Source organism: Dipodomys merriami, unplaced genomic scaffold (genome assembly GCF_024711535.1).
Source record: "Dipodomys merriami isolate MVZ:Mamm:240054 unplaced genomic scaffold, mDipMer1.0.p SCAF_18, whole genome shotgun sequence".
In the NCBI taxonomy this organism is placed as follows: Eukaryota; Metazoa; Chordata; class Mammalia; order Rodentia; family Heteromyidae; genus Dipodomys; species Dipodomys merriami.
Genome location: NW_027203159.1, coordinates 14199862 through 14344040, shown reverse-complemented (window position 1 = coordinate 14344040; position 144179 = coordinate 14199862). Strand labels below are relative to the sequence as shown.

Sequence of the window (144179 nt, the reverse complement as noted above, 5' to 3'; positions counted from 1 at the left end):
TGCACTCAGAATATTCACAGTGGTCTGGATTGAGCCTCCACAGGCCATCATTGTCCTCTTCATATCCTCCTCAGGCACACAGACTGCACAGAACATGTCCCTACCAGCAAGATACTTTTGGCCACATCTCCAACAGTGTTTAGACAAAATAATTTTTGCTCCAGATTAGTAAATCTCTAATTTGTCATAGAGAATGTTCCATTTGGCATCAACAATTGTCATAAAATTCCACTGTGTGGACTCTGATTTCAGCATTATCCTTCTCAGCTTTCTGCTCCAGCTCAACATATAAAAAGGCAATCATGGGTTTTTTGTACTTGTTATGTTGCATTTCAAACCCAGCATAAGAGAAAGTCTTCTTAAATGCAACACCAGCCACTAGCTGAGATTCCTCTAGAGCTCCACTCTGGACCTTTTTGATCCCTATCATTTTAAGCTGTAGCAAATCATCGAGAATCATTACAGAATCATCCATGATTTGGTGAAGAATGCTTTCTGCTAGGAAATGAGCTTGGAGCTCAGAGCCGTCATGGCATACTTCTCTAACAGCTTCCTCTGTTTCACTGTATCTTCCTTCTTTACAGTCACAGAAATTTCTTTGATCTTGTTATCTGCCAACTGTGTGGCTTTGCAGAAAGCTGGGATGATCATCTGAGAGTGCAGACCCTCCTGCACAGAAACTCTGCAGCCAGTAGGGTCACAGAGGTAGTGTCATCACAAACCTTGGCATTTGGGGATTTGGCAATGTCCACTAAAATTTTTGCTGCAAGATGGACAACATCAAGAAGTTCCATAATAATCACCCCATCATTAGAAATAGTTGCTTTGCCTCAGCCATCCACAATAGCTTGTCCATGCAAGGGGGACTCCAAGTGGGTCTTACTGCCTCAGCAATTACGTAGCAGGCACTGATGTTACTCATAAGCTGAGGGATGCCTTGGGAGCTATCAGTATCCTCTTTTTGCAGGATAACTGATGTGGGAATCATTTTGGAAGCTTATTCAGTGGCCCCCCTTTACTCTGCTCTTAGTGTCCATGCCACCCAGCAACTCCACAACACCCCTTACTGAAGAGCCATGTCTCACATTTTTTTACAAACTACTATGAACTCAGCCCAGTGTGGCCACTAGTACTAACTCATACCAAGACTATACACTCCAGACTTTACCTCTGTGAAATCTACTTCCCAAAATTCACCAGGTGAGTTTCATTGCATAAATGCCTTCTCCATATATTACAGCTTTCCAACATTTAACTGATGGCATCTTTCTACATACATAACATAGGCTTGTCAGGCTGCAGGCCCAATTGTTTAAAAGACAGATTTAGGCAGTGAGAGGGGCAATTTACAGGGGTGCCCAATAACCAGATATAAAGAGACAGAAGTCTTGTAACCATTTTTCATAAGTTCAGTCACCACATTTTCAAGCTTGTTACCACTGTTTTGGCTTCTTCCTTTAATCTTTATGACTAGTATCTCTAGAGATCTCACTGGTTTTAGAGTCCTCTGCTGAACTGTCTGAGCAGCTCAGTTGTTTCCATGAGCCTCAGGGTCCCTAGTTGCTTTAAATTCTGGTTAGTACTCTGAACCACAGTCTGGAGCTTGGAGTCTTCTTCCGTTTTATCCTCCCCCTTTTCTCTCATGAAAGCTTGTTTTCATGATTCCAATCTCCTTCTCAAAATCCTCTCTAACCAGAAAGTGTTCTGCCAGAGTCAGAGAAGAGTTCCTGTCTCACTGCTGCTTTTTCATATCACCTTTGCTTACTCTGCAGCTCCTCCTTAAAGTTCTCTGTGATGTTATTGAGAGGATTTGTTTCCCACCTCTTCCATTGGTGCATGATGCTTCTGCGTGATATTTATGATGAGTATCTCAGCAGACTGCTTGTATTTTCTTATTCTTGCTTTTCACTTCAGCATATTTTTGTGACAGATCTGTCAACTGTTTATGTGTGTTGTTTGAGTAACAATAACTTGAGCCTATTTTTCTATTCACTTTTTTTGGTCTCCTCTTCAATGACATGGCACTAACCACACTTAGTTCTTTCTCTGTTGCTTTGAATGTCTGTTCACACACTTCAAATCTTATAATTTGCTTATACTTCAGCCTAATACATTCTTGTATCATGTCCAGCTCCTTTTTATGGACCTGGATTTGCACATGCAGTTTCAGTATATCCTCCTTGCCTCAATTGTATTGAACAAGGTCAGTAGTGGTGGCATCCTGTTCCTCCATCAGCCTCTGAAATGTGTTCCCCAGCTTTGCCTCACCTAGGTTGATGTACTTGGAATTAATTTGAGTGTTTTCCAGGTTCATTTTGAGGATTTTGTTCTCAATTTCAAATCTCAGAAGTTCCTGATTTATATATTCAAATCATTTCATTACATTCCATAATTCTTGATTTTCTCCAACATGCTGTTCAATGTCCTTTTAGCCTCTTGGTGTGTTTTGAGTGGTAGGTATTGGAGATTCTGTCTTTTTAATCCTGCTTCAGACAGAAGTGTGTAAATTTTTTCTTTGCCTCATTTCTTGTGAAGTTTAGAGCTAAATTTTTAGTTGAATACAGGTGGATTTCAGAGCCCCAAGCTCCCCATATGATATGGGGAGATATGAACCGAGAGATATGAACCCAGATTCCAGTAGGTTACCATGCTTATTTAACCAATCATTTCCTCTTTCTCCTCCTTGGATATTCCTTTGCCCAGTGCCCATTTTGCTTACACTAACCACACTGATCTAGTCCTAGAGGTTTCCTACTGCCATTTGCAAATAAATTATGCTGTTTTGCTGAGGGTTTCTTGATCCCTCTCCTGGTGCTGTTGCCAAAACTCGAATCGCCTTCTTAGACTGGATTTCTTCCAGTATATCTCTGTTATCAAACACTCTCTGGGCAACAGCTACCCACTCATAACATCTTTCCCTCAAAACCTAAGTTTTGAAGCTTTCTTCTGTCTGTTGCCAGCTGGGTAATTAAGGCCATATTTAGGGTTCTTCCATTCCCTGAGGTATAAGGATCTATAGGCTATAGTTCTTATAAGACTCCAGGAGCTGTTCCAAAAATGTATCAGGGGATTATTTGGGGAGTTGTACAGTGTTGCTCACCTTAGATCAATGAGTTTGCTTCCTAGTCACTGCCTGGATCCCTGCAAACAGGGTCTGATGATAATTGGTAAGTACCTCCCTACCTCAATCAACATTGTAGTCCCAGCGTGGGTTAGTCTGGGAAAAGGCTTGCTTTAAATAGACTGGATCAACAGTGGGGGGAACAATCTGGTCCAAGGACCAACTTCAAAGCACTCTGTCAGATTCTCTCATATAAAAAGTACCTATAAAACTTGCTGACAATCATCTCAGCTAGACAGGTCTGTGAAAAATACTGTCTCTAATAAAGAGATGAGCCCCTGGGATTTTTCAGAAAAGGGAGCATTTTGCTTTTTCCAACCATACAGGTCAATAGTTGTAAAGGAAACATACATTAGAAAGGGGCTTTTCCACCATCTCCCCCATGTGCCTGTTTCAAGGGTAATATCAGTACCATTCCACCTTGGACTAACTGAGGCTTGTTTTACAACTTCTGTATGGGGGTTACTGAGCATCAGAGGTTTTGATGGCTCAGAATATGAGGGAGAGTATTCCAGTGGTCTTCCTCTGGGGGATCTTATGGCACAAGGGAGAAGATTTTTCAGTTATGAGAACTTTAGAACATTGTTTTCCCATCCTGCAATAAAGGAGTATACTCACTTGAGCCCCATTTCTCAAAGATGACCTCTTATGGATGTCCCAGAAGACTTATGCAGGAAGCCCAATTTGACCTCTTAAGGAGGTCCCAGATGGTTTCCCAAGGAATCCCCAGATGACCTCCAGAGGAGGGCCTAGATAGCCTCTTGAGGACGCCCAATATTACCTATGGAGGAATCCCCAGATTACTTCCAGAGGAGGTACACATAAACTCAGGAGGAGGTTCCAGATGGCTTCTCAAGGAAACAGCCGATGACCTCCAAAGGAGGTCAGAGATGGCATCTTGAGAAAGCCCCTGATGATCTCCAGGTGAGGTCCAAGATGGCTTCGAAACTAGCTCCAGATGACCTCTGGAGAAATTCCCAGAGGCCCCTTGAGGAGGTCCTTGATGACCCTCTCTAGAAAGCCCCAAATTATCTCCTGAGGAGGTTCCAGATTGTTTCTCGAGAAAGCCCAGATTACCTCCAGAGGAGGTTCCAAATTGTTTCTCAAGGAAGCCCCAGATGACCTCCGGAGAAAGCCCTTGACTGCTTACCAGGGTAGCCCAAGATGACCTCAATACGAGCTCTTAGATGACCTCTCGATGAGGCACCAGTTGACCTCATTAAGTGTCACAGATGGCTTCTCATGGAGGCCCAGTTGACCTCCAGATGAGGTCACAATGACTCTCGAGTTAGTCCCATATTTTCTCTCGATAAAGCAGCAAATTACCTCCAGAGGATGTCCCAGATTGCTTTTTGAGGTTGTCCTAGATGTTTTCCTTTGGAGGACATAGATGATTTGACAAGGAAGCCCTAGATAATTTTCAGCGGAGATCCAGATGACCTCCAGAGGAGGTTCTAGATGTCCTCAAAACGAGGCCCAAGATGACCTCTTAAAAAGTCCCAGATAGCTTCTTAGTGACTTCCCCAGATTACCTCTGGAGGAGGTCCTAAACAGTCTCTCAATGAGGCATTAGGTGACCTCTAAAGGAGAACCCAAATGACCTCCAGAAGAGGTCCCAGATGCTTTCTAAAGGAGGCCCAAGATGACCTGCCAAGAAGGTCCTAGATGGACTTGTAAGGAAGCCACAGATGACTTCCAGAAGTCAGTTTCTGTCCTTTCCTTCCTGCTTTCCCAAGTCTTTCCCCTCTTTCACCTTCTGTTGCTCAGAACATGTGGCCTATATATTGGCCCTACCCCTGGCCCAATCCAAAGGATCTCCTGCCAACAGTTTTAGCCATCTCTTACCAACTACACACTGCCCATTCCCTTCTTGACAGCACACTATGTGGGGCTTGACACCCCACCCCAACAGCAGCATGTCCCTCCCCATTTGACAACATGCCTGGCTTTCACTGGAATGCAGATGCACAGGGACACAAAAATTATTGGATTACTTGGAAGCTGGCTATTACAGGATCCTCATGTAATCACTAATCCATTGTGACACCATCCCCACTGGCACATAACAAACCAATTGTGATATCACATTGCTTTTATGAAAATACAATCACATTGTGACACCCCAAACTTATTATGATCACTTAGAATGTTTGTGACATCACAATCGTTTTGTGTATTCATATCGTCATTATGAACAAATAACAATTGAGACCAGACATGCCATTGAAACATCCCAAATGCATTGTGACATCATTCATTTGATTTCACATTGTCATTATTACCACATCAGCTCATTGTGACATCACCAAAATACATGACATCATACCATCATTACATCACATTGTCATTGTGACTTCACAGGCATTTTGTTAATTCCTATTCTATGATTTCATTCAATTTCAAATGTGTCATGAGGGTTGATAACAGACCCCATTGTCACCTCACAAATACAACATCAAAATCTCTTTGAAAATACATTGCCATTGGGATATCACTAACCTACTGTGATATCACATAATGTTCCTGTTGTAACTTTTCTGACATATTACCATTCAGATACCTTAGGACCATTGTGTGCTCATAATCTGCTTTTACATCATAATATTTCTGGTATGACATGTGATATCAGAATTTCACTGTGACATCATGACTACTGTGGCATCACACTGCCAGAAGTCATGACCATAGATTCACATCATGACATCAAAAAACTTCAAAAGATTTGTGATAAAATACCTTTGCTAAACATCCTATTTCATTTGTGAAGTCATATACTCATTGGAAATTAATGACAATTAAGTTAGAGCATGGCATTTTGACATCACCAACCCATTGTGAAATCAAAAACCTATGTGACATCATCACCATTATGGCACCACCCACCAGTTGTGAAATCAAAGCAATATTATGACTTAATATTGTGACATCACATTGCCTTTATGATATAAATACCTTATTGTGTTTTCAAAACACTACTATGACCTCATAATATTTTAGAAAATTCATGGCTTTTGGGACTTTAACTTTTTTATGAACTAGTATCCTCATTGCAAACAAGTAGGAATTGATATTAAACTTGTCATTGTGAAATTAAACTTGTCATTTTGATATTGCAAACTCTTTGTGAGATGACAAACCCATTGTGGTCTCATCACTGTGACATCAAAACCCACTGTGACATAACATTGCATAATGCATCATAGCATCAGAGCATCATAGTATTATGACATCACATTTTAATTATGAAGTCATAGATACATTGTGAATGCCTGTTTTGTAATTTCATTCTATTTCAAATTTGGCATTTGTGTTGATATCAGAAACCCATTATGATCTTATATACATAGTAATATCACAAATATTTGTTGACATCATAACCATCATGGCATTACGAACCAATTGTGACATCAAAACTGTATTATGACATAATATTGTCGTATCATATTGCCATTGTGATATAATTGTTCCATTGTGTTTTATCACACATATTATGGCCTCATACTATTTTAGAAAATTCATGGCCTGTGGGCCTTCAAGCTTCTGTGAACTCCTATCCTCATTGAATACTAGTAGCAATTGAATTTGGACATGTGATTTTGATATTAGAATGTTGTTGTGACATAACTCTCATGTGATCTCAACACCACTGTGATATCACAAACCTATTTTAACATCACATTGCCTTTGGCTCATCATGATAATCTATAATCCCAACATGACATGTATAATCCCCCATGACATCTATAATCCCAAAGGTATTATGATCTCTTAGCTCCTTTGATAAATCACATAGCTTTTGTGACATCACAGTCCTCATTCTGAAGTTATAACTGAGATCTCACTTTCCATTGAGAAATCACATTTTGTGACAATTCAACCATATGACATCACGTTGTTATGAAACCATTGGCTCATTATGATATCTCCATACTACAATGACATCATTGCATTATGACATCCCATTGGAAATTTGATGGCATAGACTCATTGTGAATACCTATTCTGTTATTTAATTCTATGTCAAATGTGTCATATGGGTTGTTATCCAAAACACATGTGACCTCCTAACCATTGTGACATCACATTGCTATGTTATACCTTTATCCCACTGTGACATCACAATCCTGTCCTGTCCTCAAAACTTTTATGCAATGCTGCCATTGTGATATCATAAGCCTTTTATGAGGTAATAATCTGTTTTCATCCTCATAATTTTTCATCACCAGTGTGACATCACGTTGTTGTTATGACATCATCAGCTCATTGTGACATCCCAAAACTACAATGACCTCATACCATTATGTTGTCACATTGTCATTGTGAATTCATAGATATGTCATGAATGCCTATTGGGTAATTTCATTCTATTTCAAATGTGGCATATGTTGATATCAGAATCCCATCTGACCGCATAACATTTATGACATCACTTTGCCATGTTCGTAATGATACCATCTGCTATTTGGGATATCACCAAACTATGACATCATAGCATTTTGATATCACATTGCCATTGATACATATAGACTCATTGTGAATGCCAACTCTGTGATTTAATTCTATTTTAAATATGGCATGTGTGTTGATATCAGAAACCCATTGTGACCTCATAACCATTATATCATCACATTCCTTTTGTGAGTTCACATTGCCATTGTGATATTGCTAACGCACTGTAACATCACAAACCAGTCCTGTCATAATGTTTGTGACATGCTGCTTTTGTGATACCTTAGGCACTATGTGAGCACAGAATCCCTTTTCAACTCATGTTTCAGCTATGATATGTCATAGCAGAAATGCACTGTGACATCATAACCATTGTGATATTACACTGCTAGATTTCAAAACCACTGTGGCACATAGTGACATCACAAACCTGTTAGTACTTCATCACACAAGTGACAACACATCTTTTTGCATGAGACCTGACATGCAAGTTTGACTTCACAAACCCATTGTGACATCACAAATGTATTGTGACCTCTTCCCCACTATGACTTCACCAACAAGTTGTGACAGCAAGACATTATTATTACATAATATTGTGACATGATATTTCCATTGTGATAATACCATACTATTGTGCTATTAGGACTCAAAACTTTTGAGAAAATTTATGGACTTTGGGAATTCAAGCTCCTGTGAATTCTTATGCTCATTGGGAACTAATAGCATTGAAATGGGATTTGCTGTTGTGGTATTACAAACTCTTAGTGTTTCATAAATCCATTGTCACATACCCATGTGACATCACATTGCCATTGTGAAATCAGGATCACTTTTTTTATATTCCAAACAATATGACCTCATTGCCTTTGAATAGATACATGACCTTTGTGACATCATAGTCCCTTTGTGTATCCATAACCTCATTGTGGACTAGTGACAATTGAGATCAGACATTCCATTCTTTCATCACACAATCTTTTTGACATCATCACCAGTATTAGATCACATTGTGATATTATACCATCAGATTATTGTGATATAACTAAACTACAATGATGTCATAGCACTATGCCATTACATTGAAATTGTGATTGGGTATTCTGTGATTTAATTCTATTTCACATGTGGCATGTTGATTGATATTAGAAACCCATTGGGACCTAATAAACATTGTGACATCAAAAATCCCTTTGTGACATCATATCACCATTGTGATATCACCAACCCACTCTTGCTGCCATTGTGATATTTTTGGACCTTTGTTAAATCATAATATGTTTTTGAACTAATAATATTTCTGACATGTGATATCAGAAATCCTCTGTGATAGCATGACTATATGACATCACACTGCCAGACAATATGACTAATATGTCACATTGTGACATCAAAAACATATTTGTATTCCATCACATTTATGCCAGCACATGATTTGGGAGACATCAAAGTCCCATTCTGAAATGATATGCTCTCTGGGAGTTAATGAAAATTGAGCTACTGCATGCCATTCTGACATCCACAAACGCATTGTGGCCTCACAAACTATTGTGATCTCATCACCATTATGGCATTACCAACTAATACTTGACAGCAAACATTATTATGATATAAATATTGTAATATCATATTGGCATTGTGATATCACTGTACCACTGTGTCATTTTCATGATATCATGGTGGATTTCTGATATCACATCATTCCTGACATGTTGGAACATGTTATGAGTTCACAAAGGGACTATCATATCGATTGCAGTTTGTCACAAAGTTTATAAGGACAGAAAAGTCTTATGATATCAATATCAGCTAGTGACTTTACAATGGCATTGTGATATTCCAAAGGAATTATGATGTCAAACTATTTAGGAGGTTACAAACAGGGTCTGATATCAACCCACATGCCACATTTGAAATAGGATGAAATCATAGAATAGCCATTCACAATGAGTGTATGACATCACAATGTCAATGTGACATCATAATGCTATGATGCCATTTCTATTTTGTGTTGTCACAATGAGCTGAAGGTGTCACAACACCAATGTGATGTCACAATGGGGGATCATGTCACAAAAGGTTTTGTGATGTTGCAATATCATCTGTGATATCAATGGTCAATTGTTCACAATGTAGATATTGGTACCAAAAGAGACTATGACACCATAAAAGTCATGAGTTCATAATGGATTTCTGGTATCTATACACATCCATATTCGAAAAACAAATGAAATGAGTCTATGCCGTTACATGAAGTATGTAATATCATAATACTGTTATGTCTTTTTTGTGGTGTGATACTGAGCTGATGGTGTTATAACAATAATGTGATGTCACAGTGTTGATGATGGCACAAACGGTTTGTGATGTTACAATGAATGGTATGTATGATCTTACTTGCCAGTACTCAATGAGGATGTGTGTACACAAAGGGAATGTGCTGTGAGAAAGACCGTGATTTTTAAAGGACCGAAGGGGTCATAATAGTTTTGGGATGTCACAATATAATCATGTAGTCACCATGACAATACGATTTCACAATGGGAATATGATGGCACAATGATGATGGGGTCACAATGGGTTTGTGCTGTCACAACATGTTTGTAATATCATAATTACATGTCCCATTCAGTTTCTAATAGTTCATAATGTGAGTACAAGTTCAAAGAAGGAGCTTGAAGTCAAAGACCATGAATTTTCTAAAAGGGTATGAAATCATACTGTTTTTGAAAACAGGGTGGGACTGTAATATCACAATTGCAAAGTGATGTTATGATATCATGTCATCATAATGTTTTTTGTTTCAATTATATTGTGAGGCCTTAGTATTGATGAAGTCACAATACATTTGTGATGTCAAAATGGGATCATGACGTGAAAATGGCAAGCTGGATCTCTATTGTCATTAATTCACAATAAGTATATGAGTTCACAAAGACTGTGATGTCTCCAAAGGGATGTGTTGTCACAAATGTTATGATGACCTAACAGATTTGTGATGTAGCAATGTGAAATGATGATCATGACATCTGGCAGTGTGGTGTCACAATGGTCATGATGTCACAGTGATTTCTGATATAACATGTCATACCTGAAATATTATTTGTTGACAAACAGATTATGAGCTCACAAAATGCCTAAGATATCACAATGGCAACATACCACAAAAGTCATTAAGACAGGACAGAATTGTGATGAAACAATTATGATATCACAATAGCAATGTTATGACACAAAGTGATTTTGATGTCACAAGGGTTATGAGGTGATAATGGGTTTCTGGTTTCAACTGGCAAGCCACATTTGAAATAGAATGAAATCACAGAATAGGAATTCACAATGTGTCTATGATATCACAATTCCAATGTGTTGTCATAATGCTATGATATCATTGTTTTTTTGTGATGTCACATGTACTGATGATTTCATAAGGATAATGAGATTTCAAAGAAGAGATGATCACAAAGGGTTTGTGATGCAATAATGGCATATCTAATGTAAATTTTCCTTCATTCACAATAAGGATATGGGTGCACCAAAATACTGTGATGTTATAAAGGCCATATATATTTTCAAAGTTAGTAAGGTGTCATAGAAGGATTGGGATGTCACAATGTGATCATGATGTCACAAAAGCAATGTGATGTCACAAATGGATTGATAGGTTTCTGTGGTGATGGAGCCACAATTAGTTTGATATGTCACAAAGAGTTTGTAAAATCACAATGACTTGTCCAATTCCAGTTGTTACCACTTCAGAATGAGGTTACAAGTTCACCATGGAGATTGAACTTCCTAAGCCCATGATTTTTAAAAACTGTTATAAAGTCATAATAATTTTATGAAAGCACATTGAGACAGTGATATCACAATGGCAATGTGATGTCACAATATCTTGTCATAGTAATGTTTTGATATCACAATAATTTGGTGATACCATACTGGTCAAGGTTGCACTTGGCTCTGGGTATCCAATCCAGGACAAGGTAGTCATAGGCCCCTTTCTAGTGTAACTAATTTTGTTTATCTTAAATGTGTCCTGATGGATTGTCTCATGCTTTAGAGGTCATAATTTTTGGATGTCCCAGTGAAGCAATCTATATGCATAGTATTAGGTCTTAGACCCCTAGGAAACTCATTCATAGGTGAGTGTCTCAGCCCTCAGGGATGAGAGTCTCCCTCAGGTGATTGTTTCTTGAGGACCAATGCAGAAAAGAGTAATTGAGGAACTCCATTGGGGTGAGTCCAGACAAGCTTGACAGCCTGTATTTGGGACTTCTTCAAGAGGTCACCTAAGGCTTTCTTTGGAAGCCATCTGGGATCTCTTTCTGAGATCATCTGGGGATGTTTTGAGAAGCCATCTTGGACTTCTGCAAGTCATGTGGAACTTTCATAAGAAGCTCTTTGGAACCTTCTCAAGAGTTTTGGATCTACTGTGAAGGTCATCTGGGGCCTCTTCCAGGGGTCATTTGTGGTCTCCTCAGGAGGCTTTCTGGAACCTTCCTGGAGGTCATTTTGGGCCTCTTTCAGAAGACATTTGGGACCTACTATGGAAGTCATCTGGGTCTTCCTTGCAAGGCCATCTGGTTCTCCTTGAGAAGTCATCTGGGCCCTTCTTGAGAGGTCATCTGGGACTCACTTAAGAGACCATCTGGGGTCTCCTCCACAAGTTGTCAGGCCTCCTGAAGAGGACAACTGGGACCACTTCCAGAGGTCATCTGGATCCTCCTACAGAGGTCATCTTGGGGTTCCTCAACTTGCCATCTGGTAGCTATCTGGAAGTTATCTAGGGCACCTTGAGAAGGTATCTGGGAAATTCTCCTGAGGTCATTGGAGGTGTCCTCGAGCAGCCATCTGGGACCTCCCCTGAGGTCTTCTGGGCCTTCCTCGAGAGGCCATCTGTGACTCCTCAGGTGGTCATTTGGGACTACTTTGAAAATCCACCTTGGACCTCATTGAGAGGCCATCAGAGGCCTCATCGAGAAGCCATCTCATTCCTCCTCCAGAATTCATCTGGGAACTCCAGAGATTATCTTTGAGAGATTTGGGACACACAGGTTTTGTGGCTCTTTTTCTGTGTGTTTGCTGATAATTCTGTGTCCTATATATACCCCTGTTTATTCCTTTTTTCCAGGATTGGAGAACAATATCCTAAATATCTCTTCCTGAAAAATCTCCCCCTGTATTACAGAATCCCCCAGAGTAAGACCAACAGGTGTACTCTCCCTCCAGTTCTGATCAATCCATCAGCACCTCCTTTGTTATCACCCTCCCAAACCAGCAGTGGTTCCTTGTACCATCCTGAGGTGCTACAAGGTGGTACAGTCCCCTTATTATCCTTGAGACAGGTGCTATGGGGCAGATGGTGGGCAGGCCCCATTTCTAAGAATGTTCCCTTTACAAACAGTGAGCTGTATAACTGGAAACAAAAAAAGTGTCCTTTTCTGAAAAATCCCAGTGATCATCTCCTTATTAGAGATAGTATTTTCTCACACCAGCCCACCTGGGATGATTGTCAGCAAATTTTACAGATGCTTTTTACCTGGGAGGAAAGGAAATGAATCTGGCACAGTGCTTGAAGGCAATCCTTGGATCAGATGATTCCCCCACTGATGGCCTAATCCATTTGGAATAAGTCTTTCCCTTGACTAACCCACGCTGGAACAACAGCAGCAATTGAGGTAAGGAAGTGCTTACCAGTTAGCACTAGATTCTGTTATCAGGATATAGGCAGTGACTAGGAAGCCAATTCATTAATTTAAGTTGAGTAAGATTGTACAGCTCCCTAGCGAGTCCCCTAATGCTTTTCTGGAACAGCTGGTAGAGGCCTGTAGGAGTTATATGTCTATAGATGGACTGATTTTTTAAAAATACTATCTTTAATAAAGAGATGAGCCCCTTGGGCTTTTCAGAAAAGGACAGATTTTGCTATTTCTCATTACACAGGTCACTAGTTATAAAGGGAACACACATTAAAAAGGGGGCCTACCCACCATCTCCCCCATGTGCCTGTCTCAAGGTTAATAAGGTGACTGAACCACCATGTAGCACCTAAGGATGATACAAGGAAAGATTTCTTCTATGGGAAGGACTTAATATCAGAGGTGCTGATGGCACAATATAGGTAAGGGAGTATAGCAGTTGGTCTTCCTCTGGGGGATCCTGTAACACAACGAAAAAAGTCTTTTAAGTTACTAGAACTTGAGGACATTTTTCTCCCATCCTGGAATAAAGGAGCAAACAGAGGTGTTGATAGGACATAGAAAACACACATAGATAATGAGCACACAGATATGAATAGCCACAGAAACAACCCACATTTCGCAAATCTCTCAAGGGTGTGTACTCGAGGATAGCAGATGACCTGTGGAGGAGTTTTCAGGTGACCTACTGAGGAGGCCTAAGATGACCTCTGAAGGAGGTCCCTCATGGCCTCTTGAGGAGACTTAACATGCCCCCTTGAAGAGGTCCCGGATGATTTATGGAGCAAGCCCCAGATGACCTCTGGAAGAGGTCCCAGACGTCCTCATGGGGAGGCCCCATGTGTACTCCAGAAAATGTCCCAAATAACCTCCAGAGGTGGTCTCAGATGACCTTTCAAGTTGGTCCCAGAGCCTTTTCAAAGAATCTAGATCATCTCCGGAGAGGTGGCATCTCAAGGAAGCACCAGATGACCTCCCAAGGAGATCCCAGATGGCTTCCAAAGGAAACCCCAGAATACCTCCACGGAGGCTCCCCAAAACAACCTGGCAAGCTTCCCTAGACACACCCCAAGAATACTACGAGACTCTTGTCCACACTCTTCCTCAGGAAACAAATATATGAAGGATGCTGTGATCCCTGATAGTTGAGACACTCATCTATGAGGGAGTTTTTCCGGGGCCAAATCCTGATGACATTCAGATGGATTATCTTGCTGGGGCATCCAAAAATTATTACCTCTGAAGCACGAGACAATCCAACGTTGCATATTTAAGATAATTAATTTTTTTAGACTAGAAAGGGGCCTGCAACTACCTTGTCTTGGGCTGGATACCCACAGCCAAGAGCAGCATGGACCACCAAACATCAGACATCCAATGGGCAACCTCACTCTTTGTTAATTGGTCAGCAAACCACTCACCCCCAAAACTAAAGCTCCAAACATTTTCCTTTATTCTTCCTCCCTCCTTCTCTACAGACTTTTCCTTTCCAGGTCTTTCCCTTTTTCCCTTCCACCACTTCCTTAATTTCTTCAGGTCTCTCCACTCTCCACAGACATAACCTGCTCTGCTCCCGAGTCAAGTTGTACTTCCCCTCTGGCTGTTCATCATCTTCCTCTCCTCCTAGGTCTTTCCCCTCCTGTTTTGTGACCACTTCCTTATTTCCAAGTCTTTTTTTTGAACTTCAATCTTTTTTTTTTCATTGTGAAAATACCGTACAGAGGGGTTACATTTTATGGACAAGGTAATGAGTGCATTTCTTATCAAGCACTGTTGCTTTCTCCTTTGTTTTCCCTTCCCATCCCTTTCCATCTCCCCGCCACACCCCCACACCACCCCCAAATCTCCACCAGAGTTGTAAAATTTGTTTTTTGACATAACCAGTTGTATATCTCATTGTTGCAAGGATCCACCGGTATCCCTATTTAAACCATATGTTTTTTCCCTTCCCCTCCACAAATTATACCACCATCAAATAATTTCTAACATATTTATAAGATGATTTCTTTGTTGCTTTCTATGTCCCTCCCTCATGGTATAACACCTGATTTCATTGTATTTGATGTTGGATTTGTGGAGGGGAAAGCCAAAAATAAACGTTTACATAGGGATACAGATGGACCCAGATCTGATATATGATATCAGAAATACATTGATATCATGAAAACTGTGTCATCAAAGTGCCAGATATCATGACTTTTGTGTCACATTGTGACTTCATAAGCCTGTTAGGACATCACATTCACATTTGTGACAACATGTGCCTTTGGAGATATCACAGTCCTTTTGTGAATTCATATACTCATTGTGAGTAAATGAAAATGGAGATCCAGAATGCCATTGTGACATTAAACCCATTTTGACATCACAAAACTATTGCAACCTCATGTCCATTATGGCATCACCAACTAATTGTGGCATCAAAACAAGATCATGATGTGATTCTGTGAAATGACATTGCTGTTATAACACTATCACATTGTCACTACCCACACCTATTATGACCTTTAAGTACCTTTGATAAAACACATGTCCTTTGTGACATCACACTTTCTTTGTGTACCCATAGCTTCATTGTAACCCAATGGCAATTGTGATCAGACATGCCATTGTAATATCACAAACACTTTGTGGCATCACCACATGTGACATAAAATTGTCTTTGTGACACCTTCCATTAATGGAACATCAGCAAAGTACAATGACATAAAAGGATTATGTTTTCACACTGTCATTGTGATGTTATACACATATTATAAATGTCTGTGTATTGGTTTCATTTTATATCAAATTTGGCATGTGGGTTGACACCAGGAACTCATATGAAATCATAATTATTGTGACCTTACAATCACTCTGTGAAATCACATGGACATTGCAATATCACTAACTCACTGTGATATCACAAATCTGTCCTGCCTCATATGCTGCCATAGTGATATCTAAGTGTATTTGTAAGCTCATAATCTGGTTTTGATCTCATAATATATGAGATATAACATGTGATATCAGAAATCCACTTTGATATCATGAACATTGTGACATCACACTGCCAGCCATCATGAACCTTGTGTCACATTGTGACATAAGCACATTGTTAGGAATTCATTGCATTTGTGATAACACGTGTCAAGGAAATACCTAGGTCTTTGTGTGAATTTATATAGTTATGTGAATTAATGAGCTTTGATATCAGTAATGCCATTCTGACAAACCCAACTGAATGTGACATCAGAAATTTATTTTGACCTTGTCATCAATATGTCATCAGCACCTAATTGTAACATAAATACCTTACTGTGATGTGATATTTTGAAATCATAGTGACATAGAGATATCTTTGTACCATTGTCTTTTCAAAACCTATTATGAACTTATAATAATTTAGAATATTCATGGACTTTGAGACCTTGAGCTTCTTCTGAGAACTCACATCCTAATTGTGAACTAGTAAAATTGAAAGTGAATAGGTACTTGTTATATTACAAAGTTGTGACATCACTAACCCATTGTGATCTCATCATCAAAGTGATATGACAAACCCATCTCGACATCACATTGCTCTTATAACATCATGAAAACATTGGGACATCCAAAACTTTTTAGGACCTCTAAGCAACTTAAAAAAATACATGGCCTTTGTGACATCACAATCTCTTTGTGTATCCATTTGGACATTGTGAACTAATGGCCATTGAGTTCAAACATGTCCATAAAATCACAAACACTTGTAATATCATGAATAGTGTGGCATACTATTGTCATTATGACAATCAGCTCATTGTGACTTCCAAAAATACAATAATAACATAGCATGATAATATCACAGAGTCATTATGAAGTCAAAGAAACATTGTGGATGGATATTCTGTATTTTCATTCTATTTATCATAGGGCATATGGATTGATATCAGAAACCTATTCTGACCACACAACCATAGGGACATCACAAACCTCTTGTGATATCACATTGCTATTGTGATATCACAAACCCACTGTGACATGACAACCCTGTTCTGTTATAACTTTAGTGGTGTGCTGCCATTGCGATATCCTAGGACCTTTGTGAGCACATAATCTGTTCTGACCTCTTAATATTTCAGATATGACATATGATATCATAAATGAACTGTGATATAATGACCTCTATGACATTCCACTGCCAGATTTCATGACCATTGTGTTACGTGATATTGTATCACAGATTTGTAACATCACAAAACCGCACTTTATTACATTTGTTACAACACTTATCTCTGTAGACATCACAGTCTCTTTGTGAAGTCATATTCATTGAGAATTAACTTTTTTTATGTTTCAGCCTGCTATTGTGACACCACCAACTTATTGTGACATCACAAACCTATTATGACCTATTCACTATTATGGCATCATGAACTAGTTGTGACATTAAAACATAATTATCACATATTGTTACTTAACAATGCCATTGTGATACTATTGTCTCATGTTTTCACTGAAAGAGTATGACTTCATAACTAAGAAATTCATTGCCTTTGGGACTTCAAGCTCCCTCTGTGAACTCATATCCTTATTGTTACATAGTAGCAATAGAAATTGGAGATGTTATTGTGAAACACCACTGTAAGATCACAAACTCATTGTGACATCAGATTGCTGTTGTGACATCATGATCACATGTCATCTCAAACACATGACCTCTTAGCACCTTTTAAAAAACACATGTCCTTTGTGGCTTTGTGACATCACAATCCCTATCCATATGCTCATTGTGAACTAATAACAACTGAGAACACAAGTGCCATTGTAACATCACAAGCCCTTTGTGACATCATGTACACTGTGACATCTTATTGTCATGATGACACCATCAGCTCGTTGTGATAACATAAAACAGCAATGACACTATACCATTATGACAGCACATAGTAATTGTGATAACTAGATACACTGAGAATGCTTAGTGTATGATTTCATTCTATTTCAAATGTGGCATATGTGTTAATATCAGAAACACATTGTGACCACATAACCATTGTGATATCACAATCCATTTTTGACTTCACTTTGCCATGATGATATCACCACCCAGTGTGACATCATAAACCTGTCCTGTTCTCATAACTTTGTGGCATGCTGTAATTATGATATCTTAGGCCTTTTGTGAGCTCAAAGTCTCTTTTCAAGCTCATAATATTTCAGGTATGGCATGTGATTTCAGAAATCCACTATGACATCATGACTCCTATGCCATCACACTTCCAGACATCATGACCATTGTGTCACATTGGGACCTCACAAACCTGTTAGGACTTCATCTCATTTATGTGTTGAGACATCTCATTCCATTTGTGCACTCACATACTCATTTTGAGTTAATGATAATTAAGATTTTGCATGTCTTTGTGAAATCATAAACCCATTGCAATATCACAAGTCTACTGTGTCCTCATCACAAATTTTGCATCACCAACTAATTGTGACATCAAACTATTATTATGGAAAGAGCGCCCAGATGGCAACAGAACAGTCATGAATCAACACAGCTCTCCCCAACCAAATAGAGTTAAAGTTCCAATTGTTTCTACACAATACCAACCACAGCAAAATGATGAAAACCCAGAGAAAAACAGGAGGTGTAAAAAACAAAAGGATAATATTTCAGAATAGAAAAGCATGAAGACATCCCCTACCCATTGGAGGCGGTGCAACTCCATGACAAACTGTAGCCTACCCCAATCTGGGGTTGCCAGAGACCCCAAAGCCACCATGGATCATCTGCAGAATACTAGTGATGCAGACTCCCAAGATGCTAGACCAGTGAGGATGAACAGAGAATCCTTGGAGTTTGGAACCTAAACAAAGACCCTTCCCACACCCCTCATCAGCAGAGAAGCTCTGCACCATCCCACTAAGACCAACTGGCATGCAACCATGGGGAGGGAACCCGAAAAACAGAGGTATGTCCACAGAATGCCACTGCAGAGGACTCCCAAGATGCCATTGCCAACCCAGACAGTGCAGAGAAACAAAGGAGTTCAAAACTTGCATGAAAACTCTATCCCACTGCTTGCAGATCAGCTTCTTGCCTTCCCTCAAAAGCTCACCCACCCCCACAACTAGAGTGTTCCATTCCATAACAAAACAAGCCTCTGTCACTGACCTGAACAGCATAAACAGAGGCAGAGACGGTGTGAAACACAGAGCCTAAGTCACCACCACCATCTGGCCCAGTTCACAATTGTCTCAATGGAACGCAGAATACTGTAGCAACCAGTGTCCAAGAGCACACAGAAACAGATGTGTCACAGCATTACTGAAGAGCTCCCAACCTGCTCTAAGTGAGCACTCCACAGGGACTTTCCTCCACGGGAGAGCAGTGCTGGTGGTAAATCCCAAAGCCTGACCTGGATTGTTCTTGCTACCACCTGGATTATAAGCCCTATTAAAACTGGATAATAGGCAAGATCTCCATTAGCCTGTGGAGAACAACCAGCCCACAAGGCTTGACAAAGTGTGCCGTGGGGAGGGAGCTTAAAGGTGCAAGCCAGGAACATCACCTGTGGGCAACAACAGTCAGCAGAAGAAATCTGAACTGCATACTCCAAGCCGGAAATCCAGCATCACAGGTCCCACCTAAGCCCAAATACTGTGTCACAATCTGGGGACCAGGAGCCAGGGCCAGGCCATAGGAACGGGTTCTTGAGCTGCATAACCCACCAGTCCTGATTGAAGTGAGAAGCTGAATACATGCCTCAGAAGAGGGTGGAAAGTAGGGAACCACAGCCCCTGGGAACCATGCCGTGATGGCAAAAGACCTGTATATCCAAGGAGTTAGGACCAGAAGCAAAAATCTCACCAGAGCCTGACTTGTGTATCATGGGCTGGGAATTGGACAGCTCAGGATACCAGCACATGATTACAACCAGGAAATCTTAGAGGACTCCAGCAACTGGAGCCAAGAGCACCCTTAGGGGGGTGCAGGAGCAGTCTAGGCTGCTTAGACCTTGGTTGAAGATCAGAAATGCCTGTGATCTCCATAAGACAGCTGAGAGTCCTATGTGCATCAGATTAGAAGCTGGAGGTTGGCCTCTCTCCCAACAGAACTGAGATCAGGTAAAGACTCAGCCAACTCAAGGCCAAGAATGAGCTTCCTCAATTGGTCCAGGAACCAACCAAGAACCAAGCAAAGTCAGCTAGCTCTTGACCAAAGCAGTCAGGGTTTGCGATTGTTTTACAATAATCCCTGAAACCCCATGCAAAAATCAGCAAAAATTCACAAAATTCATCAAAGCCAAGATAGAAAGCCAAACCCAAATACCAACAGCCATCCAGAGAAGAGCCTCAGTGAAAGCAAAACAGAAATGGAAGACAAGTACTATATCCAAAAGATTTGATAGACAATGATACAATAATTAAAGCAAGACATGGATCAGAAATTTGAAGAACAGAGAAATGAATTATCAAAAGAGATACAAACAGGAAATGCATTCAAAATTAGATGCAGTATTCTGAGAACCAACATAAAAAAGACAAAGAAGAACACTACATATTAATGCAGGGCGCTATTCAAGAAGAGGATAGTACCGTTATCAACTAATAATCCCCAAATTTTGATGCACCCAAGTATGTTTGGTAAGTACTCTCAGACATACAGAGTAAAATAGATCTAAATACAATAATACTAGGAGACGTTAATACTCCACTCTCACCAAAGGACAGATCTACCAATAACAGGATTGGCAAAGAAGCCTCTGAATACAATGATGCCATATCTTAAGCAGAATTCACTGGAATCAATCGTGCTTTCTACCCTACAACAATCCAGAACACATTCTTCTCAGCAACCCATGGAACTTTCTCCAAAATAGACTATATCATAGTTCATAGAAAGAATATTAGCAAGTAAACATGGATAGACATATTCCCCTGTAATCTATTTGACCATAGTGGAATCAAGCTAGTTATCAGTAACAAATCACACCATAGAAATTAATCAAATACATGGAAATTGAACACATACTTCTGAGCAACACCTGTGTAACAGGAGAAATCAAAGAAATTATGTTTCTAAAATTCAATGAAAATGAATACAAATCACCAAAAAAAAAAAAAAGACACGTTAAGGGAAGAATTAAGAGGCAAAATCTTCCTCTCAGTGAATTCATCGAAAAAATAAAGATAGGTCAAGTAAATAATGTCATGTTGTAAGTAAAACTTCTATCAAAGCATGAAAAAAAATGAACCTAAGTTTACAAAATGGAGTGAGATAACCAAAATAAGAGCTGAAATCAGCGAAATAGAGACTAAGAAAACTATAAATAAATTAGCAAAACAAAAAGCTGTTCACCTGAAAAAACACTGGCAAGATTAAAAAGAAGAAGAGAGGAAATCAAAATCAAAAGATCACAGATGCCACGGGAAAAAGTATAAGAAATATCCAACATTCAATTTTAAAGAATTATTTCCAGAATCTAAACTGAGTAAGGGAGGAAAACATCAGAAATGGATGAAATTTTACAAGAATACAAACTGCCCATACTGAACATAGAAGAAATACAGCAGTTAAAATAAGCCAATATCTTACAATAAGATAAAGGAAGCAATCACGTCTTCCAACAAGGAAAAGCCCAGGACCAATGGAATATGATAAGACCTTTAAAAAGGAACTAATGAACATACTCCTCAAACTCTTCAGAAAAATAGAAACAGAGGTAGCTATCCCAAACTCATTCTATGAAACCAATACCACATTCATCCCCAAACCAGGCAAAGACCCAACAAAAAAGAGAAATAGAGAAAAATCTCCTTGATGAACACAGATTCAAAGCTCCTCAAAAATATTAGCCAACAGAATTCAGAAACATATAAAAATCATAGATAATGATCAAGTAGACATCATCCCAGAAATGATGGTATAGTTGAACATACGTAATTCAATAAATGTTATCCATCACACCAACAGATCCAAGCTCAAGAACGACATTGACATGAAAAAGGCTTTGGGTAAAATTAAATATTCATTCATGTTAAAAGATCTTGAGAATATAGGTATAGAAGAAACATTCTTTAAAACAATAAAATCTATATATGACAGACCAATAGACAGACCAATACTTAATGGAGAAAAAACAACAAACAATTCTCCTAAAATCAGGAAGAAGCAAGGATTCTCATTCTCATCACTGCTCTTTATTACAGTTCTGGAATCTTTAGTAAGAGTAGTAAAGCAAGAAAAAGACATTAAAGGGATCCTCATAGAAAGGGAGGAATTTAAACTATCTTTTTTTGCGGATGACATGATTTTATACCTCATTTGTCCCAAAAACTCCAGTCCCAAACTTTCGGGATTTTGTAAACCACTTTGCCAAAGAAGCAGGATACAAAATTGACCCAGAAGATCAGTTGTCTTTCTGTACTCTAAGAACGTATAAGGAGAAAGGGAAATCAAGGAAAGATCGCCATTCACAATAATCTCAAAAAATAAAAGATTTAAAAATTATCCTAAGGAGAGATGTAAAGAAACTAATGAAAACTATAAAAACTTAAAGAAAGAAAGAAATCATAGAGGACCCCAGGAAATGGACAGAATTTCCATGTTCTTAGATAGGCAGATTTAATATGAGGAAAATGACCATACTGCCTAAATTAATATACAAATTCAATGAAATTCCCATTAAAATCCCATCAATCACACTTTTGGGCATTTACCCAAATGATCAAAACAAAACCATACTAAAACTACTTGCACAAGTATGTTTATTTCAACAATATTTATCATAGCTAAGATATGGAACCAACCTACATGAACCTCAGTAGATGATTGGATCAAGAAAATATGGTGTATATATACACAATATAATTCTATGCCAACATTGACATTGCCCCATTTGTTAGGAAATGGAAAGATTTGGAAAAAATTAAGTGAAGCAAACCAGGCCCAAAGACACATATGTCCCATAGCTTCTCTTATTTGCAATAAGTAATATATGTCCGAGACAAGCAGAAGCCATCACATAAGTTGTTGTTAGGTGAAATGACACCAAGATAAGGACTCAAATGTTTTTTTCTTTCTTGCTATTGTTTCTAACATATTCATGAGTTCTTTTTTGCTTTGTAAGTCCACCACGGTACATCCCTTGTTTTCACTGTATTCGATGTTGGTATTATTTGTGGAAGTGAAGGGAAAAAATTGTTCAAATATGGATACAGGTGGGCCCATTTTAACAATGAGATGTACAAGACATTAAGTAAAAAACCATACTTTACAAGTTGGCCAGGCGGGGGGCGTGGGAGTGTAGGGGGAGGGTTACAATGGGAAGGAATGGAAAAATGAAACAAAGGAGCAGGCAACAATGGTTGAGAAGAAATGTACTCATTACCTTTCTCATGTAAATGTAACCTTTCCGTATGGTATTTTCACAATAATAATAAAAAATAGAATCAGTAGTTCATGTCCAAATGAAAAGTGTTTGACATCCATTCACATTATTCCTTTACTGAATACTCACACATTTTTCTTCTCCTGAATTATCGTCCACAATGCTTACTAAAATGTCTTACTTTGTCACCCCGGTTTAGTCCAGAAGTAAGCACTTTCTATGTCATATTGTGTCTGTTTCATCAGTTCGCAAAACAGACGTGAGTCTTATGAGCTACATCATAATAACAGTGGCCAGACCCAAGGAAGCCACTATACAGAAGTAGCTGTTGCTGTGGAAAACCTACACAGTTGTTGCTGTGGGGAGGAAGAAATCCTGAATTGTTTGGTGAATCCAGTTGACTAAAGGAAACAGGAAATAGTCTTTTACCCTCTTCTACTTCTTCTGTCTTATATATGTAAATTATCAATGTGGCTCTTGTTTGTGACTGGAATATTTCTCACTTTCTACTCCACATCCCAAGATGTATTTCTGATAACTTTCTCCAAGTAGGCTGTATTGTTCCATGGGTAAAAGAAGGCAAATTATTTCCTCAGACTTCAAAAAATAACTATTTTATTCTGTCGAACTTAAAATTAAATTTCTATTCTCCTCAATTCTAAGTCGGTCAAAGCAATCACATGCTTAATGTCTTCTGGATCTGCTTCATGGCCTCTAGAACTGGATAGCTCAAATTCACTAACTATTGAACCACAGCCCCAATCTCGAACTTGGATTCTCAAAAGTCTCAATGATTCCTTTCCTCTGCAATGAATATCTTCTCTAAGAAGCAATTTCTTGAATAATAATCCCCACTCACCTTATAATCTGAAGACACATCAAGACATGTAAGAGTGGCAAATTTTCCTTAAGATCACTATATATTTTCAATCTGTATTGCATATTTGTAAAAAGGATTTGGAATTTGTTTATTCAGACCCCCATAATTAAAAAAAAAAACAACTTTTCCAAATTCGTTAAAAAATTGTCATGATGCATCATCCTCTAATTGTTTGGTATGATGGAGAAATTAATGCCTGAAAAATATGCAATCTGTTGACTTCAAAAGATACATTTCTACTGTTATAAGTGACCCCTAATCTCTGAAGCAGACAGAGATATCAATGTTTTCATTTCACGTGTGTCTAGCATTAAAAAGTATTAGAGATGAATCCATTCTACCAGGTTGTTTGTCATATAATTGAGGAAATCACAATATGTAAGACATGTGATTTTGAAGTATTTAGTTATTTTTTCCCTCAGAGAATTTTTCTATCTGCGGAACTTGCTGATATTTACCTTCCTGTCACAGTGGAGGAAGGGAAACATGTGTACCCATTTATTTTGGGAAATTATTTTAAATGGTCTAGTTCACGTTATTTTAGGGAATCACAGAAGGTATATTCCGAGGAAGAGAGAGAAAAGGATAGTGGGATTTGTCCTGATTTTGTCTTAAGTTTTAAACCTGTTGGTAATTATAACCTGAACTTTTCACATGGTAGATTGAAAGGTAAAAAACGTATGTACATTATGGGCACTTTCTACATTGAAATGTAAGAATGCAAATAAATCAGCACCCCTCAATTGATGTGTGCTCTCAGAAGATAACACAAGCTAACAGTTCCATTAGACCCAAAGCAACAATTATTTAACTAGAATGAACATTTTTCATAATACTAAAAAGTAAGTACTACTTAGTAGGAAATGAGAGTACATCAGCAGTTGAATTCCAGAGTACTACTCTTTGCCATATTTTGAATCTACACTCTCCAAATAGGGATTTCTGAGTTATAGTATAATTCATAAGAGAAATAACAGTGAAGATTTTGTATTTCCCCTCACATATTGATATTTCCTGAGGTATTTTTTTTATTTTCATAGGAATCTGTGGATCCAGAGAGGTTATTGCAGTGTCCCTATGATAAAAATCACAAAAATCAAATCATGCAATTTCCCATATCATCTGGTGGAATGTAGAAAGATCATGCTTCATTGGAACATGTAGATATTCCATAATTTCTTTAGTTCATGGATAATTTTGATTACTTTTAAGATAAATTGTTGGAAATATATGTGAAACATATATCTCTGTAGCACATAATGGAATGTAAGACAATGGAAGTCAAACTTCTGTACTTCTCCAGTTCTATTTCTAGATCTCCACTCAAAGCAGAACATAGTTATGTCAAACTGTGTATGCCATGAATCACAAACTTTCGATGTGGTTACCTATTCTTTCCCCTTGCCTGATGGCCAAAATGCAAAGTAATGTATTCTTCAACACTAAATCATTTTGTTAAGACACACACTGTATTGTCATATGGCCTATAATTCAGTTTGGATACTTTAGTTTTCAGACCGTGCTCAATAGCTGTTAACATGGGAGATATATTGTGTCTTATCTAGATTTAGGGTATTGAGTAGAAAATTGCTCTTTTATTTTGAACAAAAATTTCACAATACGTTTGACAGAATAGTTTTGTTTTCTGAATGTAACACTGCTACAGTAATTTCGAGAGCTGCAAGGGAATACAGCTTCTGCCTTGAATTTGTAAACAAGACATATGATGACCCTCCATTTTGGATATTTTCAAATATATTTTCAATCACCCTTTCTATACGTTTATAAATGGTGACTAATTAATCCATATTTGAGTAAATAAAGGCCAAAATTGAGTAAATGTACATTTCTAAAGTTCATAATAAAATTTTATGGAGCCTGACACTGATCCCTCCTATTGAAATTATATCAATCTGAGAGTTTTAGATCGCTGTATTATTATTTTTTTGATTCCAGCCCAGGAAGGGGAGTCATAGAGAATCTTACCTCCACTATCAAATGACAACAGAGAGAAGAGGTGCTATGGCTAAAATTGCAGAAATCTAGCCCTCTGCAAAAGGATGCACTAGCATAGCTCCCAAATCGTGGTGTCAAGTCCCATGGTAGGCATCGTGCCCAAAGAAATCTAAAAAGAGAAAATTTGAATATTTTCTTCACATTAGAACTTTTGTTACACAGAATCATTTTGATATTGCTGCCAAATTTGCTTCTTGTCCCTTCAATGCTCACCACCTGGTTCTATGAGATCAAATCGGTAAATAAATTACAACTTGTATGAACAAAACTTCTCTTGACGATGATGTAGGCAAGCCTGATATCTAAAACACAATCCAAATCAATGTAGGCAAGTTGCACCAGGATCTACTCTGATCGTAGATTTCTCTTTGCTTGTAGTCAACATAACCTGCAACCAGAAAAATGACAAGAGTTCTGAAAATACACGGTAGTATGTTTCCTCAGAGGAAGTCTGGGATAAAGGTAGAGTTTTTTTTTTTCCTGAATTATCCGTGATTGAATCACAAATTACGTGGTGCTTATATATGATTTGTTCCTTTAGGCATGAAATTAAAATTCTTTGTTCAACTTTGTCTCCTATACTAATATCAATATCATATATGAAGATATGCAGTCCTAAATGATCAAAAACCATATCAAACAGAAATGTTTTTTTTCTTTCTTGCTATTGCTTCTATCAGATTTCTAAAATAATTTGTTCTTTTCAATGTTTATTATCCACCTAAATGTTTCTAATAAGGCTCTTAAGTCCATCAACCTGGTTATTGTTCTTTATATTGATAAGGTTAAAGGCAATTTAGTCTAGCTCCTCAACCCAGTATTTATTCCTCTCATTGGCAGAATCGTGAGAAGATTCTAGCCCAAATTTTGTTTGGGATACAATCAAATCCTCTGGCAACAACAGGTAAAGAAAATGCTGTTTTCTTATGATGCACTACTTTCTGTCAAAGTTGAAGTTGAAGAAATAGGACGAATGAATAACAAACTTTCTGTTTTACATAAACTATATTTTGCTCACTACAAACGAAGTTTTGAATTTCTCTCCGACCTGCTGACCTGATGTTAAAACTCAAGTATAGTTTCACTAAAACCTGTTAGAAATTCACGCGCCCAAACTACTGCAGATCTGAATTACCTTATCTGAAAAATCTTTTCTTTGTCTTATGATCAGTTTCAATCTGGGAATGCATGAACTGCAGTGTCATTTTTTAACAAATCCTTTCCCCCTATTTCATGGTTTCAGGATTCAATCATCTCATTAATTATGAAAGTGTAAATGGGAGTACCTTCAACTGGTAATTGATAATAGTACATAAGTGCATGTGGGTATCATGTCTTCATTCTGAAATTGATTATTATTGCAAAAATAACTACCTGGTTTGTATTGTCTTCCTGCATTATTTGAGGAGATTCCTAAGATGAATTACAATTTGCACTTTGCAAACATACATATTAATGAAATGTATTTAGAGCTATTTTCATCAACAATGCATACATGTATTTCACATTTACCATTCCTGAATAAATTATGAAAACCCATTGGATATAGTATAGATGGGATAATCAAAATAAGATGTGTAACTACAAAAGCTATTGTAACTTATTGAGTATTTATGAGATTTTTAAAGCATTGTAATTGTTAGAATGAATTTGCCCTTCCAATATCAGAAGATAAATTATATTTTTTATTTTATATGTTGTCAGAACAACTCTGTCTTCCTGAAATAGCAAGGTGGCAAATAAAGGAACAAATGAACAGTAATTGGGCTTGCATGGAATTGTTCCTAAGCATTTATTACATGTAGAATCATGTAATTTGTGTTGCTTGCCAATAGGAGATATCATCCCTTTTATTGAGACGATGGATTATAGATATACTGATATTGTCAAAATTTTTCTTCTCTGCTCAGTCCTATTTTTTAAAGCATATTTCACTTAAAACCAAGTTGTATTTACGTGAGCCTCTCATCACTGTTGGGCCTTGTATATAAGAATATATATAAAATAAGAATACTAGGAGTTTGTATTCAATTGTCGCCTGTATGTCAGACATATTACAATGTTATGTGTAGGATGAATTGGCAGTCTATATAGTGAAGAAAGTGCTAACTGAGGCAGACTAATGGGAATAGACAAGTTCACCATTGCATCAGATTACAATTTTCTATCTCGTGAATATTATAGAGAGGACTAAAACTCATACTGCTTTCACACTGAACGGATCAATTCAATATTTGATCAATATAATATGTTTCTTCTTGTGGTTAGGGAGTTTCTCATCCTGTGTCATGCAGAGGAAAAGAATATGCTATGGGAAATGATTTTTGGGGTCGAAAACCACATTTGATCCAGGCCAGGTGATAATGTTATTAATTCTAACATCTCTTGTGTTTGACATATGAGAGTCTTATTACAGATTAATAAAGTCAAGGAGTATTTTCAGATAGAGTTCTGGAATTAATGCCTGCAGAATGGAATAGTATAGAGCATTATCCCAAAGGAAAATCAAGGTTACTCATGAACCTGCAGTGTTCATGAATGTCGGTAACAAAGAAACAGAAAAATCATAAACACTGTCTGGATAACATAGAAAAGAAGCCTGTACAATTCGCTTAGGGACATGTAGGAGGCTGAGATCTGATGAGTAGTTTTCAAGGCATTCCAACAGGAAACTTTGTCACACTCTCATCACCTCATAACTGGAAGTGGCATTATGGATCAAGTGGTAGAGCATTAAAACTATAAAGAGCTAAGGACTGTGCCCAAGCCCAGAGTTCAGGCCCAACGAGCAACAACAAGAACCAAATACAGGACTGTAATGCAATATTCATCACTGGCATTTTTGGTTTACTCGCTGGTATTTCTAAAATCTCGGAAATGCTTTCATCCAGATAAGAGCCAGTTAGATTTTATTCACTCCCTAGTTGTACTAACTTGCATGTTCTCTTTGCAATTCAGAGTAGTGTTTCATGCAGTGATATTTCCGTAACTTCTTTTGTTATTACCATTTAATATGACTCCATGTATTACTAAACTTGTTCCCTTATAATAATACATCTTACTTATGGAATCATAACTTTTATGGCTTCTAAAAACTGGGTGATACTACAGAATCTGTGAATTGATGGAAGAATGTGTGAATATGTAGGAGACCATATTAGTTCCTCATTTGTCTTTTAAAGTTTATCTATTTTTGTCATTATATATGTACATATATATGTATATATATATATATATGTATATATATATCTGTGAGGAGATTTGCATGTGTGATCTGAAATTTTTGTTATCTGTCCTGTCCATTTGTAGATTCAAAGCTTTGAGTTTGTATGTGTGTGTCTGTGTGTGTGTGTGTGTACAAACTGAAATGGTGTTACAATTTTTGCTATGCAAAAATTATGGGTATTTTCACACTCATAAGGTGAAGTAGAACACATTATATTTTTAATTGAAAAGTCAGGATATTTTTGCCTGCCTTCAATTCTTGATTTTACTCAATGATGATAAATATTAATCACAGTTTATCCAGGAATATTTTCCTTATATTTCTTCTTTGGTAATGAGAATAGAATTCATAATTTTGCCATTGATAGTCAAGCATGTACAGTGCAATCGAACCCAGCCATGCATTCCAAAAGTTGGTGTACTTCTGGCATGGAATTCTCATATACATATATATAGCTGAGAAAGTAATTTTAATGAAGAAATATTAAACTAGTTAGTGGAAATTTTCTATATTCATTTCAATATTTAATTCTTCGCACTGACAGGTGACATGTGTTTGTTTCTTAAAGGTTAGTTATATTTCTGGGCTTATGAATATATATACCTCATACCACTTCACAATGTAATTGTCACTTTAAAGAGAATTTGTTTTCTCCACACATGTTAACGAGAAAGCAGAAAAATCATTTTTATTACATTTCTTGTAATTGTAACAGAAGGTATTTGCATGGTATCCCTTCATATTTTACTTGCCTATCATACAGCATGTCTCCTTTGATAGGATACATCAAATGATGTAATCATTCTTTGTGTTTTGTTTTTATGCATCCCTTCACAAATATTGTAATGGAGATCAAAATATCATGTTGATTTAAATTCATTGCAGTAACATTATATAGAAAATCCACTGTGGCTTTTCTATTCTATTCAACCATGTCAACACTTTCTTTATATTTTCCAGGATTCATGATACATCCATGAATATTTTAAAAGAGACATATTTCAGAACATCTGCCAAGGCATAGCTGGGCCTGAATGGGGGACATTAGGGAAAGATTTTATGAACTGGACCATTATAATTATAGTAATAGATTGACTAGGGTCACACTCCAAATGTTCAACTAACTCTGAATGTGTTGAGACAGAGTGTGTTCAGGTATAATTTGTGAAAAGGTTTGTATAAAAGGAACAAGTTTGAATGGAAATTGAAGTGGAACAGCAAGCATGATTTTTTTTGAAAATAACTGATGATGTGCTCTTATTAGGTTTTGAATATGTCTTGAACTACTAATGACGTTCTTGTTCATATGGAAAATACAGAAATATATATTCGGGTCCTTTCCACAGAAAGCAAATAATATCTTTCTCTTATTTCTTTGTAGGAATCATTGTTATTAAAGCATGAATTCAAACCATTTCTAATTGTTTTGGCTACATCTTACTTATATTCATAAATATATATGTATGTATGTATATAGTGATGTTCACTAAACCAAATGAATTCATTTTGATTTTTTCTACCTATTCATCCTTACAGTGAATCCAGAAGTAAATCCAGGTGTTTATGTGTTTATTGGAATTCACCATGTCAGTTTCCATATAAACATGGTAAGGTTGGAGTATGGAAATATCAATCATCAAATCTACATTTCTTTCCCGACAAAGAACAAGTCATACTTCATTTTTCCACTGACTAGTTTCCTTATGGGTAACATCTTCCATTACATATATTGTTATAATTGTAGAGCCTAATACATAACAAAACTTTAATATTAGACTTCTCATACAAACTTACAATTATCTATTCTGTACTGAAAGACCATGAAAATGTTTTACTATACAAGTGTCTCATCCATCAAAATAATTTCAATGTGTAATTTCATCTGAGCAAGGATTATAATAGTTCCTTCCAAAATCTGTGGCAAGGAAAAACCAGGTTTTTGTGTGTACACATAATATAATTCAAAACGTATTCTTTTGAGGAGGGAAAATGCAATTTGTGAAGATGGTATGATTTTATGAAAAAATATATTTTTCAGGAAAGTTATGCATCTTCTAGAAATGTGTCAATATATTTTTTAAATGTTTCAAGAAGAATGGACTGTAACTGTCGAGTATAACAAAAACACTTTCATGGAACTATATTTGATGACTAACTTCATTTTCAATTTGTGTGTAATTTGCGCCATATATATTTGCTTCCACATTTTAGATGATTTGGCACTTTGGTCTACAACATTCTTGATGCAAAATGGAACAGTGTGAAGCATAGTTTAGGAAGATCCACCTGGTCAATAATTATTGGTTGGATTCCTATTCAATACAATATAAATACAGTCGAATTACTTGGGTATAGATGAGGAAGTTAAAGATTTTTATTATTGGTGATGAAATGAAAGAGTTTCTCTTTATGGGCCTATATATTTGTGCATAGTGTATAATTTCAAATGTTCCTTGTTTTTCCTGAAGAAATAGTGAGCAGGAATGAATTCAATATTAATTTGTGAGTGATAGCTTGGAACCTGTAGACTTCGGAAAACTTGTGCCTTTTCTAGACTGGCCAGGAGGTGAAGAGAACAGATCAACACATGTATGTATACAAAATACAAAGCAATCTACAAAATTATCCATGTATAAACTTATGAAAATTAAAATGTTTCAATACCCTACTCTTCAATTCAACTTGACAAATTGATGTACAGAGTGATTACAATTATGTATACAAGGCAGTGAATCACTTTCTTGTCTTATGTTACCCTATCTCTCATTTTGCTTACATTTTATTCTGCTTCGAATCTCTTCAGAGCCAGCTGTAAATGTCATTTCCAAGATTTTGTCTTGTGAGGAATGTTGTGGCATTTGTCCTCCATCTGATGTTGTGCCCCTTCTTTGTCCTATTCAGATTAAAATTTATACAATCCACAGGCTACCAAATCTAATATAGTGACAAGGAAGAATTCCTATTAAAAATAAAGAATAAAATGCAAGAAAATCAAATAGTATATCATAATAGATTTTAAAAATCAACAATGATAAACCTCTTGTTTTGGTATGTTGGTTTTCGTTTTGCTTACCCTAATCTTCTTGTTCATATGTCATAGCAATTAAGCAATTAAGCAGTTCTCTTCTAGGGTGAAACAGGACATATAACAATGAATACAAAAAGAGAAAACAGGGCACCTATATTTTAAAGGTCACTTCTAAAGAAAAAAAATATGGCCCTACACAAAGTTGAAATGGAAGCAGGATAAATGCAAAAAATGAAAAAGAACAATCAATAGTTTTTGTAAAACTGGTTAAATGCGTATAAACACTTAAAAGTTATATCACCCTCTGTCAGAACAAGTTCCAAATGAATCAAAGACCTCGAGGTAATGGAAAATATTGTGAATGGAAGGTATAGAGAAATACTAGGGCTCATTAGGAAAGGTTACAGGTTTCTGATTGCAGACACATAAATACATCAAGTCAAAGAAAAGCTAGACAAAATTGATTGAACCTGCAGAGCTTCTTCATGACCAAGGATACAGATAAAAAGTTAAATATAAAACCAGAAGACTGGGACAAGATCTTCAGAAGTCAAGAAATAGAAAAATGCTCTTAGAACTTAAATATAATGAAAATTCAACCAGCCAAATCTCCCCGCTTCCCCTAAAATATCCAATCGATAATGACACTCTATTGCAAGAAATCTAAATATTTAAAGAGAGACATCAGTGATGGGGAATTGAGAATGACCAAAGGACCTATGAAGAAATTCTCAAAATCTCTAACAATAAAATCAATGCAAATCAAATCAATAGTGAGATTGCAACGCATTCCATTAGTATGGCAAAGTTGTTGTCATTGCAACGTTATATACCATAGGGAAAATAAGGAAACACCCCAGATGACTGAGAGTAGATAAATGCATCAAGAAAATGTGGCATGTATACACAATGGAATTCGATTTTCCATTAGAAAGAAGGACACAGTCCCATTTGTAACTAAGTAGAAAGAGAAAAACAAAACAAACATGAATTGAGGGAGTCCAGACCAAAACAAAACTAGGCTCCATGGTTTCTCTTATTTTTAAAATGTGGTATATGTCCATTTTAGTACTAAAGGAGGATCAGAATACCTTAATTATATATATGTATATATATATATATATACATATATATATATATCATAGAAGATTAGGCTAAGCAAAATGAGTTCTAGATACAAAATAAATTGGTTTCTTTCTCTTTATTATTTTTTAAGGAATCTGGGGAGCTGTTTCTTTTTACTTGCGTTTTTCCTTTACTTTGCTATGTTTGTACAGTGCTTTCATTGTATTTGGTTTTGGTACACTGTGTAATACATTTAAGTTAAGCAGAATTAGGCACAGGAAAGGGAATGTCAGACAGAAGAGAGACGACGAACAAAATAAGAAAAATCCAAACAAAATAACATGTTGGGAACACATATTACACCTAGTTGGAAGAACGGAGATTTTATGCTGTAGAACAGTGTGGGAAAAATAAAGTAAGACCATACAAGGAGAAAAGTACTCATTCAATGTCTTACATATGTAAATCTAATCCCTCTGTACATCACTTTGACAAGATTCTATTTAAAACACCGTACTGATATATACACCTCAACTCTCATAAATTTACACATAGATAATTAAGTCTATGCGTTTGTATTACATATACACACATGTAGAAATAGTTTTGTTCTCTTGACATTCCTAAAAACATAGAAAAGACACAGATTTCACTGTCACCAGTTTGCAAGCCAAAGTTGACAAATTAATGTTGAAATCATTTTTGTTCAAATATTTCTGTACGAATCCCAATACTCACTTGAAATTGCAAACCAGGAGAAATCCTGATGCTCAAATATACTCAAATCAGAAACCCTAATTGTCACACCTCTCGTAAATGTGAGCAAGATTCTCACATGTGAAATTTCCTCTTCTGCAGTCAAATATTTCAAGACTTTTGATTACATAGGAATCCTAACCACTAATAAATATTTTTTTGGCAAGACAGATTTTCCTAAAATATGCCTCAAAGGATATTCCATGTATCAGTAGGAATGCTGTGGACCAGGAATCCCAAGTGAACCATAAAATGGTCGTGGTGGATCCATAAATATGAGGGGCAAATTACACACAATTTGAAAACAAACCTTCATTGGATATGGTTTTGTAAACTGGTCTGGAATTATATTCCAAAATTACACATTAGCCTTTCTTCAACACTTTAAAAATATACCAGAAAATTATCAAATGATGCATGTAATCTTGTCTGATAAATCACAGATACTCCGTACAAAATATGGTATCTTCAAAAAGTGCAGATTGTCCTCCCAAACCCAAAAATTTTGGCTGATATTGTATGTACCCCTGCAAGAATCTACTTTCTTTCCTGCTACTAGCAATGGGAAGAAGTCACAGAATTCTGCATATTAAATAAGACATGAAAAATATTGGGAAGATTTAGAATATCTTGACTTGAGAAAAATGTTGCAAAATTAGGTGGTTTAACAAACCCATAAAAATTTCCTACCCATTCCTTTGTTTGGAACACTGAAGTTGATCTGAAATTTTTTATAAGGGGCCAAATATAAGTATACTTTTCTTATATTTTTATTTTATTTTACAGCAATAAAGAGTGAAATGGAAAATATTTTTCCAAGTAAAACAGAAATATTGTGATGGGTCCACTTACATTTAGAATTTAGGAAACTACTTTCATCAGTTATCTTTCTTCACCCTACAACTTGGGAATGCTAAGTAATGGGCACTTGGCTATGTTCCATGTGTCCCTGAAAGATGCACTTTTGGCTTCCATGTCCTTCAATTCCACATTTTGTTTCATTTATTGTTCTCGAAAAAGGCACAATTATTCATTATGTAAAATAGTCAAGATTCTTGACACCCCCTAATATCAGAAAGAATAAAGCTGATTCTTTTCTATTTGCCTTGAAAATTCTCTGTAACTCTTGTCCCTGTCAGTGCAGAACAATACAGTCATAGTCATATAACTTTTACATTCTCAGGAGAGACATAATTCAAAATCCCAATATTATAACAGATTGCTTTGTACATGTGTTCATATATGCTGTCAGTAAGTAGTTCATGGAAAATTCTTGATAGCACATAAAACACTGGAAAGAATTACGGTATATGTCAGAATCAACTCGAAAAGGATCAAAGACCTCAGAGTCAAAACAGACACTCTGAAAACAAAGGATGGAATAGAAGAAACCTTAGGTCTCCTTGGCGCAGGCCAAAATGTTCTTAATAGAGACCCAGAAACACAACAAATCAAAGAAAGGTTGGACAAATGGGATTGCATGAAATTGCAGAGCATCTGCATGGCAAAGGACATAGCTAGAGAGATCAATAGAAAGCCTACAGATTGGGAGACGATCTTCACATAGCCACACAACGGACAAGGGTTTCATATCTTATATATATTGGAACTCAAAAAATTAAATCCCCCAACAACAAATCCTCACAGAAACAACTGTCCAATAATAAGTGGGCTAAAGACTTAAAGAGAAACTTCTCTGAAGAAGAAAGAAGGATGGCCAATAGACACATGAAGAAATGATCAACATCCCTAGCCATAAAAGAAATGCAAATCAAAACAACATTGAGATACCACCTCACCCCAGTTAGAATGGCAAAAATCAGGAACTCTAACAACAACAGATGCAGGAGGGGATGTGGACAGAAGGGAACCCTACTAAATTGTTGGTGGGAATGTAAACATTTTCAACCAGTTTGGAAAGTAGTATGGAGGCTCCTCAAAAGACTCCACATAGAGCTCCCCTATGACCCAGCAATCCCACTTTTGGCATTTACTCAAATGTTTACAAACAAGACCACACTAAAGCTACCAGCACAACTATGTTTATTGTAGCATTATTTACTATAGCTAAGATATGGAACCAACCCAGATGCCCCTCAGTAGATGAATGGATCAAAAAATGTGGCATATCTACACAATGGAATTGTATGCCTCCATCAGAAAGAATGACATTGCCCCATTTGTTAGGAAATGGAAAAACTTGGAAAAAATCATATTAAGTGAAGTAAGCCAAGCTCAAAGAAACAGGTCCCATGATTTCCCTTATTTGCAACCTCTAGTATATGTCTGAGTCAAGCAAAAAATTTCCAATAAGGTAATGTTAGGGAAATGAACCCTAAGATATGTATTCAATTTCTTTTGTTCTTTTTTTCTAATGCATTTGTAAGAGTATTTCTTTGTTGCTTTGTATGTCCCTCCCCCACAGTATAAACCCTGCTTTCACTGTATTTGATGTCAGTATAATTTGTGGAGAGGAAGGGGAGAAACTACTCGTTTAAATAGGGATACAGGTGGACCCATTGCAACAATGAGAACTACAAGTCATTATCTCGAAAACGAGCTATACAAGTTTGGTTGTGGGTCGGGTAGGATTGGATGGGGTGTCAGGGGGAGGATGGGAAAGGATGGGAAGGGGAAAAAAAGGAGGAGTCTGCAATGCTTGATAAGAAATGTACTCATTATCTTGTCCATGTAATTGTAACCCTTCTGTACAGTATTTTCACAATAAAAAATAATACAATTAAGGTATATGTAGGAAAAGGCTATTAATATCACACATTTTCCCTTATATGGGAACCCCTTTGTAAAGTGTGTGATTCTTTTTGAAGGAAAATTTTGAATGGAATGATTCTGAACTTGTAATTTTGCAAAGATCTATACAATTCCCTCAAAAATGCCTTCTCATCTTAAATCAATGAGTATTTTTAAACACTTCTGCCAAATATTAATTTTATAGACTTTCAATGTTACACAGAAATATTGTGAATGATTTTTTTTTCATGGAGTTGTACTCTTGGCTCAGGAGTTGTCCCTGAGCACTGTAGCTCAAAGCTTGAGCTCTGCCACTTGAGACTGACATTTTTTCTGATGGTTATTTGGAGACAAAATTCTCAGTGACATTCATGCCCATGCTGGCTTTGAACCTCCTTCCTCAGATCTCAACTTCTTGTGTACCTAGGAATACAGGGCTGAGTTACTGAAGCTAGATGTTCTTACACTTCTTTAATAAAATAACACAGTAGCAACTTTTCATACAATACAATTTTTATTGTGAAAATACACTGTGGTTACATTTGCATGAGCAAGGTCATGAGTACATTTGTAATCAAGCACTGTTACCCCTCCTTTGATTTTCCCCTACTCTCCCATCCCTCCCACATCTACAACTACACTTGATCATCTTCTCTCCTCTCTCCCTACCTAAATTGTACAGTTCGTTTTTCAAGATAGCGTCTTGTATATCTCAGTGCTACAATGGGTCAACTTGTATCTCTATTTAAGCAATTTATATTTTTCCTCCCTGTCTCCAAGCTAGAGAACTGCATATACAAGATATGGGCAGCAACAAAAAATACAGTGAAAACAGGGGTTATACCGTGGGGGAGGAACATACAAAGAAACAGAAAACATTCTTATGATATATTATAAATATTATATTAGGAACAATAGCAAGAAAGAAAAAGAAAACCACTTATGTCCCTATGTTGGAGTTCATTTCACTTATCATCATCTTATCTGACATTTTCTGCTTCTCCAAGACATATATTAGCTATTGCAAATAAAGGAAACCATAGGACCTATGTTTCTATGGGCCTGGCTTACTTCACTCAAAAATTTTTTCCAAGTCTTTCTATTTCCTTAAAAGTGGGGCTAAATCATTCTTTCTGATGAAGGGATAAAATTAAGAAAATGTAGTATATATGCACAGTAGTAACATTGAAATCATCTGCGGGTATTATATACTGAAGATTTTTGCATCATCTTTGAAGAGAAGATTTGAATTTAAGTGTTCAATTCCACTTAATGTTGCTTTCTTTGTAGGAGGAAACCCAGATATCAATGAAGAAGAAAATGAAAAAATTCAGAGATATATAGTGCTAAAACCAACAACCATGTCCATACAATTTTTGAACACGTATGGAAATTTAGTTTTGAGTTGAACATGATTCATTCATTTAAGAGAGACTGCATTAATAACCTGTGCTTTTCATTTTTAACTGTTAAATTTAAGAACAGATATACTTCTGAAAGGGTGCTAACACTTATCGCTTTGTTGTAAGATTAGATACAATTTATACAGACTATTTCATATCTACACAGTGAAACATATATGTCATCTAATATTGCCTTATTGAATACAATAACTTTGTAAACAATTACTCTTATTCAAGGACAAAACTTACTAGTTCACAACTTTCACTATTCCTCACTCTTCCACATTTATCCTTCTAATCCTCACTAAAAAATGCTGAAGTACTCCCTGCTCTTAGTACAGCTGGAAGAGCATGGTAAGTTTTGGATGAATGACATGATAGTGATAAACAGCTTCTTCATATGAGTACATGTCTTCAGTAGGTGACCAAGAATTTTGTAGTCATTAATGAAGAACCATTTTCTATTGTTCTTTTTTCACCAAGTTTAGGCCTAATTTATAATATATGAATTTCTGATTTTTTTTTTTTTTTTTTTGGTCGTGGGGCTTGAACTCTGGGCTTGGGCACTGTCCTTGTGCTCTTCAGGTCAAAGTGAGTGTTCTACCGCTTGAGCCATAGCACCACTTCTGGTTTTCTAGAGGTTTATTGGAGATAAGAATCTCACACACTTTCCTGCCCGGGCTGGCTTTGAACCACGATCCTCAGATCTCAACCTCCTGAGTAGCTAGGATTACAGGAGTGAGCCACAGTCGCCTGGCCGAATTTCTGATTTCTTGTTCTTAGGTAAACTGCTATGATAAAGAATAAACACCACACTGGCAATTAGTACATCAATCAAACCAGAGAGGAAGGTAGACACAGGATTAGATATGAGCAGTGGAATATTTTTATATGTGAGTTAGAAAAGGTAGAAAAACCACCAAATGTTCAATTCTACAATACCACAGTTCTTAGGAAATTTATTTATTTATTTATTTTTAATTGTGAGAATACCGTACAGAGGAGTTACAATTGCATGGGCAAGATAACGAGTATATTTTAGATATGAGACCCTTGTCCATTGTATGGCTAGTGAAGATCTTCTGTCAATCTGTGGGCTTTCTATTGATCTCTCTAGCTATGTCCTTTGCCATGCAGAAGCTCTCCAATTTCATGCAGTCCCATTTGTCCAACCTTTCTTTGATTTATTGTGTTTCTGGGTCTCTATTAAGAAAATTTTGGCCTGGCCAAGGAGACCTAGGGTTTCTCTTATTCCATCCTTTAATGTTTTCAGAGTGTCTGTTTTGACTCTGAGGTCTTTGATCCACTTGGAGTCGATTCTTGTATGTCCCTCCCCCACAGTATAACCCGTGCTTTCACTGTATTTGATGTCGGTATAATTTGTGGAGGGGAAGGAAAAAACAAGTCGTTTAAATAGGGATACAGGTGGACCCATTGCAACAATGAGAAGTACAAGTCGTTATGCCGAAAACGAACTTTACAACTTTGGTGGAGGATGGGAAGGGATGTGAAGGGTAAACAGAGGAGGAGGCTACAGTGCTTGATAAGAAATGAACTCATTATCTTGCCCATGTAATTGTAACCCCTCTGTACAGTATTTTAACAATAAAAAAATTACAAAAAAGAAATGTACTCATTATCTTGCTCATGTAATTGTAATCCCTCTGTATGATATTTTCACAATAAAAAAATGAAAAAAAGAAAAGATAACGAGTAAATTTCTTATCAAGCATTGTTGCCCCCTCATTGTTTCTCCTTCCCATATCTTCCCATACTCCCCTCTTCCCCCAACCTGATCTTCTCCCCACCCCACACCAAAGTTGTTAAGTTCATTTTTCGACATAACAACTTGTACATCTCATTGCTATAATATAAGCCAGGCCCAAAGAAACATAGGTCTCATGGTTTCCCTTATTTGCAATAACTACTGTATGTCTAAGTCAAACAGAAAACGTCAAATAAGTTGATGTTAGAGGAATGATTCCCAAGATAATTATTCTCAGGAAACTTAAAAGGGAAAAGATAGAGGATTCTTCTGTGCAATCTTGATTTTAACATTTGTTTTTGCAGAGAACCATTGACTTGCCATACGGTGGGCTGATGTTCAATAAACAGTAATCATGACAAAGAAATTATGGTACTGTCAATGTTACAGTACCTGTAACCCCATCCCTAAAGCACACTACAATCAAGTGACCATTTCCGCTGAGATACCTACTTTATGTTAGCCCTTCTCTCTCCAGAGGGTAAGGTTTCCTGGTCTGTTTGATGGATTACGTTACTTTCACACACATGAGAAAAAGCTCAATTTATTTTCAATCTTCTAGCATGTACTAGTTTATGTTCTTCACCTCTTGTGTGTAAATAACAAACTTTATTTGAAAACAAGACGATATTCATATTTCTTTTCTTGTGCCATTCAGAGTCAATTCACAAACATATCAGGCAGCTTGCCACCATTTAAAAGAGCATTGAAACAACAACTTTTCAGTGTAATTATTACCGTATTTTATTTTTCCTTCATTTAAGAATCTTCATTAAGATATTCTTGTGTAATTTTGTAGCTGAGTCCTGGTGTTTCACACTTCCAATTCAAGCTAAACAGGAGGCTTAGAATTTTGATGGTCAATGCTACCAGAAAAAAAGAAAGTGTATTAGAATCCTATTTCCAATGAATCAGTAGAACACAGGAATCATCAAAGTAATAGAGTGTGGGACCTGAACAAAAAGACCTTAGATATATGGAAAGAACTTGTACAAAAGCACTTGTAAAAAAGTCTATTTGGTATGTATCAGAAGATGCCAGTTGGAAAAAGGTAAATTTTAAGAGATATTATTGCTAATTGCTATTATACATCAGTAAACATTTCACCAAAAATTCACACATTTGAACTATGATTGTGCATTGTTTTTGTCTGTTATTTTTTGTCAGAAAAAGTTCCACAAAATATGGATAATACATTCTAAGCTTGGAAAGTTAAAAGGACTAATTGTCATTTTGAATCTTAATTTGGCACCTATATAGAGTCCTTCATTCTGTGTTGCTCTTACTCACCATTGGCTTTGTGGAAATCCCGGGGTGCGGGGGGTTAGTGTTATATCAGAACTTGATTTCATTTTCCCTCACATTAATTTAATTTTTGAGAGCAGTTTTACATTAAAAGTTGGTATGTCACATAAAACCATGTTATATTCTTTTTTCTTTCTTTCTTTTCAATCGTGGAGTTTGAACTCTGATCTTGGCCGCTGTTCCTGTGCTCTTCAACTGAAGGCAAGTGCTCTATCATTTGTGCCACAGTGCCACTTGTGTTTTTCTTGTGGTTTATTGAAGATAAGATTCTTATGGACTTTTCTGCTAGGGCTTGCTTTGAAACTTGTTCCTCAGATCTCAGCCTCCTGGGTTGCTAGGATTACAGGACTGAGTTACTGGGGCCTGGCTCCATGTCCTATTTTAAGGCAGATGGTTTACATAAATTTTTTATATGTTACACGGTGTAAAATATTTCCTAAGATACACTTATCAACATATTTATATTTGCAAACAATTACGACATTCGTGGCTGGATCAATTTCATTAAGGAGAAAAGTATACTTTAAAAGAGTATACTTTTTCATATATATATATATATATATATATATATATATATATATATATATATATATATACATATATATATATATATATATATATATATATATATATATATATACATATATACCAGTCACCCTTTTTCAGCAGCTGAAATCTAACAATCCAATGATAATTTTTCTGGGGTTATTTTTAGGGAAGAGAATAAATACTTCTCCAGAACCAGCAGACTATCGAAATGAGAGTGTTGTAAAAACACTTCTATGTAGGTTTAAAAAGTAAGACGGTGGTTCAGATTAATTAGATATTAAAAATCTCCAGCAGCACCGTTCTATTAAGGCCTAGCAGAATTCCAGTGAATATTATGTTGAAAATCAGAGCACGCGGAAATGAAATTTTCCCTTCGGTGTTTGGGCCAGAAGGGACCATTTCACTTGACACATGCTGCATTGCTGATGAAGGACCTGAGATCTTGAACAGGAACATTATGTCAGTAGAATAATAATTAAGGTGCCACACAGAGGAGACACTGGAAATGACCACTGAAAATGAAATGTGTATTTGATGGAAAGGCTTCCTGATGGGCTTTGGTCAGTCTACTTATCTTTAGCTAAGTAGCACACACCAGAATGTGCCCACTTCAGTTATCAATCTCTCGTGTTAACCATTTTCGATTTTTCCTTTTACTCTCAGTTCTAAACATTACTCATATTTAGAGATTTTCTATATATCAGTTGTTATCTTCCTACAAGTTCATGCTCTTGTCATATTCTCTAGACTTGATTGAAATGCCAGGACACTAAAGACTGAATTGCAATATTGTTTTTATCACATAATTGTAGAACTGCTCTCTAAATTTCTGGCAAATATTCTATTAACTCCCCAAATTTAAACCTATGCCTTTGCTAGGAAACTTTTAGCATTGTTTCCTAACAGTTATTAATACCACACATATAAATATCAAAGTATGCTCTCAAAAATGGCACTATCCAGACAGAGAAACATTTTTATGGCTATACATTTTTCAGTATCTTCTGAGAATTTTTCCTTATAATTTAACCTGTGGTCCACAATGTAGAAAAGCTCTATGAAATTCACTATCAAAATATATATTTTAAAATGAAATTTCATTAATTTTGTATTAAATTCATCTGAATAGTTCTGTGAATTTGACTGTTTATCTTCCATATGCTATGCACCCATTAATAGCACAGGATTAATTCCAAAAACATTAACATTTAAGTTCAAAATCTATATTGAATATATATTGAGAAACCTTCATATCTAAAAGAGGACTTCAAATGAATTTAATAGTTATTTAGATGTTTCATATCCTGAAATAACTTTTCTATTTTTTCACATCAACATTGTTTCTAAACATGGACATAGAGGAGACATTGCAATGTGTTGGATTTGAGGAAAACAAGAAAGTATTTGAACATCTTCTTCAATAATCAGTTATACTACTCTTGTAGCAACTCTGGAGTGAGAAATCTAGAAGGCAAGCACATTTTCTGAAAATCATGTGGGATATAAAATGGAAAATATAAAAAGTAGCCCACCAGAAAGTGTATTGAAGAGTAATAATCAGTGTTGATATGAAGGACTCATAATCATTAATTTATGATAAAACTTCACACCATCAATAACCAAATAGTCATTGACAATTTTGAAAAAAGGAACACATTTCATGAATGAACACCATTTGAGAAACAACTCCCAAAATAATCTTGTGTAAGCTAACTTGGAAAATGAGTGACATTTTACATTTCCTGTACTATGCTTTGAATTGAGTTACTTATTCATTTAATTTTCTGCCTGGAAGGGTATACAAATTAACTTGATGTCCTCCAGTTTAGGTGCCCTGGGAGAGCATACAAACTGTTCAGATGATATTCCATAGGAACTACATTTTATGCAGTAATAGTAATTATACTCATGCATTCTACCTTTAATTGTATGTCAGATGCACAACTGTCCTAAAAAGAACAACATACTATATGAGGCTATAAAATCACTAGCTCTGTTTGTTTTCAGAGGATGGTTGATTTATTTATGAAAATTTATTCAAACTTCTAACAGTTGTTCAATTTGAGACTGCACTCCATCTGCTGAATGTGAAATACACTCCATTTTTTCTTTGTATTTCCTAGCGAGAAAATACCCAATGGCAGTTTACTATGGAAATATGATTTCCCAACTATAAATTTAGGCAAAACCGTTTAATGTGACCTACAGATGATTCAAATATTTTAACTTCATTTTGAAAATAATTGCCAGCTCAAATTATAATTATTTTAGGTGAGAAGTATAACAATGGTCTAGCTATTTGTGTTAAGAGAACATGTGAAAATATAGTGGCCAAATGAATACGTTCCATTTTCCCCCCAAAGTATTGATTTGCTTCTTTGTGACAAACTGTGTTAATGTGGTATACTCAACACTTGCTATTTCTTTTCAGTTTCTTCCTGTAATTTTCTCTTTGCATGATTCTGAAGTATTTAGTTTGATCTGGTGAAATGTTCTTTCAACTTATGACACCTCAGTTGCAACAACAAATTTATGGAAGCAGAGATATTCCAATTCTTGTAATAGGATTAACCCAACCATAAATATGTACAATATGGCACCTTGAAATAATATTTAAAATAAATCATTTTTATGTTTCCTGCCTAAAATACTCTCATCACTCAAATAGGTTAACCAGTAAGTTGTCTAACATTTACAGGATTTTAAAATATAGATGTTCCCTTTCAGTACAATCTGAAGATAGATATGTGAAAACTAATTTTACACAGGATTCAGTCTTTAGAAACTCCTCACATATGCAATATTCACATTTGACATTAATATGTTTATGAAAATATAAATAATTCTACATCATTCTATAGCTTTCTCTATTATCACTACATACTGTGACTGTTGTTACTTTACAAACACTGCACAATTCTTTAGGGAAACAAAGCGATTCTCTGTTTACACAAAGGGGAGAACTATGCATTGCATGCCTTTTGTCATTATATTGAAGATTTTTAAATCATATCACTTCATAATTTTTTAAGTTGATATAATTCTTGAATCAATTCATCTTCATTGTCTCATCACAAAATATACATAGCTTCACATTGTGATGTAAAAGAGGTTTTTTGATTTTTTGTTTTGGTCATGTGGACTGAACTCTGAGTCTGAGCACCATCCAGATCTTCAGCTCAAGACTAGTGTACTAGCACTTCAAGAACCAAACCACTTATGACCTTTTCTGCTTATTTGGTGCTGAGCAATTGAAGCCATGGCCTCATACATGCAAGGCAAGCACTCTACCACTGAGCCAAGTTCCCAGCTCCAGAAAACTCCTATTTTCAGAATTTTAGATCTATAGCAATCCCTGTGAATACACATGGCAGTTATTTCCTGATTACAGAAAGTATATTAAAGTCTTTTGCACAGAAAATATGTAAATATTGTGTTGTTACCAGTGAATAGTATTCTCCAATTCGGGAATTGCTTTTTAGCACTAAATAAATCTTTACAAATTGTTATATTTTAAAGAAATTTCAAATTCGATTTGTATGCCCCAAACACAGGAATGCCCACTGACTTTTGAACTAGAGCTTTTAAGAAAACTTTTAGGCAAGAATAGACTACTGCTATAGATTTGACAGAATCATTCTATCACAGGTGATCACTGAGTAAATTGGTTAATGTAGTGTGAGGTTTTAGATTGCAGCAGTTACTCATATTGTAGAAGGAGCTTCAAAGAGAGAAGACATGCTGAATATTTTAAGAATATGATTTGACAAAAACTCTATTGAACCCAGCAACATGTAAATATATTTTAGGTGCTGATAGGTGAGATTCATAAATCTTAGGAAAAATTCCACATCCTGTTACAACTGTTAACAAGTTATACCTACACCCTCACAAACCACCAAAATATGGTATTCAAAGCTATGTTGCTGAGTTCATTTAGCCAACTACAAACTCCACTTTTAACACTAAATCTGTTACCTCATTTTCTTGTTACTTAATGAATTACTACTTATAATTAATTTGATAAACTATACCTTCTTTTGGATGGACATTGTACTATAAAAAAGTGTGGTGTTTGTGATGTTGTTATGTAGTTTCCTTTTTCTTCTTTTTCTTTAGGACACTTTAACTTCGAACCACAATGTATGCTTCTAATTTCATGATGCTTGTCTTCTTACTTCAAATCAGTGTATTTGACAAGAATTTTTCATGAGTTAAAGTTATTCTGAATATCAGTAAACATGAGGTAAACATTATAATTCATTTCAGTTTGATTGCTTTTCAATTTTCTGCAGAAATCAATAGAATTCCACCCTTGAGAACAGAAAAAAAAATTATCATGCCTTAATACAGTTTGTTCAACTTAGCATTCAACTGATATATTGCTTTAAATCCTGGTCATATTTTCTGTACCTTTCAGGAAAGGCTATTTTCCTTTGAGAACTCAAAAAGAACAAAAACTCGCAGTGCAAAATTTTCGTATGTGATGAAGCTACCTCTATCAAATAGAGTCATAGGAAATTTGGGTGTCATAATTAGTTCATTTTTGTTTTGTGGTGGTATATTTTGTCCTTTTTAAAAAATGTTGTCATGAAAAGATGCTGTACAGAAGAGTTACATTTATGTCAGTAATGGGTATATTTCTTGTGGAGCATTGTTACCCCACCCTTTTTTTCCCTACTAACATTTCCCACCTCCATCCCAATGTGGTAAAGTTAATTTCCAATACAGTGTCCTGTGAGTATCATTATTTGAATGTGTCATATTCTGTTTTTGTTTCAGGATTTTATTTTTCTGCTTCTCCTCGCTAATTAAATCAATTTATATAGAAAATAGGTACCAAAATCAAATGCAGTGACAGGAATATACCATAGGACAAAGAAAAATTAGAAACAACAACAAAAAAATCATGTAGTATATTAAAATCAAGAAAAACAAAGAAAAACAGCTTCTGTCCATATCTTTTTTTCGTTTCATTGTTTTATATTGTATTACATTATCTATATATATCTATCTTTATCTATATATCTATCTATAATCTATCAATCTGTACCACTTTTGAGCTTTTCTGCTTATCTGAAAATTTACCATATACATATGCCAATTATTGCAAATGATCTATTTGTGTTGATTATTTAGAAGAGACAATCCTAATAAGTATAAACACAAGGGACTATAAGGGAATTTTATAACTTCCTAGAACAATCACATCAAGAAGATATAAAACTGGTCTTGAGAAATAGTCAGTAGATACTGCTCAGGTATAGTGAGATAAAATTATTACCTGTCCAGTTGCAACTAACTTAAAATTTGGTTGACGATTGCAAAATCAAACATTTCAACATATTTTCATTAATTTTGATATACAATTTTTCCCTTCCTTTTGGGATGATTAAAATTGGAGACCTGGATTGGTGTTCAAAAAGTAAAGGAACACAAACGTTGTTGACTAATTAATTGTTGTCTGATATGAAGTGTGGATTATATAATTACTGGCAGGAATTGAAATCCAATGATCTATATTAAAATTTCAATGTGACATTTAAAAAATACTCTTCATTTTGCTTACTTTCAGGAGATAGTCATCAGGGCCAATACTTTGAGATTTCCAGTACCCTAGTATTAAATACATAAAGAAGGAATGGAATTTCCCTATTGAATATTAACAAAATATGCCGACAAACAAAATTCATTAAATATGAAGAAGGAAGTTAGTCAAGGAAAACTTTCTATGTCTTTCATAGAGCAAGTGGAAAAATAAATATTAGTTATCGTTTGCTTGAGATCAATGCAATCTTGGATTTTCAAAATGCTTCTTCATGATAATTTTAGAAAAAAATGCTACTGATCATTTTTCTTACTTGTCAATGAAAAATTACAGCCTTCAATTATACAATTAGGATAAAACAGGGTATTACTGCACATTTTGAAAGTACTGATGTGCCAGAAGCACATGCTACCCAAAGTCATACCAATTTTAACAATTTTGCTCATGAGATGAAGCACTAATTACTACTTGTTTCCCACATAACATATTTCATTGTTTATACAAACCAGTGTTATATTTACCTTTTTGTCTGAAATTGCAATTTGTTTTCGAATGGTATTGCCCATGAATACTATGGAACTATTCATGTTACTAGTTAGACTGGTTCTTCAAATTATATTTTATGAAGTTTTACCCTGTGATAGAAACAGGAAAAGTGTAGTTAGGGTATAGGTTAGGTAAGTGAATACAGACAGTGATCATTACATATTCTGGATTTGAAAACAGGTTGTTTCTGGTGATGTGCATATTTAGTCATTAGTATTTTTCCTATTGAATAATATAAAATGTTGGACGAAATCTTTGCAGAAAAATTTAACATGAGTACAATTCTTAAGCTTGATTCAAGACTAATAGTTACATGAATCCTGGGAAAGAGAGTCTATGGTTTACCCTAAGTAATTTATATTCCTAGTGGATTGTGTAGAGACTGTGAAAGACCAAGGAATCAATATAAGGAGAAACGTACCACAATGCATATTAAAATGGAATAATGTGAGAATATAGATTGAATATGTCTGCTCTTCTAGACAATTGCTCTTTTTTAAATGTACTATGAAAGCTATTTCTTTTTACTTGTGTTTTTCTTTTATTTTCCCATTTTTTATGTTTTTTTATTGTTAAAGTACTGTTCAGAAGGTTTACAGTTACATGAGCAAGGTAAGTACTTTTCTTATCATGTAGTCATGGTATTTGATTTTGGTATACTCGGTACTACATGAAAGTAAATGAGAATTAGAAATGGGAAGGGGACCATCAAAATCTGAGACAAAGGCCAAAGAACAAACCAAGCAAAAACAACCCTGACAAAACCACAGGTTGAAAATAAAATTTACAACTGGTGGAAGGGGATGGAGATTTGAGGCAGAAGAAAGTTATGGGAGAAATCAGTGAGTTGGAACATATGACCAGAAATGTACTCATTCGCTGATACATATATAATTCTAATCCCTCTGTCCATCACCTGGACAATAAGATTCCATTAAAAAGAAGAGTATTGGTACATACACTTTTTAATTCTCATAAATTTCCACATAGATACATATATTGATGGATTTGTAGTACATGTGCAGACATGTGGAAATAGTTTTGTTCTCTTTACATTTCTAAATGAATAGAAAATACTTAGGATTCCCTAAGTCACCAGGTTCCAAGCCAATATTGACAAATTAATTCTGAAATGATTTTTGTTCAAATATTTCTTTTTTTTTTACATACTATTGATTACTTTATTTTTTATCATGAAAATACCACAAGAGGGGTTACAATTAAATGGGCAAGGTAATGAGTACATTTCTTATCAAGCATTTTTGCCTCCTCCTTTGTTTCCCTTCCCATCTCCTCCACCTCAATCTCCCCTTCCCCCTGACCATTCAACTCGTCCCACCCCCTCCCATGCCAATGTTGTAAATTTCGTTTTTTGACTTAACATCTTGTACACCTCACATTTGCAATGGGTCTATATGTATCACTATAAGCAAGGCCCAAAGAAACATAGGTCCCCTGGTTTCCCTCATTAGCAATAACTAGTATATGTCTGAGACAAGCAGAAATGATCAGGTAAGTTGATATTAGGTGAAATGAACCCCAAGATAAGGACTCACATTTTTTTCCTCTGTTGCTATTGTTTCTTACATATTTATAAGATATTTCTTTGTTGCTTTATGTCCCTTCCCCACAGTATAACCCCTGTTTTCTCTGTATTTGATGTTGGTATAATTTGGGGAAGAAAAAAAAATGGTTCAAATATTTCTTTAGGAATTCCAGTACTCATGTGAAATTGAAAACCAAGAAAAGTCCTGGTGATGAAATATGCCCCAAATCAGAAACCCTCATATTTTCACACCTTCACATTTTTATAAATGTCATCAAGATTCTCACATGTGGAACTTCTTCTTCTGTATTGAAATACTTCAACTGTATTGAATACATAGAAAATCTAACTACTAATAAATATATTGGCAAGGTAGATCTTCCTGAAATATATTTCAAAGGCTATTGCATTAAGCAATAGCAATATTTTGGGCCAAACATGGTAAATCTTCCATAAAAATGTGATGGTGGTTTGCATAAATATGAGGGGCTTTTGATATAAAAGGTGAAAGCAACGTTAGATCAATCAGGTATGGTTTCATAATCTAGTCTTCAATTACATCCAAAGTGACGGATTAATCTTCTTTGAACATTTTAGCAATATACAGGAAAATTCTCAAATATGCCTGTATTTTTTCTGATAAACGTCACATTCTCTGTACAAAAGTATGGTATCGTCTTAAAGTGAACATTGTTCCCCAAAACAAAAAAAAAATTGGGTGATAGGTTATGGACACCTGCAAGTACATGTTTTTTTCCCTGCCACTGGCATTGGGAAGAAGACACACTCTTCTCTTTGTACAATAGAAGTTGATGGGAAATTTGCATGAGGTTTCATTATCATTATGCTTATATTTTGATTAGGTTGTACAGCAGTCATAAATGAAATGGAACATATTATTCCCATGGAAATGTAACTACTTTGAGGGGTCTATGTACATTTAGAAGTTAGGAAAAAGTCCTTTCTTCAGGTTTGTGTCTTCATCCAAAAACTTGGGAATGATAATTAATGGGCAGTTGGTTCTGTCCAAGTTATCCCTGAGAGACCCGCTTTTGGCTCCCATGTCCTTCAATCCCACATTTTGTTTGCTTGACTGTTCTCCAATTAGGCACAATTGTTGATTAAGTATATTACTCAAGATTCTTGACTCCCCATAACATCAGAAAAATGCAGATACCTTTCTATCTGACTTGAAAATTCTAAGTGCTGTCTATTTCATCGCAGGTCAAACTCATGGGGTTTGTACTGTGGGAAAGAACGAAGATGTGAAGGAGGAAACAACGAAGGAGGGATGAAAGAGAATAAGAAGGAAGAATGGAAGGAAGAGATGGAATAAGGAAAGATTCAAGAAAGGGAGGAATGAAAGAAGGCAGAAAAGGCAAGAAGGCAGGGTGAGAGGAGGGAAGTCAGGGAGGAAAAAGGTAATGAAACGAAGGAGGACAAAAGAAAGGAAGGAGGAAGAGAAAGGAAGTAGAAAGTATTAAGGGAGATAGTCAAGTGGGAAGGAAGGAGGCAATGCAAAACAAGAGTGAGGATGGAAAGAATAAAGGGAGAAAGGGAGAAAAAGGGTAAAAAAGGGTAAACTGGAAGTGAGGAAGAAAGGAAATAAGGAAAGAGGGAAGAATTGTGATCTCGGCACACTGTGGAGGAAGCTCTTTCATTCACAGCTGGGCTGTCAGAACTTATTTGGTTTCCTTCCTGGTTTTGTTAGCCATGAGGATGTCCAGTGAACTAGAATCTGACGTTGTGTTTGTGTGTATCCGGGTTGGGGGTGGGAGTTGAGGGCACCTATTGCCTGGGAAATGCCTGTAATCTGGCCCTATGTATATGCTGTGAAATTTAAATGCTAAAGGATCACATGTTTGACCCCCGGCTATACTACTTTGTCAGGTCACAGCCAGCCATTGCTTGATCCAGTACCAAACTCTTTTGTACAGGAAGGTGGGCGGGAATAAATTCACACAAATGACAAGGAGAGGGAAGGGGAAAGAGAGGCTGCTGGTAATGAGATTTATTTGGTTATCTTCCCCTCAGTGTGTTCAGGGCTTCGTCTGATTTTCTCTCAGTGTCCAGGGTAGGAGTCGGGGATGAGTGGGAGGGGGTGAGACAGAGGGCAGCTGCCCCAATACTCCTCATCCTCCTGTTCTTCCTTCTATTCCTTCACCTCCATCAACCCCAAGCTGGCCATGGACTCGCAGTGGATTATCATGTGGGAAAGGCATAGACCATGCTGCAGTCAAATCGTTCATAGGAGGACAGTGACAGCAGGAAGCAATGTACCAGGTTTAGGATACTCTGGGTGAGAGATGATGGAGAAAAGTGGAGGGAGGAGTAGAGAGGGTAAGAGATACATGACAGTCACAGGAATGGAAAAAGAGTTAAAGCTTTGGGTCCCATCACAGGAACGATTATGTTTGTGATGACCTCTGGTGCAGATCTGAACTCACTCAGAAGATTAGTTGGTTTTGACTGGTCCGGGAAGTGGGTTATTTGGTTGGTTCTTGGTTTGGTGGGTGATTTGGTAGGTTTATTAATTAGCCAGAGCATCATGTCTTTTCTCCTTTGATAGAAGAGTCTCTATGAACCTGGTGTCCAGGGTTATGTGAAAAAATGATACTCAGATATCAAACTCCTGCAGTGATATGATCTCATACATGAGGAACCAGAGAGAGGCTCCATGAATTTTTTTTAATTAAACCTTGGAAACATACATATATTCAGAATTTCTGCCTCTGTTTATGCAAATAATGTTTACACACACACACACACACACACACACACACACACATATATATATATATATATAGTTGATGAATGTATACAAAGGGAAATAGAAAAGGATATTTGAAAACCTCTCAAATGGAGGGTCATCACAGATGTCTTCTTTACAAAACACAAGAGCAGAAACTGTATGTCCTATATCTCTAGAACGTAATGTAGTACTGTTAATTTAAGAAAAATATAATTTTCTGCCCATATTTGTGTTGATCTTCAAATATTGTGAAGTTTCTGATCAAACTAAGAGCAATTTTGCAATCAATACCCTAGATACAGAAAGAGATACAATGAATCTCTCATGTTATAAGTTTATAACCACGGCCTGAAATCTAAAGGATTGAAGCTGAATTCAGATCACAGGATAATAGAGTGGATGTCTTAACATATTTAAATTTAACCTTTAAGAATGTCAAGAATGTATATTTTTGCCACTAGACAATGATGTGTGAAAGGAAACCACTTCCAAAGTTAGTGAAATCTGGCAGTTTAAAATAATTGTCCAACACAAAGCATCTTGGCCATGCTCTGCTTTAGAAATACACAAATTTAACTTTAACTGTCATATTTTCCATGAAATTCTGCAAAGTTTTCAGAAGAAATAGAAAAGTCTCTCCATGGCATTACTTCCCACATACTCTCTCATGTCATTCACATCATTTTCCAACATTTACCTTAAAAAAATATCCAAATGTATTCATGAACTGATCCCTTTTTTGTGGTAGCAATATTTTCTACTGAAACATTAAATTTCTACATTTCCCCAGATGGTATGGGAATCTGAACAATCTAAGATTGTGATTTTTATCATAGGGACACTGCAATAAACTCTCAGGACCCACAGAATCCTCAGAAAAAAATGTATTGGAGAAAAATCAACATATTGTGGAAAATACAAACCTTTACTGTTATTCCATTTAAGATCTGTAAGATAACTTACGAATCCCTATTAGGAGAATGAAGATTCAAAATAGGACAAAATTTTATGGAAATTATCTTCTGATGTACTCTCACTTCCCTGTGGGCACTTCTTACTTTTTTCTTTATGAAAATATTTATTCTAGTTAAACAAATATTGTTTGAGTCAATTGGTATTGTTACCCTGTTTTGTCTTCTGAGAGTATACAAACATGGAGGGCTCATGATTTGCCTGCATTTTTACAATTCAATGCAGAAGAAGCCCAAAATTTACTTGCCTTCTTGCATCTCCATCTGGCATATATAATCTCAAAGTTATAATTATCAACATGTCTAAAATTTCAGAGGCCATAAAGAGTTATCTACCCTGTTCTATCTGCTCCTGTGAACATAACTACTGTGATTCAAAAAAAGAGGAAAATAAGGTGAACTCGACCAGGCAAATAATTTCTAAAAAATGTGTATGTTCTTCCATTGAGAGGCAAGTAAATGACAACAAGTCCAGTGGGAGAAAAATTCACAGAGAAAATTGTGACTAAATATTTCAAAATCAAATGACATAAATGAAATTATTTCTTTAATGAAATGTAAAGCAAATGGGTAGAACATATTCATCTCTAAATCTTTTTGTAGCTAGACACACATGAACTGAAATACATTGATTTCTCTCTCTATTTTACAGATTGTGATCACTTACAGTAAGCAATAGAAATATATAACTTTTTTTTTTGGTCGGTCATGGGGCTTGAACTCTGGGCCTGAGCGCTGTCCCTCAGGTCTTCAGCTCAAGGCGAGTGCTCTACCACTTGAGCTACAGTGCCACTTCCGGTTTTCTGGTGGTTTATTGGAGATAAGAGTCTCACAGTCTCGCCTGCCCGGGCTGGCTTTGAACCGCGATCCTCAGATCTCAGCCTCCTAAGTAGCTAGGATTACAGGCGTGAGCCACCAGCACCCGGCTAGAAATACATAACTTTTGAATGCAACACAATCCATAATTTTCAGGTATTTGTTTTCTTCATCATAGGCAACCTTTAAAGGAAAATATGTCATGAAAACTTTTGAGCAAATTTGGAAAAGGTTTTCTAAATTATGGATGTCTGAATTAACCAATTCCATACATATCAAACAACTATTAAAATATACACTCATCTGAAAGAGGATTTGACATTCTATCTTGATTCCTGTTAGGATTATAAAATCATTAGGAAGATTATTCATATAACTGCTTCTTAGAGAAGATATGTACCACAAAGCAAAGGAATAGGTGAATCATGAGAGTCAAAGTTTGTGAGTGGGACTGTTGTTCAATAAGTAGTAAATTTCAGTAGAACAGTGTCTAGTTGACCATGAAGGAGAGCCAGAAGTCACTTAAACACAGGACCCACACAAATGTCATGGGAATAGATGTAAATTTCAAGATCGCCAGAATGGAAAGTGCTATTTTCTGAAGTGTGGTGAAGTAAAGTATTTTGATTCTTTTATCCGTTGTACAATAGTGCCCACTTGGCGAGAATTTTAGTTAGTACATTTTGTGATGTTATTTGTAGAAAGAAAACAAGCCATTAAGAGGAAAATGTCCCAGTGATGTCCAAGAGCCAAATAGTTATCATGTATAAGGAAGATGTGGAAGAAGAAAATGAGAGCAAGGAACTGTTACCTGTTTCCTAAAGTTAACTGGATTCACCAAACAAGTTCAGTACCCCTTCCTCTACACTATGGAAGATATCCCACCCTTAGGTTTTCTACAACAATCGATACTTCTGTGTAGAGTCTTCGTTGGGTGCAGCCATGGTTACTGTGATGTAGCCAATAATCCTCACTTCTTTTTAACGAACTGAGGAAATTCAACTCTACTTCCTAAATGAAAATAAAACTACCTCTGCCAGGCTGAAACCAGGAGGCAACATCTCATTTTCTCTCTCTCTTTTTTCCCAAAGGGTTCCATTTATTTATTTGTTTATTTATTTATTATGTATTTATTTCATTTAAAACAATAGAGAGGCTTATTAAAATGACTGTGCACAATAGGAAATCCTCTCTAAAATAGTGCTGTCAGTTCTAAATGTTTCTTGTTTTCTTCTTCTTCTTTTTATTGGCCTTGTTTGTGATCATTTGCAGAAATGACCAAAAGTGGGCTTGTGAATCATTTGGGAGCTCTATGTGGAGTCTTTTCAAGCAACTCCATACTGCTTTTCTAAGTGGTTGAACAAATTTTCACTCCCACCAAGTAGTAGTGTTTCCTTCTGGCCACATCTCCTCTGGCATCTATTATGTTTTTTTTAATTTAATTTTATTTTATTTGAGAACATACTGTACAGAGGGGCTACAATTACATGGGCAGGATAATGCATACATTTCTTACCAAGCATTGCAGCCTCCTCCTTTGTTTACCCTTCACCTCCCTTCCCCGCCTCCCCCCTACCCCCACCCAATTATACCCTCCTCCCCCCTCCACACCGACATTGTAAAGCTGGTTTTGACATGACATTTTGTACTTCTCATTGTTGCAACAGGTCCACCTGAATCCTTAAACGACTTGTTTGTCCCCATCTCCTCCACATGTTATACTGACATCAAATATAGTGAAAGCGGGGGTTACACTGTGGGGGAGGGACATACAAAGCAACAAAGAAATAATCTTATAAATGCGTTAGAAACACATGCATGAAAGAAACGAAAACATTAAAATACATATTTAAGGGTTCATTTTCCTAACATCACATTATCTGACCTTTTCCGCTTGACTCATACCTATACTAGATATTGCAAATAAGGGAAACCATGGGACCTATGCTTCTTTGGGCCTGGCTTACTTCACTTAATATAATTTTTTCCAAGCCTTTCCATTTCCTAACAAATGGGGAAATGTCATTCTTTCTGATGGAGGCATAGAATTCCATTGTGTATATATACCACATTCATCTACTGAGGGGCATCTGGGTTGGTTCCATATCTTAGCTATGGTAAATAATGCTGCAATAAACATAGTTGTGCTGGTAGCTTTAGTGTGGTCTTGTTTGTAAACATTTGGGTATATGCCCAAAAGTGGGATTGCTGGATCATAGGGGAGATCTATGTGAAGTCTTTTGATGAACCTCCATACTGCTTTCCAAAGTGGTTGAACAAGTTTACATTCCCACCAACAATGAAGTAAGGTTCCTTTCTGTCCACATCCCCTCCAGCATCTGTTGTTGTTAGAGTTCTTGATTTTTGCTGTTCTAACTGGAGTGAGGTGATATTTCTATGTTGTTTTGATTTGCATTTCTTTTATGGCTAGGGATGTTGAACATTTCTTCATGTGTCTATTGGCCATCCTTCTTTCTTCTTCAGAGAAGCTTCTCTTTAAGTCTTTGGCCCACTTATTTATTGGGCAGTTGTTTCTTTGAGGATTTGTTGTTGGGTGGTTTAATTTTTTGAGTTCCAAGTATATTTTAGATATGAGACCCTTGTCCGTTGTATGGCTAGTAAAGATCTTCTCCCAATCGGTGGGCTTTCTATTGATCTTTCTGGCATCTATTATTATTAGAGTTCTTGATTATAGCCATTCTAAATGGGGTGAGATGGAATCTCAATGTTGTTTGGATGTGCATTTCTTGTATGGCTATAAAGGTTGAGCTTTTCTTCATGTATCAATTCGCCATTCTTATTCGTCATCAGAGAATTTTCTCTTTAACTGTTTAGCTCACTTATTTATTGGGCAGTGTTTTTTTTTTTGAAGATTGGATGGGGGATTTAATTTTTTGCATTCCAATTATATTTTAGATAAGAGACCCTTATTTGTTTTATGGGTAGTAAACGTCTTCTCCCAGTCTGCGTGCTTTATATTAATTTGCCATAGAGAAGCCCCAGAGATTCATGCAATCACATTTATCCAATCTTTATTTTTGTGTTTCTGGGTCTCTCGTAATAAAATTTCAGCCTGTGCCAAGGAGACCTAGGGTTTCTCCTATTTTTTTCCGGTAATGTTTTCAGAGTGTCTGCTTTGACTCCGAGTTCTTTGATCAAATTAAAGTTGATCCTGATGCAGGGAAATATATAAGGATCTAGCTTTAACTTTCTATGGATGATTAACCAATTTTGCAAGCACTATTTACTGAAGAGGCTGCCTTTCTTCTACTCTATTTTTAGCAACCTTATCAAAGAGTAGATCGCTATGATCGGTGGGTACATTTCTGGATTTTCAATTCTATTCCATTGATATTCAAGTCTGTTCTTGTGCCAGTACCAGTTTTGATTACTATGGCTTTGTACTGGAGTTTAAAATTAGGTATTGCTATTCCTCCAGCACTGTACTTTTAATAGGGATCCTTTTTCTATTCGGGGTGTCTTATTGTTCCATATGAATTTTTGGATTGCTTCTTATATTCCATTAAAAAATGAGGTTGGAATTTGTAGATAACCTTTGGAAGTATTGCCATTTTAACGATATTGATCCTTCCAATCCAGAAACATGGGAGGTTTTCCACTTTCTACGTTTTGCTTTAATTTCTATTTTTGTTTTTAAAGTTTTCATCATAGAGGTCCTTCACATCTTCAGTTAAGTAACACCTACATATTTTAATTTTTGTGGGGCTATTGCAAAAGTGTTTCTTTTCTGGTTTCAACTCTGCTCTTATCATTGTTGCCATACAGAAAAGCCATTTATTTTGAAGGTTGATTTTATAACCTGCTATGTTGCCAAAGTTTCGAATTAGCACGTGTAATTTGGCAGTGGAGTCCATGAGATTCTGTAAATACAAGATCATGTCATCTGTAAAGAGGGCATTTTACTTCAACTTTTACTTTTTGGATACCATTTATGTTTGCATTGAACTGCCAATACATGCCTGAAGATATATACAACATCTCTGGCCAAATAGAAATATCAGGAACTCCAGTGTTCACCCAACGATTTCTTCTTAGCATCAATATGATTTTTTAAGTGGTAAAGCACCTTTTTTTGATTCTTAAAATATTTTTAATAAAATACTTTATTGAACAGGAGGGTTACAGTAATATGTCAGGCAAAGAGTACATTTCCTTTTGGACAGTGCCACCCTTTCCCTCTTTGTTTCCTCGTCTTTCCCTCCCATCCCTACCCCAAGATATGTAGTTCATTTTCAACATAGTGTCCGGTGAGTACCATTGCTGCAATTGTTCGCCTTTTGTTTCTCCATTTATGCACCCCCTTCCCCTCCCATAGACAGACAAACAAACAGAACAAAAAGAAAGGAAAACAAAAGCAGCAATAATGAAGAAAACTGTTTAAATTTCCTGAAATTCATTGCAATAAATAATATGATCAGGTGAACATAGGTATTGTGCCATTCTGTTCCTTTCCTAAGAGTATCATTTTTTGGTCTCACCGTGTAAATTCCTAGAGTCCTGTATAATTTATCATGTCCCAGTCTATTTTAGATCTAATTCTGTGTATGAAGAAAACACAATGTTTGTTTTTCTGAGCTTGGCTTACCTCACATAACATGATTTGTTCCAAATCCATCCATTTTCCTCCAAATGACACAATATTATTCTTTCAAATGACTGTGTAAAAATTCATTGTATATAGGTACCACATTTTTTATTGTGAGAATATCATACAGAGGAGTTACAATTACATGGGCAAAATAACTATTACATTTCTTATCAAGTATTGTTGCCTTGTGGTTGTTTCCCCTTCCCATCCCTTCCATACTCCTCCGCTCTCCCCACCCCCCACCAAAGTTGTTAAGTTGGTTTTTCAACATAACAATTTGTACACCTCATACTTGCAAAGGGTCCACTCGTATCCCTTGTTAAATTACTTGTGATTTTCCCTTCCCCTCCACAAATTATACCAACATCAAAAAGAGTGAAAGTATGGGTTATTCTGTGGCGGAGGGACATACAAACAACATAGAAATTATTTTATAAATATGATAGAAACAATTGCATGAAAGGAAAAACAAACAAACAAACAAACAAAACCTTTGAACACTTACCTTGGAGTTGATTCCCTTAACATCACCTTATCTGACCTTCTCTGCTTGACTCAGACATATACTAGTTATTGCAAATAATGGAAACCATGGGAGCTATGTTTATTTATGTACCTGGCTTACCTCTGAAGGGATATGAGATATGAGACCCTTGTCTGTTGTATGGCTAGTGAAGATCTACTCCTAATTCATGGGCTTTCTATTGATCTTGCTAGCTATGTCCTTTGCCATACAGAAAAATTTATGGGCTTTCTATTGATCTTGCTAGCTATGTCCTTTGCCTTGCAGAAACTCTTCAATTTCATGCATTCCCATTTGTACAACCTTTCTTTGATTTGTTGTGTTTCCGGGTCTCTCTTAAGAAAATTTCAGCCTGTGCCAAGAAGACTTAGGGTTTCTCCTATTCCATCCTGTAATCTTTTCAGAATGTCTGCTTTGACTCCGAGGTCTTTGATCCATTTGGAGTTGAATCTGGTGCAAGATGATATATAAGGACCTAGCTTTAGTTTTCTAAAAGTAGTTAACCAATTTTGCCAGCATCATTTACTGAAGAGCCTGTTTTTTCTTCAATTCTATATTTTTAGCTCCCTTATCAAAGATTACATAGCTATAGGTCTGCAAGTTCATTTCCTATAGGTCTGCAAGTTCATTTCTTGTTTTTCAAGTTTATTCCATTGGTCCTGGGGTCTGTTTTTGTGCCAGTACCAACGTGTTTTTATTACTATGGCTTTGTAATAGAGTGTGAAATTTGGTGCTGATATTCCTCCAGCAGTGTTCTTTCTGTTAAGGATCATTTTTCTATTCGGGTCTTTTCTTGTTCCATATGAATTGGATTGCTTCTTCTATTTCCTTGAAGAATGAGGTTGGAGTATTCATAGGTATAACATTCAAATTGTAGTTAGCCTTGGGAAGTGTTGCCATTTTCACGATGTTGATCTTTCTGATCTAGGAGCATGGGAGTTGTTGCCACTTTCTAAGTTCTGTTTGATTTCCTTTTTCAGGTTTTTAAAGTTTTCATCATTTAGGTCCTTCACTTCTTTGATTAAGTTAATTCCTAGGTATTTTATTTTTTGTGGGACTGTTATGAATGGAGTTGCTTTCCACATTTCAGGCACACTTTTCTCAATGTTGGCATATAAAAAAGCCATTGATTTTTTTTCTGGTACCTATATGCTCCTACAGTTTATTAATTTAATATTTCTTTATTTTTTACAGAGGTACATAGGTCTCTACTCCAATTACAGATTATATACAAATAAACCAGTAAGACTCTGGGACTCACTTATATTTAAGCATATACAAAGACCTGGGCAAAAAAAAATTTAACTCAACAAAAGTTGATTTTAAAGAGCAAAAATTCTTTTTAAAATTTTTTTTATTTTTTATTTTTGTGAACATACTGTACAGAGGGGTTACAATTACATGGGCAGGATAATGCATACATTCCTTTTCAAGCATTGCTGCCTCCTCCTTTGTTTACCCTTCACATCCCTTCCCAGCCTCCCCCCTCACCTCACCCACCGAAACCTCCCTGCCTCCCTCCCCCCGCCCCCGCACCAACGTTGTAAAGCTCTTTTTCGACTTGACAACTTGTACTTCTCATTGTTTCAACAGGTCCACTTGTATCCTTAAACGACTTGTTTTTCCCCATCTCCTCTACAAGTTGTACTGACATCAAATATAATGAAGGCAGAGGTTACACTGTGGGGGAGGGAAATACAAAGAAACAAAGAGATACTAATAAATTCGTTAGAAACAAATGCATGAAAGGAAACAAACATTAAAATTCATATCTAAGGGTTCATTTTCCTAACATCACATTATCTGTCCTTTTCCGCTTGACTCATACATATACTAGATATTGCAAATAATGCATTCTTAACTCATATGTAAGCCTTATTTCAATTTTTTTTGGATGTTGGTCATGGGACTTGTAACCCCTCTGTACAGTATTTTCACAATAAAAAATCTCAGGGACAAAGCCATTGATCTTTGAGAGTTAATTTTATAACCTACTACTTTGCCAAAGTTTTGAATTACATTGAGTAATTTGTGAGCAGATTCCATGGGATTCTTTAAGTACAAGATAATGTCAATCTGCATAGAGGGAGAGTTTCACTTCTTCTCTCCCTATTTGGAAACCCTTTATGTTTGCATCTTGTCTTACTGCTATAGCTAGGCATTCTAACTAGATTGAAGAGCTATGGAGAGAGTCGACATCCTTGTCTCATTCCTGAGTTAAGAGGAAATGGCTTTAGTTTTTTTTTTTACCATTAAGTATAATGCTGGCTGTAGGTTTGTCATATACAGCCTTTATTGTATTGAGGAAGGTTACATGGATTCCTAATATTTCCAGAACCTTCATCATAAAGGGGTGTTGGATCTTGTCAAATGCTTTTTCTACATCTATTGAGATAACCATGTGGTTCTTATCCTTGCTCCTCTTGATGTGATGAATAATATTAATTGATTTGGGTATATTGAACCAGCTTTGCATCCCTGTCATGAATCCTGTTTGATCATGGTGTATGATTTTTTGGATGAATTGTTGAAGCTGATTGGCCAAAATTTTCTTGAGAAGATTTGCATCAAAGTTCATCAAAGATATGGGTCTATAGTTCTCTTTCTTTGATTAGTCCTTGCCTGGTTTTGGGATGAGGGTTATTATAGCTTCATAGAATGAATTTGGTAGTGAACTTTCTCTTTCAATTTCATTGAATAGTTGAAGGAGTATTGGTGGGAGTTCTGCTTTGATGGCCTTGGAGAATTCCACTGTAAAATCATCAGACCCTGGGCCTTTCTTAGCTGGGAGGTCTCTTATTGCTGTTTCTATTTCAATATTTGATAAGGGCCTGTTATGATGGTTTAACTCATGTTGGTTTAGTTTTGACATGTAGATATTTGTTAAGAAAATGTCCATTTCAGCCAAATTCTCATACTTATTAGCATAAAGTTTTGAGAAATATTCCCTTATAATGTTCTGAATCTTGGTTGTGGTGATGTTTCCATTCTAATCTGTGAGTTTATTTATTTGGGTGTATTCTCTTCTTCTTTTCCTGAGAAGATTTGGAAAGGGTCTTTCTATTTTGTTAATTTTTTTCGAAGAACCAACTCTTTGTTTTGTTGATAATTTCTATTTTTTTTTGGATTCTAATTCATTTAAATCTGATTTAATTTTAATTATTTCTTTCCGTCTACTGGATTGGAGTTTATCTTGCTGCTCTTTTTCAAGGAAGCTCAGATGTCTCATTATTGTTGGTTTCAGATCTCTCCAATTTGTTGATGTAGGAACTCCGAGCTATAAACTTGCCTCTGAGTACTGCCTTAGCTGTGTCCCAGAGGACATGGTAATCTGTGTGTTTGTTTTTGTTGAATATCATGAACATTAGAATTCCTATCTAATCTCTTCCATGACCCACTGGTGATTTAACAGTGTGTTGTTCAGCCTCCATATGTTACAGGAATTTCTTTTGTTGCTTTTGTTGTTATGTTTTAATTTTATTCCCTTGTGATCTGAGAGAATGCAAGGTATAACTTCAATGTTTCTGAATTTGGACTTTGCTTTGTGACCTAAAATGTGCTCTATTTTGGAAAATTATCCATGTGCTGCTGAGAGGAAGATGTATTCTGATGCTGTTGTGTGGAATATTCAATAGATGTCTGTTAAATCTAGTTGATCTATGCAGTTGTTTAGGTCTGCAGTTTCTCTTTTGAGTTTTTTCTGAGTTGATCTATCTAGTAGGGATAGTGGTGTGTTAAAATACCGCTCAATTAATGTTTTTGGATCTATATGAGATTGAAGAGAAACTAGTGTTTCTTGGATAAATTTAGGTGCCATGGTTGTCCTTACTTGCAGTAATTAGTACCCATATAGGATAATTATAACAGATGAGGTGAAAAGATAAAAGATTATGAACATGTGTCTATATAAGATGTTGATTACTGAAATGTGTCCAAGCTATGGACTCAACAGTTCTGTGTTGTTTTTGTTTTTAATTTATTATGTGATTTTTTGTTTCCTTTATTTGCTTTTCACACTATGATATATCCCCCTTTGTCACTTTAATGCATTTTTAATCTGCACCTTGCAAATACATTTGTTTAATCTAGGAAGGAGAAGGGGAATAACAAAGCACTGAAAAAAGGATATAGGATGACCCATGGCAACAATGATACCAACAGTGAGTATATTGGAGAAGAACTTTACCACTTCGGATGAAAGAAAGGGTGGTTGGGAAGAGTGTGGGATTTGGGGAAGGGAGGGGCTGTGACACAACCATAAAGGAAGAGGTAAAAATGATTAACTAATAATGTACTCATTGCCTTACTCATGTATCTGTAATTCCTGTGTACAGGACGTTTACAAGAAAATAAAATTTAAAAAAGAAAAAATATACTTAAGATCCAGTCAATTCGCAAAATGAAAGTTTTCTGTATATTATTTATTCATGTGCAATACAGTTGAAAAATAAGTACTTTCAGAAAGAAAGATGTTCATGACAGCAGTTTCATGAACAATGAAAGACTTTATGAAAAAAGCAAGCAGTAATTAATTAACCCAGTTGTAAAATTGATTGCTAAATATTTTATGGAAGCATATTCTACCATAAAATTTGTTTATGGCACCTGAATATTTTGAAAATATGCAGCTAATAGAGTTCTTAGCATTTCGCCTAAATGTATATTAGAATATTGTAATTTATCTTTGACTCAAGGTAGAAAAAATAACCAAAACAATTATTCCAACATTCTCAAGGAGAACAACTTGGATAAAAATATTACTTTGATTTCAAGCGAAATGATATCTTATATTTACATTGTGCATCACTCCTGAAAGATATAGAAATGTAGAGAGATTTTCTTGACTCCTTTCTTCTTAATAGATCATGCCTTTTGTTTGTTGGCATATTTTGTTAATATTACAGAAGAAATATACATCCCTTATTCAAGGAAATACTTTGTGGAAATCACAACGAATTGACCCTGATGACTATCACTGGAAATTAAGTATAGCGAAGTACATTGGGAAGGAGTATTTGAACTTTTAATATTGATGTTTATGTTTGAATTCATGCCTGTTATTACATTGTCACATTCATCACTTCATACTAAATGAATCAATCAAACAATACTCGAGTTTTTGTTAGTCAATTGATTTTGATCCAAACAGATTTCTACAAAAGTTCAGGTCTTCAATTTTTAATCATCCCAAAATACAAGAAAGAAATGCTATCAAAATACCTGAAAATATGTTAGATGAATTTTCTCGCAATCTTCAACCAAATTACATGATGGTTGTATTTGGGAAGGTAATAATGTTAGTGGAGGTAACTATGCCTAAACAGTGTCTCCTGAATGTGTTCCTCTAATCAAGTTTTAACTGTTGTTAGTTTGATTAGTGTAGAAATTTCAAAATCCTATTCATGTCTTCTGTGTTTATACTTATTTGTTTTGTCCCTTCCAAACGATCACCATAGAACTGATTGGATCATCCAAATGTCTGATTATTCTGTATGTAGTAGAGGTAGCTTCATCACCTATAACAATTTTGCACTGTAAATTGTTTGTTCTGTAAGTTCTTAATAGCGTTTACTGAAAAATACTGAATATACAACATGATGTAAGAGTTCATATATATATACTCCTCTGGACATTATATTTTACTAATTCCTCAATGCTAAAACGAACTCACTGTGTTAAAGATCTATCAACTTTTTTTCTGTTCTTAAGTATGGAATTCGATTGATTTAGGCAGAAAAGTGAAAAGCAATTAAACTGAAATCAAATCTTAATGTGTATCTCATGTTTATTGATATCCAGAATTACTCAATCACCTCCTGAAAATGTTGTCAAATACATACTGATTTGAAACGAGAAGAAAAACGTTAGGAAATAAGAAGCATACAAGGGGATTTTAAATTGAAAGCAACAATGAGATGTACAAGTCATTATGTGGAAAAACGAACTTTACAACCTTGGTGGGGGGAGAAGGATTGGTTGGGGGAGAGGATGGGAAGGAATGAAGGGGAAACAAAGGAGGAGGCTACAATGCTTGATAAGGAATGTACTCGTTATCCTTCCCATGTAATTGTAACCCCTTCTGTACAGTATTTTCACAATAAAAATAGTTAAAAATACATATATTAAAAGCAACATAAGGCAAAAAGAAAAAACACAAGCCCCAAACCAAAACCAAAACCAAAATTAGATATTTTCCTTCTATTACATTGCAATATCCAGCCATGGGAAGGGAGAGTTTATCAACACTAATATTGGTGGTAATTCATTCAAGGGACAAGAAAATGAAAGCAAGTAACTTAGAGAATATAGTTGAAAGTGTGATTGATACTTAAGTAAACGAAGTTCTCAGCAATTTTCTTCTTTACATTTCTTTGAGGGGGTGGGGATGCATGTTAGATGGGGCACTTTCCAAGATCTGAAATAGGCTGTGGAATGTTTTCTAAAATTTGTGATTTCACAAATTTCACGAAGTAGTATAATTTTATGTACTTCTATGTCTAACAGGGATTTTAAGAAATCACAATCTTAAAATGTTCAGCATATGTTCTTTTTTAAAAGTTTTATTAGAAAGGTGATGTACAGAGGGATTATAATTACATGAATAATGCAATGAGTACAGTACTTTTTGGTCAAATTTACACTTTCACTTGTCCCACTATCCCTTCCCACTTCAACTTCTTCACTCTTCCACATAACCCTTTCCGAAATTATAAAGTTCATTGCTAATATACGGTCTTGTGGTTATCCTAGTGGCAATGTGTCATCCTGTCCTTTATTTCAGGGATTTATTTTACCCCTTCCCTTCCACAGATCAAACAAATGTATATACAAGATGCGTGGTATCAAAATTTAGTACAGTGTCAAAAGGAGATATGCCATAGGGAAAAGATCAAACAAAGGAAACAACAATAAAATAAAATCAAAGACACATTTAAAACAATAACAATAAAGACAGCTCTCTTATCTTCATATTTTGGAGTTCATTTAACTTATCATTATTTTATATGATCATATGTACATCACTTTTGAGCTTTACAGCTCATGTAATAAGATTATCTTATATGTATATTATTATTGCAAATATGGGAAACAATGGGACCTAAATTACTTTGGGACTGGGTTTCACAACTTAATATGATTTTTCCAAGTCTTTTCATTTCCTAACCAAAGAGACAGTGTCATTCTTTCTGTTGGAAACGTGGAATTGCTATCTCTATACATATGTACATACAAATGTATATATTTGCCATATTTATTTTTTGACTCATCTACTGAGGTTCAAGGTGTTGGTTCTCTATCTTAGGTATTATGAATAATGCTGCAATAAATATACTTGTGCTGGTAGCTTTACAAAGGCCTTGTTAGTGATCATGTAGTTAAATGCCCAAAAGTAGAATTGCTGAATCATATAAGAACTCTATGCATAATCTCTTGAGGAACATGTACACTGCTTTTCAGAATATTTGAACAAGTTTCCATCCCAACAACAGTGCGGTAGGGTTCCTTTGGAGCCACATCTTCAGGCCAAGGATCTGTCATTATTAGAATATTTATTATAACCATTTTAACTGGGATAAGGTGGAATCCTAATATTGTTTTTATTTACATTTGCTTTTTGGCCAGCGAAGTTGAGCATTTCTTCAAGTGTCTATTGACTATTCTCATTGCCTCTTTAGAGAAGTAATTTCATTTTGGCCTTAAAGAAATTATGAAGACCAATTGTCTGACTTCCTGAAAATAAGAAGTGTACCCATTCAGATAATTGTTCAGATTTATTGGATAGGAAATATAAAACTTTTCTGATATTACTCATCATCTATTTATATTAAAACTTAGTTTTGCAAAAGAGAAATGCTTCAAAATCAAGAGTGCTTTTGGACTGGAGCAGTTTTTCCAAAGTAATATGACAAAACAATATTTATATAGTTTCTATGAAAAAGAACTTAACACATTCTGTAATCTGGAAATAACTGACAAGGTTAATTGTTGGACTGCTATAGATATCAGAATTTGTATATAGCACTTGACTAATTACACTAAAACTCTTTTCTGATGGATTGTCTTTTTGGGGTCTAGTCATTCCATTTAAAATATTCTGATTAATAAGAAGAAATTATCATATCATCTATGATTTTTCTGCAATTTTATAGTCACAGTTCAATCCAAATTATTCCTTGTCTTTAGGAAAGAAGAAGTTCACTGTTTAGTCCACTGTTTAGTTTACTGTTTAGTTTAGTTCACTGTTTAGGAAAGAAGAAGTTCACTGTTAGTAAATGATTTCCAGATGAAAACTGTATTTCTGTTGCCTGTTTTTGTGACAGTACGCGATTGTGTCCCCAAATTTTCGGGCTAAGATATTCTCAATCATAATGTCTAGGAGAGATACAGATACTCATTTTAGGTGCAAGATGAGATTTGAGTTCAGGCCCTAGGATAACATATTTTACTTTGAGTAAGATATAAGTAAGTGTATTGAAGACACTAATCTATTTCCATAAAACAATGAATTAAAAACAATAATTACACAAATGGTTGTGAAGCCTCAAGGAGACAATAAAAATCATGCCACTTTTTGACATATTTTGTTCAGTTCAATTGCCATAATTCATGTAACAGGATGGATAGCATTATAAAGATCTGCATTTGCAAGGAAGAAAGGTTTTAGTAAATTATTTGATGTATAAACATGACAGAAAAAGGTGTCACCATTGAAGAGATATTTATACATGATAGAATGCAAAATTGAAGGACCTCTCTTTACTAAACTTCATCATTCTAAGAGAAAGGGCAAGGCCATGTTATCAAGAAATTTTGACTACTTCATCAGACAGACAGTACATCCAGTACAGTAAAGTTCTAAAAGGCTGAGGTTATTGTAGGACTTGTGCTACAAATGAAGCTTACCTTCAACTTCCTCATTAGACTTTGGTTCCATCAAAAGTAGTATATGCTTATTGGTTTGATACCATGGAACTTATTTGTGAATATTTTGAAGACACCCAGATAAAATGACAGAAATATCGGCTTGATTGTATGCAACTAAAGACTCATACAGAAAAATGTTTGAGCATTTTATATTGATGAATTAACTTTGTGTAATATTTCTAGATTATGGATAACAGCATTAAATATCTGCAAATTACTCCACAAAATTATCAATAACACACTGTGGCCCAGTAGACCCATGAAGGTCACTTTATTAGTATCATGCCAATTACTGAAAATTTAACATGGTCATGCAACTTAATTAACAGTAGGAAATATTACTTAACAAGTCCTGATGAAAAATTTAAAGTAAAAATATGAAGAAAATGAGGAAATATTGAGGTGCATATTGTGAGAGTTCAATTTCAGATCCAAAGGTAGAAAATATCTTGATTTAAGAATGGGTAAGTGTGTAATTGCTTGGAGTTAAACTAAATACAGTAAAGCTAATAAGACAATTAATTTGTCAAAAGCCAAACCACTGAATTATAGAGAAACAGAGGACAATGCATGTTATTTTGATCTAAGGGAGAAATGAAGAATATAAACTAGTACATGCTAAAAGATTGAAAATAAACGGACCCTATCATATATGTGACAATACAAACGAGTCTCACCAATGAGAGCAAGTAACCTTACCCTCTGAAGAAGAAGGCTAACATCAAGCAGATATGTCAACTGCTGTTTTCCCTTGCTTGCCATGTGCCTTCAGGATGAGGATCTACTTATTCTATTATTTATAAATCATACTTCCTTTTTTATTGTGAAAATACTGTACATAGAGGTTACAATTACATGTGCAAAGTAATGAGTACATTTCTTAGCAAGCATTGTTGCCTCCTCCTTTCTTTCTTCTTCCCATCACTTCCCATCTCCTCCTTATAACCATGATTTCTTTGTCGATTACTCAGTATATTGAACACCATCCCACATTATGGCATATGAATGGCTCCCAGAAAGAACAAATTTCAAAAACAAAGATACCACATTATGACCTAACTTCTCCCTTCTTGAGAATTGTGTTGTGGTTCAGGAGAATTGAACTCAGGGGGAAATTCTTACCCTTTTAAAATCACATATAAAAATATCCTACTGCTTATATCTATTTGCCCTTGCCTACCCATCATCTAGTTTTGATTGGTACATTTGTTTCATGTGCACTTCTCATTCTTTTTGATACCTGTTTTCATATGGGTAGAAATCATAAATCTCGACCATATATATTAGGTTTCAATCTAGGGCAGTAGAAGAACCTTCCTCAAATGACCTCTTAAAATTCACGACTGCCTATTGAAGACATGTACTCATATGAAGAAGCCCATACCACTATCATGTCATTTATCCAAACCTTACCATACCAGCAGAGTTTCTTAAGGAGGATTTTAAGGATGAATATGGAGATAGATAGTAAAACTTGTGAAATAGTAAGTTTTGTTTAGCTGCCCTGAGTAAAAGTAAATGCTTACAAACAATTATCTTCAAAAACAGAATATTAGTTGAGAAATATTTTACTGAGTACCTAGGAAACTGTACAGAGTAGAAACTGTGTCTAATCTTATAAAAAAGAGGCAAATGATAACATACTTTTAGAGGTAAATCTGTTCTTTTAATGCAATCGTTAAAAAAAATCAATGGCTTCAAAAAACACAAAACCCTTATTTCCATGAATAATCCAGTTTAATCCAAAAGAAGAATTTCCTACTTGATTTTTGCTCTATATGTTTCTGAAATTTTTCATTTCCCTTCCTAACTGAAATCTGGGTTTGCTCTTCAGGTGGAAACAACATGAAAGTTGGAAGGAAAACTTACATACAAATCTTCTCTTTTGAAATAATGCAAAATGACTTCAATGTTGTTTAAATACTTCAGAATGATTTTAAATTTATTATTTGGTATTATATTTTCAAAGTAAGAAGAGCCAAGTGTTGGTGGCGCTTGCTTGTAATCCTAGCTACTCAGGAGGCTGAGATCTGAGGACTGTGATTCAAAGCCAGCCTGAGCAGTAAAGTCAATGGGACTCTTCTCCAAATGACCCCCAAAACCAAATAACTGAAAGTGGCCCTGTGACTCAACAACTGGCAGAGCTCAGGTTTTGACCAGAAGAGGAAAGGACAGCCTTCAAACCCAGAATATCAACCCCAAGGAGGCATGTTATGAATAAAAATCGCAAGAACAAAGCACTCACAATATTTCTCTGTAACATTGAATGTCTACAAACCTTCTGTTAGGCATAAATGCTTCAAAATACTCACTGCCTTATGATAAGAAGTGATCTCTAGATGGCATATATAATTTTGTCAAGTTAGAGTTCAAAATCAATCTATTCAAAATTTTCCTTCAAAAATTTCCACAGACATATCACAAATTTGTTTCAATATGAAGGAGAATGTATGAGATCAAAGTCCTTTGCCTACATATACTTAGAGTCTTATCAGTTTACTACATATTATGGAGTCTTCTAGGAATGATTTATTGACTACAGATATTTACTATAGCGCAAAGAAAGCTTTGTATTGAGACTCCAAGATGGACCATGCAAGTCTCTTTCTTCTGAAAATACCATGTGCCATTAATTAGGTTGTTTATTGATGAAAGAAAACTGAGAAAAGGACTATTTCCTATGTTCTAAGTGTAGATGGACCCATCGAAAAAGGTACTTTTGACTGGGAATAATATGTTCCTTTTCATTATTGCTGCAGAACATAATAAAATATGAGAAAAATATAGTGATATTTGATTCCTCATACAAATTTCTTATCAACTTCTGTGTCCCAAACAGAAGAATAAGTAGGAAAATTTTATGGGTTTTGTAAATCAAATAATTTTGCAATGTATTTTTCAAAATAGAAGATGTTAATATATCTCAAAATTTCTCATGTTATCTAATCTGCAGAAGGATTCTGTGACTTCTTTGCAAGGCCTGTGGCATGGCAAAAAATAGATTCTTTCAGGTGTACATAAAATATCAGGCGATATTTATTAGTCTGGGGATAAATGGACTTGTTAGGAAGATACCATACTTTTGTACAGAGAAACTCGCATTTATAAGGAAGAAAACACGCATCATTTGATAATTTCCCGTTATATTTCTGAAATGTTCAAAGAAGATTAAGCTGTAATTTTCAACTATAATTCATGACACTTTCATGAAACCATTCCAATGAATCTAATGTTTTCAACTTGTGTGTAATTTGCCAAACATATTTAAGACATAAACTGTCATTGTTTTGCTGATATTACATTCCTTGTCCACAACATTCCTACTGCTAAATAAAATTGTTTTTGCAGGATATTTTATGAAGATATACCTTGCAAAAGTACATTAGAGGTTTGGATTTCCATTTAATCAATAGAGTTGAAGTATTTGAGCACAGAAGAGGAAGCTTCACAAGTGAGAATCTTGCTCATATTTATGAAACGTGTGGAAAGATGAGGATTTCTAATTGTGGACACATTTGTGCACCAAGATTTCTCCTATTTTGTAATTTCAATTATTGTCAGGAATTCGATATAAATATCTGAAAAAAATAATTCCAGCATTGATTTATAAATGATGGCTTGGAACCGGGAGACAGAGGAAACCTGTGTCTTTCGATTGATGTACAGACGTAAAGAAAAGAAAATTATATCCACGTCTGTATACGTACTACAAACCTATCAACATAAGTATCAATGTGAAAACCTAACAGTTGCGAAGAATGAATTTTGGAATACTCTTATTAATTGAATCTTATTGTCAAGTGTTGCATAGAGGAATATATGTAAGGCTGTGAGTGAGTAATTTTCTGGTCATATATTCTTACCCAGTCCTCATTTCCTTATATTTTTTCTTATGCCTCAAATCTCCATCCCCTACCACAAGGTATAAAGTTTATTAAAAGATGTTGTTTTGTGAGGATTTCAGTTGCATTGGTTGTACCCTGGTCTTTTGTCTGAGATTTTGTTAATCGCTTCCCTTCTGTTACTAAGATTAATGTACTTGCAATTCACCAGATAAGAAAATCAAATAGAGTGACAACCCTGGATAAGCCATGGGAAAATGAAGGAAAAACACAAGAAAGAGCTTCACATAGTACACTTTTAGAAAAAGCAACAAAGAGATAACTATTGTTTCTATATCTTTGAGTTCTTTTTGCTTAGCCTAATCTTCTCTGATTATATATGTATATGTATATATATATATATATATATATATATATATATATATATATATATATATATATATATTGCGGTATTGTTATCCTTTCCAAAATCTAAAGAGAACATACAGCAAGCTTTACAAATAAGGGAATCCATGGAGCCTATATTTGTTTGGATCTGGCCTATTTTATTTCACATGATTTCTTCCAAGGCTTTTCATTTTCTTACCAATTAAATGATGTCATTTTTCCCCAATGGAAATGTATAATTCCATTGTGCATTTATTCCTCATTTCCTTGATCCATTAATCTACTCTTATGTATCTGGGTGTCCATATTTTCCTGTGGTAAATAATGCTGCAATGAACATTACTTGGCATTCTAATCAGATGCGGTGGAATTTCAATGTTGACTTGATATGCATTGATTTTATTGTCAGAGATATTGTGTATTTCTTTGTAGGTCCTTTGGCCCTTCTCAATTCTGCATCAGTGAAGTCTCTCTTTAAATATTCAGCCTTCTTATGATAGGGTGGTATGTCTTTTGGAATTGGGGGGTGGGATTTAACTTTTTAAATTTTCATTGTATTTCAGCTGTATGACTCTTGGCTGTTTCATTGTTAGTGAAATATTTTTCCAATCTCTTGGCTTTCTATTTATCTTATTAAATATGGCCTTCATCATGCAGAAGCTCTGCAGGTTCACAAAACCCCATTTGTCCAAGCTTTATTTAGCTTGATGCATTCATGCATCTGAAATAAGGAAATATCAACCTGTTTCAAGGAACCCTAATATTTCTTCTTTTCTTTCTACTAATAATCTCAGCATATTTTCCTTTACTCCAGCGACCTTGATTTATTTGGAATTGATTCTGGTACATGGTGATACATAATTATCTATCTTTTTATTGGTGTAAAGCCAATTTTGCTAGCACTGTTAATTGAATATTGCTCCTTCACATTTCTGCAGTTTGTCTGCTTATTTTCGACTGATCTAGGGATATCATATAATTTTTCCTCTAGAAATGTCACTTAAAATATAGTTACAATGGTTTTTCTTATTGTAATAATTGGTATATATCCATTTTCACCCTGATAGAGGATTGCAATAGCTTAATAGCTATAGATATATGTCCATAGAAGATTATAAGCAAAATGATCTCCAGATATGGAAAGAAAAGGATTATCAATGTTGGATGGTTTCTTTACGATACTATGAAAAGTTGTTTGTTGTTTCCTTGCTTTTTTCCCTTTATTTTCCTGCGGTATCTCCCTTTAGGTCAATGTATTTGATTTTGTTAGCCTGTGTATTGTATACTCACTAATCTGAATTATGGAAGGGAACAGGAACAACAAAATATTGATACGGAGAATATTGAGTGAAACAGTGCCACAACATTCCATACATGACAACATGTAAGGAAATGAAATTGAGCAGGATTTTGAGGCAGAAAAAAGAGAAACAGTATAACGTGACAAAATTCAACTCACCACATTATATAAATAATTACAATCAATTGGTACATCACCTTAAAAATAAGATTAAACTAAAAAGGGGAGTAGTGATACTTACACTTAGCCTATGTTTTATAAGTTTACACATAGACATGTAGGTAAATTGATTTGTACACCTTATATAGATATGTGGAGATAGCTCAGTTTTCCTTAAATCCCTACATGAATACAAAAGAGGGTTTCCCTGAGTCTACATATTCCCAACCATCCTTCACAAGTTAATATTTATTCAATCCTGCAGGAAATCCAAAAGTATTTGTAATTACAAACTAGAAGGAACCTGTTGCACTAATATGTCCATAATCAGAAACTTTCCCATTTTAATAATATTAATAAATATGGGCAACATTGTCACATCTTTAACTTCCTCATCTGTGCTCAAGTAATTCAAATCCATTGATTGCTTAGGAATTCTACAAATAACTTTGGATATGTTGGATTTATCAAAAGTATGCTTCAAAGACTATTCTTGAGGAGGGTCACAGTGTCAAATCAACTAAAAATTGGAGGGGGCATTTATATGTGAGAAAATTACACACAACAGTAAACAAAGATAGAGTCATCGAATACAGTTTCCTGAAAGTGTCTTGTGTTACACTTGAAAGTTACAATCCACTCTTCTTTCAAGATTATAGAATATATGTTGAGAAGTTATTAAACAATGCATACCCTCTTGCCCTGTAAATATGATTCTCAGCAGAAAACTATGTTATTTTCACAAAGTGCATGCTTTCAAAAAAAGTTTTTGAATGTATTTTGTGTCTTCATACAAAACCTTTTTCCCTGCCAGCGGTGTAGCAAAGAAGACACAGTGTCCTTGGACAGATGAGATTACACATGAAAATTATTGAGATGGGTGAGAAACTTGTATAGTATGAAATATATTTCAGAATCCTTGGTTAAAAAAAATATCGAAATTTGTATGGCCATTCTTTATGGAACAAATAAGTTGATGTAAAGTTTGTATTAGGAATCAAATATCATTGCACTTTTGTTACACATTTATTAGGCTCTACATATATAATAACAAACGAAATGGAAGATGATATTCACAGCATAACTAGTCCAATGAAATATGTAGTGTGGTTTGTTCTCTATAGGGAATCATGCACATTTCGATTTGAAGATTGAGGTTTATTTTATTTTATTGTGAGAATACTGAACAGAAGAGTTACAGGTACATGGGCAAAATAACGAGCTAATTTCTTATCAAACATTGTTGCTTCCTCATTGTTTCCCCTTCCCATGCTCCCCCCACCTCCTCCTACCTGATTCTCTCCCCACACACCAAAGTTGTAAAGTTTGGTTTTCGGCATAACGACTTATACATCTCATTGTTGCAATGGGTCTTTCTTTATCTCTACTTAAGTGATTTGTTTTTTGCCTTCTCCTCCACAAATTATACCAACATCAAATACAGTGAAAGCAGCGCATATACCCTATCAGAGTGACATACAAAGCAACATAGAAATCATTTTATAAATATGTTAGAAAAAATTGGATGAAAGAAAAAAAACTTTGAATAATTCATTCCCCTAACCTCAACAACCTTACTACATGTATATGGACATGGTGAATTCCAATTAGGATATAAAACATGTTTATTTTTGGATTCAAAGAAATCAATGTATAATCTAACAAAATTAGGTAGGGTCATTTCACAGTAAAAATCAAAATGAATTCCTTTGGTTGAGCCAATGTTAAAGTATATTTATTAATGTAAGATATAATTAAAATGATTTCAAATGGTTGAACTCATGTGGTGTCACCTCAATGGTTCCTGTAAAGAAATGAGAGAAAACATTATTATATTATTTTAGGTCCTTTTTTATTGTGAAAATACTGTACAGAGGGGTTACAATTACATGGGCAAGATAATGAGTACATTTCTTATCAAGCATTGTAGCCTCCTCCTTTGTTTCCCCTTCCAATCCCATCCTCTCCCTACCCCAGTCCCAACCCTCCCCCCCTCTACCAAAGTTATAAAGTTCATTTTCGACAGAAAGACTTGTATATCTCATTGTTGCAATGTGTCCACCTGTATCCCTATTTAAACGATTTGTTTACCCTCCACAAATTATAACAACATAAAATACAGTGAAAGCAGGGGTTATACCGTGGGGGTGGGACATACAAAGCAACAAATAAATACTCTTATAAATGTGTTAGAAACAATCGCATGAAAGAAATAAAACATTTGAAAACATATCTTAGGGTTTATTTCCCTAACATCAACTTAACTGACCTTTTCTGCTTGACTCATATATATATAATAAATATTGCAAATAAGGAAAACCATGGGACCTACGTTTCTTTGGGGCTGGCTTACTTCACTTAATAAATTTTTTTCCAAGTCTTTCCATTTCCTAACAAATAGGGCAATCTCATTCTTTCTGATGGAGGCATAGGATTCCATTGTGTATATATACCACATTTTTTTGATCCATTCATCTACTGAGTGGCTTCTGGGTTTGTTCCATATTTTAGCTATGGTAAATAATGCTGCAATAAATATAGTTGTGCTGATAGCTATAGTGTGGCCTTCTTTGTGATCATTTGGGGAAAGGCCCAAATGTGGGATTGTTGGGTCATAGCAGAGCTCTATGTGGAGTCTTTTGAGGAACCTCCATACTACTTTCCAAAGTGTTTGAACAAGTTTATACTCCCACCAACAATGCAGTAATGTTCCCTTCTGTCCACATCCCTTCCAGCATCGAGGTCTCCTTGGCACAGACCGAAATTTTCTTAATAGAGACCCAGAAGCACAACAAATCAAAGAAAGGTTGGACAAATGGGATTGCATGAAATTGAAGAGCTTCTGCATTGCAAAGGACATAGATAGCAAGATCAATAGAAAGTCCACGAATTGACAGAAGATCTTCACTAGCCATACAATGGACAAGGGTCTAATATCTAAAATATACTTGGAACCCAAAAAATTAAATCCCCCTACAACAAATGTTCAATGAAACAACTGCCCAATAAGTATGTGGGCTAAAGACTTAAAGAGAAACTTCTCTGAAGAGGAAAGAAGGATGGCCAATAGACACATGAAGAAAAACTCAAACTCTCTAGCCATAAAATAAATGCAAATCAAACAAAATTGAGACCCACCTCACCTCAGTTAGAATTGCTATAACAAGAACTCCATTATATTATTTTTGTGGAAAAGATCTGGACCTGTATTTCTGAATTCTGCCTATGTTCAACAAGAAACTTTACTGGTTGTTGAAGAGATAATCATAAATTAATATTAGGTATTGTAAGTTCTTTTGAAGAAATTTTATTCCTTCTTCGAGTTCTTCCTCCATTAAACCTTGTTGATTGTCTTCACACCTTCTCACAAATTATGCTTGGACACTGTCTCACCACATTCCAAATACTTTGAACATCTGAAATGTTACCCTAGTCACTCTATTAATTTAAGGATTATGGCCAGTTCTTCAACCCTGACTCTGTTACCCAATATTCATGGAAATATATGTATCCAGGAAAATAGAAAGATATTTTTCACGTCATTACATAGAAAGAAAAACTATAATGGATTTACTACATAATGTTATTCTTATGAACTTAAAATATGATAATTTTGATCTCCTTTCAGTTTCTGAAAGGATGCATGAAAAAAAGGCACAACGATTCATTATGTCTCGAAAGGTATCCTAATGAAGGATACATGCGTAATGTAATGTATAAAAAACTTGAAGGTATAGATACAATTAAGAGGAATGTGCCATGGCCCTTTATGTACCTAATCTCCAAGAAACAAACTGCTTATCCATTCTTAAGTGTGGAAAAGACAAATGCCATAATGAAGTGACAATCACATTATGAAATGATACCTAGTCAATATGTTCAGCTATCAGGAAATAAAATTAACATTCAAGAGACATACATGTCACTCTCAGTATAAATATTGAAATATTGGATTCTGATAGGGCCATTGAAAAGATTACCATTAAGTTCGTTAGCATGTCTTGCTAATACTACTTTCACACATATATATGCCTTGGAGAATCCTCTTCAGGAGGCACATCAACATTGGGATTACATGGCTGGCATCAAGCCCAGTGTAAGAAGCTTTGGATATGATTGGCACAATCATGGTTTCAATCTTCCTGACCAAGGAAGAAATCTAAGAAATAAATTCCAGAACAGCCTGTGATAAAAATTTATCAAAATTGAATAAAATCAAGAATTTAGGAAGGCAAAAAAATCACCTCATTTTAAAATTGAAAAACATAGTAATGTGCCCTGATGCATTGTATTGATGTTGAAACAGAAGAGGGAAAAATTGTAACATAGTTTCAGTTTGTTCACACACACACACACACACACACACACACACACACACACACAAACACAAACACATACACACACACACGTGTACTGGATCTACAAATGGACAGATAACAGAAATATATGATCAGACATACAAAACTGCTCACATATGTATAATGAAGATAGGGTTTGCAAAATCTTAGGCAACAATAGGAGACAAGTCAGGAAATAATAGCATTTTCTTCCAAATTATCACAAATTATCTAATCAATTCACAGGTTCTCTAGTACCATCCTCTTCTTATAAGTCAGAATACTATGATTCCATAAGTAAGACATATTAGCAAAAGGAAACAGGAGTAATATTACCATGGGGTTATATTAAGTGATGTACCAACTATTGAAATTAAGGACATATCACATATCAAATTATTCTGTATATTTCAAAGAGAAAATGCAAGATGTTCCATATAGGGAGTGAATAACACCTTAAAGGCTCTTATGTGGGCAGAAATAATCGAGACACGTTTTTTTTGGGGCCTGGGAGCTGTCCCTCAGCTTTTAAGCTCAAGGCTAGAGCTCTATCACTTGAGCCACAGTGCCACTTCCGGCTTTTTTTTTCTTTTTGCTTATGTGGTGCTGGGGAATTGAACCCAGGGACTCATGCATGCAAGGCAAGCGCTATACCACTGAGCCACCTTCCCACCCCCAAGAAACACTTTTTCTTAAGTAAGTATACCAGTGAGTATTGGGCATTGTTGACGAACATTACATTACTTTTATGTCTATTTTTCCAGTTTTTTTGGTCATTGGTCTAAATCTCTGAGATTTGTGCAGTCCCTGAATTCTTCAGCTCAAGGATAATCCTCTACCACTTGAGCAAGTGGGCCACTTCCAATTTTGAGTTTGCTAATGGGACATGAGAGATTCTAGAGATTCCTCAGGGCTTCCTTCAAACCTGATCCTCAAATCTCAGCCTCCTGAGTTGGTAGGATTGAAGGTTTCTAAGCCACCTGAATTAGGCTTTTTTCTGTTTTTTCTTGGTGTGTTGATAGACTTTTGTGTTTGTTTCTTTAGGACTTTCATCCATACTGGAGTTCTATGAAGAATCTCTGAATTTTCTCAAGGATAAGACTCTATGGTATTGAATTTTGAGGGGATTCATTCTAGAAATGAATTTCAGAATAAAACTTCACTTTATGAATATGTAAGGAGATCCTCATATGTCAAATGCCTGAAATACTAAGATTACCATCTATATCATGTGAGGTTTCCAAACCCAAAAATCATGTCCCATGTTCTATTCATTTTCTTCTTTATGGAGGTTGAGAAACTCCCAAACCACAAGAATAAACATATAATGTTGTTTATATTTTGTATTTATCCTTACAGTTTGAAAGCATTATGAGTTTTAGTCCTCCGTATAATCTTCATGAATGAGAACATTAGTCATAGGATGGAAAGGTGAAGTTCCCATTCCCATTATTCCTCCTCAGTAAGCACATTCTTCACTATATGAATGGCAAATTCATCGTTCACATATCATCAAAATACTTTGATATGAAACAGAGAATTGAATTCAAATTTTTTAGTATACATATTAACTTTTCGGGATAGTATACATGAAGCCCAAACACAGCAACAGGCTAACATAAGGGTGCAACATAGTCTGAAGTTGAATAAGCTTGTGGTTTTCAGCATTGATCTGAAAAGAAAATATTTAAACATATTAATGAATCTAGAATCTGTTGTTTTGCTCATAAGAGGATGAGGGCCAATATTGAGAAGCAACACAAATTTCATGATTCCAAATGGAATAAATGCTTAAAAGAAATTACTAGGAAGTCCAATTGCTGTTCATTGTAGCTGTTTTTGCCATCTTAGTATTTCAATAAGAGAGGCTTTTGTTCAGGCATTCCATTAACTCAAAAGTACAATAAATTTTTTGAGCCTAGATGGACAATTTCATTATAGCAATTAAAATCCTTTGAACAATTTCCTATGTGCTCTAATTGAGATGCAGTAACTTTTGTAGTTATATATCTTCTTTTGATTTTCCTATCTCCATCATATTAAATGCATTTTATATTTTATTCAGATATGTATAATTTGAAATCTATGTATGCATAGCTGGTTAAAAATAAACACTAAATGCATTTCATTAATAGAGATCTTCAAGGAGTTATTTCATCAAATATTTTGTTTTTGTCGGTTATGGCTTGGATTCTGGGCTTGGGCGCTGTCCTTTTTCTCTTCAGCTCAAGGCGTGCACTGTATTACTTGATCCATAGCACCACTTCCAATTTTATGGTGGTTACTTGGAGGTCAGAATCTCACAGACATTCCTGCCTAAGCTGGTTTTGAACTGTGATCCTCAGTTTTCAGACTCCTGAGAAGGTAGGATTACAGGCATGAGCCAACAGCTCCCAGCTTCATGAAGAAGTGACTTTCTTTACTGGGGAAACAAAGCCAGAGGCTACCACTCTGCAACATAGGCAGCAGACCCCGTGGCAGAAGGCATAAAAGAAAGGTAATTGAAATTCAGGAAACAAAAATTCTGAGAATGGCTCCAACCTGCGTTGTATGAGTATCTCAGGAGCTAGACCCTCAGGGAAAAGGTATGGATTGCTGAAAGGTCTCAACCCTACCCACAACCTAGCCCCACAACAGCAACTCCAAGTTACAGGAAACAGGCATCTCCCTCTTTTGTGATGATCAAAGCAGATTTATCTCCCATTGAACTGCTCGCAATGGAGGGTCATAAATTCTCAGAGCAGCCAGAGTTTCTTTGTGTATGCTCAAACTGTTTTAAGAAACCAGTCAAGCCACGAGACATTCAAACAGAACAAGAAACCAGAGACTCCACCAAGAGAGACTGGTTGACTGGTTACAAACACAGGGTACACACATGTTACCTCCCCACCCCTCTAAAAAATTCTAGTAATTCTTTTCTACCTAATTAAAAAATAGTATTGTTTTCTTTTTCCTTTTAATCAATTTTATTTTAGGTTTGTGTTCTAAAAATTTTTTATACTCTTTTGGTCTTTTTTGTTTTTTATAAAAATAGTTGTTTTTGTATTCATCCACAGGTATATATGCAACTTTTATTATTAGGCATTATTCTTTAGTGTGTTCATGCTTAATTCACTAACTCTGATTTAACTTGTTAACTTCACTATTATTATTTTATACTTACATAATTTTTAGCTCTTTCATTTTTAAATTTTTTATTTTTCATTTGTTTTTCCTTTCTCTCCTTCTGTCCTTATATATTTTCTGCTCTCTGAATCCCTCACTGCTTTTCCTTCCCACATTCCTCTAATCTTACTTTCTCACCACAATTCTCCCTCCAACTATTAATTTCTGTTCTGCTGACACCTTCGTTGACCTTCTTAGGTCATTGATCCATAGTTTTTATTTGTTGAACTAGATTGTATCTGTTGAACTAGACTGTATTTGTACACGTATAGACTGCATCAAAAAATCTGTGCATCTACAGGTCTAGGGTGGATATTTGCCTTAAAATAGTGTTCTAGCACCGAATTGATTTTTTTTATACCCAAAGATGAAGGACGAATCTGAGGAACACAAAAAAAATGTCGCCCAACAGCAGAACTCTAAATGAGTAATCCAGACGAGAGTTCCCAAAACGCTCTATAAACACTAATGGTAAACATGCTGAATGAAAAGATTAAAAGCTTGGAAAGGCTGTGAGTATAATGAGCCTAACCAAATATTAATAAAAGAATTTGATAAACATGAGGAAGTTAATCAAAGATAAACACAGGAATTACATGAGAAGGATGAGAATAAGCAAAGATTAATAGAGGCATTTGGGGAATCCACTTCAGAAGGCTAGAGAAATCCATAGAGGCCACAAAGGGAATGCTGCATGAAGCCCTACATAAGGAAATGATATCCAATGAAACTATAAGAACTGAACTAAGGAATTAAAGAATAAACACTAAAAAGCAAATCAAGAAAGAAAGGCATCCGTACAGATCTTAAACAAAGCTCCAGTAAAGAATTAGAAGTGACAGAATATGAATGTTTAGAAGGAAAGAAAATTTTAAAAAACAAAAAAAAAAGCCTTGACTGTAGGTTAGCTAATGTAAAAGACCAAATTTCTGGGATTGGAATAGCCTAGACATTACAAAATCAGACAAGTATTCAAGACAAATGCAAGAGAAGTGATAGATATATTTCATATTGAGAAGACACCATCACAAGGTCTAATTTATGACTTATGGGTGTCTACAAAGGATTATAGACAGAAGTTAAAGTTCTAAGAAGTTTATTTAACAGGACCCTAGCAGTGAACTTTCCATATTTGCTAAAAGATAGGGCCATTCTAACACACGAAGCTTTTGTAAGCACAAATAGACTGGTCCAGAACAGGACATCACGCTATCACATTTTAATCTCTACAGGATCAAATGAGACCCAGGAAAGGATCCTTAAAGCTGTTACAAAATAAAATCAGTATATATGGAAAACTATCAGAATAACTTGAAATTTCTAGCCAGAGTTAATTAAAGCAAGAAGAGACTGGAATGATGTATGCAATGTCCTACAAACACACATTTAGGAACCAGGCATACTGTATCCAGCTAAGTCTCTTTCAAAGTAAAGTCAAATAAACTAACTTCCCCATCAAAAAAACATTTAAACAATATATCTCTACCAATCCAGCCCTACAAAAGATACTTGAAATATCCTACATCTAGAAATCCAATAAGAACATGATAAATACAATGAAATATCTCTGAAATAGAGAATCTAACAATCATAGGAACCAAGTTGGGACAGGTCACAAGATCATGAATAACATGGCAGAAAGTACCAAAACCCTCTCAGTTCTAATTCTCAATATTAGTGGACTGAAATCTCCAAGTAAGGAACATAGATTGTCTAATTAGATCCAAAAGCAAGATGCTTCTATCTGCTGCCTTCAAGAGACAATCCCTTCCCTTAAAAACAAACATACTCAGAAAGTAAAAGGCTGGAATAAAGTGGCCAGACTTGCAATCCTAAATAGCAGATAAAATAGATTTCAAATTAAAATAAGCAAGATGTGACAAAGAAGGACGCTACATACTAATAAATGAATCAATCCATCAGCGGGATACTACAATTATTAATATCTATTCACCAAACGACAGAGCACCCAAAATCATTTGAGAAATACTACTTTCCCTCATCTCATATAATTCCAAAAATATTAATTCCTGTTGAATTTAACACATCACAATCCCTACTGGATCGATCATCCCAGCAAAACCTCAACTGAGAAATCTCATATCTACACAACTGCATAGATCAATTGACTTAATACACATCTACCAAATAGTTCACCCAGAGCACCAGAATACACATTCTTCTCAGAAACACATGGAATATGCTCAATAATAACCCACATTTTAGGTCACAAAGCAAAATTGTCCAAATTCTCTCAGACCACAAGGGAACAAAACTAGAATTCAACACCAAATGTCTCCAAAGAATATCCTGTAACATATGGAAGTGGAACAACACACTGTTGAACCACCAGTGGGTCATGGAAGAGGTTAGGAAAAAAATTCAAATATTAAGGATATTTAACAAAAATGAACACAAAAATCACAAGGTCCTCTGGGATACAGCAAAGGCAATAGTCAGAAGCAAGTTTATGCCTGTGTTTCTACAGCAACAAATTGGAGTGATTTGAAATAAACAATTAGCGAGGCACTTGAAGCATTTTGAAAAAGATCAACAAGCTAAACCCCAATCCACTAGATGGAAAAAAATTATTAAAATTATATTAGAATTAAATGAATTCGAGTTCAAAAATACCCTACAAAGTATCAAGAAAACAAAGAGTTGGTACTTTGAAAAATTAACAAATTTGACAGAGCCTTAGCAAATCTTAACACAAATAGAAGAGAACACAGAAAAATGAACAAATTCAGAGATGAAAATGGAAACATCAACACAGAAATAACCAAAATTGAGAATATTTTAAGGAAATACTTCTTTTAACTTTATGCTAATAAGTTTGAGAATATGGAAGAAATGAACACATTTGTACCTAGGACCTGTCCCAACTCATCAAATTGATTTAAACCAACGTAATTGACTCATAACAAACATTGAAATAGAAAGAGCAATAACAGTCCTCTCACCCAAGGAAAGCACTGGACCAGATGAATTTACAAGGCCTTCAAAATAGAACTGACATGAATACTCCAACTGTTCAATTACATTGAAAGTGAAAGTTCAGTACCAAACTCTGTGAAACCATCATAACTCTCATCCTGAAAACCAGCACGGACTCATCAAAGAAAGAGAAATATAGAACCATTACTTTGATGAATATCGATGACAAACTCCTGAATGAATACCGATGACAAACTGATGACAAACCGATGAATACCGATGACAAACTCACCCAAGAATGATTCGCTATCAACAGGAATAATTTCAGGGATCCAAAGCTGGTTCAATATATGCAAACCAATTAATAAAATACATCACATCAATAAGAGAATAGATTAGATCCACAGGATTAGGTCAATGAATTCATAAAAAAAAAAACATTTGACACGGTCCAACACCTCTTTATGAAATTTCTGGAAAAACTGGGAATTCATTGAACATTCCTCAATAAAAAAAGCCTGTGTATGATTAACCTACAGCAAGGATTACACTTAATAGCAAAAAGATACTCATTTCCTGTACACTCAGAAATGAGTCAAGGATGTCCACTCTCTCCACTTCTCATTACTAACAAGGCATAGAAAGATGCACATATAAAGGGGATCTATACAGGGAAAAAAGAGGTAAAATTCTCCTTTCCAGATGACATGATCTTGTATTTAAAGAATCCTATGGTATTTATTCCCAAATTACTTGAACTGACCAGAAATTTTAGCAAAGTAGCGGTATACAAAATTAACCCTCAAAATCAATTAACCCTCAAAATAAAATCTCCTTTTGTAAAAGCCCCATAAGTATAAAGTACCTAGGAGTTGGTTAAATGAAGAAGTGAAGGACTATGATGAAAACTTTAAAAACCTGAAATAGGAAATTAAAGCAGAAGTAAGGAAGTGGAAAAATCCTCCGATGCCCCAGGATTGTGAAGTTTAATGTGAAATGACAATACTCTCAAAGGCTATCTACAAGTTAAATGCAATAGTGGTCAACGTTCCAACTTCACTTCATTCTTCAATGAAATAGAAGCCACCCAAAAATTTATATGGAATCATAAAAGATCCTGAATACCAAAAACACTGCTTAGAAGAAACAAGAGTGCTGGAGGAATAACAATACCAAATTTCGAACTTTACAATGCTAAATTAATGCAAACAGCTTGGTACTGGCACAAGAAACAACCTGAGGACCAATACAATAGACCTGAAGACCCAGAAATGAACTCACAGACCTATAGCCAACTAAATTTCCTTAAAGTAGAAAAAAAAATAGAATGGAAAAGACAGTCTCTTCTGTAAATGGTGCTGACAAAGTTGATTAAAACTCTGTAGAAAACTAATGCTAGATGCCCATATATCACCCTGCAATATAAAAAAGTGCAAATGGTCAAAGACCTTGCAGTCAAAGTGAACACTCTGAAACATTGTAGTCAAGAAGTAGCAAAAACTCTAGGGCTTTATTGCACAGTCCAAAATTTTTCAAATAAAAACCAGAAACAAAAAATCAAATAAAGGTTGGAGATGAAACTACTGAGCTTCTTCCTGGCCAAGGACATAGTAAGAAAGATCAATAGAAAGCCCACAAACTAGAAGATCTTTACTATCTATACAACAGACAGGGATCTCAAACCTAAAATATACTTAGAAGCCAGGCACAGTAACTCAACTTTTAATCCTTGCTACTCAGCAGGCTGCATTTTGAGGATCACCGTACAAAGCCTCCCTGGGCAGAAAAGTTTGTGAGACTATATCTCTAAAACTACTATAAAAGTCAGCAGTGTTCCTGTGGCTCAAGTAACCTGCCTTGAGCTGAAGAGCACAGAGAAAGAGCCTGAGCCCAAAGATAAAGCACCATGTCCGACTAATAAATAAATAAAGAAATAAATGAAATATATTAGAATTCAAAAAATTAAAACCTCAATAAAAGATCCTCAAAGAAATAACTGCCCAATAAATAAGTGGGGTAAAGTCTGAAAGAGAAGCATCTCTTAAGCAGAAATAAGAATGGCCAATAGAAACAGGAATAAATGCTCAACTTCTCTAACTATAAAACAAATATAATCAAGACAACATTAAGATTCCACCTCATCCTAGATAGAATTTCTATAACCAAGAAATCTAATACCAGCAGATTCTGGAGGGGATGTGGCCAAAAGGGAACTCTACTGCATTGTTTTTGTGAGTAAGCTTGTACAACCACTTCGGAAAACATTGTTGAGGTTCCTCAAAAGATTACACATAGAGTTCCCTTTTGACTCTGCAATCCCAGTTTTGGGCATTTAACTAAATGAGCACAAACAAGGATGTACTAAAGCTACTAACAAACCCAAGTTATTGCAGTATTATTTATCATACATAAGATGCGGAACCAACCCAGATGCCACTAAGTAAATGAATCGATCGAGAATATGTGATACAAACACACACACACACACGCACACACACACGCACACACACACAAATGTAATTCTGCCTTCATTAGAAAGCATGACAATGTTCCATTTGTTAGAAAATGGAAAGTCTTAGGAAAAAAATAAATTAAATTAAGTAAGCCAGGAACAAAGAAACATAGGTCCCATGGTGTCCTTTATTTTCAATAACTAGTATATGTCTAGGACAAGTAAAAATTTTCAAAAACTAAGTTCATATGACCATATAGGATGAGGTTAAGTAATGAACACCAAGAGAGGGAAACAAGTGCTTTTATTTTTCTTGCTATTTTTTAAAATAGATATTTGATAAAATATGTGATTTTTTCTGTCTTTAGTATATTCTTCCCATGGCCTGTAAGTCCAGGCTTCAGTGAATTTGTTGCCAGTGTCTGCATCTTCTAAATATATTTTTTCTAATTTTGGGAGGGGAAGGAAAATAACAAATTGCTTTAATTAGTATACATATTGATCCATTGTAACAATGAGATGTACAATATACTATGTTGAAAAGGGAGTTTACAACTTCAGGGGGAAGGAAAGTGTTATGCAACTGGGGAAGGAAAAGATGAAAAGGGAAAATCAAAGTTAGAAATAACAATGCTCAATAGGAAATGTACTTATTACGTTACTCATGTAACTGTAACCTTTCTGTATAGATTTTTTTATAATAAAATACATATATAAAAATATAATTGAAAGAAGGATTTGTACTTGGCTAATCATACTTCTCAGCAACTATATTTGCACATCAGATATTTTTGGATAGTGTGGGGGGGTGTGGTGGGTTACTTTGCCACTAGCTGAAGCAGGCTGTGGCAGGAGGCTTCCAAGTTCAGAGACAGACTGTAGTATATCAAAAGAAGAAGGAAGGAAGGAAGAAAGAAAGAAAGAAAGAAAGAAAGAAAGAAAGAAAGAAAGAAAGAAAGAAAGAAAGAAAGAAAGAAAGAAAGAAAGAAAGAGAAAAAGAAAGAAAGAAAGAAAGAAGGAAGGAAGGAAGGAAGCAATTAAGGAAGGAATTAAGGTAGGAAGAAAAAAAAGAAGGAGATCCAGATCTAGATGCTGACGGCTTACACATATATGTTATGTGAAAGTTAAAACAATTAACAACAAATATTAAGAAACTAGTCATAGTGGTGATTTCCTATAATCCCAGCATTTGGGAATTAGTGAGGAGAATATTGGATTTAAGTGAATCTGGGATCCTTGAAAAGGTCAAGATGAACCTGGCATATGAAAACACGAGCTTTTTACCCCAAAATAATACCTGAATAATATCATTTGAAGGAATAGAATGCAAAAAATCAAAGTTAAATGCCAGTCCATACAGAAATTTACTTGAAACATTATCTTGACCAAGGGAAACTAGAAGTAAATAACTGTGCCTGTCAACCCACCAACAAAAGAAAGTCTATAAAATATAAAATTGTGGTCTCTAGGTGTGTGCCTGGATAGCAAACATAATCCTCTCAAAAATAAATAAGAAATCATAGAGTGAGATCTACCTCAAAAACAACCAGTGGAAAAAGAGCCTGAAGACGTGACTAAGCACATACATATTAAGAAAAAGTGGTAGAGAACTTGTCAAGTAAGTGTGAGGATTTAAATTCATACACCAAAGCATTAAATGAAAACAAAAGAAAGCTGAAACAGGCTGAGGAATATTTTATAAAATTGACGAATTTCACCATTTCTCAATGTAATAAGTATAATTTTTTGTATTGTTAGTTCCATGGAGTTTCGAACAATCACGTTTTAAAATGTTCAGCATATGTTTCCTCTTTATATAGGTATCAATACCAGGAAATACTGGAAAATAAATCTTTCATAATACTTGAGTCACTTTACTCAATGATGACTTCTTACAGAATGATTTGTCACAATGCTGGACAGCAGTGGGTTCATGTCTAAAAATTTTCTTGAAAGTGCTCATTCAATTGTCATTGCCTATCTTGTGCATGGAGCATATATATCTCTATGAAAATTCTATGATAACAAATTTTGTAATGATTTATTTAGTATTAAAATTGCATGTAATGTGAAACATATAATCACTGGTAAATCTAAACAAGTGAGGACACTATGATGATTTTTAATGTACAGCAAAGCGTACATATATTGCAGTAATTTTTTTGAAGATTCGTTACTCTTACTTTACAATCCCTACTAATAATGAATAAATGCTTTATGAGAAAAAAAGAAACTTGATTTTTGATTTGAAGCAATTACGAAGAGCCATTTTCTGGCTCCCTGCAAATAAGAAGCATGCACTTTCAAAAACTTGTTCAGATTGAATGGGAGGGAAAATAAAAATTCCTCACTTATTTACTTACTAAAACTAAGTTTTGGAAATGAGAAATGTTTCAAACGGACTAGAAGTATTTATGCAAAATATGACAAAATCCTATTTGTATATTTCCTAAGCAACAGACCTTAACATACATCCTGTTATGTGGAATTAACAGACAAGGATACTCAGGATTGATCTAGATATCAGAATTTTTAAAATAGCCTTGGCTAATTAGCCTAAAGTGCTTTTGGTCTCTGTTTGTCTTGTATATCCAACAGCTAATGACACCAGTAGTATTCCAAAAATACTAATAGATATTATCATTCTCATCTGTTTAAAAGGAAGTTGAATAAGGGATATGTACCACTAGTCATCCCATCTTTGTAGGATTTAGGTTTACCTTTTCTTTTTTATTTTTATTATATTTTCACAGTGAGGTAGAGAGGGGGTATAGTTACATAAGAAAGCTAATGAGCACAAATCTTGGTGAACATGTTACTCCTTTCCTCATTCCAATCCATTCCATTCTCCCTTTCCAATCCATAATCCCCTTCCCAAGTTTTACAGGTCATATCCAACATATTTCCTTGTCAGTATTTCTAATACATATGTTCCTCCATTGTCATTTCTTACCATTTTCTTGTTATTCGAATCATTGCACAAGTTCTTTTTTTTATTGTGAAAATACTGTAGTTTCAGTATAATTTTTCCAAATTAATGTAGTGGCGAATATATAATTTCCACAAAGTTTTGTGACACTTTTACAAATACATCTCATTTATAAACCCATGTACTATCAAGAATTACAGATATTCAAAAATAATCATAGGATGCGATATAAAAATAGAATAAAATTTACTAACTTTAGTAATAATTTATTCATGATTTTATATGAATTCATTACACATTCTATTCTCTGTTGCTGTTTTCCTAAACTCTTGCATCTCACAGGATGATGTGATGTACCTTGTTCTGTTGCTAAGACTAAAATGAACTGACTAAAAAATAATAATCTTCAATAAAATTACAAAAGAAGTGTCATACATAAAACTTCACCTAGGTTCAAACACAGAATAGTTTTGATTCCTAGGAAGTGTGACATATGCAAATGTTTGCAACATAATAACACCAGAGTAGGTGGTGTTATTAGGGACAGATTCAGAATGATGTGGAATAATTAGCTATCTTTTCATAACTATATGAATGATTCATGTCTGCGTGAATAGTTCAATTCTACAAATCTATAGTAGGAGATTATAAAGACTGACTCCTGTTAAGAATTGCTTTATCATATCTGTATATTGAGAAGTCTAGTGTTGAGGGACACCAACATTGCCATCTCTGCAGATGATAGAGCACTTTGTGGTTATACGAAGCAATAGTGTAGTATGGCATGGAATAAAAATAATTTATTTTCAATAGTATTGCCAGGTGCCATCTTGCACTTACCTGTATTTAGGTAAAGCCCGTTAAGAAAATGGGACCACCGATGATTCCCTTATTAATACAAGGAAATTTTTGTTTTTGCCCCTGTGGAGGTATAAAGTGAAACACGACTGCATCATGTCAAAACAAATATTTCATACACATGAATATATGACACATATATTGGCATGAACATAAGAAAGGCTTAAGCATACACATATTAACACAGTTCATCACTAAGAAGCAACACAATGATTTAAAGAGTATTTGGAGACAAAACGGAAAGTATTTATTGAACCTCAATATTTTCAAATGTTCTCTCAAGAGTAATCGCTAGATGGGCTGGGAACGTGGTAGAGCGCTTGCTTTGCATGCATGAGGCCCTGGGTTCGATTCTTCAGCACCACATAAGCAAAAAAGAAAAAAGCCGGAAGTGGCGCTGTGGCTCAAGTGGTAGAGCGCTAGACTTGAGCTGAAGAGCTGAGGGACATCAGCCAGGCCCAGAGTTCAGGCCCCACAACTGGACCAAAAAACCAAAACAAAACAAAAAAAACAAAAAAAGAGTAATTGCTAGAATATTGTAATTTTCCCTCCCAATAGAATTATAATTTAAACAGCACACCATTTTGTTTAAGATTTAAAGTTTTGAGTTATCATGGAATAATTAAATGGTGTTGTTTCTTACTTGGAAATACCTTATGTTGTTTATTACTTGGAAATACCTTATGTTGACATGAAGAAAATTTATTTGAAGTCCTATTTTAGATATGAAGAATTCACAGAATTTCCTCAATATATATTTTGACCTTAAAAGTAAGCAGTGTTTCCGGAATTAATCCAGTGTTATTGTGTTTTTGAAGGATAAGCAGACCAATTCACAGAAATATTAAGATGGTGGTTACAACCAAATTTTGTATTTTGTTTATTTAATATCATAATGCTTTTATACATTGTGGATCACAGTTCAAAATTATGCCTGAAAATACTATAGAAGATACTGAAAATATATTTTAATAGGAAAATTCATCGGGCCGATAACATTTTTTTTTCCAAAGTATACTTTAATACTTACCTGACTTCTATTAAGAACTGATAGGAAATATTGCTGAAGAGCAAAACAGCGTAAAATTCGTTAGTTGATAGAAATTTCGGACAGAATTAATGACTGGTGCTATCATTCCATGATACAAAAAATCCTTCTTAGAGTAGTGTCCTGGCATTTCAATTAAAACTAGAAAACTCTACATGACAAAGAACTTGTAGGAAGACAACAGTTGATATTCATAAATTTCTGAATATGGGTAAGGTTCATATCTAAGAATCAAAGCAGTAACATACACGGGAAAAATGTAAAGAATTGTGTGCACATTAAAGTTGCTGCTAAAGATAAGTAGACCCACCAAAGACAACAGGAAGCCCTTCCATCAAATAGACATATCATTTGCAGTGGTCACTTCCAATCTCTCCTCTGTTTGGTTCCATACTAAATGAAAAAAATGACGTAATCATTTCACCTTGAGTACATCATCGCGCCAGTTGTCTCTATTGAAATGCTGCCTTCTGGCCCAAATACCAAAGGAAAGATTCCATTTCTGAGTTCTATGAATTTCATCATAGAATTCACTGGAATTGTGCTAGCCTTTGATAGAAGTGTGCTTATGGTGTCTTCTTAGCCTATAACTCTCCAGAACTATGGTCGTACTTTTTATAATTATATAGAAGTTACTTTATATGGCACTTGTTTCAATGGTCTGTTTGATCTAGGGAAGGATATATGCCTGCACTAAAATTATTCCCAGCAAAAAATAACTGCATTATATTTCAGGCACTGAAACAGGTCTAATGGAAAGCAGTGTACTTTTCTCCTCAATGAAGTTTATCCAGCAAGTAATGAAGTAACTGATTGCAAATATAAATACCTTCTTCGGGGGAGGAGTGCCCGGTCATGGGCCTGAACTCTGGGCCTTGGGCACTGTCCCTCAGCTCTTCAGCTCAAGACTAGTGCTCTACCACTTGAGCCACAGCGCCACTTATGCCTTTTTTCCTTTTTGCTTATGTGGTGCTGAGGAATCGAACCAAGGGCCGCATGCATGCAAGGCAAGCATTCTGCCACTGAGCCACCTTCCCAGCCCCAAATATAAATATCTTAAAGGTATCTTTAAATATATCTTTAAATATCTATAAATATCTTAAAGGTATCTAGGAAATATGTTACACTGTGTAATGTATTAAAGAAGTAGTGAAACCTGTGTCTTACAATGTGACATGAGGAAAAAAAATCCAAGACATGTGGTCTGGGAATTTCTCACAGCTACTACTGTATAAACATATTTAAAAACAGTAGGAAAGAAGGAAGCACTCAATATAGGTTTTTAAAAAATGGTAAGTCAAACAAAAAAAGATATGAAGTGTCCATTAACTTTTATATATTTCCATGATTGTTTTTCCCAGAAAGTATTTCTTTGTTCATACAAACTCGTATTGTCTTTCTTTCTGAAAATAGAATTTATTTTCAGACAGTATTGGAAAAGAATGAATATTACACTAAAACATTCCTGTTGAAAATTGCGCTGGTGTTTCAAGCACCCTTTGGAAAGAAAGTTAGAACAAAGTAGTTAGGATGTAGATTACATATGTGAATTCAGAAATGATCACCAGATATGGTGGTTTTGAAACCAGGTTGTATCTGGTGATGTGTATATTTAGACAGCAGTATTTTTGGTAATGAAGATAGAAAATATTGTGTAAAATCTGCAGAAACATTTGAATGTACGTACAATTCTTATGATTTATTCAACACTAATATTTACATGAAATCCTGGTAAAGAGAGTCTATCTGTGAATCTAAGCATTTTTTATTCATATTCAATTTTGTAGACACTGTAAAAGTTTTGAGTAAATCAATTTGGAAGGAGCAATCTATCACACAGCATATTATAGTGGAAATATTTGACAATAAAAGAGATTATTTCTGCCTTTTCAGACAGTGACAAATGCAAATAAGGAAATAAATCCTTGCTTTTAAATTTCTACATTTTTCCAAAACGATTTGTGGCAGGAAAATGGGAGCCTACTTATCATGAGTAGAGGAATTATCAATGACTAGATTTTGAGACTCTGTGCTAAGGTATTGTCCAGGCACAAAACTACTTTACAAGAAACTGAATGTCAGTATAGTCATTGACAATTATTTGCATGTTTCTGTTTTAGAGGGACCATAATTTCTCTAACATAAATCAATTCATGGATGTTTACCTCAGAAAATTGTGATTGATGAGAATCGAATTTGGAACAGTGTATCACATATATACCTGTCATTCTGAGTTTAGTATTACCACAAAGGAAAATGTTCATTAATTCATTTTCCCTGTTACTAAGGCTGTGTGCACTTTTGGTCCAAATGTTTTAGTTCAAATTGAAAATGTTAAGTGCTTAAATGTCAACTACTAGAAAATAAATTCAGTTACTTTTTACTATTTCTTCAATAGCCATACTAGAATATCTAGTTATATTGTACAAAGGAATGCAATGTGTACTATTTGTAATTGTCATTATCATTAGGCAAGTTCTATGAACAAAACCAGTCAAACTCTCCTCCATCTGTACAATGTGCTTTATTCTTTCATACCTTGTGTCTAAATTTATTTCTATTACTTGTACTTGAACATGTTTTGAATAAAAGTGTCTTGTGTACAATATCCTACTGGAACATACGGAAAGCAGAGAAAACACGGTTGGCATAACAGAAAGTGTCCCAGTGAGCATCAGAGTGTGTGCTACTCAATAACAGGAAAAATTCCATGTAGAAATGAAATTTACTGAATTATAATACAATTAAAATTTATTGTAGATCATTCATGCATAAGAAGAATTGGGATAATGTCTTAGAGTTTGATTCAATTGACAGAAGCACAAGATTTCCTATGAACACTCTTTGTTATATCCCAAGCTTGATGAACACACACATGATAGACCTTATAAAACTTCATTACTTGTGAGAATCCTTCTGATGGGAATCATTTCTATCTACTTCAGAGAGTTTTCCTGTTTTGCTTTGGTATGTCTAATTAACTTCATGAGATATCAAGAACTGACACACCGTCCTTTCTTTTATCTGTACCAACTTGTCAATGTTATTATTTTACATAGAAATGTTTCCAGATCCTCAATTTAATGACAAATCATGGTCTTTCATTTCTTTTTCCCATGTTGTTTGTTCAATTTTTTTTTTTTTTTTTTTTTGTCGGCCGTGGGGCTTGAACTCTGGTCCTGGGCACTGTTCCTCAGTTCTTCAGATCAAGGTGAGCGCTCTACCACTTGAGCTACAGCGCCACTTCCGGTTTTCTGGTGGTTTATTGGAGATAGGAGTCTCACAGTCTCTCCTGCCCGGGCTGGCTTTGAACTGCGATCCTCAGATCTCAGCCTCCTGAGTAGCTAGGATTACAGGCGTGAGCCACCAGCGCCCGGCTCAATTTTATTTTTGTATCGGTCATGGGACTTTAACTATTTGCTTGGGCGCTGTCCTTGAGCTCCTCAGCTCAAGGTGAGCACTCTATCATTTGAGCCACAGCACCACTACTGGTTTACTATTGCTTTATTGGAGATAAGAGTCTCAGGGACTTTCCTGCCCGGGCTAGTTTGAACCGTGATCCTCGGATCTCAGCCTCCTAAATAGCTAGGATTACAGGCGTGAGTCCACATTGCCCGGCCTTATTTCAATTATGTTAAACTATATTATATTTTTCTACTGATAGAAATAATGAAATGCATCAGTTCCTCGTGATTCATAAAACAACTATTCGAAACTAATTTGTACACCAAAATCATCCTGTCCTCATTATTATATCATCAAATATTTTAACTTACAGTAGTGTGTTCATATACATATCAATTTTAGCATAGTGCACCTTTGGGTTTTCTACGTAATTGGAATTGAGTCACAAGGGTTTTCCTGCATTATATAGCTTTGGACTGCAATCATCAGATCTCATCCAGTAGAAAAGCTAGGATTAGAGTTTTCAGGCCCTGGCACCAATTGCCTAGTTGTTAATGTAGAACCTTGCCACTGAGAATACATAATTCACAAAGTTTCCTTAGGGTATACCTAAATATCTTTGCAGAGTTTTAAATAAAATTATTTGATGTTTATGAAAAATAATTATATGAAATCTACATTATTTTAAAAATGTGACATATATTATATACAACCTCATATATCACAAACACTTCAATTCATATTTCCATAATGGTCATAATAACTTCATATTTTACTAAAATCTAACTGCATTTCTTGTGTCCTACATAAACCTGTCAATAGTTTCTTGAGTTGCAAATTCTATAATCGAAATTAATAGTGCAGGAAATTTGCATGAAGTTTATATTATTGGTGATTAAATAATGCAAAGGCAGAGTCATACAATCAAAAGTATTTTTGTATAGGTTTTATAAGTTTATTTTATAGTATTAGTAACATTAATATTTGTAGCAGTAAAATATATGATACATAATTGAAGGAATTCCTTTGGGAACTTGTTTCTCTCTTGCTGTTTTCCTTTAATATTTGTGACTATTTGCTTTGAGAAATCTAGAGTACATTAATCTTAGTTTACATGAATTTTAATCAAATATGTGAATAAAAATATGTACAACGAATAATCATATCTACAAAGACGACTAAGGAACGTTTTGGGCAGAAGGTGATTAAGTTCTAGAAGGGGCTTTTTGTGAAACTGTCTGCTAATGAAAATATTAATGAGTAAAGAAACTAAACAATGAAAGAATAATATGTAAAGAATGATTTATTGTACCTATATAGACCATAGTAAGTGTACAGATGTCTAGACAGAACAATTTACAAAGAACCAGTAGTTGATGTGTAGATCAAAATTGTGACACATCCGTTCACCTTATTGCTCTACTGAATACTCCCACATTTCTATTATTCTGAATTGGAGTCCACCAATGCATACAAAGAAGGAATGGGACTTTTTCTTCTGGGTTCAGGCTGGAAGTCAGCCCTTCCGTTGTCATATGCTGAAGTATGGCTGAGATCTCTCAGTGGGTAAAACGGAAGTGAGATTTATGAGCTACATCACAATAACGGTGGCCTCATTCAGAGAAGTAATTGTACAGAAGTAGCTCTTGCTGTGAAAAACCTACTGGTGTAACATCATCTGTCATGGGGAGGAAGAGATCCTGATTAGTTTGGTGAATCCAGTTAACTGAAGGAGACAGGTAACAGTCCCTTGCCCTTTTTTCCTACTTTTAGGTCTTATACAAGTAAATCAACTTTTTGGTTCATGTATGTGTCTGGGACATTTTTCGATGACATCCCAAAGGTAGTTCTTATAATTTTGTACAACTAGCCAGTATTGTTTCATTGGTGAAATAATGAAAATTCTGTACTTCCTTAGACTTCAGAAAATACCAACTTCCATTCTGGGGAATTTGAAATTTACTTTTTATTCCCGTCACTTTTATATGCGTCAAAGTCGCCATAGGTTTAAGATCTTGCTCTGCTTCCTGGCCACTAGACACAGTACTACTGAAATTTACTCCCTGTTGAATGACAGCACCCATCTCAAACTTTGACTCTAACGAGTCTCAATGATTCTTTGCTTTGTGATACACATCTTCTCTAAGAAGCAGTTACCTGAATAATACTCCATACTGATCTTATAATCTGTATGGGAATCATGATATATCTATGAGAATAGCAAATGCTCCTCAGATAAGTCCATATTTTCATTAGGTATTAGATATTTGTAAAGTGGAATTTGGAATTTGTTAATACAGACATCAATAATTTAGGATACCTTTTTCACATTCGCTTAAAAGTTGTCATGATGCATCATCCTTTCTTTTGGTATGATGAAGAAAAATGCCAGACAAATATGAATTTTTTTTGAGTTCAAATGTGAGACATTCCTACAGCTTGCTATAAGTAACCATAATTGGTGAAGTAGACAAATATCAATATATTTCAATTCAAGTATGTCTAGCAACAAAAGTATTAGAGATGAATAGATTCGACCCAGTTGTTTCTCATAAGGCTGATGAAATCACAAAATTAAGACATATGGTTTTGAAGTATTTAGTCATGTTTTCTCTGAGAATTTTTTATCCGCAGGACTTGCTGATATTTATCTGTCTGTCACAATGGAAAAAGGTAAACATGGTTATACATTTGTTTTGGGAAATTATTTTAAATGGTCTAGTTCATGCTATTTTTTTTATTAGGAATCACAGAAAGTATATTGACAGGAACTGAGAGAATAGGATAGTAGGATTCGTCCTGATTAACTCAAACTTTAGACATTTTGATAACTATAACTTTGACTTTTGATGTGCTAGATTGAATGCTGAAAAAGAATGTAAATTATGGGCACATTCTAGATTGAAATGTTAGAAAGCAATTAAATCAGGGGTGCTCAACGGATGTGTGCTTTCAGAAGATGAAACAAGCTAAGAATTCCATTTGACTCAAATCAATAATATTTTAACAAGAATAAATATTTTTCATAATAAGAATTAAAACTACCTAATAGGAACTGAGAGTACATCAGAAGTTAAATTACAGAGTAATACCCGTTGTCATATTTTGAATCCATATTCTCCAAATAGGGATTCATCTGTTAAGGCATAGTGCATAAGGGAAATAACATTGAAGACTTGCATGTTCCCAAATATATTAATTTTCCCGAGGTATTCCTTTTCTTTAAGGGAATCTGTGGATGCTGAGAGGTTATTGCAGTGTTCCTATGAAAAAAATCACAAAATCAGATCATGCAGGTCCCATACCATCTTGTGAAATGTAAAGAGGTAATGTTTAATTGTAACATGTTGATACTACATAATTTCTTTAGTTCATGGATAAATTTGAGTATTGATTTTACAATAAATTTTGGGAAATGTATGTGAAAATGTGGGCATAAATGTAATAGTGAGATTTTGTATTTCCTCTGAAATTTCCACAGCATGTAATGGAAAGTAAGACAATCGTAGTCCAACTTTTTATTTCTAGAGACATGTTTCTAGATCCCTATTCAAAGCAGAACAAAGGCAAGATATTTTGTGTGGGCAATTATGTCAAACTGTGTGTGATATATTTCACAAACCTTAGAGGTGAGTTCCCTTTCTTCCCCATTGCCTAATGGCCAAAATGTAACTTAATGGTATTCTTAAACATTAAATTATTTTGTTAAAACTCCCACTGTGTTATCATATGGCCTAGAATTCGATTTGGATACTTCAACTTTTCATTCCATGGTTATAAACATAACATGGGAGATGCATTGTGTCTCTGTTCTATATTGAGGATATTTATTACAAAATTGTTCTTATTTTCATCAAAAATTAGAGAATATTTGAAGATTCATTGTACTGTGGGTAGAGAATTATTTTTTTCTTCATGTAATACTGCTACAATAAGTTCCAGAGCTGTAGGAGAGGCTAGTTTCTACTATTTTGTTTGTAAAGACGACACATGTGATCACCCTACATTTAGGATATTTTCAAATACATTTTCAATCACCCCATCTATGAATTTGTGAATGGTATATAAATAATCCATATTTGAGTAAACATAGTCCAAAATTGACCATATATGTACACTTCTAAAGTTCCATACACAATTTATGGATCCTGGCACTGTTTCCTCATTAAAGAAATAATTCATCAACCCGAGAGTTTGAGATCACTGTATTGTTTTTTCATGCCAGCCCAGGCAGCTGAGTCATAAACCTTATTAACTCTGCTATCAAATGAGTATAGAAAAAGTCCTATGGCGAAAATTGTAGAATTCTAGCCTTGTACAAAAGGATGCACTAGTTTTATCCCTTCCCCTCCCCACATTAGATTAATGTATATACACGATGCAGTGTCTAGAATCCAAGAAAGTGAAAACAGGGGTTATTCTGTGGGGGAGGAACACATCAAAGGGAAAAAAATCACAGAGTTCATTAAAATACATTAAAAAGCTATAGCAACAGGAAAAAAAAAACTTGTGTCCCTATCTTGGTGTTTATTTCATTTATCATATTTTTTAAATAAATTTTTTATTGTGGAAATACTGTACAGAGTGGTTACATTTATAGGAGGAAAATTTTGAGTCCTTATCAAGCATTGATGCCTCCTCCTTTGGCTTTCCCCTGCATCCCTTCCCCCTCTCCAGAACTACAACACCCCTCCTGCTTAAATTATAAAGTTCACTTTTGACATAGAATATTTTTAAATAGTTTTTTAATTGTGAAAATACTTTACCGAGGGGTTACAATTAATGAGTGCATTTCTTATCTAAATTTTTGCCTAATTCTATGTTTTTCCCCTACCATCCCGTCCCTCCCAACTATTCAACCACACACCCCCACTCCAATCCCCACCGCTGCCTAAATTGTAAAGTTCGTTTTTCCAAATAGCGTCTTTTACTTCTCATTGTTGCAATGGGTCAATCTGTATCCGTATTTAAGCATTTTTGTTATTTCCCTTTCTCTCCCAAAATTATACCAACATCAAATACAGTGAAAACAAGAGTTATACCATGGGGGAGGGACATACAAAACAACAAAATAATTACATGTTCTTTATAAATACGTTAAAAACAATAGCAAGGAAGAAAAACAAAAAAAGAACCTGTGTCTCTGTCTTGGGTTATTCATCTTATCTGACCTTTGCTTCTTGTCCCAGATATATACTAGTTATTGCGAATAAAGGAATCTATGGGACCTATGTTTCTTTGGGCCTGGCTTACTTCATTTAATATAATTTTTTCCAAGTCTTTCCATTTCCTAACAAATGGGGCAATGTAATTCTTTCTGATGGAGGCATAGAATTCCCTTGTGCATATAAACCACATTTTCTTGATCCATTCATCTACTGAGGGGCATCTGGGTTGGTTCCATAGTTTAGATATGGTAAATAATGCTGCAATAAACATAGTTGTACTTGCAAATTTAGTATGAGGTTTTTTTTTTCTGATCATGTGGGTAAATGCCCAAAAGTGGGATTCCTGGATCATAGGGGACCTCTGTGTACAATCTTTTCAGGAAAATCCATACTAGTTTCCAAAATGGTTGAATAAGTTTACACTCACATCAACAATGCGGTAGGATTCCCTTCTGAAAACATTCCCTCAAGCATCTGTCATTAGACTTCTTGATTATAGCCATTGTAACTGGTGTGAGGGGGAATATCTATGTTGTTTTGATTTACATTTCTTTTATGACTAGAGAGGTTGAGTATATCTTCCTGTGTCTATTTGTCATTTTTATTTCTCCTTCAGAAAATTTTCTTTTCTGTCTTTAGCCCACTTATTTATTCGGCAGTTGTTTCTTTGAGTATTTGTTTTTGGGGGATTTAATTTTTACAGTTACAATTATATGTTATATATGAGACCCTTATCCATTGTATGGTTAGTGAAGATATTTACCCATTTCTTGGGCTTTCTATTGAACTTGCTTGGAATGTCCGTTGCCTTGCAGAAGCACTTTAGCTTCATGCAATCCGATTTGTCCAAACTTTGATTTGTTGTATATCTGAGTCTGTATTAAGAAAATTTCGGCCTGTGCCAAGGAGATGGAAGGTTTCTCCTATTACATCTTTTAACATTCTCAGGGTTTCTGCTTTTATTCCAAGGTCTTTAATCCATTTGGAATTGATTCTGTTGTAGGGTGATATATAAGGTTTAGCTTTAATTTTCTATAGGTGATTAACAAATTTTCCAGAACCATTTACTGAAAAGTCTAGCCTTCCATTGTATTGTTTTAGGTCCTTAACAAAGATTATGTGGGTATGGGTTTGTGGGTTGATTTTTGGGTTTTAAATTCTATTTCATTGTTCCTGAGGTCTCTTCTTGTGCCAGTATCAAGCTGTAATAATTACTGTCTCAGTTAAGAACTGATTTTTTTCTATTCAGGGTATTTCATTTTTCCATATAAATTTTTGGATTGTTGCTTCTATTTCCTTGAAGAATGAGGTTGGAATATTGATAGTTATCGCATTGAATTTATAGATAGCTTTGGGAAGTATTGCTATTTCCAAGATGTTGATCCTTCCAATCCAGGAACATGGGAGGTTTTTCCACATTCTAAATTCTGTTCTGGTTTTCTTTTTCAGAATTTTTAATTTTTCATCATAGCGTTCCTTCACTTCTTTGGTTAATTCCTAGGTATTTAATTTTATGGGGGGTGGGGCTATAATGAATGTAATTGCTTTCCTTATTTCAGATGCTCTCTTCTCAATGTTTGCACACAGAAAAGTCACTGGTTTTTGAAGGCTAATTTTATAACCTGCTATATTGCTAAAGTTTTGAATCAGCTAAAGTAATTTGGGAATGGAGTCCCTGGGTTTTTTAAATACAAGATCAATCCTCTTCAAAGAGGGAAAGTTTTAATACATTGTATCCTATTTGGATGCCCCTTATATTTGCATCTTGTTTATTGCTGTAGCTAGTCATTGTAGTATTAAATTGAAGAGAATTGTACAAAGTGGGTATCCTTTTATCCTTCTTGAAGTTAGAGGTTATGGCTTTAATTTTTCACCATTGAGTATAATAATGAACATTTATTGCTTTCAGGAAGGGTCCATGGATTCCCAGTTTTTCCAGAACCTTCATCATAAAGGAGTGCTGGATCTTGTCAAATGCTATTTCTGGATCTATTGAGATAACCATGTGGTTCTTATCCTTGGTCTTGTTGTTGTGATGAATTATATTAATTGATTTACATATATTTAACCATCTACGCATCCTGGAAATGAATAGTGATTCATCATGGTGGATGATTTTTGGGGGAAATTGTTGAAGTTGATTGACCAAAATTTTGTTGACAAATTTTGCAAAGATGTTCATCAAAGAAATGGGTCCATAGTTCTCTTTCTTGAATGAGTTCCTGCCTGGTTTGGGGATGAGTGTTATGATGGCTTCATAGAAAGAGTTTGGTAGTGTACTTTCACTTTCAAAATCATTGAAAAATTGGAGTAGTATTGGTATGAGTAGTCCTTTGAAGGATTTTTAGTATTCCTCTGGAAATCCATTTTTTCCTGGAATTTTCTTCCATGGGAGGGCTCTTATTGCTATTTCTATTTCAATGCATGATATGTGCCTGTGAAGATGGTTTAACTCATCTTGGTTTAGTTTTGGCATGAGGATATTTGTTTGGAAAATGTCCATTTCTGCCAAGTTCTCAAAATTATTAGCATAAAGGTTTGAGAATTAATCCCTTACAATGTTCAGAATATTGGTTGTTTTTGTGTGGTATTTCCATTCTCATCTCTGACTTTATTTGGGTGAATTCTCTTCTTTTTATTATAAGATTTGCTAAGGGTCTCTCATTTATGTTAATTTTTTTGAAGAAACAACTCTTTGTTTTGTTCATCCTTTCTATGGTTTATTTTGGTTCTAATTCATTTAATTCTTATTTAATTTCAATTATTTCTTTCCATCTACTGGATTGGGTTTATCTTGCTGCTCTTTTTCAAGGAGGATCAGCTGTCTCATTAAATTGTTGGTTTCAGATCTCTTCAATTTGTTCAGGTAGGAACTCAGAGATATAAATTTGCCTCTGAGTACTGCCTTCGCTGTGTCCCACAGGAGCTGGTAATTTGTGTGCTCATTTTTGTTGAATATTATGAATATTTGACTTTCCTTTCTAATCTCTTCAGTGACCCACTGGTCATTCAACAATGTGTTGTTCAGCCTTTATGTGTTATAGAACTTTCTTTGGTGGCTTTTGTTGTTGAGTTCTAATTTTATTCCCTGGTGGTCTGAGACAATGCAGGACATAATTTCAATGTTTCTGAATTTAGACAAGGTTTGTTTGTGACATAAAATATGGTCTGTTTTTGAAAATGCCCCATTTACTTGAGAAAAATGTGGATTCTCGTGCTGCTGGATGAAATATTTGGTAGATGAATTTTAAATAAAGTTCTTTAGTTCGGCAGTTTCTCTGCTGACTTTTTGCCAAGTTGAGTTATCTAGTGTGGATATTGGTGTGTTAAAGTCCCCAGGAATTATTGTCTTTGGGTCTATATGAGACTTGAGGAAAAGCAGTGTTTCATGGATAAATTTGAGTGCTCCCTTGTTTGGTGAAGAGATATTTAGAATTTTAATATCTTTCTGAAGGAGTGATCCCTTAATTAGTATGCAGCAGCCTTCTTTATCTCTTCTCACTAATTTTAATTTGAAGTTTATTTTATCTGATATAAGTATTGAATTTTTCACCAAATATTGGGGCTCTATGCTTGGTAGATTTTATTCCAGCCTTTCAATTTCAAAGTATCTTTGTTATTATGGGCAAGGTGTGGCTCCTGAAGGCAGGAGATACAAGATTCTTGCTTTTTAATCCAACTACTTAGTCTGTGTCCCTTAATTGATAAATTAATTCCATTGATATTGAGAGTTAGGAATGAAATTGTTTGGTAGTTCCTGCCATGTTATCCACCTTCTTGGGGGATGTGATAACTGGCTTCTTCCTATGGTTCTTGGATTCTCAGTTTGGGTGCAGTGTCTTTAGGCTTACTTTTGGTCTTGTTTGGTTTGTATGTGTAGGATATCTTTATGTACCTTTTGTTGGGCTGGTTTTGTTGAGATGTATTTTTTCAATTTGTCTTTCCTATGGAAGGAAGGTTTTTACTTGACCTTCAGTTATGAAGGACAGTTTAGCTGGGTACAGTATTCTTGGTTTAGTTGGTTAATTTTAGGGCATGGCATACATCATTCCAGGCTCTTCTTGCTTTAATTATCTCTACAGAGAAATCCTGAGGTTATTCTAATTGGGACCCTTTATAGATGACTGATCTTTTCTCCTTGATACCTTCAAGGATCCTTTCCTTGTTCTAATTGGTCCTGTGCAAATTATAATTTGTTAGTGGAATATCCTCTTCTGGTCTGGTCCATTTGGAGTTCTAACAGTTTCTTGTATCTAAATTGGACTATCCTTTTGCATGTTAGGGAAGCTCTCTTATAGGATCCTGTTCAATAAATTCCTTAGACCGTTAACTTGTGTCTCAAAATGTTCCTACAGACCCATTAACCTCAGATCAAGTCTTCCAAATACGGAATAGAACTATCTTGTTTCTTGGATTTGTCTTGTATGTTTTTCTCTCTGTTATCTACACTGTCTTCAATCCCTGAGATTCGTTCTTCTGCATGGTCTAACCTACTGTCAAGTTTTTCTACTGTTTTTATTGCCTTTTCTTCTAATTAGTTGACTTTCATGGCTTACAATTCTTTCTTGTACTTTATTTTTTGATCTTGTATGAATTTCTTTACTTCCTTAATTTGGTGTACAGTGTTTATTCGAAGTTATTTAATTGATTGTTTATGGTTTCCTTGTACTCCCTTTCCTTCTGAAGGGTCCAGTCAGCATTCCCTGTGTGGTCTCCCTGAATTCCTCCAGCTGTCTGTTATGGATTCCATTTGTCTATTCTCATCCCGTTCATCCAATTCCTGTATCACTCTTTGATTAACTTCCTCAACCTCACACTTCCTGTGTTTTTCTTTGGCTGTCCTCAGACTGCTCTCAAAATTCCTACCTTTCTCTTTTTGTTCTCAATTGTTCACACAATTCCTTTTTATTTGGCTCTTCTCAGCCTGCTCAGACAATTCCTATAGTTTTCTTTGACTCTTCTCAGCCTGCTCATGCAATTCCTGTGTTAAACTTTGAGTTGCTTTCTAACACTCTGGAGATTCCTGTATTAATCTCCGGTTTTCTAACTCTAGCTCCTTATCTTACCAAGTCCTTTGGAGGTTTTCAATCTTTTCATTCACCACATTTACATGTAGTGTTTAGTATGTATATATATAATCCATATATATATATATATATATATATGCTGATTTGTGTTTGTGATCAGATATTTTTGTTACCTGTCCATTTTTGATGCAAATTTTGTGTCAGTGTGTGTACAAACTGAAATGGTGTACATTTTTTCCTACTCTGTTTCAACACCCATAAGTCAATTCTGGGCACATTACTATGTTTTTTTGGAATTGAAAAGTGAGGAAATTTTTCCTGCCTGCAATTCTTGCTTTTACTCAATCATGATAAAAATTAATCAGGTTATCATGGATTTTTAATATGTCTTCTTTGGCAATAAGTATTGAATCCTTAATTGGTTCATTGATATTCAAGCCTCTTACCCTGGGCTCGATCCAAGTGATATATTCCAAATGTTGGTATGCCTCTGGCATAGAATTCTCATAACCATACATATTTGAGAAAGCAGTGTCAATATAAGACTTTAGCCTTAGTTAATGGAAATTTTCTATGTTCATTTCAAAGTCCAATATTTTTGTGTTCATACTAAGCGGTCTCAGCATATGTGTCTTAAAGGTTAATTATTTTTCCCAACTGCTGAATAAATGTACCACTTCACAATGTAATTGTGACATCACAATAGCATTTGTTTGTCCACACGTAAGAATGGAAAAGCCATTTATTTATTTGATCCATGGAATATATCTTATAATTGTACCTGACAGTATTTGTATGGTATCCTTTCATACTTTACTTGCCTACCATAAAAGCATGCATCCTTTGATAGGATATATCTCATAAAACAATCATTTGTTGTAATTTGCATTTGTGCATCTGTTAACAAATATTGAAATGGAGTGTTGATTTAAGTTCATTGGAATAACATGATATAGTAAAACCACTATGTATTTTCTTTTCTGTACAACCACATGAATTATTTCTTCCTATTTTCCTGGATGCATAATACATCTATGGATATATTACAAGTGACCTAGCTCATAAACTGTGCCAAGACATGACTGAACCTGAATGGTGACAATAGAGTAAATTTTGAATAACTAGAAAATAATCACTGAAGTAATAGTTTGATTAGGGTCACACTTCAAAGGTTCAATGAAGATTGAATGTGTTGAGGCAGAGAGAGTCAAGCATAATTTGTGAGGTTTGTATACAACGATCAAATTTCAATGGAAATGGCAGTGAAGTAAGCATGAAATTTTTTGAAAATGACTGCTGATATATTCTCATTAGTTTTTGAATATCTCTCGAACTGCCAGTGAACTTCTTGTCCTTATGCAGAATACAGAAATATATATTTTAGTGTTTTCCACAGAAAGTAAAATAATATTTTTTCTATTGCTTTGCAGGAATCATTATATGAACAAACCATGAGGTCAAACATTTCTCCTTGTTTCATCTACATTTTAAATTTATTAATATAGTTGATGCTCACTCAACCAACTGAATTAATTTTAATTTCTACTACCTATTCATTCCCTATTTACGCTTACCCTGAAACCAGAAAAGCCCTGTGTTTATGTCCTTATTGGAATTCACCATGTCACTAGCCACATAGACATGGTAAGGTTGGAATATGGAACCTTCAATAATCAAATCAAAATCTACATTTGTTTCCCAACAGAGAACAAATCATACTTCTTTATTCTCTGTCCTTAAGTTTACCTGTGAATATCATCTTCCATTTCATATATTGATAAAATTGCAGAGCATCATAAACACATAACAAAATGTAAAGATATGTGACCTATTATAAAATCTTTCACCAATTATGTATTACCATATAGAATACCCATTAAAATTTCAAAGGGATTTTTCAACCAACATTCTGAAGTATATTTCTTACATATAAACTTCTCATCCATTTCAATGATTTCCATGTGTAATCTCATCTAATCATGGATTCTGGGAGTTCTTTCAAAAACACGTGGCAGGAAAAACCAGGTTAATGTATGTATACACAAAATAACATTCAATTTTTTTTCTTTTGAGGGGCAAATTGCAATTTTTAAATATACATGATTGTGTGCTAAAAATGTGATATTTTTAGGGAAAGAGGATATGCATATTTTGGCATTCTAAAATGTTTCAAGAAAGAGTGGACTGTATCTCTAGAGTGTAACAAAAATACGTTTTTGGAACCATATTCAGAGACTATCTTCACATTCAATTTGTGTGTAATTTGCCCCACATATATATGCCCCCACGTATTTACATTTTATTTGGAACTGTATCAAAATCATTCCTGATGCAAAATGGAATAGTTTTTGAAGAATATTTTATGAAGATCTACATTATAAAAATTGTTGGTAGGACTCCTATGCAATAAACAGAGTTGAATCTTTTGAGTACAGATGAGGAAGTCAAAGATGTGAGAAGGTGGCTCATATTTATTATTGGTGTTGAAATGGGAGTTTCTGATTATGGGCTTATTTGTGCACCAAGTATGTAATTGCGAATGTTTCTTGGTTTTCCTTCAGAAATTGTGAGCAGGAGTGAATTCAACATTAATTTGTAAAGGATAGTTTGGAACCTGTAGACTCAGAGAAACCTGAGCTTTTTCTACTAGAGATATGAAGAGAACAGGGCTATCAAAACATGTCTGTGTGTAAGCTGTAAACCAATCTACATATGAATCCATGTGTAAACTTATGAAAATTAAAATAAATATATCAACACTCTTTCATTAAACTTAATGTCAGTGTGATGTACAGAGTGATTATAATTATGAATGCAAGGCAGTGAATTGTTTTCGTGTCAAATGTTACATTATCCCTCATTTTTCTTATACTTTATACTGCCTCAAAACTCTCCCATGCCCCTGATGTAAATGCCATTTCAAACATGTTATCCTGCGAGGAATTTTGTGGCATTGGTTCACCCGTTTACCTCTATCACAAAACTATTGATTCCTCTTCTTTTCCCTATTCAGATTAAAGTTTATACAGTCCACAGGCTTCCAAAATGAAATGTAGTGACAAAAAGGTAGAAACCCTATGAAAATGAAAGGAAAATGCAAGAAAAAATAAATAATTTTTCATAGTTTTTTTTTATTTTTTTTAAATTTTATTTTATTTTATTTGAGAACATACTGTGCAGAGGGGTTACAATTACATTGGCAGGATAATGCATACATTTCTTACCAAGCATTGCAGCCTCCTCCTTTGTTTACCCTTCACCTCCCTTCCGAGCCTCCCCCCACCCCCCCACCCATTCATACCCCCCTCCCCCCCCACACCAACATTGTAAAGCTTGCTTTGACATGACATTTTGTAATTCTCCTTGTTGCAACAGGTCCACCTGAATCCTTAAACGACTTGTTTGTCCCCATCTCCTCCACATGTTACATTGACATCAAATAAAGTGAAAGCGGGGGTTACACTGTGGGGGAGGGACATACAAAGCAACAAAGAAATAATCTTATAAATGCGTTAGAAACACATGCATAAAAGAAATGAAAACATTAAAATACATATTTAAGGGTTCGTTTTCCTAACATCACATTATCTGACCTTTTACGCTTGACTCATACCTATACTAGATATTGCAAATAAGGGAAACCATGGGACCTATATTTCTTTGGGCCTGGCTTACTTCACTTAATATAATTTTTTCCAAACCTTTCCATTTCCTAACAAATGGGGAAATGTCATTCTTTCTGATGGAGGCATAGAATTCCATTGTGTATATATACCACATTTTCTTGATCCATTCATCTACTGAGGGGCATCTGGGTTGGTTCCATATCTTAGCTATGGTAAATAATGCTGCAATAAACATAGTTGTGCTGGTAGCTTTAGTGTGGTCTTGTTTGTATACATTTGGGTAAATGCCCAAAAGTGCGATTGCAGGATCCTAGGGGAGATCTATGTGAAGTCTTTTGAAGAACTTCCATACTGCTTTCCAAAGTGGTTGAACAAGTTTACATTCCCACCAACAATGAAGTAAGGTTCCTTTCTGTCCACATCCCCTCCAGCATCTGTTGTTGTTAGAGTTCTTGATTTTTGCTGTTCTAACTGGAGTGAGGTGATATCTCAATGTTGTTTTGATTTGCATTTCTTTTATGGCTAGGGATGTTGAACATTTCTTCATGTGTCTATTGGCCATCCTTCTTTCTTCTTCAGAGAAGCTTCTCTTTAAGTCGTTCGCCCACTTATTTATTGGGCAGTTGTTTCTTTGAGGATTTGTTTTTGGGTGGTAATTTTTTGAGTTCCAAGTATATTTTAGATATGAGACCCTTGTCCGTTGTATGGCTAGTAAAGATCTTCTCCCAATCGGTGGGCTTTCTATTGATCTTGCTAGCTATGTCATTTGTGCTGCAGAAGCTCTGCAACCTTATGCAATCCCATTTCTCCAAACTTTCTTTGATTTATTGTGTTTCCGGGTCTCTATTCAGAAAATTTCGGCCTGAGCCAAGGAGACCTAGGGTTTCTCCTATTCCATCCTTTAATATTTTCAGAATGTCTGCTTTGAGTTCAAGGTCTTTGATCCATTTGGAGTTGATTCTGGTGCAGGGTGATATATAAGGATCTAGCTTTAGTTTTCTACATGTAGTTAACCAATTTTGCCAGCACCATTTACTGAAGAGGCTGTCTTTCTTCCATTCTATTGTTTTAGCTTCCTTATCGAAGATTAGATGGCTATAGGTCTGTAGGTTCATTTCTGGGTTTTCAATTCTATTCCATTGGTCCTGAGGTCTGTTCTTATGCCAATACCAAGCTGTTTTGATTACTATGGCTTTATAGTAGAGTTTGAAATTTGGTGTTGATATTCCTCCAGCAGTGTTCTTTCCGTTGAGGAGTGTTTTTTGCTATTCGGGGTCTTTTATTGTTCCCTATGTATGTTTGCATTGCCTCTTCTATTTCCTTGAAGAATGAGAGTGGAATTTTGATAGGTATTGCGTTGAATTTGTAGATAGCCTTGGGAAGTATTGCCATTTTCACGATGTTAATCTTGCCAATCCAGGAGCATGGGAGGTTTTGCCATTTTTTAAGTTCTGTGTTGATTTCCTTTTTCAAGATTTTAAAGTTTTCATCATACAGGTCCTTCACTTTTTTAGTTAAGTTAATTCCAAGGTATTTTATTTTTTGTGGGGCTATTACAAATGGAGTTGCTTTCTTAATTTCAGCCACACTTTTCTCATTGTTGGCATACAGAAAAGCCATTAATTTTGGGGGGTTAATTTTATAACCTGCTACTTTGCCAAAGTTTTGAATCAGCTTGAGTAATTTGGGAGTGGAGTCTATGGGATTCTTTAAATACAAGATCATGTCATCTGCAAAGAGGGAGAGTTTTATTTCTTCTTTCCCTATTTGGATCCCCTTTATGTCTGCATGTTGTCTTATTGCTGTAGCTAGGCATTCTAATACTAGAATGTAGAGAATTGGAGAGAGTGGGCATCCTTGTTCCTGAGTTAAGAGAAAATGGCTTTAGTTTTTCACCATTGAGTATAATGCTGCCTGTCATATACAGCCTTTATTGTATTGAGGAATGTTCCATGGATTCCTAATTTTTCCAAAACCTTCATCATAAAGGGGTGTTGGATCTTGTCGAATGCTTTTTCTGCGTCTATTGAGATAACCATGTGGTTCTTGTTCTTGCTCCTGTTGATGTGATGAATAATATTAATTGATTTGCGTATATTGAACCAGCTTTACATCCCTGAAATTAATCCTGTTTGATCGTGGTGTATGATTTTTTGGATGAATTGTTGAAGACGATTGGCCAAAATTTTGTTGAGAAGTTTTGCATCAATGTTCATCAAAGAAATGGGTATATAGTTCTCTTTCTTTGATGAGTTCCTGCCCGGTTTTGGGATGAGGGTTATGATGGCTTCATAGAATGTGTTCGGTAGTGAGCGTTCTCTTTCTATTTCATTGAAGAGTTGGAGGAGAATTGGTGTGAGCTCTGCTTTGAAGACCTTGTAAAATTCCGCTGTAAAACCATCTGGTCCTGGACTTGTTTTAGCTGGGAGGTCTCTTATTGCTGTTTTTATTTCAATGCTTGATATGGGACTGTTAAGATAGTTTAACTCATCTTGGTTTAGTTTTGGCATGTCAATATTTGCTAGGAAGAGGTCCATTTCTGTCAAGTTCTCAAACTTATTAGCATAAAGTTTTGAGAAGTATTCCCTTATAATGTTCTGAATCTTGGTTGTTTCCGTGGTGAGGTTTCCATTCTCATCTCTGAGTTTATTAATTTGGGTGTGTTCTCATCCTTTTCTGATAAGATTTGCTAAGGGTCTGTCAATTTTGTTAAGTTCTTCAAAGAACCAACTCTATGCTTTGTTGATTCTTTCTATAGTTTTTTTGGATTCTAATTCATTTAATTCTGATTTAATTTTGATTATTTCTTTCTGTCTACCGGATTGGGGTTTATCTTGCTGCTCTTTTTCAAGGAGGTTTAGATGTGTCATTAAATTGCTAGTTTCAGATCTCTCCAATTTGTTGATGTAGGAGCTCAGAGCTATAAACTTGCCTCTGAGTACTGCCTTTGCTGTGTCCCAGAGGAGCTGGTAATTTGTGTGTTCATTTTTGTTGAATAGCATGAACATTTGAATTTCCTTTCTAATTTTTTCCATGAACCACTCTTGATTCAGCAGTGTGTTGTTTAGCCTCCATGTGATACCGGACTTTCTTTGGTGGCTTTTGGTGTTGAGTTCTAATTTTATTCCCTTGTGTTCAGAGAGAATGCAGGGTATACCTTCAATATTTCTGAATTTAGACAAGTGTGTTTTGTGGCCTAGAATGTGGTCTATTTTAGAAAACATTCCATGTGCTGCTGAGAAGAACGTGTATTCTGATGTTGCTGGGTGAAATGTTCGGTAAATGTCTGTTAAGTCTTGTTGATCTATGCAGCTGTTTAGATCTGCGGTTTCTCTGTTGAATTTTGGATGAGTTGATCTGTCTAGTGGGGAGAGTGGTGTGTTAAAATCCCCAAAAATTAATGTCTTTGGATCTATATGGGATTTGAGGGAAAGTAGTGTTTCTTTGATAAATTTGGATGCTCCATTGTTTGGCAAATAGGTATTTAGAATTGTAATATCCTCCTGAAGGAGAGATCCTTTAATTAGTATGTAGCGACCTTCTTTATCTCTTCTCACGATCTTTAATTTGAAGTCTATTTTATCTGATATTAGGATTGCAACTCCCGCCTGGTTATGAGGGCCGTTTGCTTGGTAGATTTTGTTCCAGCCTTTAACATTGAAAATGTGTTTGTTTTTATGGGCAAGATGTGACTCCTGCAGGCAGCAGATAGAAGGGTCTTGTTTTTTAATCCAACTAGACAGTCTATGTTGCTTAATTGGAGAGTTCAGTCCGTTAACGTTAAGAGATAGGACTGAGAGGTATTTGGGAGTTCCTGCCATGTTATCTATCTTTTTGGGGGCTGCGAAAACTGGGTTCTTCCTATGGTTCTTGGATTCTCAGTTTGGGTGCAGTTTGTTGGTCTTTATTGTGGTCTTGTTGGTTTTCTATGTGTAGGACATCTTTAAGAATCTTTTGTAGGGCTGGTTTGATGGAGATGTATTGTTTCAATTTTTCTTTGCTATGGAAGGTTTTTATTTGGCCTTCAGTTATGAAGGAGAGTTTAGCTGGGTACAGTATTCTTGGTTGATAGTTGTTTGTTTTTAGGGCATGGCATACATCATTCCAGGCTCTTCTTGCTTTGATTGTCTCTGCTGAGAAATCTGAGGTGATTCTAATTTTTTTCCCTTTATATGTGATTACCCTTTTCTCCCTGACAGCTTTAAGGATCTTTTCCTTGTTCTGAATTGATCCTGTGTGGATTGTGATGTGACTGTGGGATGTCCTATTTTGGTCTGGTCTATTTGGGGTTCTAAAGGCTTCTTGTATCTGAATAGGCCTATCTTTTTGCATGTTTGTGAAGTTCTCTGCTAGGATCCTGTTAAACAAATTTCCTAGACCATTAACTTCTGTTTCTAGGTGCTCCTCTACACCCATTATCCTTAAGTTAGGCCTTCTGATGGTGTCTTCTAGGTTTTGGATAGATCTATCATATTTCTTGGACTTTTCTTGGATGGTTGTATGTTCTTTGTCTATGATATCTAGGCTGTCTTCAATTCCTGAGATTCGATCTTTTGCATGGTCTAACCTGCTGTCAAGACTCTCTACTTTTTTTTTTAATCTCTTTTCCTTCTAATTGGTCAGCTTTGATGGCTTCAAGTTCTTTGTTGAAGCTCTGTTTTAGGTCTTGTATGAATCTCTTTACTTCCTTAATTTGGTGTTCAGTGTTTGTCCTCAAATCACTTAGTTGATTGGATATGGTTTTTTTGGACTCCCATTCCTTCTGTTGGGTTCCATTCAGCATTCCCTTTGTGTTCTCCCTGACTTCCTTCAGCTCTTTGTTAATGGATTCTATGGATGCCTTTAGTGATCTTTGTGTGTTCTCTACCTTGTCTCTCAATTCCTGTATTACTCTTTGTTTAGCTTCCTCACGTCCGTGGGATTCCTGCAGTTCTCTGAGTGTTCTCAGCCTGCTCACGCCATTCCTCCCTTTCTCTTTGAGTATTCTCAAGTTGTTAATGCAAATCCTGTATCAGTTTTTGAGTAGCTTCCTCATGCTTATGATATTCCTGTATAAACTTCTGGAATGCCTCCTCTCTCTCCCTATCACGGTCATAGAGAGTCCTTTGTACATTGTCAAACTTCTCATTTATCATGTTTGCCACCAGTGTTTGTAGAGCTATTTGGGAACTCTCACCTGGATTGTTCATTATCTGATCTGACCCATGATTATCAAGATTGGGAATTGAGATACCCGAATTTGCCATTTTTCTTGTGTTTTTCCAGCTTACTCTGCCCATTTGAGATGAAGATAGCACCAGTTTTGTGCTAGAACACTATCTTAAGGCAACCATCAACCAAAGTTTGCATTTGTACAGTCAATAGTCTACAGATACAATCTAGTTCAACAGATACATCTGTTCAACAACAAACAACTATATTTTAAAGGACTTCGAAACGCAGAAAAGAATTTGGAAAACCAGAAATTATTAGGATTAGGGAGAGATGTGGGTAAAAAAATAGGAATAGATTGGTGTGGGGAGGCACAGGGAGAGTTAGCTATGTCCTAATCACAATGCAGGAAATGGGTTGGGTAGGATGCAAGTAGAGAGAGAGAAAAAAATGAAGAGAGGGTTAGGGGAATGAAAAGAGACCAGAAAAAAATAGAAACATAAAAATTAATGTTATTATAGAGATTAAAATACCATCTATTTGGAGAGGAATGTGAATATGTTGTGAGAAAGGGAGGGACATAGAGGAGATGTGAAAAACTTTAAGGATGGGAAAGGGAGAAGAAAATATCAGAAGATCAGTTGAGCTAGACAAAAAACAAAAAGATAATTATGAAAGAAAGAAAAAGAGAAATAAGATAAGAAAAGAAAGGAAAACGCTCATTCACTTATTCCTAAAATAAAAATTATAAGAGGAGAAAGAAAAAGTTACTGGAAATCAATTATTTTTTCAGAAGAGGCAAAAATTAAAGATTAATAAAAGTTTTAGAAGAGAAAAAAAATATATATGTAAGGTAACAAAAAACAAAAAACAAACAAAAAAAGAAAAGAAGAAGAAAAAAAAGAAAAAAAAAATTCCTTTGATTTTTTTTTTGGGGGGAGGGGTGGGAAGAATCCTGTATCTCCCTTTTTTCTGTAACCAGCCTTTTGTTGGAGTTTCTGGTCAGCTTGAGGTCCTGTGGCTTGATTGGTTTCTTAGGTCGGTTTGTTGGAAGAGGCAGAAATATGCTCTGCTTTACCCAAGATTTTGAGATCCTCCTCCCAGGTTAGTTTTCTAGGAGGGTGATCTGCTTTGAGAATCACAAAAGAGGGGGATGCAGTGGTGAGGCTAGGTTCTGGATAGTGTTGAGGCCTTTCAACAATCAGTAACTTTTTCCTGGGGCTGTTTTGTGCAAAAAAAAATCTCCCAGTGCCCTGCCTGGAGCCTTTCTCAGGGATTCTGTTTTTCAATTGATTGTTGAGGCTGCTAGAGGGAGGGGCAGCCTCTGGCTCTGGTTACCCAGTGAGGGAAACCACTCCAATGGCTGGTGCCTGAGCTGGGTGACTTTTCCCTGGATGGAGCTGAGTCTGGCAGGTCACTTTGCCGTTAAGTTCTTGTGACTTGCTAAATGACTCGTTTTATTCCAAGGCCTGGGTTGGAGCTGGCAGCTCCTCCGAGCTTTGTCGGTTTCCAAGATGGAGATCACTGGTGCTGGGTGGGGAGGGGTGGCAATCCCTTCTCTGCTCCCTGAGAAGGAGTGAGGATGTCGGGCTTGTACTCATGCCGAGTCTTGGATCCTGGGTCGTCTCTGGTCTGCAACCTGCAGGATGAAGATGTCCGCTCTTTGTTGGTTCTTGCTGGTGTTGAGTAGAATCCGCTCGCCCGCTGTGTCTGGCTCCTTCGTCCCTGACTTTCTGTGTGAGTGCTCAGGTATGGCCCCCGGCTGGGGTCGCCGCCACTTGCGACCATGCCGCCGCTACCGCGGCGGCTGCTGGCGAGCACTCAGATGTGTCTTTTTGCCTTGGCTTGCCTCTCTTGTTTAACTCTCTGTCCTGTGATGGCACACTTGGTGTGATTCTCTGGCTTAGGACTGTTCACTGGAACTCTAAAACTGCTTTCTATGTGAGAGCTTGTTCAGATTACAGCTTCTCCTCCTCCATCTTCCCGGAACTCCTCCCTTTTCATAGTATTTTTTAAAACACCAACCATGATAAACCTCATGTTTCTTGGAGTTCACTTTTCTTACTCTAATCTTCTTGTTCATATATACATAGCACATAAGCTCTTGCACTAGTCTTTGGATGATACTCGACATATACCAACTAAGACAAAAAGAGAAGGTAGGGTACCTATATTTTAAATTTCACTTCTAAAGAAAAAAATGACTCTTCATTAGGTAAGTTTAAATAGAAGCAGGGTAAACTCAGTAGAATGAAAAAACAGTATTCAATAAAAAGTGTTGTAATGCTCATTAAATGCCTACAATTATATCATACATCTCCCTGTGTCTAAACACTTTCCTAATGAATCAGATCTTGAGGTTAAAGAAAATACTCAGAATGGAAGCAATAGAAAAATACTAGGTCTCATCGAAGAGGTTGAAACTTTCTCATTACAGATACACAAATGCATTATGTCAAAGAAAAGTTAGGCCAACTACATTGCTTGAACCTGCACAGATTGTTTATAACAAAGGACATAACTATGTAAGTAAATAAAAAGCCAAAATAGTGGGAGAAGATCTTCACTAGCCAAGAAAGATAAAATGGTCTTAGGGCCGAAATATAAACAAAATTAAACAAGTCAAATTACCCCCCCAAAGAAAAACCTGAACAATAACCCCACTCTATGAAAAGAGATCTAAATATTTAAAGAGAGTCTTCACTGATGGCTAATTGACAATGGCCAAGGACATATGAAGAAATTCAGAATGTCTCTGACAATAAAATCAAGCCAAATTAAAGTCAATACTGCAATTCCACCACATTCCATTAAAATGGCAAAGTTATATTCTTTCCATAGGGAAAACCAGGAACCACCCCAGATGCCTGAGAAAAGATTAATGGATCAGAAAATGTGGGGTATAAACACAATTCAATTCTATTTTACATTAGAAATAATGACATAGTGCCATTTGTACAGAAATGTAAAACCTTAAATATATAACATGAATTAAAGTGGGCCAAACCCAAACAAACATAGGCTCTATGGTTTCTCTAATTTCTATTAAAAAAGCATATGTCAATTTTAGTCCTAGAAGAGGATCATAATAGCTTAATAGTAATATACGTATGACCATAGAATATTAGGCTAAAAAAATAAACTCTGAAATACAAAACAAGTTGGTATCTCTTCCTTGATTTTTTAAAATGCAGTATGTGAATGTATTTCTCTTTACTTACCGTTTTCCTTTATTTTCTTATATTTTGTACAATGTTGTCAGTGTAGTTGATTTTGGTACACACATTATTCCATGTAAGTTAAAGAGCATTAGGCACGGGAAGGGCAACAACCAAAGCTGAGACAAAGGATAATGGGCAGACTATACAAGAACAATCCCAACAGAACTACTGTTGGGAATAAATATTATACTTTGTCGGTGAGGATAGAGATTTTAGGCCAAAAAACAGTAAAAGTGAATAATGAGTAAAAACATATAATGAGACAAGTACTCATTCATTGCTTACATATATAATTCATATCCCTCTGTACATCACCTTGACAAGAATACATTAGAAAGTATAGTATTGGTACATACCCTCTTCTCAATTCTCATATGTTTACATGTAGATACTTAAGTCGATGGGTGTGTATTACATATACATACACGTGAAAATAGTTCTAATTTCTTGACATTCCTAAAAGCACACAATTTTCCCTAGGTCACCAGGTTTCAAGCCAACATTGAAAAATTAATGTGGAAATCATTTTTGTTCAAATATTTCTGTAGGAATCCAAATAGCGATTTGAAATTGCAAACCAGGAGATCATGAATCTCAAATATTGTCCAAATCAGAAACCCTCACATTTTCACACATATCATAAATGAAAGTAAGATTCTTCCATGTGAAACTTCCTCATTTGTAGTTACATACTTCATCTCATTTAATTACATAGGAATCTAAAAAGTAATATTTTTTGGTCTGGGAGATCTTCCTAAAATATACTTGAAAGTTTATTCCACTTAGCAATGGGAATGTTGTGGACCAGGAAAGCCTAATGAACTAAAAAATTGGTGGGGAATGCATAAACATGAGTAGCAATTTATACACAAGTCGAAAAAACATTCATTAGATAGCGTTTCATGAACTGATCTTGAATTACAATCCAAACTTTTTAGTAATATTGTGGAATATTTTAGTAATATAGCGGAATATTTCTCAAATGATGCACAATTTTTTGTCTGATAAATCACAGATTCTCTGTACAAAATATGGTATTTTCAAAGAGTGCACATTTTCCCCCCAAACTAATAAATGTAGGTTGTTTATACTCCTGCAAGAATCTATTTTTTCCCTGCCACAGACAATGGGAAGGAGTCACGGATTTCTTCTGCTGATTAGATGATATATTAAAAATATTGAGATGATTTAGAATCATGTGTCTTGAGAAATATGTTGCAAAATTAGGTGGTTTAAAAAATCCATAAAATTTTCCTACCCATTCTTCTTTCTGGAACACAGAAATTAATGGGAAATTTGTATTAGGAACCACATATTATTTTAGTTTTTTTATTATATCCTACATTATTAATAAGTGAAATGGAACAAATTATTCCCAGACAAACATAACTATTAAAGGGGTCAACTTACATTTAGAAGTTAGGAAACAGTCCTTTCTTCAGGTTTATTTCTTCAACCAAAGACCTAGCTATGCTAATGGGCACTAGACTAAATACATGTTGTCACTGAAAGACTCGCTTTTGCGACATAGACTGTCTAGTTGGATTAAAATCAAGATCCTTCTATCTGGTGACTTCAACAGTCACATCGTGCCTGTAAAAACAAACACATTTTCAATGTTAAAGGCTGGAAGAAAATCTACCAAGCAAATGCCCCCCATAAACAGGAAGGAGTTGCAATCCTAATATCAGATAAAATAGACTTCAAATTAATTTGTGAGAAGGGATAAAGAAGGTCGCTACATACTAATTAAGGGATCTCTCCTTCAGGAGGACATTACAATTTTAAATATCTATTCACCAAACAAAGACATTAATTGTAGGGGAATTTAACACACCACTCTCCCCACTAGTTAGATCAACTCTCAAAAATTGAACAGAGAAACCGCAGATCTAAACAGCTGCATAGATCAAATAGATTTAACAGACATCTACCGAATATTTCATCAAACAGCATACACACAACAGAATACACATGTTTCTCAGCAGCACATGGAACATTTTCTAAAATAGACAACATTTTAGGCCACAAAGCAAATTTGTCCAAATTCAGAAACATTGAAGTTATAACTTGCATTCTCTCTGATCACAAGGGAATAAAATTAGAACTCAACACCAAAAACAACCAAAGAAAGTCCAGTAACACATGGAGGTTGAAAAACACTCTGCTAAATTACGAGTGGGTTATGGAAGAGATTAGAAAGTAAATTCAAATGTTCATGCTATTCAACAAAAATGAGGCTCCTCTGGGACACAGCAAAGGCAGTACTCAGAGGCAAGTTTATAGCTCTGAGTTCCTACATCAACCAATGGGAGATATCTGAAACCAACAATTTCATGTGACATCTGAAAATCCTTGAAAAAGAGAAGCAAGTTAAACACCATTCCAGTAGATGGAAAGAAATAATTAAAATTAAATCAAAATTAAATCAATTAGAATAAAAAAACTATAGAAAGAATCAACAAAACGAAGAGATGGTTCTTTGAAAAATCAACAAAAATGACAGACCCTTAGCAAATCTTATCAGAAAAAGAAGAGAACCCTCCCAAATAAATAAACTGAGAGATGAGAATGGAAACATCACCACAGAAACAACCAAAATTCACAACATTATTAGGAAATACTTCTCAAAACTTTATGCTAATAAGTTTGAGAAATTGGCAGAAATGGAACTTTTCTTAGCAAATATTGGACATGCCAAAACTAAACCAAGATGAGCTAAACCGTCTTAACAGGCCCATATGAAGCATTCAAATAGAAACAGCCATAAGAGACCTCCCAGCTAAGAAAAGTCCAGGACTTGATGGTTTTACAGCGGAATTTTACAAGGCCTTCAAAGCCATCATAACCCTCATCCCAAAACCAGACAGTGACTCATCAAAGAAAGAGAACTATAGACCCATTTCTTTGATGGACTTTGATGCAAAACTTCTCAACAAAATTTTGGCCAATGCACTTCAACAATCCATCCAAAAAATATAGACCATGATCAAACAGGATTCATTTCAGGGATGCAAAGCATGTTCAATATACGCAAATCAATTAATATTTTTCATCACATCAAAGGAGCAAGGATAAGAACCACATGGTTATCTCAATAGATGCAGAAAAAAAATTCAAAAAGATCCAACACCCCTTTTTGATGAAGGTTTTGGAAAATTAGGAACCTATGGAACATTCCTCAAAACAATAAATGCTGTATATGACAAACTTACAACCAGCATTATACCTAATGGTGAAAAACCAAAGCCATTTCCTCTTAACTCATGAACAAGACAAGGTTGTCCACTCTCTCTATTTCTCTTCATTCTAGTATTAGAATGCCTAGCTACAGCAATAAGACAAGATGCAAACATAAAGGGGATCCAATAGGGAAAGAAGAAATAAAACACTCCCTCTTTGCAGATGACATGATCTTGTATTTAAAGAATCCCACAGAATCCACTCCCAAATTACTCACCCTGATTCAAAATGTTGGCAAACTAGCAAGGTATAAAATTAACCCCCCAAAAATCAATGGCTTCCCTTTATACCAACAATGAGAAAAGTGTGGCTGAAATTAGGAAAGCAACTCCATTTGTAATAGCCCCACAAAAAATACAATACCTCGGAATTAACTTAACCAAAGTAGTGAAGGACCCCTATGATGAAAACTTTAAAAACTTGAAAAAGGAAATCAAAACAGAACTTAGAAAATGGGAAAAACTCCCATGCTCCTGGATTCGAAAGACTAACATCGTGAAAATGGCAATACTTCTCAAGGCTATCTACAAGTTCAATGAGACACCTATCAAAATTCCAAAATCATTCTTCAAGGAAATAGAAGAGGCAATGCAAAACTTCATATGGAACAATAAAAGACACTAAATAGCAAAAATGCTCCTCAATGGAAAGAACGCTGCTGGAGGAATATCAATACCAAATTTTAAACTCTATTATAAAGCCATAGTAATCAAAACAGCTTGGTATTAGCACATGAACAGACCTCAGGACAAATGGAATAGAATTGAAAACCCAGAAATGAACCTATAGAAGTACAGCCATCTAATTTTCGATAAGGGATCTAAAAAATATATAATGGAAGAAAGACAGCCTCTTCAGTAAATGGTGCTGGTAAAATTGATCATATATCACCCTGCACCGAATCAACTCCAAATGGATCAAAGACCTTGAACTCAAAGCAGACACATTGAAAACATTACAGGATGGAATTGAGGAACCCTAGGTCTCCTTGGCGCAGGTCGAAATTTTCTTAACAGAGACCGGAAACACAACAAATCAAAGAAAGTTTGGACAAATCGGAATGTATGAAATTGCAGAGCTTCTGCATGGCAAAGACATAGGGAGCAAGATCAAAAAAAGCCTACGGATTGGGAGAAGATCTTCACTAGCTATACAACGGACAAGGGTCTCATATCTAAAATATATTTGGAACTCAAAAAATTAAATCCCCCATCAACAAATCCTCAAAGAAACAACTGCAAGAATAAATAATTGGGCTAAAGATTTAAAGAGAAACTTCTCTGAAGAAGAAAGAAGGATGGCCAATAGACACATGAAGAAATGATCAACATCCCTAGCCATAAAAGAAATGCAAATCAAAACAACATTGAGATACCACCTCACCCCAGTTAGAATGGCAAAAATCAAGAACTCTAATAACAACAGATGCTGGAGGGGATGTGGACAGAAAGGAACCTTACTTCATTGTTGGTAGAGTAAACTTGTTCAACCACTTTGGAAAGTAGTATGGAAGTTCATCAAAAGACTCCACATAGAGCTCCCATATGACCCAGCAATCCCACTTTTGGGAATTTACCCAAATGTTTATAAACATTTGGAACCAACCCAGAAGCCCCTCAGTAGATGAATGTATCAAGAAAATGTGGTATATATACACAATGGAATTCTATGCCTCCATCAGAAAGAATGATATTGCCCCATTTGCTAGGAAATGGAAAGACTTGGAAAAAATTATATTAAGTGAAGTAAGCCAAGCCCAAAGAAACATAGGTCTCATGGTTTCCCTTATTTGCAATATTTAATATATGTATGAGTCAATCAGAAAAGGTCAGATTAGGTGATGTTAGGAAAATGAACCCTAAGATATGTATTTAAATTTTTTTTTCTTTCATTCATTTGTTTCTAACACATTTATAAGATTATTTCTTTGTTGCTTTGTATGTCCCTCCACCACAGTATAACCTCAGCTTTCACTGTATTTGATGATGGTATAATTTGTGGAGGGGAAGGGGAAAAACAAGTTGTTTAAAGAATGATACAGGTGGACCCGTTGCAACAATGAGAAGTACAAGTTGTCATTTCTAAAACGAACTTCACAACTTTGGTGGGGGGTATGATTGGGTGGGGGGATTCGGGGGAGGCTAGGAAGGGATGGGAAGGGGAAACAGAGAAGGAGGCTACAATACTTTATAAGAAACATACTCATTATCTTGCCCATGTAATTGTATCCCCTCTGTACAGTATTTTCACAACAAGAAAAAAGACTTGCTTTTGGCTTGTATGCTCTTCAATCCCAGGCTTTGTTTGATTGAATGTTCTCCAATTAGGCACAATTATTCATTGTGTAATATAGTCCAGAATCTTGATTTCCCCTAAGATTAGAAAAAAGCTAATTCTTTTATATGTGACTTGATAATATTTTGTAACTCATTTCCTTGTCATTGTAGGACAAAACAATCATATAACTTTTGCATTCTCAGGAGAGACTTAAATCCAAATTCCATGATGGCATCTGAATATTCCCAAAGAATCCTTTGTACATTGGTAAATATCTCCTGTCAGTAAGATATTCATGGAAGACTCTTGATAGTACATAACACATTATTTAAGAATAAAGGTATATGTAGGAAAAGGCCATTAATATCAAACATTCTCCCTCACAGGGAAACCCCTTTGTAATGAGATTGAGAAGTTTATGAAGGACAATTTTGAATTGATGGAGTCTGAATTTTGGCAAAGCTCTCTATACAATTCCTGCAAAAATGTCATCTCATCATAAGGCCATGAGTAATTTGAAATACTTCTGCCAAACACTATGCTTTCTAAACCTTCAATATTACATAGAAATATTGCTCTTTTGGCTTTTTTGGTCTGTCTTGAATTTTGTACTGTGAGATTGGGCATTGTCTCCGCACACTTTACCTCAAGGCTTGAGCTCTGCCCCTTAAGAGAGACTGCCACTTTCAGTTTTCTGGTGGTCATATTGAAAAAAAAAATCTCTTGGACTTTAAAGTCCATGCAGGCTATATCTTCAGATCTCACTTACCTGAGTATTTAGGATTACAGGCCTGAGCCCTGGCGCTTAGCTGCTGTTACTTTTCTCTAATAAAATACCGTAGTAGTTACTTAAAAATTATCCAAGGGTATTTAAGCATCATCAAAGAAATTTCACAGCATCCCCGAAGAGAAAATTTGCAATGATGTGTTCCAGTCCACTTCCTCCTGTAAAGGAAACCCTGACATAAATGAGGAAGGAAAAGGAAAATTATCAGAGACATGTACATCTAAAATCAATAATAACTACATTCACAAAATATTGAAGGAAAATCATCTTTCATTTGGACAACAAAGAAACAATTGCAAGAAAGAAAATAAAAATTGAATACTTACCTTGTCTGCACATGACCAGTTCTTGGACAATGCTAAGCAATAGGGTAGCATTCACTATCTGACAAGGAAAGTTCCACAGTATATCTCTAGGCCCACATTAGAGGATGCAGAATTTAAAGCATTTTAGACAGAATCGCAAAAAAGAAAAAAAAATGAATACTTATTTCATTGTTGTTTTATATGTCCCACCCCACGGTATAACCCCTGCTATCACTGTATTTGACATTAGTATAATTTGTGGTGGGAAAGAGCAAAAACAAGTCGTTTCAATAAGGATAGAGTTGGACCCATTGCAAAAATGAGATGTATAAGTCGTTATGTCGAAAAACGAAGTTTACAACTTTAGCGCAGGGGGTGGGGTGGAATGGGGGAGGCGGGGCCAAAGATGTGTAGGGATGGGAAGGGGAAACAAAGGAGGAGGCAACAATGCTTGAAAAGCAATGTACTCATTACCTTGCCCATGTAATTGTAACCCTTCGTCACGGTATTTTCACAATAAAAAAAAGAACGAAAATAAAAAGAAAATAAGCATTTTGTGACAAACAGTAATATTAGAATTGAGTCCTTATGGACTTTTTCTTGGAGCTTATTAGTTTACTCAGGAGAAATATATCCACAAATTTTGGAGCTAAGTAGTAACAGAATTATTCCAAGTCACTACTCTACTATGATTACATCAGAATCATTCTCTTGCAAATATGTATGAGAAAATGAAAGAAAGGCATTAAAGCAAAATGTCTTACCTTTTCAGGCATTTAATCCTACTGATGATTATGTCTGAACTCATTCAATACAAGTTTGAAGTTTATAAGAGCATTTCCTGCATATAAGAAATCTTGCCAGCCGGCCACCGGTGGCTCACGCGGGTAATCCTAGGTATTCAGAAGGCTGAGATCTGAGAATCGTGGTTCTAAGCCAGCCCGGGCAGGAAAGACCGTGAGACCCCTATCTCCAATAAACCACTAGAAAACCGGAAGTGGCGCTGTAGCTCAAGTGGTAGAGCACTCGCCTTGAGCTGAAGAGCTGAGGGACAGCACCCAGGCCCAGAGTTCAAGCCCCATGACCGAAAAAAAAAAAAAAGAAAAAGAAAAAAGAAATGGTGCCAAGTTGATTGTCTGGGTTATTTTAGCATAGAGTTATCCCTAAGAGTAACTACATGTATAGTATAATGCAATTATATGTGTCAATGACTAATATGGTATTTTCTATTCTAAAGAAGTGTCAATTTTAGTAGTCTTCAATAACACCAATATAGCTGTATGTTTAACCTAAAACTTGGTTTTACTTGTCCTACATTTATAATGGATAGGCTGATAAGATATCCAACCATATCTAAACATATTTCATTAAAATACCAAACTGATGTGGAAACATTGGACACTCTTTGGAACTGTAGAATAAATTACTCTTGTCTGTGCTGTAGTTCAATCTACAATATCCTCGCTAAACAAAGTCTTCAAAAAAATTCACAGAATAACTGTAATAAAGTTCATGACAATTATATGTGTATAATGTCTCTAAGGTCAGGATAAAAGCATTTGTTCCCAACATTTATAAAAATAGCTCATGTTAAATGCATGAATCCAGAATTTTATGGCTTCATTTTCACATCTCAAAATTTTATCAATGTAACTTACATCTCTACCAGTTTACCACAACAGTTTTCTTATTGAGTTTGTCTATGTCCTTTTAGTTTTCAAGCCCAAATAGCATATTTCCTTCATTATCACTGTAACAGCTTTGATATTCTCTTCCTTCAAATTCTTTCCTTTCTTTGTCTAAAGTAGTTTTTATTACTTTCCAGTTTTCATATTTATCTTTCTTCTAATCATGTCCACACAGGTGCTCTCAGTGCTGCCCCTGGTTTCAGGACTTTGCTTTTCTTTTTCCCTTTAATAAGGCCCCCTCTTTCAATAATTTTTTTCAAATTCATGGTCTTGGATATTTTGTTGATCTCTATACAGACTAAACTTTGCATCTGTTTAATATAAACTTTCAAACTATAAGAGAGTTTTCCTACTAAATCCATCATTTCCACCTGTAATACTTACCACCAAGAATCTCACTAACACAGTTGCCTGTCCAAATATGTAGAAACCCTTTAAATTTCTTCTTACCCTGCTACTCTCGCCCATTAGATAAGATGGATGATCAAGATTTTCTCAGTTTCTGTCACTAATATGATTTGTATGCTCCTGACACCAACCTGTTTCAAGTACTCATTATTAGTCACCTAGTCAAAAAAAAAAAAAACTTTTACAAATTAGTTTTTTTTTATTTTCCCTTGTAATGTTTTCATATTGCTCCTATCAGCAAATTAATCTCATTTTAAGCACACAGAGTGAAGAACTCATATGCAAATTCTGGTATTATTATTTATTAACTACATTAACCATTGACCTTTCATTTCTCATTTATAAATGTATATAATGTACCAGAATTATTGAAGAATATATTTGTTGACTTCTACATCAAGAAAAAGAAAAGTGAAGAGTCCTTACATTTTACGTTAATTTCAAAAAAGAGTCAAATTCAGTTTGTTGGTACAAAGTCACAGATTGTTTCATGCATAAATAAAAATAAATTTTACTTCCTGGATGTAAGGCTGTTGTCCATTTAAGGCAACTACATATATTTAAGTGGGATTTTGTTAATTCTATCATGTGGTTATAGCTGTATCAAAGAACTTACTCAATATATCATTGGAAAATATTGGTTATTGAATAATATGTATGTGATAATATTATTTGAATTAATAATATTTAGTTGAAAACTAAATCTGTGTCCATAAAAAATTTTTCTTATTGCTCTATTTGTTGCCAAGTGTTCCTCATAAACTTATACATAAATTTTCTTATACATAGATTTTCTGCAGTGAACTGGATAGAAACTAATACTAACAAGGATTTCTGCCTAATGAGTGAAGCATGCCTAAGGCATATGTGGTTACCATCTTGGGATATATAACGAAGGCACTGGCTGTGTGTTTGTTGAAATCTTTCTCCAAAGGTCCATGCTAGAACAAACAAAATCATTTGACAAGAGAAGGCATTCAGCTTATTATACATTATTTATGTGGGATAATCAATATGTGGAAATAAATTATTTTATTTATGATTAAACAATATCACCAAGAACAGTGAGTATACATTAGAGAGATTACAGGAATAGCATTAGAGTTTTCACTGTCTCTACCATCTTATGTGAATGTATTTCTTGATATTGAAACTCTCCTCTTGTTATTCTTATTGTATGCAATCCAAATTTGTTTAGTCCCATGTATTCAATGTGGGAAATCTAGCTTCAAAAATGTCTGATTTTTTTTTCCTTTTCAGTCACAACATTGACATTATCAACGTAGTTACTGTGGTTAGTCATCATCATCTAGATCATAATTATTATTAGCATCATAAATGCCATTTATTGAAAGTCTGGCATATGTCCATGATTTTTGCTATTATTTTATTTTAAGTAATAATTTTAATATTACTACTGTGTATGCATTCATGTTAAAGTTTTGAATAAACAAACAAAAAACTACAACATAACAAATAGCTTGACTATATGCAAATAATAAATTATTGAACAGATTTTTAAGCATTGAAAATTCCTAACCAGTATGAATTAACTTCCTCTCTGTCACTACACACAGATAATTGAGTTGAACAGATTTTTTTCATGTAATATAAGTTTTACTACAACATCATGTGTATATCTAAAATTCCCTTGAATGTAATAAACTTTAATTTCTATTTTACTCTGGGAAACTTTCAGAAAAATAGATTTTATGTCTTTGAAATGAATAAGGTCAAAAATAGTAGCATAAAAGTTTTAGAGGGAGTCTGTCTTCAGAAATACATATATATACAAATATATACATAATTTTATGTGTAGACAAACATTCATTTTTATAGAGAATTTGTCATCAGAAATATATACACATATCTAAGTTTATGTGTAGAAAGATGTACATTACAGTGAAACTAAAATCTTAAAACATAAATAAAATTTTAAAATGTACATCAAATCAAGTGCCAATGACTGAATTCTAGCTACTCAGGAGGCCGAGATCTTAGAATAAAGTTTGAAACTAGCCCAGAGAGAAAGTATTGTTAGACTGCTATTAACCACTCAAAAACCAGAATTACCTCTGTGGCTCAAGTGGTAGAGTGCTGGCCTTGAGCAGTCATTTAAATAAGGATACAGGTGGACTCGTTGCAACAATGAGAAATACACGTTGGCATGTCGAAAATGAACTTTACAACATTGGTGGAAGGGGGGAGGATTGGATGGGGGGAGACTGGGAAGGAATGGGAAGGGGAAACAAGGGAGGAGGGTAAAAGGCTTGATAAGAAATGTTCTCATTATCTTACCCATGTAATTGTGACCCCTCTGTACAGTATTTTCACAATAAAAAATTAAAATAAATAAATAAATAAAAAAGAAGTCTTAGGGACTGTGCTCAGGCCCTGCCACCAAATACAAACAACAGCAACAACAACAAAATGTGTCTCCATAATTTCACAAAAGCATCTTTTAACTGCTGTGAAAAATTCTTAGAAACATGAATACATGTCTCTGGAAAATGTTAAGAAAAAAGCATATTTAAGTCTATGTTAAGGACATGACTATGTAGGTTGTTTAAGATATATAGGTAATGATTAGGATCTAAGAATAATGATATGTAGGTAATATATTGGGACTGGTCTTTTAGTCTATTTTATAATAGTATGAAAATGATATTTGCAATGATTATATAAAATTACTCTTGATTGATATTTGAATTACTATAAGTAATAAACATTTTTAAATGATTTCCAAAGGAAAAGATCATTTTCTTAATGGCATCCTTTTTTTTTTATATATAATTTCAAAACAATTAAGAAAATGATTCCAAGTCTGGTTCACTCTATGACTATATTTGTATTCTTGTTATAGTTTTCATATATTCGTAGTAATTAAGTTCTAAAATATCAGTGGATGTTAGCATGCAGGAACATTTTAACGCAACTACATATATTTAAGTGGCATTTTGTTAATTGTATCATGTGGTTATAGCTGTATCAAAGAACTTCCTGAATATATCATTGGAAAATATTGGTTATTGAATAATATGTATACTTTTCTTTTTCCCTTTAATAAGGCCCCCTCTTTCAATAATAGGAGCTATATGTCATCGGTATTGTGTTTCAACAAACAAAGACTTTAGATAATAATCAAAGTGAGCTCAATCAAGTTTCTTTTTAATCCACCTAATAGTTTGTACTGAGAGTCAGAGATCATGGGAAAAATAAACCGAAAATGAAGCATTGTATAAACCTGTTACAATGTAGAGAAATTTTCATAGGAACATGATAATTTCTAAAAAAAAATAGAGAAAGAATAAGTAAACTCTAAAAAGAAAAAGAATGAAGAGAGAAAAGAAGCAAAATAAAACCTTTATCTATAATAAACAAAAGAGTAAGGCAGTGGACATATTGTAAACAATAAAAATTGCTAATGTAGATTGAATTTGGATCTCATTTTATCATATGTAATTTTGAGAAAATACACTAGGAATAAAAAATTTTAAGTCATAATTTCAACATAAATTAAATAACAACAAGACAGGATTGCTCAGTGGTAAAGCACTGGCAGAGCATATAGGAAGAAATGGTTAGATCTCCCCAATATTAAAAAGTACACACATCACACAAACACCACATACACACATTTGTAATACTAACATTATCATATTTAAACAGGGAAAATTATCACAAATAGTAAAAGTATGCTAATATATGAAATAATATTATTGCTTGCACTATTTAAGAGTTTAATAGAAATAAAATAGTCATAATATACTTAGGTGCTTATAGATTAAGTAGATTAGAAATTAAGAATTAGAAGTCATGAAAACGTTTGCAAATAAGTTTTAATAATAAATATTTTGAAATGTGTATTCTTTTATTTTGACAAAAGATTGATGTTACTGGTGTTTGAACTCAATATTTAGAATATACTAACCATGCCCTCTATATCTCACTAGAGAAACCTATATTTCTCATCATTTAACTTTGGATATTTTTGAAATAAGGTCTCATAGTTTCTCAGGCTCTCCTGAATCACAATCGCTATTGCACTTCCCAGCATAGGTAGAAAATGTAAACCACATATCACCATGCCCAGCTCAATTTTTTTAATCCAAGTACCAAAAATGACCAGATGCTAAAATCTATCCTATAAAGTATGTGATTCTTGAAAACAGAGTAAGAAAATACAGTATTGGTTATCTGGAAAATATGTTTAGAACTATAAGAAAATAAATTTATTTAAATCACCAAAAATAAAAATTAAGAAAACAATTTTCAAATATTCAAATTTTAAATATTTTGAAAGCAAATATATGTGTTAGAATAATTTACATGTGGGAAAATCATGTAAATTTAAATTAATCCTTCTATTCTGAAAAATAATTACCCTTAATAAACAAAAGAAAATAAGTAATGCAGTACAAAACTTAGAAAACAAAATGATGTGTACTCTTAATCTGACTTAAGTAACTGTAAACTTTCCGTACATCAACTTTATAATAAAAATAAAAATGCATGAAAAAACAAAGCAATAGTATCCATTGATCAATAGCAACAGCAACATTATGAGTATTTTTTTCTGAGTGTAGAAAAAATTTGAGGCAGGGATAACAATGTTCCCTAAGAAATATACTGTTTACTGTACTTATTTAACTGTAACCCCTCGGTACATTACCTTTCCAATAAAATAATATTAAATTTAAATATAAACCAAATAATACAACAATTATGAATTCTTAGAAACCATTGCTTAAACACTTTATAAATATTTACTCTAAGTACTCAAGGACTATACATTGATGATAATATTAAATAGTTAAAATAAAATTAAGCAGAAAAGCAAAGTAGTAGTAGTACAAAGTAAAGTACTAAAGAATATAATAATCATAAGATGAATGCATAGTGGTAGTCAAATATGTAAGAAAGGAGAAAATTTGCCATTTCATTGCACTTAATAAGTGAGAAAGATTTCTCTATACCTCTTTAAATATATCTTAGGTTTAATGAAGGAACTATTCTGGCACAACCTATGAATATGATGTAACAATATTATAGCAAAAAACAGGTTGTTCTAAGTTTGGGGATATTAATGTATATACTTATTTTGGTAATTGGAAATCATAGGGATTTTGAGGTATTGTTCTTGCTAGGTTGGCGTCATATCAATGCTTAATTTTAGGATATGGGTCCCTTTCCACCAGGACATGAACGTGATCTGTCCTTTCCCCCCATCCCTACAGGAACAGTTCTTTATATAGATATAGCCCTGTGTGCTGCTTCAAGGTGCAACATACAGAATATGGAAATAAGAGGGAACAGGGAAGGGAAACCTCTTGAGATCCAAAGTTCAAACAAAAGATAAAAGCATGGGTGAAAGATTCCTCACACCAGAGGCATTTTTTTAAAATATGATGCAAAACAGGCAGCTGGTGTGCCTTTAGAGAAACCCTACAAATAACAAAAGACTCCAAGCATTCCTGTATGGGGACTCAGAGCACAGGGGAAAAAAGAAACCAAAATACCTTTTGGCATTTCAAGATATTTGGCACTCTTTTGATTACAATTTTTTTTACAGTCCAGTAAAGAGAATAAACTGACATAATATTGGTGGGGGAGAGGTGGGGAGGGTGGGAAATCCAGGCAGTTCATACACCAGACTGGAGGGGGAGGTTAGAAAAAAAAGCTCAAACATTTTTTTCATGTGGTTTGTTGTTGTGTCCCTTTGCACTAACTTGGGCAAATAGCTTGCAACAAAGAAACACAAGCTTTACAATTCATTTTAAAATAAAACAAGGATCCTTTCTGTGTCATTGCTTAAAAGAAATAAAAAAGGTATCTTCTTGTTTTAAACAGATTCTTGATAACTTCAAAAGATGACTAAAATAAAAGGGTATCTACAGAGCTCATTTTCCAATTTATTTTTTTGGGGGTGTATATAAAAAAAAACTGATCTGTCTTTTAGCCTTCCCATCATCACTGGCTTCACAGTTGCACACCAACTTCCTACACTGGCTGGCCTGGATTCTTCAGTCCTTCCAATCTTAGCCTCTCAGAGAGTGCAGTATGGTGAAAATGATCCAACGCACCCAGCTATAGATTGTGAAGGAAGTCCAATAAAATTTGGCCTGCTTTCTGTTCTCAAGCGTCCTGAGTAGTTAAGAGTACAGATGTGAGCCCTTGGAGCCAAGTGGTAACAGTATTTTTGAAGCAATTAGACATGTATTAACTACCAAACAAGCCAGAATTGGAGCAGTGGCTCAAGTGATAGACCGGTAGCTTAGGCACAGAAGCTTATCGACAGTGCTTAGACCCTTTATTCAACCCTCAGGAATGATGTATACATGCATGGGCACGTGCATAATTGTACACATGTGTGTGCGTGTGCACACACACACAAATGCATAAACACACACGTGAGTATTTCAATGCACAGGTGTTTATTTTTTACTTTGCTGTACATTTTATTTCTAGATATCAGTTCACAAATTAACAAAATCTGCTAAGCGCCCATTTACATACATCTCATCATGTTTCTCCAATATATACTCTCTTTTTGGAAGCTTGCTTTTATTTGACCCAAAAGTAAATTAATCAGGAGGTCAGTTCACCTTCCCTAAAATCTGTAGTATTGGATGATTCTTTAGGTTCTTCCTAGCAATATTGTTTTGTGAAATCATTCATCAAGCAGCATATTTCTGTCACTATAAGTAGAGTCCCTGTCAAAAAATTAATATTTTTTGCCTCATGGGAAGCATCTGTATTTTTATTATCTTCATGTAATTCCTGACTTGACTGTGTATGTCAAAGTCTGCTGTGAAACTGAAAAGAGTCTACTCAGTGCTTAGCATCCTTATACATAGATGTAAATATATTTAAATATTACTGGATTTGCTTTGGAATAAATAGTGTTCATCTTGACTTTCTATAGAAAGAACCAATGGTTTCTCAGCACTTTAAGTCAGAAATTAAGTGAAAGAAACAAAAGGAAAAGTAAGGAACACCTCAACAAATATATTCAAATGAAACAAAACAATCAAAGAAAACACAAATTAATTCAGTACTCAAGAACCTGCAGGAAATTCAAATATTAAAAATAAAAAAATCACGTATGACAAGCTTTTGAAAATCCTGACTACATGGTAGGCTATTGTTGTTAGGATAGTGGTTGAAGGCCAGTCTGGACAAAAAGATCTGGACACAGCGCCATGTATCTGTTATTCTAACTTCCAGCAAGACTAACATAAATGAACTGAGCCCAAGATCATACACAAGTAGGAAGCTGGACTCTATCTGAAAAATAATCTGGATAATTTAGGGCTGGGGATTTGACAAAGTGGAAGGACTCTCATTTAGGAAACACAGCACTCAATTCAAACTTCAATACTATGGGTAATAAAGAAAAATCTCTCCCTTAAAATAATTAGAATAATTGTAAGATCTGAGTATTTGAGTGAAGAAAAATTCATGAGAAAGTGAATGAAACGTGTTGCAATGCTTTCTAGTTAAATGATATTGTAATATGATACTCCAGAGATAACAATGATACCTTGCAAATGAGCATGGATGTGAGGTTGGGTGATGGAAATACTCTATTTAAAGAGGTGTAAATTAAATTCATTTTTTGGTAGATTGTAGTTCTTGAATTCAGGGCCTGGGTGATCTTCCTAAACTTTTGTATCTCAAGGTTAGCACTCTACTATTTTGAACCACAGCTCCAATTCTGATTTTCTGTTGGTTGGTTGGAGAAGAGAGGCTCATGGACTTCCCTCCCCAGGCTGGCTTCAAATCATGATCCTCAGATCTCACCCTCCTCAGTAACCAGGATTCCAGTCATGAGCCAGTTGATGTATTTAGTACTTTAGTAAATTGTGTAGTTACAGAAGTTATAAATTATTGTTATAACCTGCGAAATATATATATATATATATCAATGCATAATTATAGAAATATTTTAATATATTATTTTCTACAATAGGTTTATAAAACCATCCTTCCTTAAAAAATAAAATGGATAGGAAAATAAATAAGGAGCAAAGCAAAGGGAATAGGCACATGCTTCTTGTTGTTGAATGGAATAGGAATTGCTAGAATCAGGGTGGGGACACCATTCTTACTTTAACAAAATGGATAATGGCTATTAATTTCAATTAATCTATTTGCCATATTGTTCATGCTTACACATGAGTGTCAAAATCAAACCACACTTTTTGCCTTTGTATTTAACTCACTTGTTATAATTTAGGGGAGAAATGAAGTAATCAAATAAAGGTTAAAATAATAATTGCAGCCTTGATTTAGAGCTGAAAATGCTTTTAAATATGATCATAGTTAAATAATTACATTTTTCTTACTTTTACTGTATTGTATGGCCCTCATTCCCAGTATGATAGTACATAGAAGGTTCTCACTAAATTCTGTGTACAATTATGAAAAAACTGTATTGAAGCTAAGATATGGAACCAACCTAGATGTCTCTCAGTAGATGAATGGATGAAGAAAATGTAGTATATAAACACAAAGGAATTCTATGCCTCCATCAGAAAGAATGTCATTGCTCCATTTGTTAGGAAATGGAAATACTTGGAAAAAATTATATGAAGTGAAGTAAGCCAGGCCCAGAGAAACACAGATCCCATGTTTTCCCTTATTTGCTATAACTAGTATATGTCTGAGACAAGCAGAAACGGTCAGATAAATTGATGTTAGTCTAAATGAATCTCAAGATAAGGACTCAAATGAATTTCTTTCTTGCTGTTGTATCTAAGATATTTATAAGGTGTTTTTTTTTTTTGCTTTGTATGTTCCTCCCCCACAGTACAACCCCTGTTTTCACTGTATTTGATGTTTTTGATGTTGGTATAATTTGGGGAGGGGACGGGAAAAAGCAAATTGTTTCAATAGGGATAAAGGTGGAGCCATTGCAAAAAAAGAGATGTACAAGACGTTATATTGAAAAACATATTTTACAACTTTGACGGGGACTGGGGGAATTGGGGAAGGGTGGAGGAAGGTTGTTGGGAGGACAGGGAAGGTAAGGGGAAGCAAATGAGGAGGCAACAATGCTTGATAAAAAATGTATTCCTTAGCTTGCTCATGTAATTGTAACCCCTCTATTTGTTTTTTTTCCACAATAAAAAGTTAAAAACCTCATTAATAAAAATAATAAAAGGATATGGGCACCATGTGGTATTAGCTCATTGTGACCTGTAAGGGGTAGTGTGTTTTTGAGGAACTGGGAAAAGTTGTGATGGAAATGAAGTGAGGGACACTTTTGCTCTGGCTAGAAATTGAAAGATAATGATTATTTCCTCCAAAAGGTTAGAGTAAAATCGCTTTCACAGCCATGTTCACTATTACACGGTAGCCAAGTTATTGAAATAGACCAGATGCCCGTTGGTGGAGTGTACCATGTATACAATGGGATCATACCCCTCCATTATGAAGGCTGTTACGTTATTTGCAAAGATATGGATAGATCCAAAAATATGTTGAGTACAGTAAGTGAGGCTCAGAGACACAAAGGACGCATGTTCTGTTGCATAGGGAAGCTATGCAAGTTTACAAAATCTTATTATCCAACAATGCTACTTGCATATAAGCATTTAAAATGTGTAATTTCTTATGAAATTGAAGTCAAAATACAACAAAATAAATACCAGAAACTATCACTTGGAAGATGTGAGTGGGATTAGGTTTGGGAGGGTGTGGGAAAGTGATATAAAAATCCATTGTAATTATAAACTGATTCCTTGAATGGAAATTTCTTTGTACAACTATTGAAGATAATAAAAACATAATTAAAAACATTGGAAACATCTGATCTTAAACTGAGTTTTCTTAAACCATGAGCGAATATAATAATTTCCTTTTCAGAAACTGTCTTTACAGGTATTTTTCTCACAGTGACAAAAAAGTGACCAACCAAACGAATATCAATACATCACACTGCACATTATAAAGAGACACAATATAAAAATCACAGTAAAAATGTTAGAATTCATTACATGATAAAATAACAGGAAAAACGTATTAAATGCTGATTATTTTTACAAGTACTTTACCTATGTTTTTTAATTTAATCCTCACAATATTCGTATAACTTGAACTACTTCGATTTTTAATTCTCAGCTGATGATATTGACATCTTCAGAATGGAAATTACTATTACAACTTTGAACACACGGTAAGTGGCAGCATGGGGCCCATAGCCCACTGTATCACATAACTTCATTCTATTTTATGACCAAAATATTAGCACTTCGTCTACTAATTCTAGGGAAATTTTCCTAGAATTATATTATAATAATATTTCCCTTTATATTTGTTAGAAAATAGGTAACTGTAATATGAAAATTCCAAGTCCATAATCAATTTATACCTCTCTAATGAAAGGAACTGCTAAACTATAACATTCTTCACTTCTAGTTCAAATAGTAGAAATCATATTGTACTCCATGACTCAACACTGAACTGCTTGGGGACCCCATGTCTGTACAACAGTTTTACTGAAAGAATGAGATGTACATTATGTTGAAAAATGAACTTTACAACTTTGGCGGGGGAGGGAGTAGGAAGGAGTGGGCGGAACGGGGGGGGTAGGTCATGCGGGGGCGGGGCGCGGAGATTTGAAGAGATGAGAAGGTGAAACAAAGGAGGAGGCAACAATGATTGTTAATGGACTCATTGCCTTGCCATGTAATTGTCACCACTCTGTACGGTGTTTTCTCAATAAAAGGAAAGATAAAATAGAAAAGAAAAGAAAGTCATCAATATTACTGCATTTAAAAAATTTCCTATGATACTGAAGACTCAAGTATAAACTCTAAACACTTGAAAATAATTCACTTCCAGTTATCATGGCTATTACATTTTACCTACCCCTCCACATGTTACCAACTAATTTATTTTTATGTGTTTAATTAATTAATTATTTCATCTATATGTTGGTGACACCAGGGCATGGTACTGTCCCTGAGTTTATTTTGGTTTTCTTTCTGTTTTCTCAAGGCTAGCATTTTACCACTTGTACCAGAACTCCATTTCTAGCTTTTGCTGGATACTTTCAAATCAGAATCTAATAGATTTTTTTTGCCTGGTCTGGTTTCAAACCACAATCCTTAGATTGCATCTTTCTGATTAGCTAGGACTAAGGGATGAACCATCAGCGTGGCTTCTACTTTTTCCTCTACACTTATCTAATGCACATACCTAGATAGTATTTTAAAACTGAAAGTATAGAAGCACACGAACAATGATAATATTGTCCTGTCAGGAATTCAAGTTACTTTTTAAAATTTCTTCTTAAGACTAAACACAGAAAAATTCCACGATACTATAAGAGTAATCACTATTGAAAATATGAGCATGAAGACCTTTTTAATTGATCCATTATTTACTCTGCATGGCAAAGGACATAGCCAGCAAGATCAATAGAGAGCCCATAGATTGGGAGAAGAAATTCACTAGAAAAAATATATAATGAAAAACTGCAATAGAAGTCCTTTGTATAACTATTTAAACTATTTTTTCCCTTAACATGCTTGCTTTCATCTAAAAACAGGTAGACCTCTCTATTGTCTTCATGTGATTTTGAAGGTGCTTCGTAAGAATTCAAAATATATTAGTACTTTACTATAAATTAAATCTTACTTTTTCGTCTTGGAGAATATAATGATCAAAGGGAGAAATATGAGCAAGCAATAGTTAAGAATCATGATTCCAGTGTAAGTAGATTACTAATCAGTACTCCTTGATACCATTTTCCACAGTCTTGTCACAAATACAATTGTCCTCCTTCTCTAGCTGCCTTCCTAGCATGGAGCTATTCCTGCATTTTATAGGAAAGGTAAGATTCAACTGATTTGTGTCAGATCAGTTATTAGAATTATCAAGGATTTACATTCTTGTCTGTAATTTGTTGAAAGCTATGTGTCTTAATGTAGCCTACTGAAATTGATTTACTAATTTCATGTAAATTCATAAATTCTATTTGTATGAAAAATCATTTTCATAAAAATAAATTTTTATTTGCCCTATAAAATGATCAGATAAAGGGATTTTGTGGCTAGGTAGTTCATTGCCCTTCTCCCTCTCTCTCTCTCTCTCTCTTTCACTCTTTCAGGGTTCTCATAGATAAAATGATTGCTCCCTAATTATCCTATTTGATTTTCTTTTATACTGTTGGTTGCATAATTTCAATTTCTGCCCTACCTTTTTCCCAACCACGTATATAGCGGACTGTATTTCATATTTTCTCATTCCTAGAATAAGCTGCACATGCAGAGATCACTGGTCCTCATTTTCAGTCTGTACACTTGAATATGGAGTAACATCTTTCTTCTGCCCTTCATCAATTCCCTACTCTCCAGTTAAAATAATGGAAAATATTATAACCCTTCAAAGTCATTCATAAATATGAATTTAGCTAGACATTGGATAAAAGTACTTTGATACATTCTGAGGAGATGCAACAAAATACAAAATATGTATTTTCCCTCCACATTTTTACACCCAATTTAGGGACATGAGGAAAAAAATACAGAAATGAATTTAAAAAATAACAGTTGGCTAACACATGGGTCCAACTGAGTGGCTGGCACATAGCAAGTAATCAATAAAACCAAAATTTACCAAAGGTTAAAGGTTAGTAAGTTGGTATTGTATTGGAGGATGTACACATTTCTTGTTTATATTTATACTCTCCAAATCTAACAATAAAAAGGGTTTCTTGTGTTCTTTGTTATGGTCTTCATTTAAACTACTGATATTTATATTTATGTATAACATAATTTGTTAGAGTGGTATTTGCTGCAATTTTAATACAGATTTATATGAGTATTAGGATGTTGAGTTTACTGACCATTTTTAATCAACAATTTACATTCTCAATTGCAGCCTGGCGGTGGTGGCTCATATCTGTAATTTGAGCTACTCAGGAGGCTGAGATGTGAGAATCATGGTTAAAGTCCAGACAGGGAAGAAAGTCAGTGAGACTCTTATCTCAAATTAACCATCAAATAAAATAAATAAATAAATAAATAAATAAAATGAATAAACCAACCAGGAAGTGGTGCTGTGTCTCAAGTGGAAGAGTGCTCGTTTTGAGTTGATCAGCTCAGGGACAGCACCCAGGACGAGAATTCAAGCCAAACAACTGACAAAAAAATAAAAGAAACAACTGTCAGTTGCTTTTTTTTTTCTAATTTTTTTGATGACATTCTTGTACCATACATTTTATTGTTCATATGATCATGTTTTGGGGCTCTTTTCGCACAGGAGGTGCACTAATGGAGAAAAACAAGTCAATAAATTGTCTCCTTTTGTAATTATTACCAAAGTCAACAATGTAAAGTTTGCAAGAGAAATTCTAATAGATCATGGATAGTCTCTGTGCAGGTTGAGTGAGTTAGTTTTATATTGCATGTGGTTGGAGATGTTAGCTCACAACACAATTTGGAGCTTGTGCCATCACATGAATCAAATCCTTGTGTTCTTCAACAAGAACATCTTACTATGGAGCAGAAAAAAGTAAATTCAACGATATATTGTGGTTAATTTCATATGTGATTTACTTCTTGGTTCAAGTTCTTTGCATTGCTGCTGACCACTAATTATTAGTTTACAATTTATTGCCAGGATTCCGGCACCATTTAGCTAGCACAAGTTGTTTCATAGCATGTTTACATGAATATTTGGTTTTCTCATTCTCTCCTTTCTCTCTAGAATGTATAATAAAAGCTATGCACATATATGCTGGTATTATATATACTTATGCATATATATTGTTGATTTTGTTAGTTCAGAAAGGATCTACTAGGAAAAAGGACACAACTCTGTTATTCACATTTTTGGAAATGTAACATTCTCCTACAGTCTCCTAAATACCAACCCTTATTTTATGAGAACAGTCGTTAATAATGAGTTGTGTTTTTTTTTTCTTTTTGCACTTAAGATTCGATTTCCACATATATACTACCAGGTAAGATATGAGTTAATTCAGAGGATTTTTAATTCTACTGGATTTGAAGGATCAATATCGTGAAAATGACAATACTTCCCGTGGCTATCTATAAATTAATTGTGATACTTATCAATATTCCAACTTCATTCTTCAATGAAATAGAAGAGGCAATCCAAAATTTATATGGAACAATAAAAGATCCTGAATAGCAAAAATAATCCTTAAAAGAAAGAACTGTGCTGGAGGAATATCAATACCAAATTTCAAATCCACAGCTTAGTACTTGCACAAAAGAAGGCCTAAGGACCAATGGAATAAAACTGAAATCCCTGAAATGGACCCAAAGACCTATAGCAGCTAATTTTGATAAGGGAGCTAAAAGAATAGAATGGAAGAAAGACAGCCTTTTCAGTAAACTGTGCTGGCAAAATTGGTTAATCACCAGAATCACCTCCAAGTGGATCGAAGACCTTAAAGTCAAAGCAGATACCCTGAAAACATTACAGGAATCAATTGGAGAAACCCTAGGTCTCCTTGACACAGACTGAAATTTTAATAGAGACCCAGATAAACAAGAAATCAAATAATAGATAGACACATTGAATTGCATGAAGCTGCAGAGCTTTTGCATGGCAAAGGACACTGCTAGAAAGATCAGGAGAAAGCCCACGGATTGGGAGAAGATCTTCACTAGCTATAAAATGGACAACGGTCTCATATTTAAAATATATTTGGAATGCACAAACATCATTTCTATAAGAACAAATCCTCAAAGAAACAACTGCCTAGGAGGGAGAGGAAAATGGCAGAGGAGAAGCTGGAGGCTAAACAAAATCTTGCATAGAAAGGAGTTTTAGTGTTCCAGTGAGAACCATACTGTGTGACATTACAGTACAGAGTTTGGCCAGAGAGGGAGAATGAAGGCAAGGAGACAGATAGGAACACTTACTGGTAGCCCTGGCTACAGCGGCAGCACTGGAGGCTGTAGCCTCTAAACCTACAACAGAGAGAGTTCTGGACAAAGGTGCCAGACATAGCAGGGGAGTGGATTCTGCACAACACCAGCAAGAACAGACAAGTAACAGATATTTCCATCCTGCAGATCACAGACAAGAGATGGCCCAGGAACCAAGAATCTGGAGTGATTAGAACCCTGACATCCTCACTACTCAGGGAGCAAAGGAGGGAAAGCTGCCCCTTCCCCACTAAGGGGAACTCCGTCTTTGATGTTGACAAAGGCCTGGCTGAGCATCTAGCTCCCACTCAGCCCTTGAAAGAAAACTAAAGAGTCATTTAGCAGGTCACAAGAACCTGATTTAAACTGCCAAGCTCAGCTCCACCCAGGAGAAAGTCTTGCTGCCCAGGCATAGGTAGCTTTGCCCCTGGAGGAGTGACTTTCTTCACTGGTTATATAGAGCCAGAGGCTGTCCCTCTCTACATAGCCTCTACAAACAATTGAAACTCAGTAAACATAAACCCTAAGAATGACTCCTGGCTGGGCTCTGTGAGTGTCTTAGGAGCTAGCCCCTCAGGAAAAAAGTTGTTTGCTGAAAGGCCTCCACCCTACCCAGAACCTATACTCGTCACAGCATCTCCAAACTAGAGAAAACAGCCATATCCCTTGTCTGTGATACTCAAAGTAGATCTCCCTCCCACTGAAGTAGCCTGGGAGGAGGAACACAAAATCCTGTGTAAAGCAAAGCATTTTTCTGCCTGCTCAATCAAACTGACATAAGAAAATCATCAAGCCACAGGAAAACCAAACACCACAAACAGACCAGAGACTCTACCAAGAGACTGGTTATGGACCTAGGGGAGATATACGATCTTCCCATCCCCTCCTCACCCCAAAAAATCAAAGAACTCTTTCTTATACCTTTCAAAATTTAAATTAAAAATGTTTTCTATTAATCTTTTTTCCTGCTCATAACTTCTTTTTTAGGTGTATAGGGGTGTGTTCATACTTTTTTTAAATCTTTTTTGACGTTTGGCTCCTTTTCATTCTTCTCATTTTTTTTCTTTCTTGTTTAGGTGACTTAATTACTGTTTTGCTCATCGACAGACATATACCATAGTCGAACATTAGACCTCATCCCCTATTGTGTACATACTTAATGAAGAAATGTATTACTCGATTCACAATCTATTAGGCTTTACTAATTTAATAACAGTATTATCTCTTTATACCTATTAAATTAATAATTAAAATTATTAATAACTAATTTTAAGAAATTGTTTTTAGTTTTTCATGTTTCCTTAATATCCCTCCTCTCCTCTCATCTTAGCTTATTGTCCTCTCAATATGCTTTGTTTAGTCATACATAAGTGTTTCACTTTTTAAATTTCAATTTTTGTTTTTCCATTTTGTTTCTTATTTAAAAAAAACCTTTCCACTATCATTCTGTCCAATCCATTTCCCTCTCTGACATTAGGACTTGGTTAAGTTCACTCCCCTGTTACTTCTCCACATCCATATAATCCTATTTTTCTGCACATTTCTCCCTAAACTGATTAATTTCTGGTTTTCCAAATCCTTCTTTCCTCTTCTTAGCCCATTAATCCAGAGTTGTTTGATGTTAAATAGATTTTATCTGTTGAATTAGATTTTATCTGCAGCCATTTTTACTGTGCAACTACAGGATTCTGGTTGATGCTTGCCTTAAAATAGTGCTCTAACATAAAATTAGTGTTATTTTCATACCTAATGGGCAGATAAAGCTGGAGAAACAGAAGAAAAATGGCAAGTTGGGTAAATCAACTCCTAGTCTTGATATCAGGTGACAGACATTTAATAAATAATCCAGAGGAGAGTTCCCAAAAAGTTCTACAATCACTACTGATAAACATGGTGTACTAAAAGATTGGAAACCTGCAAAAGACTTTGTGTATGATAGGGAGGGAAAGGAGACAACCCAAAAATTAATACAGGAATCTCATGTGTGTGAGGAAGCTACTCAATGATTAATACTGGAATGACACGATCAGGCTAACAGTCCAAGAGAAAAACAGGAAATGCACGAGTAGGATGAGTATAGTCAAAGAGAAACATAGGGATTGCCTGAGAGGGCTGAGAACAGTAAAAGAGAAACACAGGAATTTCATGGACATGAGAAATCTAATCCAAGAGTAATACAAGAATTGGGAGAACAGGATGAGAATAGACAAAGATCAATTAATGGAATCCGAAAACAGACAGCAGAAAGAATGCAGGGAGATCAAAAGGGAATGCAGAATGGAGCCCAACAGAAGGAATGGAAGTCCAAGGAAACTATAATCAATCAACTAAGTGATTTGAGAATAAACACTGAACACCAAATTAAGGAAATAAAGAAGTTGACACAAGATCTAAAACAAAGAACCAACAAATAAGTTGAAGCCATCAAAGCTGACCAAATAGAAGGAAAAGATATAGAAAACAATGTAGAAAATATTCATAGTAGGTTAAATCATCGAGAAGATTGACTCATGGGGATTAAAGACAGCCTGATATTATAGAGAAAGAACATACAACCATCCAAGAGAAATCCAAGAAATATCATAGATCTATTCAGGATTTGGAAGACACCATCAGAAGGAACAATTTTAGCATAATGGGTGTACAGGAGCACCTAGAGACACAAATTTATGTAAAAGGATCCTAGCACAGAACTCCAAAATATGCAAAAAGATAGGCCAATTCAGATACAAAACGTTTTTGGAATCCCATAGACCAGACCAAAACCTGACCTCACACCAGCAAAGTATAATCTGCACAGGATCAGTTCAGAACAATGAAAAGATCCTTAATCTGTCTAGGAGAAAATTTCAATAAACTATAAAGGGAAACCAATTAGAATCACCTCAAATTTCTCAGCAGAGACAATTAAAGCAAGAAGAGCATGGAATG

The 144179-nt window shown here is 35.1% G+C and overlaps 1 pseudogene; it reads right to left on the bottom strand.

The window, feature by feature from the left end:
- The window catches only part of LOC138829993 (T-complex protein 1 subunit eta pseudogene), a 1595-nt pseudogene extending 607 nt beyond the window's left edge, over positions 1 to 988 (bottom strand).
- Positions 989 to 144179: the final 143191 nt, after the last annotated feature.